The 143,028-nt window shown below is 38.4% G+C and overlaps 1 protein-coding gene across 1 annotated transcript; it reads left to right on the top strand.

Moving 5' to 3' along the window:
* The first annotated feature begins 40,764 nt into the window (after positions 1-40,764).
* Positions 40,765-102,834, top strand: ubac1 (UBA domain containing 1). Its single transcript, XM_028810198.2, has 10 exons — positions 40,765-41,149; positions 46,125-46,245; positions 50,081-50,154; positions 52,998-53,105; positions 67,631-67,733; positions 67,963-68,071; positions 83,555-83,792; positions 85,490-85,576; positions 95,869-96,007; positions 102,325-102,834. The coding sequence occupies exons 1-10, from the start codon at positions 41,012-41,014 to the stop codon at positions 102,438-102,440; spliced, it is 1,233 nt and encodes a 410-aa protein (XP_028666031.1). The 5' UTR covers positions 40,765-41,011; the 3' UTR covers positions 102,441-102,834.
* Positions 102,835-143,028: the final 40,194 nt, after the last annotated feature.

Here is a 143,028-nt window from a genome sequence, read left to right as displayed (position 1 = left end):
ATGTTTACGGCTTATTGCCATTTCTGACCTGGCTGAGTGTGTGTGTGTGTGTTTTCCTTACAGTAAACCCGTATTCATTCAAGGCTGCATTTCAACCCATATGAGTATCAGAAAATGGATGGATGGATGATCATGTTAGGTAGCACCACAGGCTAAATTAGTTTACTGGCTGAATGAATGTTCAGTATGTCCTTGAGCAAGAAACAAAAATTCCACTGTCTAGATAAGCAGGCATAGAATAAATTTTCTTTGACTAAACAAAATCCTGATAAAGACAATAATGACCCTAGAGACCTAAAAGACACATGCTTTTTATTTTTAATTGTCGATTTCTTTTCAAAGCAAAATAAGCATGCTTATATATAAAATAAAACAGGCTATTAACAAAAGAATGGTATTTGATTTTTTATATAAATAGCAAAGCAAAAAAGCAACACATTGCCATATTAAGTTATTCCATTAAACAAGGCATCAATCAAATGCACATGTAAAAAAAATAAAAGGTGTAGATGTCCTCCTAAGTCCCCACCCAAAATAATGCCAAATAATCTTATGTTTATCAATATGGATGTGTTTATTTATACAAATAAAGCAAAATGGCACAGCTCCGTTATTTCTCAAGTTTGACTCCGCTACTATTGCTACCACTTTGTCAGGTCCTCGCTCTCAATCCCTGCCTTTTCCTCCTGCTGTCTTCCCACTTTTAGTAGCAGTAGGTTCGCCTGCATAAGGCAGCTTTGCACCTCCTCAATTCCCAGTCACGTTATACCAAAAAAAAAAACACTTTTAGGGTCCTGGTTTTTTTTTTTTTTTTTTTTAGCTACTGGGGCTACAGGCTATACCTCTCCATGGGGACCCTAAGTGTCTCTGCATCCCTTAACCCTCAGCTGGCCTTAAGTTGAGATTCAGATAAATTTGACATTGTGTACCTTAAAATGCCGACATGATTCTGATGTTTCCAGTTAAATGCCTTATGCTGTTACCAACCAGAAAGCAGTATGATGAATGATTTTCTTCAAGTTCTCCTAAACTTTACTTTAAGAACCGCAACATGATCTCAAGCCTCTCAGCAAGAGACCAGCTCTCTCTGCTGTCCTTGCTTTCACTACACTTTGGATATCTGTTATATGTTTTAGGGCATACGTGCTGCCTGGTGATGATGTTCTATCTACATTGGTATGAATTGGTACTTTTCATTCCCATTGCGGACTTTCCTGTCTCACTATGACTGTGCTCTGCCTGTCTTGGTACCAAGTGTAACCCTTTTCTGGGTGAACTGGCCTTTATGAATTGTTCTCTCTCACACAGCACTGTCCTCCTCTTTCAGGTGACAGAATGTGATAGAAAAAACTTACAAGTCAGGTCACTATGCGTGAAACAAAAGCAGTGTCTCTTTGTTCAGCATGAAACTAGTTTGTCATGGAACAACAAACATCAAACAGACATCTGCGCCAGCTCCAAAGGTTCGACAGCCCTTTCCTCCATATGAACATCCTTGTCCTTCTCGCCTAGCAGCCAGCAATGTTCCTCACTGTCACCATGATAAAGCCAAATCAATGTCGTTCTATCATAGCAAGCTTCAGTGCTGCAACTCAGTCATTAAAGGTGTGATGTTAACGGACACATGCTGTGACTGTCCGTGACATTCTGTGATTTACTTTAAGATTATGTGAATGAAGTGTGGAATTGATTCGTAATACCCCCCCACATGCTATCAGTCCCTAGAACAGGCTGATAAAAAAACAAAATCCAATACTGTCAAAAATGGTGCACACATACCAAGTCTTATCACCTATTACAAGATCTGCCTGCATATCTTCATGTAAAGCAGTTTAACTAACCCCTAAAGAGACTATAAAATTGCAAGCATCTGTTTACATTAATAAAATTATCTCTAAGGATGAATTAAGAACAACTTTTAAAATAAGCAAAGATGTCTTTAAGTTTACGACATGAACCTCTTGGTTTAAGGCTTATTCCTGCCTTTAATTTAGTCATGACAGTGTTTGCCACTGCACTGAGTCAAAACCATCAGTTATTTATTTTATATAGCGCATTTCATGCTAAAACTGTGCTTTTACAAGCAACTAAAAGATTACAACTTAAGGTGATGTGCATTGCAGTTGCGAAAGACCAGCCAGAGGTAGAGGCAGGGTTGAGGCAGGAGTCACGTGTATGGCTGCAGAGCTATGAGGCAGCAGCGCCATCCATTGCAAACATACAAATAATAATTTTATTTATTTATTTAAGTAAAATAAAATCTGCAGGGCAATATATCGAAAGGGCAAAGCTGCCAATTATTATTTGTATTTTTGAAATTGATGGAGTAGTTGATTCATAGCTCTACAGTCTTACACTTGACACCTGCCCCTGGAAATCCTTGTGCAGTTTACACGTTCTCCCTGTGGTTGTGTGGATTCAGTCATTACTCACCTCACTGAATCATGTCATGTCATTTTCTAACCCGTTTAATCTGGTCCCTGGGGGGGGGGGTATTTTGGAGGCTGGAGCCTATCCCAGCTAGCAGAGGATGCAAGGCAGGAACAAACCTTGGACAGGGCAGGAGTCCATCGCAGGGCGAACACCCACATACAAAACACGTACTCTATGGACAATTTAGCATTGCCAGTTCACCTAACCTGCAAGTCTTTGGACAGTTAGAGAAAACCAGAGTACCCAGAGGAAACGGGGAGAACATGCAAACTCCACACAGGAAAATGCTGGACATGAACCTTGGTCTTCTTAATGCGAGGCAGCAGAGTTAACTCTGTGCCACCATGCCATCCTCAACTCACCGAGTCCTCCTTCAAAACACCAAAGATATAGACATATAGATTATTTTAACTTGTGACTGCAAGATGGTCAAATATGGTGCCCTACCACTGAGTCATGCCCGCTGCTGCTGAGATCAGATCAAGCTTCTCTGCAACCCAGGACTGGATTGAGCAAGTTGTAAAATGGACTCGGCAGAAGCCGTCACCCCAGACAACGTACAACTTCAGCTGTTTATATCCAGGCATCCGTCTACTGAACCCGTATTCTGTAATTTCAGTGTTGCTGCAGCCTATCCTGGCAGCTTCATATACAATGTAGGAAAGAGTCCTGGATAGAGCGATGGAGACAGAACTGGCAGCTTTGTGACTGACTTGTAGTCCAAAGCCATAGCCATGACTCCTAATGACTCCTGATGAACTCAAAATGAATAATTTAAGATATCAGGAAAATCTGACCATCTCCACCAGTGTTCCAACAAAGAGACTGACAGGGAGGTTTGGAACAGACAGATGGCCAGTGTCCAGCAATCTTGGACGTGTCACGGGTTATGTCCTGTGGGCTTGTTGTACTGGACAGTATGCCACATGAGCAACAGACAACTCGTTGTGTTGGAGGTTTGATAAAATATTAAATAAGGAAGCAGGAAAATTAACCCGCTATTTTTAAGCAAAAGGGTGGCACATTAGACAGTGCTGATACCTCACAGACATAATGTCTTGGGTTGTAGTCCATCTAGTGTTTGTACATTCTCCCTGTGTCTATTCTGGTTATCCTCCAGCACTGTAGGTTAGGCTAATGGGTGATGTGTCATGTGTGTGTGTGTGTGTGTGTGTGTGTGTGCGTGTGTGTGTGTGTGTGTGTGTGAGCGTAAATGACTGGGCCCTGCAAACGACTGCCATGCTCTAAACACCCAGTTACTACTTCGCACCCAAATCTGCCAGGATAGGCTCTGGCCTCCCAGGACCCAGAACTGGACTAGCAGGTTAGTGAATGTTATGTTTAAATAAAGTTCCTTATTTTAAAGTATAAAGATATTGTAATTATTACTTACCTATTTTTGTAAAATGCTAAGGGTTGTCTATTTGTCTTGCAAACAAAATTGGCTTTGATCTTGGTCTTAATCAAAAGCTTATGATATGACACACAACCCAAAAATTAGAGAAGTGGGCTACCACACCCATGTAATTCGACTTTGGGGCCTTCTCACGGCAAAGGCCCTGACTGACATGAAAAGCAAAGCTGTGCCCACACACCTCATTGCTGACAAGAGAAGAACCGCGGCAAGATCTACACTCAGTGAAGCACATTGCACAGTCCGACTGATCATTTTCACCATAAACACAACTAAGGAACTGAAAGTGTAGGCTTCCTCCACCACATGTGACAGATGGCCGAGACCCATGCCCAGCCGGGACGCCCCTTTGGCACTGAATCTGGGGGAACGGCCATGGGCTGCACACTATGTCCCCCGGAATGCTTGGTGGCAGCCACCCTGGGTTGCATCGGGGCCACAATCATAGAACACTGGTGCTCAGTCATGTTGGGCTCCGCGGCCACCACAAGGGGGAGCAGCATGGCTTCCTGAGCCCATGTAGGCTGTGATGCAGCCACACCCAGAAGTGCAGCCTGAAGTAGGTCAATGAGCACCTGTAACACTACAACACTGCTATAAGAGGAACCTTTAGCTACTACTTTAGGTACTAGAGTCGGGAGAAGGAGGACGACGACGACAACAATGACGACAACAGCAGCAAAGCTGCCTGGGAGGAGTGGAGGAAGGAGAGTGTGACTTTGGGTGTTTTTTCTTTTGTGTGTGTTTTGGGGACTGTGTAGGGCCTGTGAGACATGGGGAAAACGTGCCCCACGGCTGAAGAAAAATAAATCCTTTGTTTCATTTTTACGAGCCTCCGTTGTCAGTCTGTGTCAGGTAGACACCTATATAGCACCTTTGCCACACACGTTACTGGGAGAAAAGAACAGAAGCTCAAGCCTGCAACATGTCTGTCAGGAGAGACCAAGTACCCCTCGCTGCAGCTTAGAATAGGGAGTGGTGCCTGGGGATTGTGGGCGGGGTTAAATGTTTGACTGCATGCTGGTAATGGTAGTTCTCAGGCTACAGTAACTGTAAGGGCGATATGCCCATTCACACTATGGTTAAGATTAGGGCTATAGGTAAGGCCCTGTTAAGACCACCACGAGGTGACTTGACTCCATTACGGACATGTTGATCATACTTTTAACAAGGCAGTGTGTGCACATCAGGTTGTTGCAGCGTAATTTTTCAAATTCTTGATTTTGTTGTGGGACTCGATTGTTTCATTGTGCGGAGCGGGTGGGGTCCCTCTCGGTCATTTTGACTTGCAGATACTTCATTGTTTCATCAAGCGAGTGGCGGTCCCCCTTGATCATTTCAGCCCGCATTTCTTTACTAAAAAAAGGCCCCCTAGGAGCACACCCAGAATTCCCTGATCTGCCCTTGGTTATGGAATGGTTATCTAATAATTACGACTGTACCGTAAACCAGGTTACATAAACGTGCAATTTTCATGGTGTGTGTGTAAGTCACGTTTTTCCTGTCTAGCGTGGACCTCGGCAGAACTCAAACACAAGAATTATGGGTGGAGTTAAATATTTAACCCTGCCCGCGCGTGGACACGCCCCAGGCAGTGTAGAACATCGCAGCAACCTCAGCGAGTGACCTGATTGTGCTGTGCTATTTGAAGGACCCGAGGTCCGAGTGTAGCTAATATATATACGATTTTGTAATGCATTCCCTTGTTAGTGATGTTCATATAGTGGTTGCTTTTTAGGTTATAACTTTAGATCTGGGCTTAGTGTGTGGCATCGACTTATTAGTCAGCCAGTGCCATGTGAAAAAAACCTTCAGTAAGACCACTGAAACAGCAGGGCACTGCACTTCAGAATAAAGGCGACTTTTTGAGGTGCATCTTTTAATCACTCTACGGTTAAGCAAATCTTTAGTGATCAAGATGTGCGCTATCGAAAATAACTCTTTAAACGCCGATTCTTCAATGTTCGTGCTTTTAAATAAACGCTGCTGATTCCTGGCATTTTCATTTTCTTTCCTGCACTTAGCCTTGTCATCCAAATCCACCTCCTGCTATAAATATCTGATCGAATTACAATGGCAGCCGTGCAACAAGGTGGGAAAGACGAACTGAGCAAATAGCTGCGCTCTGACAACGGCCCTGTGTGCGCTTGACAAGACGCTTTAGGGGGTTTACTTTATTACTTTGTTTGAAATTTATCTCTTCATTTGAACAATGGATTCAACGTTAATCGAGGATATGAGCCATTGATATCATAAGAATCTGCGACAGTTAGCAAACTAGGATTAGATGACGGTTATCGAGTTAACGGAACTGAGCCGCCGACTGCCCGAGCCGGTAAAATCAGCACGGCTGAGAGTTAGAAAAGCACAACGTCTTAAGAAAACTGCAATTGAAACGGCACATTTGGTGAAACTGACCACCCAGACTGTACTCTCGGTGTGCCAAGCCTCTCAAGTGGAAGAAAGGGGCATTGGACCGACTCCAGAGAGGCCTGGATGGAAAGACAAAAGCAAAAGCGAAGTGCACGGCGTTGCTCTTTTTTTTTTTTTTTTTACTTTATTTTAAGTCTAACCATAACATAATACGCAACGAATATTTTCAATGTTTTTCAATACGTATTTTTTAAATTGTTAATTATGTCGATTTCCGTTTCTAGACTTCATTTTTTTTAATTCGATGTTGCATCTTCTGTATGAAGACTTTGTAATCCTGTCATTGTTGAATTTTGTCGTTTGCCTTTAGTGATAAACTATGCGTTGTCATTATGATCCATCACACCACACCGTTCATAATAGGCTTTTTAAAGTAAAGTACTTTGAGAAGTGTGTTTTTTCAGAATAATTGGATTCGTCTCGCTTCAAAATGTTACTTGGAAATGACAGTTTTGAATGTTCACAAAGTGCAGGCATGCCAACCAAAGCGCCCAGGATGGCTACGAATGGACTGGATACACGGGGCTGAATCGAGATGCACTTTAAAAAACAAATGTTTCAGGTCAGCAAAATAAAATTAAATAAAAGATAAAAGCGCAACTTTTTGCAACAAATTTTTTGAGTTACAGTATGTAAACTAATGTTAAAGCATTTCCAACACACTTGACGAATAAGGCGAATTAGCTTTTCTTTTACATATAAAAGTTTTTGTTTAAATTACCATGCAATTAGCATTATAAACCCACGTTTTAAGTTGGCTACATATAATAATAATAATAATAATTAATAAAGTTGTTCACAAGTACTGCGTTTTTTCCCAGTTGATTCTGGGGTTCGTCAGGGGTGTGTTCTTGCTCCTATTCTGTTCAGTGCTTACATGAACTGGGTGTCGGGCAAGGTCGTGGGGTCCAGCGGCTGTGGGGCATCTGTTGGTGAAGAAAGATTCACGGATCTTGACTTTGTGAACGATGCTGTGATCTTCGCGGAGTAAATGGAGGCTCCGATCGGTGCACTCGAGAGACTGAATGAGGAGTCTGAGTGTCTGGGCTTGTGAGTTACCTGAATAAAAACCAAGATCCAGGCCTTTAATGACTTCTTAGGCCCAGCCATCAGCAGTTTGTCTGTCTGTGGAGAGAGTGTAGATCTTGTCGAGAGGTTTACTTACCTCGGCAGTGACATTCATGTCCCTGATGACTCTTTCTGTGAAGTCAGTAGACTGATTGGGGGAGCATAGCATGGGGGTCATGAGGTCGCCAGAAAGGGGAGAGTGGCACTCCCGATATCTATGCAAAAGGACGAAGGTCCACGTCTTTAGAGTCCTGGTGCTTCCTGTCTTGCTGTATGGTTGTGAGACATGGACGCTATCCAGTGACCACAAACGAACACTGCACTCCTTCGGTACTGTTTCTTTCCGGAGAATCCTTGGGTACCATTATTTTCACTTTGTGTTGAATGAGTGGTTGCTCATGGAGTCCCGAACGAGGCATATTACCTGCATTGTGAGGAAGTGTCAGTTACGGCACTACCACCATGTGGCGCGATTACCCGAGGGTGATCCGGCTAACAGGATCCTCATTGTTGAGGACCCCGAGTGGCTGGACCAGGCCAAGGGGACGGCCACGTAACACTTGATTGCGGCAGATAGATGGACATTTCCGGACGGTGGGACTGGACCACGTGTCTGCCTGGGGGGTTTGCCAACCAGGATCCTGAGCTGTTAAGGTGCTTTTACCAGTGCACGCTACCTAACCTGACCTGACATGACCTGAGAGAACTCCTATGTAAGGGTATTTTGAGCATTATCTGTCCCACCCGAGATCTCCGTCATCTCACTGAGGGGGAGCAGTGCGTTACTGTGCCGCCTCTTGATGAAAGTAGTGTAAGAGCAGGTGTTGAGAGTTCGCTACTCTTCTTACCAAAATTCGGCGTCGGTTCTTCTTGGCTTGCGGGCGACCTCGGCAACGTAGCAGACTGAGTCCTCGATGTGTGGGAAGGCACACAGAGATGGTCACCCCAGTTTGTGGACTATTTGCCAATTGTATTTTATTCCTTTTATAATGTAACGGTGGAGATATAGCACTGAGCTACCCAAGACCACTTCTTTTTTTTCTACTCCACCCACCAAATTTCTCCTCCCTTAAATAATCCATCAATGAACTTTATTAAAAATTCCTGATATGAACTCCTGCTTACAGTATGAATGTATTTTTATAAACCGATATTTCACACATTTAAGTTGTTCCAGATAGTTTTGTCTCGTAATTTATCATTATCAAGTTAATTTGTGACAACAAAATAAAACCATCATGAACCATAGTCTGTATACAGACATTACTTTAGTGCCAAGAATGTGTTTGTAAATAAAGCACCGGTAATCGGGAATCTAAGCAGTGTTATTCAGCGGGCAGGTAACAAGGCACGAGCTTGTGCAGACATATTTAGGGGGGGGGGGGGGGGGGGGGGGGGGTTAGGTGGGGTTCACTGGCAGAGTTTCATTTTTAGGCTGGGAGAAAAACTATAAAAATAGTCGCTTTTTCTATAGAGTCACAACCGTATTGCTACATATTTATATCATATTCCAAGTCAGCTACCATACATTTTTTATAATATAAAATTAATGTATAACTTAAATTTTATGTTTAATAACAAGATAAAAAGTTAATATATTGAAACAAACAGAAGTCAAATTAATGATACTGAAATAAGAGGAAACTTTTGTGTCTGCTTATTGTACTTCAGGCAAAATAAATACGTTCTTATTTTTTAAACTCATCGTGACCCTGTAGTTAGGATATAGCGGGTTGGATAATGGATGGATTTGAAAATGTTCTGGAACAATGGGATTGTTTTGAAGGACATGCAAGTTAGGTGAGCTGGCGGTGCTAGCCCCTGGTGTGTGTGTGTGTGCGTGTGCGTGTGCGTGTGCGTGTGCGTGTGCGTGTGTGTGTGTGTGTGTGTGTGTGTGTGTGTGTGTGTGTGTGTAACCGTGTCTTTTTACCCAGCGGTGACCCGTCGTTCTGTCCAGGTGTTTTTCCTGACTTGCTCATACTCTTAAAAAATAAATGGTTCTTCAGTGTGATGCCATAAGGGAATCGACTTTGGTTCCTAAAAAAACCCATCCACATGCAGATTCCAGAAAGAACCTTTATCTATTCAGATCCTTAAGAGGCTCCATACAGTATGAATAGATGGTAACAGATTTGTGAAATGACAATGGGTTACAATATTACAAGGACTTTTGCTACATTCAATAACACATGTTCTTAATCTCTTAATTTCTATATTAAAGTTTTCATTTTATCCCCACATATTAGTACGTTTCTCAAAACACAAAGAGGCAACTTTATGTAAAGATCCCTTCCTATAACAAAATGTTGCTTTGTCAAGCAAAAGTTCTACTAGGAAGCACTGAACCCAGGAAGGTATTGCGATGTAGTGGTTAAAGCTCTGGGCCTCAAAGTCAAAGCCTGAGACTGTGGGTTCAAGTCCCGCTAATCACGCTATGTAACCCTGAGCAAGTCACTTCACCGTGCTGTGAACCAACTGAAAAATCAAAACAAATGTAACCAATTGTATCATAATTGTTGTAAGTCGCCTTGGAAAGAGGCGGCAGCCAGATAACGGAATGCAAACCTCCCGGTAAAGTGCCATTAACGAACCAGGATGAGTTTTCCTGCGCCCCTGCTCTGGATAGGTATAGGCATGGAAAGTGAAGTACTTTAAACATTTTATTTACATAATCAAAGTGGCGTTTTTGATAATTAAATATGTTGTCACTGTTTCGTGTGTGACGAGTTGTTGAGGTTTGCGCTTTTGCTTGTATAGACGGCACATTCAGGTATAAGACGCGCACAGTCAGACACGCAGGAGACTCTGCGGCTATTTAAATAGCCGCTTGACAATCTGTTTGGCCAACAACAGCAGCTATTAAAAGTGGAAAATAGCAAAATATATAAACTGAAATGACCTCTCTCGAGTCAAATTTGATGCAGTAAACCATTCCGTAATTTATGGAGTGCGGAATGTTTTTCTCTTTTCAGGATACACGAGATGTGAGAACTGCTTAGGTAAAGTGCTTTTTTTTCATATTCGTTGATTATCAATACATTCGACATTAATAATACATTTTTGAGGAAAATAACAACCCTTTATTGGAGATTTATTTTAGTAACAAAGTGCATAGACTGAGACATCCTGTTTCAAATGACGGTGCAGACAAATTACGACACCCAACCAACTAGATTTTTTCTTTTTTTGGTATCAGTGAATTAATGAAATAGAGTTCAAATTATAGCAAATTGAAATAATTACAAATGTCGTGTCACAATCAATGTTTACAATTCAGAAAGTTTAAATCCTTCAGTTTGATTTTATACCTTACAACAGTGCACATTTATTTAAGTATCGACTAAACATGCCTAATTCACTATATATTATATATTCAGTGCATATTATTTTGAATGCCTTAAATGGTCATATTTCCTTTTTGTTTGTATTTCTCTTTGAACTAACACATCATCTTCATAACATAGCCTAGCATTTAGTGCGTTTACATGCGCACAAAACTGGGATAAGGTAAAGAGCCCAGTTAAAAATGAAACAAACTTTCTTAAAAATCCTCTGTTTACACAAGCAAGTCCACACATTGACTTCTTTTCTAACAAAACGCTTCGACGTCATCAAATTGGGGAAAAAATAGTTAAAGACTTCATCGACCTCCGCGAATCTAAAAACAAGCATGGAGGGAAGCCTGTGATAATTTTCTTGTGTTTTATAAATACCGGCTTTACTTTGAATCATTTATGTGGTGAAGTAAATAACATCCATCCTTTTTTATAAACTCGACCTGAGCCGTCGGTGATCCATGGAGAATATTGGCCGCTGCGTCACCCGATGACACATTTCAACGTTATCTAGTAAACTGGCTGGATCAACACTAAAGGGACATTTTATTAATACGTTTCTGTTACCAGATTTCACGTATCGCACTCTTTTTTGCTTGGCTGTGCGATTGAGCCCTGCAAATGACCGACATAGCGATACATGTTCTTTTTGCCTCACACCCAGTGCTACTGGGATGATAATAATGCAGGTATGTTGATTCAATAAAATAAGAACTGCGTTAGATTACTCGCTAATATAAAAGTAATCGGACCACCTAACGCATGTTACCCCCAACACTGCTCTCGAGCCTGTGCACTGTACACACTTTAAAACAAAGGTGCCATAGTGGTTCTTCAGAGCAATGCCTTATAGGGGGACCATTTTTCATTCACAAAAGGACCGTCCATATGACAGTACCCGAAAGAACCTTTATTTAGTTACATCTGTGATTGGCTCTATACATAACAATGAATAGATGATGTCAGTATTGTGACATATCACTGGGTTCGTTATTTTAAAAGGACTCTAATACAATCACACAGGCTAAATTCAGGTTTCATGATCTGTTAGTACCATGTTAGTTAGCTACCAAGATTTCTTTTTGTCTACATATTAAGAACCTTTTCAGAGCCAAAAGACCAAATGTCACATGCAAAGAACTCTTTGCAGTATGAAATGGTTCTTTGGCAATGATTCTGCTATAAGGAACCACACAACCCATAAAGTGGCATTAAAGAACTGTTGTTTTAGGAGTATGTTCAGCTCATCATAAATTTAGTGATTTCTGAAATCCTTAAAGATTTTACTTCAACCACAGGAGTAGGAATGATCTGATTGCCAAAGCATTTGCCTTAGAAATTTTACCTTGTGGACCAGGGGAGTAACAACCGCGTAAAATGAGTGGGAAATCCCCTTGCTTCAAGAAGGCTGTGAGGAGCAAACACATGCGCAGACTAACGACTGCAACAGACATGCGCAGACCACAACATCCTTAACAGAAATCCCGTAAAGGGTACAGTATATATGGCCAAATGACCAGGAAAAATCTACGCCAGTCAATGCTCTTTTTTTATTATTATTTTTTTTAACCGGAACCAGCATGGCATTTTAAAAACAGGTTTCCGTGAATAACCAGGTTATTAATGTAAACTTGCAGTCAACTCTGTTTACCCCACTTCAGGGTCAAGGGGTCATCAATTTATTGTATTTTTCCAGAAACGGTTCTATCTATCTATCTATCTATCTATCTATCTATCTATCTATCTATCTATCTATCTATCTATCTATCGTGAACCCTTTTTAAACGAATTGCTACACCCATTCTTATTGAATGTTTTCGCAGTGAGATGCTGCATCCGTTTTTGTCTTTTTAAAATATATATAAAAAGGTACATGCCATAAATTTCATTTTCTTATACGAATTGTCACACCTTTTTCATTTCAGGATACTCTAGTTTAGTTTACACTCAAGGCTGTTCTGGTCGCATCCACCCCAGGGCACCCAGAATTGGATTACCAGGTTTGATCATTTTACGTTTGAATAAATATCATTAGTTTAAACTACACGTAAAACCTCCCCAATGTCAGAGTTAACTCGTTAATTTTACTTAAGCGATCTTAAGCACTGCATTTTAGTTACTTATTATCAATTCCTATTTTGTATAAAATTATGTAATTTGTTTTATATTTTATCATACGTAAGTTGCCACATCTTTGCCCTGCGTCAGTTCTTTTTTAGTGCATTGTACGTTTCTAGCATCTTGAATCTGAAAATAAAAGCTTAAAGATTTTTGCTTTTTTAACACAACTTCGTCCTTAATTATGCTCCCCTAAGGGCTGCAAGGTGGCGCGTCCGAGCAGCCATGAGTCGAGGTAATTCTTGGTAGCGAAAACCAATCAGATCGCTTTCTGCTACCAAGATTCTACCAAGAATTGAAAGCTCGGGCCAATCGCGGCCCGTATCGGCTACCAAGAATTGACCATTCACAGTCCGATTCGGCTACCAAGAATTGGCCAATGATGGCTCGGTCGGCTACCAAGAATTGGCGAATCACGACTCGTGTTGGCTACCAAAACTCAGAAAGGGCGGGCTAGCCTCTTGTCAGTTAATATATTCTGCAAAATCTTGTTCGAATCTGCACACAGACGCTTTGCGATTTGCGTTTCATTTTCAGCTTTCTAAAAATGTTACTCACGAGTGTCGGTTTGTGCAGATATATTTACATTCACGTACACATTTTTGAATGATTTTTTTAACCATTCTTGGTGCAGTTTATTACATTTATTAAATATGTGTGCAAAACGTGTAAAGACATATAATAATGTATAAATATAATAAACATTGAATTGTATAATCATAGTTTCATTTTTTATACTTAACACTAATTTCACAAATCGTTCATATCAATGCTAATACAGAATAATTATAGTTATACTCGATATTAACACTGATGTTATAAACTATGCTTATAAAATAGACCTACACCTTTAATACTCAAGACGATTCTAATCGTGCTGTAGAACAGCATATATATATATATATATATATATATATATATATATATATATATATATATATATATATATATATATATATATATATATATATATATATGGAAGCGAAGGTCTGTGATACACTTTGCATATTAGCAGCTGGAGATCCCCAAAGGGAGAAAAAATGAATCACGTATCATAAAGTAGTTTTTATTCCTGAGCTTTCAGCCCCTACCAAGAGCCTTCATCAGAGAGAAATGCTTAGATTTACAAGAATCACAGGCAAAATATAGCAAAATTAGTTTGGGGGGAGGGGGGAGGGGGGTACAGGTCGTAACGTTTTATTTATTATGAACATGTTCTACTTAAGTTTGCATATGCTGGGTTTATGTCCAAATGTTTGTTAATGGCGTTTTTGTCTGATAGCCAAGATTTAGCAAGTTCTCCGGCACATTTAGTACTGGCCTTAAATCTTACTTGTACATTGTCCCAGTTAAACGTTTGTCCTGTTGATTTTGAATGTGTATAGATCTGTGATCATGAGTCCTTCCTTCTAACGGCGTTGCGATGTTCCTGTATGCGAGTTGCAATTCTTTTTGATGTTTGTCTTATGTATACCGCTGAGCAAGAACTGGAATGCTATAAACTGCGTTTCGTGTTTCTGCTGTCAATTTCTTATTTTTGCGTTGAAAAGGACAGTGCGCAGATTGTTCGCGGGTTTGTGTGCTACTCTGATGCCTGATTTGGCCAGGATATCTATAAAAGATAATACGCTGTGGCATCCCCTGACGGGAGCAGCCGAATGATGAAGAAGAAGATGTATATAATTAACTAAATGGTGTGTGTGCTGTTTACTATTAGTATATAAACATTTCCCTTCGCAATATTTCCAAATATTTATTTTTACCTACTTCAAATTAATTAAATGTCAGCATCAACTAGAATATATTACTTCCCAAATTTTATAAATACATACAAACACAAGGCTGTACACTATTATTTATTCATTCTTATTGTGTTTTCATTTTTATTGTACCGCTCTTGATTATCTGTGCGGCCGTCAGAGACCATGGTAAAGGTGCTATATAAGTAAGTGAAATGCGTTATCATTTGTTATAATTATGATTCAACAGAATGGGCAGGCAGTTTGTTTAAGTGTGATTTTTAACTTTGCTTGTTGTCCGTGGCGTTTTCCCTCACCCGGACGCGGGTCACTGGGGCCCCCCTCTGGAGCCAGGCCTGAAGGTGGGGCTCGATGACGAGCGCCTGGTGGCCGGGCTTGCACCCATGGGGCTCGGCCGGGCACAGCCCGAAGAGGCAACGTGGGTCCCCCTTCCCATGGGCTCACCACCTATGGGAGGGGCCAAGGAGGTCGGGTGCAGTGTGAGTTGGGTGGTGGCCGAAGGCGGGGACCTTGGCGGTCCGATCCTCTGCTACAGAAGCTGGCTCTTGGGACGTGGAATGTCATCTCTCTGAAGGGGAAGGAGCCTGAGCTTGTGCGTAAGGTTGAGAGGTTCCGGCTAGATATAGTCGGGCTCACCTCGACGCACAGCTTGGACTCTGGAACCAATCTCCTTGAGAGGGGCTGGACTCTGTACCACTCCGGAGTTGCCCCCGATGAGAGGCGCCGAGCAGGTGTGGGCATACTTATTGCCCCCCGACTTGGAGCCTGTACATTGGGGTTTACCCCGGTGGACGAGAGGGTAGCCTCCTTCCGCCTTCGGGTGGGGGGACGGGTCCTAACTGTTGTTTGTGCATATGCACCGAACAGCAGTTCGGAGTACCCACCCTTTTTGGAGTCCCTGGAGGGAGTGCTGGAGGGCATACCTTCTGGGGACTCCCTCGTACTGCTGGGAGACTTCAATGCTCACGTGGGCAATGACAGTGAGACCTGGAAGGGCGTGATTGGGAGGAATGGCCCCCCCGATCTGAACCCGAGTGGTGTTTTGTTATTGGACTTCTGTGCTCGTCATGGATTGTCCATAACGAACACCATGTTCAAGCATAGGGGTGTTCATATGTGCACTTGGCACCAGGACACCCTAGGCCTCAGTTCGATGATCGACTTTGTGGTCATGTCGTCGGACTAGCGGCCACATGACTTGGACACTCGGGTGAACAGAGGGGCGGAGCTGTCAACTGATCACCACCTGGTGGTGAGTTGCCTCCGATGGTGGGGGAGGATGCCGGTCAGGCCTGGTAGGCCCAAACGTGTTGTGAGGGTCTGCTGGGAACGTCTAGCAGAACCCCCTGTCAGAAGCAGCTTCAACTCCCACCTCCGGCAGAACTTCGACCATGTCCCGAGGGAGGTGGGGGACATTGAGTCCGAATGGGCCATGTTCTGTGCCTCTATTGTTGAGGCGGCTGACCGGAGCTGTGGCTGTAAGGTAGTCGATGCCTGTCGTGGCGGCAATCCCCAAACCCGTTGGTGGACACCAGCGGTGAAGGATGCCGTCAAGCTGAAGAAGGAGTCCTACCGGTCCCTTTTGTCCTGTGGGACTCTGGATGCAGCTAATAGGTACCGGCAGGCCAAGCGGAATGCGGCTTCGGTGGTTGCTGAGGCAAAAACTCGGGCATGGGAGGAGTTTGGGGAGGCCATGGAGAATGACTTTCGGACGGCTTCGAGGAGATTCTGGTCCACCGTCCGGTGTCTCAGGAGGGGGAAGCAGTGCAGTGTCAACACTGTGTATGGTGGGGATGGTGCACTGCTGACCTCGACTCGGGACGTTGTGGGTCGGTGGGGGGAGTACTTCGAAGACCTCCTCAATCCCATTAACATGCCTTCCAATGAGGAAGCAGAGCCTGGGGACTCGGAGGTGCATGGGAGTTCGCCCAACCAGTCTACATGTGTTTTGTGGACTTGGAAAAGGCGTTTGACTGTGTCCCTCGGGGAATCCTGTGGGGGGTGCTCCGAGAGTATGGGGTACTGGACCCCCTGATAAGAGCTGTTCGGTCCCTGTACGATCGGTGTCAGAGCTTGCACATTGCCGGCAGTAAGTCGAACCCGTTTCCAGTGAGAGTTGGACTCCGCCAGGGCTGCCCTTTGTCACTGATTCTGTTCATAACTTTTATGGACAGAATTTCTAGGCGCAGCCAGGGTGTTGAGGGGGTCCGGCTTGGTGGACTCAGGATTGGGTCACTGCTTTTTGCAGATGATGTTGTCCTGTTTGCTTCATCAGGCCGTGATCTTCAGCTCTCTCTGGATCGGTTCGCAGCTGAGTGTGAAGCGGCTGGGATGGGAATCAGCACCTCCAAATCTGAGACCATGGTCTTCAGCTGGAAAAGGGAGGAGTGCCCTCTCAGGGTTGGGAGTGAGATCCTGCCCCAAGTGGAGGAGTTCAAGTATCTCGGGGTCTTGTTCACGAGTGAGGGAAGCATGGAGCGGGAGATCGACAGGCGGATCGGTGCGGCGTCCATAGTGATGCAGGCTCTGCATCGGTCTGTCGTGGTGAAAAAGGAGCTGAGCCAAAGCAAAGCTCTCAATTTACCAGTCGATCTATGTTCCAACCCTCACCTATGGTCATGAGCTATGGGTAGTGACCGAAAGAACGAGATCGCGAATACAAGCGGCTGAAATGAGTTTTCTCTGCAGGGTGTCTGGGCTCTCCCTTAAAGATAGGGTGAGACGCTCAATCATCCGGGAGGGGATCAGAGTAGAGCCGCTGCTCCTCTGCATCGAGAGGAGTCAGATGAGGTGGCTCAGGCATCTGATCAGGATGCCTCCTGGACGCCTCCCTGGTGAGGTGTTCCGGGCACGTCCAACCGGGAGGAGGCCCCGGGGAAGACCCAGGACACGCTAGAGGGACTATGTCTCCCTGCTGGCCTGGGAACGCCTTGGGATTCCCCCGGGAGAGCTAGAAGAAGTGGCTGGGGAGAGGGAAGTCTGGGCATCTCTGCTCAAGCTGCTGCCCCCACGACCCGACCTCGGATAAGCGGAAGAGGATGGATGGATGGATGGATTGTTGTCCGTGTGTTCCTTGACAAATCATTCATTAAATAGTTTTTGTTTAATCAAGAAAGAAAAATAAACAACTACATCTGCAATGTAGGATTCAAAGCACCGTTCGTTGAAGAGAAAGTTTTTTTAAAACTTTATTTTAGAGATATATTCTTCCATTCAGCAATGTGCCATGAGCGGGATTCGAACCCAAATCCCTCTAATAATTCTTGGTAGGTCGTCTCTCAAGAATCGCAGCTATACTTCGACTGATACGCGATATCCTTGGCGCAGTGGTAGCGCTATCGTCTGGACTCAAACTCTGTGCGTTGTTCGAGCGTAGTTTGCTTGTATGTTCTTCTGGGTTATCCACCAGTTTTATTCCAAACCCGAAAGATTTTACGATAACTTGCGCCATTGCCACATCACGATTTGCAACATATTTCAATATAACGAGAAGTGCATTTTTTGCATTTTGAAATGTCGCATATTCATGTTGTGTGCGTTGCTTACCTCCACTAATTGTCTCTTTTTATTGGTAATGTACTGAACCCCTCGTTTTGAATAAATGCTCTTGTTTACGGTACAGAGTTGCGTGGCTCTTCCTTTCTAAATTTCGTTCAGCATTTGCTGACCATCTTCAAATCTTCGCATCAATCAGCTAAAGAAAACTCTAAAGCTGGACCTGCGATGGAAACGTTCAACACTGCTGGAACACCACGCGTCACAGACTGGAAGAGAATCGGCGAGCAGGGATGACCGAGGGCTTTCTGGTATACATTGTTAGATTAGGAAATGTCCTTGTTCATAAACCCATATCTAAAAGCGAATCCAGCAGTTTCAGGATAGCTCCCGGCCTTTCGCGAACTTGAAAAGGAATAACTTAGTTCAAAAACGGAAAACTGGACAAAGCAAGGCTGCCGTTATAAAAGTCGATTTGCCCCGACAACAAACTGGAGGAGTCACCGCTGCTGGTGTGTTGTCGCCCTCTAGTGGAAAAACGGAAAGCACAGATTTTCTCTTGAAAGGATCCGACGCACATCCTGCTTTCATTGAATATCCCAGCACTGTATGCATGTAGAAGGAGAGAATAAAATAAGGTGTTCTTATTACTAGCAAATTATAAACACCAAGTACTGAAATCCAAAAATAATATATTTAATGATGTGTAGTTGGGATTGACAGGTTACATTAGTCTGAACTGAATGGTGTATTTTTGTCAAGATTGTTCTTATATTCTCACGCTGCCCCAGTCATAGCTGGAAGTATTTCATTGACATATAAGTTTCTGTCTTTCTGAGTCATTATGGGCAACGTACGGTGAGCCAAGACTGGGTGTAGATATCTGACATGTCTTCAAAATGACCTTTTATCTGCTCTGTAATGCTCGCCGTCTTTTCCCCTCTCTGACCTCAACAATAAGCCGAATGATTCATCACCTATTATACAAAGAGTTTCATTTTATATTTTTGGTGTACAAGGCAAGGCTGACATCGAAACACAACATGTCAGCACTTTTAGTGGAAGACATACAGTGTGCTAAGGTGAAAAGACTGAGGGAATAAAATTGTAACGGTTACAAGTAAATTGGGTTACAGTCTGGAACAAACAGTTTAGTTTCTTCAAGACATAAGCCTAAAATGATTTTCATTATGAAAAAAGTTCAAAAATGAATAATAAAATCCTTTCCCTAAAAGGGCAGAAATGCAGTTGTTAGCACTACATTTCCAGAAACCAAGTTTCAAATCTCAGCCCGGTCACTGACAACAAGCATACCAAAATGACAAGTGTTTACTGAAATTGTGTTAAGTAACTCTTAAACGTGTTAGTACTGAAAGGTTACTCATATTTACACTTGAGCATTAATTTGATCTGCATGGCATTATTACTTTCTCCCCATGTTCCCATGTGGTTTATCTCTACATACTATGGCTTTCACTCCAAAAATAAGCATGCTATAATTCAAATGGACCAGTTACGAATAAATGAAGCCAGCCAGGAAGTGGCCAGCTAGTCCGGATTACTGGGTCTGCTCCCATTAGGGGTTGCCACAGTGGATCATCTTCTTCCATATCTTCCTGTCCTCTGCATCTTGTTCTGTTACACCCATCACCTGCATGTCCTCTCTCACCACATCCATAAACCTTCTCTTAGGCCTTCCTCTTTTCCTCTTGCATGGCAGCTCTATCCTTAGCATCCTTCTCCCAATATACTCAGCATCTCTCCTCTGCACATGTCCAAACCAACACAATCTCGCCTCTCTGACTTTGTCTCCCAACTGTCCAACTTGAGCAGACTCTGTAATGCAGGGGTCCCCAACCCCCGCTCCGCGGCCCACTACTGGGCCGCAGCCATCTGACAGCCGGGCCGCGAGTGAACTGCTGGCAGCTGAGACTCACTCAGACTTTTCAGAATGCTTGACAGGCTTGGCTTTGCAGCAGCGCAGAGAGGGGAGAGAGACCGAGGTGAGAGAGTATTACAACTAAGTATTTTTATGATCCCCATATGACACGAGTCTATAGAAATCTCATTATTACAAAGTACATTCAGCAGATACTTTCATTACAAAGAAGTGACCTTAAAATGCTTGAATGAATCATCCACAGAGCAGTTAGATCTGTGGTCGCAGCTCAGTTATACACATTTGCACAATGATCCCCAAACAGAAACATTGTAAAAAAAATTTCTTTCTTCGAACTTTCCTCGTACTGTTTTTTTTTTTTTTTGCTGTTTTTGTTTTCTGTGGTTTTCATTGATTCCTTTTGCTTATTGCTTGTCAACATTTGAAAAACATCCATTGGAATTTAACTCATTGTCACCCTCCTATAGAAACGGCAGACACGAAAAAACAATAACAGTGTTAATGTTTGTGATGTGCAATCTGTTGGAATGACAAATGCAATGCATATGTCTTTGTTATATGCAAAAAAAGAAGAAAAATCTCGGGTTGCAAACATATGCGAGCTGCTTAATAACTTAATAATAATAGAAATGTAATGTAAATTGTGTATAAAACTGCCCTACGAACCCGCCCCGAATCCTCAACCCCCCCCATCCATACCCGCCCCGCCCCACCCCGCCCCAACCCCAGACCACCACCAGTCCCTGGAGGAATTTGCTTCTAGTAAAGTGGTCCTTGCTGTCAAAAAGGTTGGGGACCACTGCTCTAATGTACTCATTTCTAATCCTATCCATCCTCATCACACCCAGTGCAAATCTTAGCAACTTTAACTCTGCTACTTTATTTATTTATTTAAAGAGCTTCTGTAAAAACTACATTTTTCTTTTACTACCTGTCCTAATATGTTTCTTAAGCTTTAGTCATGTATGTCTAAAGCACTTACGTGACATTGGCAGGCTTGTTGTTTTTATAGGTTCCTCTGCAGCTGTCTCTGAAGCTGCTCATTTGCTTGACTGAATACTATAGGATTTTAATCAAATATTATTTTCATTGCATGATAGTTTTAACAATTTCATACAAGCATATACTTAAATGAAGTAGGACTGAAGGTAACTAAAGGGTTAACTAAAAGTTTGAGCATGTGAGGGTTGCTTCATCTTTAAAGGAACCATCAAGGTAATTAATAAGGTTAATGTGAAGTAAACAAGTAATAAACACCCCCATTAAAAGTGAGAACAAACTAGTGAGAAAGCCCATAAACCCCTGTTATGAAGCGATAATAATATTAATGGGGAAACCTGTAGGACACCCCTATTAACGAAGTGATGTTTTTAATAATGATAGAATCGACATGTATATGAAGTTACTGGTGGCTATAGTAAATTGGCTAAAATGACAGAATTCTGTATATTAAGAGTCAGATGATGTGATGTACCAGATAAAGTAATGGTAATAGGAGGAAAGCATAAAAGAAAAGGAATTGTTTTCTTGATTGCTCACTCCATGGATTGAGACATTTGTACATATCTATGTGCAAATAAAGAATCGTTTTGCATTTTCATCTGGTCTCCAAGAATGACTTCTTTGAAAAAAGAGGAAAATCTTTTCCACAACAATGCCAGCTCATACTGTAGTGCTGGTGACTCACTCCGGGCTGATGCATCTTGTCAGTGCCACTACATAGCCCTCCCTTCAAAATCATATATCATATATAAATGTCTAAATTCTAAATTCTTCAAAACAACAGGGTGGTCCTCTTTTTTGCAGTGGTCATGCAGCTAGTGACAAAGAAACATCAGCAAGGGTCTTGAGCTCTTTGTTGTCAGACGGCGCCACAGGGGAGTTAAACACTTCACTTCTGTGCAGTGATCTGTACAGCACATCAACTCTGGGCTGGTGAATTTCCATGTATGGAATTTCAGGTCTATCTGTTGGCTGTCTTCTTTCACTGATCTGATGCTGCAGATGGAGTTCCAGGTTCCAGATGTCAGCTCTGAGACTTTAAAAACTGTTTTGTAACATGTCTATGATCTTAATTGTCCTTTGCCTGGAAATTTTTACTGCTTCACATAGCTCTCCTGATGCTTTGTACTAATCTCTAATATTCTCTGCTGTTTTTTCTTGTTCTTCTATTGTGGCGATCTGCGCCACCACCACCTGATCAAGGCACAATGCTGTGCACTGTGTTGATGGGTTGAAGGTGGGTGTCTCAGACCAGCATCATCAACTGCTATCATGAGAAGCTTGAAAACAAAAAGGACTGATTTACAAACATTTATTTTAGGTAGAATACCTAATGGAGACTGGGTGCTCTTTTTGGCCTTGGAATCCCCGCAGATTTTACTTTTTTTCTCCAGCCTAATTTGGAGTTTTTTTGTTGTTGTTTTTTTCTCTCCTACTGGCCATCTGACCTTACCTTTTCCCATTGTTGCTTATTCTGTAATATTATTACTATGGGGCTGCGCCCCCTGCTCGCTTCGCTTCCCAACCCCGGGGTTTGGTCCTGTGGAAATACAATTTAAAGTGTTTTTTTCATGGGAATTGTTACATATGCATTATGTTCACTTTTTATTTTAAACCTTCATTAAAAACAATATTTGGAATGAACTTTTCTTCAAGATCGCATTGAATTTTGATTCCTTGTTTGGTCTTACATGATAATGCAACGTATAACTGGCCATGAGTAAATATCGTTTCTTTCTCTCTTAAAAATAAAATGACTTTTTCAAATGTTTGTCCTTGTGATTTGTTAATTGTCATTGCAAAAGCTATTGTCACGGGAAACTGTAAACGGTTTAATATGAATGGCATATCAAGATCTCCTTTTTGCCTGAACGCCATTTTGAGTTCATTCAATAAAAATAAGACTTTCTGATAATACAATCTACTTGCGAAAGTGGGAATATCCAGAGCCGATGTAGCCAGTGGCGTTGTTCTCAAGAAGCTGAAGATTTCTGGCCATTGTGGATTGTATGTTATTGTAAGAAACAAATCTGGCCGACCGATCTGTTCCAGCCTCCCGCTCCTGTCCCTGGTACACAGATGAGCTCAGAGCTATGAAAGCCACAGCCGGCATCTTGAATGGTTTTATAAGAAAACGGGCCTAATAGTTCATTCACAGCTTTACACTGAGCACATGCTTAAATATAGGGATGCCCTTAACACTGCTCGTTCCAACTATTATTCCTCTGTCATAAATGGTGCTAAGTCTAGGCCTAGAACTCTTTTTAGGACTGTTAATAAACTCCTCCAACCCTCTCCTCTAGCATGCCCCAATACAGCTGAACAGTGTCAAGCTTTCTTACATTTCTTTAATACCAAAATTGATCAAATCTATCACAGTTTCCCCTCCACACCACAATCACTCACTCATTCTGATCTGCCATCTCCATCATCAAAACTCGCTTGTTTCTCGCCTGTTGACTCTCTTGCCATCTCTGAACTTATTAATAAGTCTAATTCCTCCTCCTGTCTGCTTGATCCTGCCCCCACTTCTCTGCTTAAGACATGCTCATCCATAATTAGTATTCCTGTTGCCTCATTGGTAAATGCATGTTTCATTTCAGGTTCTGTCCCTACTGCACTCAAAACTGCTGCAGTTACCCAAATCCTTAAAACAACTAACCTTGATGCTTCTTCTCTTTCCAGTTACAGGCCTATCTTTAATCTCCCTTTTTTGGTTAAGATGATGAAATGCGTGGTTGCTACACAACTCCATGCTTTTCTTCTAGACAATACACTCTATAAGCCTTTTCAGTCTGGCTTTCGTACACAGCATAGCACTGAGACTGCTCTTTGCTGTGTAGTCAATGATCTTCTCCGGTATGCAGATTGCGGTTCCTTTAATATTTTCCCCCTTCTTGACTTAAGTGCAGCATTTGACACTGTTAACCATGAAATCCTCCTGTCATGTCTCTCTGCTGTAGGCATCTCTGGCTTAGCCCTTCAATGGCTCACATCATATCTCTCTAATAGGCAACAGTTTGTCACACTCGGCCGATATAAACCCTCCACCTCACCTGTGTCACGTGGTGTCCCTCAGTGTTCAGTCCTTGGGCCATTACTTTTTCTACTTTATATCCTTCCCTTGGGTCAGATTATTCACAGATATGGCCTTAACTTCCACTGTTATGCAGACGATATACAGTTATATCTTAGTACAGACTCACCTCCCAGCACACTCACTGAATGCATCACTAATCGTAAGCTATGGATGGAAAATAACTTTCTCAAACTTAATGCCAATAAAACTGAAGTGTTTCTGGTAGGTCCAAAATCCCAACTTTCTAAGGCATCCAATTTCTCTATTTCTGTTGATGAAACACTTGTCAAACCTGCTCCTGTTGTCAGAAATCTTGGTGTTTTGTTAGATTCATCACTTAACTTTGAGCTACACATTAGGTCTCTTTCCAAAATTTAATTCTATCATTTCCATAACATTGCCTGCCTCTGTCCTTTAATGATGCTCAAACTCTGGTTCATCGTTTCATAATGTCTCATATTGATTACTGTAATTCCCTCTTCATTGGCCTCCCTGCAAAATCTATATAGAAGCTACAGTATATTCAGAACTCCGCAGCCAGAGTCCTCACCATCACAAAGCGTTTTGCTCAGATCTCCCCTATTCTTTCCCAGCTTCACTGGTTACCGGTTCCATCAAGGATTAAATTCAAGATTCTGCTTCTCACCTTCAAAGCCCTACATAACCTTGCCCACCTCTACCTCACTCAGCTACTAGCTCCTTACACTCCTTGTCGCTCTCTCAGATCCTGGAGCAGTAATCTCCTTACTGTCCCACGCACTAGACTCTCCATCTTGGGAGGCAGGTCCTTCAGTGCTATAGCCCCTCAACTCTGGAACTCTCTTCCTCAGTCTCTCCGAGATTGCTCCTCTTTCTGCACTTTTAAATCTCAACTGAAAACTTTCCTCTTCTACGAACTTTTGTCATCTGTGTCATTTTTTTTATTCTGTATGTAAAGTGACCTTGGGTTTGTGAAAGGCACTCAATAAATGTAACTTATTATTATTATTAGTTCTGGATATTGCCATTGCATCATGATAAAACTACTGCAATGCTCTTGGACTACCTTGATATGATGATGGTAATTTTACTGCTTTACCTATTTTGAATTTGTCTATCTATTGATATTTGAATTTTGAATGTGATCAATGAGACCTTGCATATGTTTTGTTCTAAGTTTAGCTTGATTCGATTTAATAAAGAAGAGGTGATTAGAAATATTGTGTGGTTGTTATTCGTTTTTCTGAATGCGTTTGTTACATATGTTATAAGACCATCCTGTTTCACCATCTGGGAAAAGCAAAGTAAAGAGTAAAGGGTTGGCACGTGGCGATGTATTTGACATAAATGATGAATCATGCTTTGCCTTTGGATATACACGAATATCTACTCTGTCTTTGATATCTCCGTCTTTCGAAATTATTATCGCTGGCAATTCGTCACATGTGGGTTTATTATAAATGCGACTGTGATCTTTCAGATTCATATAGAAATCCAAGAAAATTTATTTGTCCGTGTTTTGCTGATAAATTTTGTGTAAAGTGTGATACTTTTGGATGTATGGATTTGTATCCATTATTGGCTGTATAATTTCTATTATGTCAGATCGTTTAACTCTTTCAATTCTATGTTGCATCGCTTCTCAGTGATCATAAAGTAAAGATACACCTGACCAAATTGTATGTTTTTTTTTAACTAAACTTGTCATAGCTGTAATTGTTGCGGGAGCACAGATTCTCATAGCATATGGTCCACTATTGTGTAAATTAACATTTTGTGCATTGAATGATGCTAACGTGAAAAGATTTTTGTAGACGCGTATGTTTTGCCTGTAGTGTTTGTGGATTTCACTTTCACCAAACAACACATTTTTTAATTCTTGCGGAAACACCTCTTCATTGGGAAGCAGCAGTACCTTTCCCTGATGGCAACATGAATTAGACGATCTACAAGTCTCCGACTTAAACTTTAAAGCCTTAAAATATCTTCATAGTTCCGACATATCACCAATGTCCATATGTTCTGATCTATAGGCCTACTGTCTTGTTGTTGACACTTTTCGAATTTTAGTACTGTCATATTTTTTTAACTTGCTCTGCGTGTGTATGGCGCCAATGTTTTTGAACGTCTTTATGAAGTTCTACTGTGTCTTTTACTCTTTGTCTTTTATTTCTGACTCCGTTTGGATGTGCAAGGTTTTCAGTTCCACTTGTTTCGGGCTGAATATTACTTTCCTTGCCTAGGTCACCATCTCACGGGAACATGCTTCCAATGGATGTCAGTATGATGTGACTTGACCGTGTTGCGGGAAGTGAAAATGTCTCTGCCTCTCTGAAGTGTCTCTCTGTCCCTCCTCAGAAGATCACGTCTCATTGCAAGTTTTTTTTTTTATAATAGAGGGATTTCCTAATCTTATTTGTTTTTCATTTCATATGACTTTCTTTTTGTTGTCTTGTAAAGTTCTTTGAGCTATATTGCCTGTATGAAAATGTGCTATATAAATAAATGTTGTTGTTGTTGTCAGCAGCAACTCAAACTTCTTCATTTTTCTTTAGCTCCCAGAGCCCAAAGCTCAATTGGTGACCACACACCCAGGAAAATGGTCTTTAACAGATGTAGAAATGGTAGTGGAGCTGTAAAGATAATAGTGTCTCATCTGTCTTATTTCCTGGACTGATACTGCAAAGATCATTTCAGACTCTCCAGTAAATTTTCAGCTTGTCCAGTTTGGGGCTCTGTGACATTCAGTACTTTGCTAAGAAGGACTGTAGGTCTCTTCTTTGTTCTGTTGCTGACACCAATGTAACACCAAACAGTTGCGGTGTTCACCCACACCGAGTACAATGGTGTCTTTTCATTGCTTTTTTTGGTAGGTTTTGGTTCTTAGAAGGATTGTTTGCTGTTGTTGTTGGAAGTTTGAATTCTAATGCGACTTTGGCTGAACTGCTATTTTTAGAGGCTCTCCTGCAGCTGGCTCTGAAGCTGTTAAATTGTATGATGTAATGACACCACATACTGCTGGTGACTCACCCCCAGGCTGATGTAACTTGTCAGCTTCATAGTTTCCAGTCAGTCAGTCAGTCAATCAGTCAGTCAGTGTCCATCCTAACACAGGGTCACACACCAAGCACACACTAGGGACAATTTAGGATTCTACAGTGTCTCGGAGCAGGCTGGTTGGGGCTATATGTCCACATTCTTTAAATCAGGAGCGTTCATGAAAAAGGGCAGAAACATTCTTAGGAAACTAATAAATCAGAGCCCCATGCAGGCGTTGCAGTGTTATAGTATTTAGTTGTTTAATAAAGAAGCCTGTTATTGGGATGATCTTGTGGCAGTGCTACTGAGAGGACTTCAATTCCCAGCAATGACCAGGAGTATGCAGTGGTCAATGGGAGATTGGCATGCACTTTCAAAGAATTTGGTGTTCAAACAAAACAAAAATGGTCCAGGTAAAGCCGCAGCAGTGTGGTAAGGGTCCTTGGCAGTGTGCTAACTTTTAATTAAAAACCATGTGTTCAGGCTTGGGGCAGGAGAAGGTACATATGGCTATGGCCCTGGGGTGTTGATGGGGGGGATTGGTAGAGCTCACTTCACGTGCAAACGAATACAGTTTGTCCAGTCCCCTCATCAGCCCTCTGGGGCACATGATTAGGCACCTGTGCCCACAGGAGTAAAAAGATTAGCCTGAGCAAACAGAGGGGGCAGAACAGGGAAATGGAAAAGAACCAAAAAGAAAAGACTGAGGTTAAAGAGAAGGAAGTGTCATGATCATGGAACAGCTGGAGTTTGTTCAGGGAGGAGGCCAGTAGTCAAGAATGTGGCCCCAAGATGAGCGAGCATATGGAGCTCAAGGGGACAGGTCACTCCTGCTAAGTGAGTATGAGCGACCAACCACTCCAAGTGTGTTCCCCCTGGAGGCTGTGAGAAAAGGCATCATGGGAAAGGAGCAGGGCTTGTGGTTCATGCAAAAATGCAAGACAATTTGGAAAGGTTGACTACACCTGTTGGAGGATATCTCCTCTGTGGCTGAGAAAACTGAGAAGGGTGAGCAGAGGAGACGTCAATAAAAAGGAGTCGTCAAGCGCTGTTTTAAAAAAAGAAGGCCCAGACTTTTAACCTATGGATTTTAAACTGTTTTGGATTTATTTACTTAATGGATTTTAACCTCCACAAGTGAAATTGCTTTTATTGGAGTATTTATTGACTTATTTATTTAAAGAAGTTTTGCACTGCATGTTGGACTTTTTATTGTATTGTAAATAAAAGCACCATTTGCATGTTTGCACCTACCTCTGTTGTTGTGTGTTCTCATTGCTCAACTAATCCTCAGACATGAATTTTGATTGCCCTGGGTTCAAGGAAATATGCTAGCTACAGTATAGCTAACCTGGGCTGTCAAAAGTGGTCTTTGATAGATAATGTTTTAGTTATATACATCACGAAAAGTAGCTTTTCCATGTAATGCTGACATGGTTTTATTTGCTGACTGCATATACAGTATTTCTTTTATGCCTATCCTAACAGATCACATTCTCCATAGCTAATTTATTGTGTATTCTGTAGTACTAGAGTAAGATTTCAGTGTTCGGGTAATGGGTCATACCACGGGATTTAGCACTCTGACCATAAGCCTATAAAGAAAAATGTGCTGAGGTCCATGACTAACTCTGTTATGCTATTAGTTGTTCTATTACATTTGAAAAAATTAGATACAGTTTTTCTGCTTGTGTTTTTCTTCTTTTTCATTTTTCTTGTGTGGGGCATGAATCTTATTTTGTTTTCCTTTGTTTTCCCTAGATTGATTTTGAAGTAAACTGTTGTATCTTATGTTTTTATTATTTGTTACATTGAGTAGCATGCTGTTGTAATGTTCTGGTTTTTGAAAATAAAATAACAAATATATACACAAAAAATAGAAATATGTAGAGCAGCTTGTGAACCCCAAACCCAGGTAAAAAAAACTTAGTAGTATTTCAAGAAAAATAAGTAAATAAGAACAATGTGGTCTCACAATGTTTCATTTTTATTATGGTTAACGCCATAGTAGTTTTAGCCCAAATTGCAACAAACTGGCCAGACACTGTCTCGTCTCCAAAAATCAATAAATCTCTCTCTATATATAAGTCAATGTATGTGTGTGTGTGTGTGTGTGTGTGTGTGTATGTATGTATGTTTCAGCATCACTTCCGAATGGATGGAGGGATTTTCATGAAACTTGGTACACATTTTTCTCATTGGTCGACTAAAAATACTGTAGGGTGAAATCAGTCCTGACCCACCCCCTTCTGGGTAGGGTGGGGGTGATCTTGCAGTCTGCTATGCATGTTATCATGCAGTTGACACTCGGAACGACCACCAGAGGGCGAACTGGAGGTGACTGCCAGCATTCTTTATGTCTGAGCACCACTGCGCCACTGTTGCTTTTGAAATTTTGGATGATAACATACATACAAGACTGCAATACAAGCACATTAGTGAGTCTTCATTGTTTGCAAATTTATTTTTATTTTAAGTTGTGTTTTTTTATGGGTATTTCAGCTAATAAATAAATAAAAAGTAACAAGTAAAAAAAAACAACACTTATTTGAATCATTTCTGACTTCAGTGGGGAGGCAATCGGGTTTAATGCAGATGCTTTTTTTCAAGGTGGGAGCCTAACACGATATGGTATTTTTCTTTTAGTGACAACTTGCGAGCTCAGCATGAGAGAACAGGTAGTTAATGCCAACAGAGTCTAGCAGCAGACAAGATACTTTGATGCCTCAAACACTTCCAGTGGCCAGAAACACTTTGAGGTCCATAAGTATGTATTGAAGGTGTAAAAACAGTATGACAGGTCAGACTTGAAAAGATGCCTGGTGTGGTGTGAAGACACCAGTCCCTAAGGAAGCTTCAGATTTTACCAGGTGTCTTACAAGGCTAACAGTGGAAGTTAATCCAGTTTCTTTGTCAAAAGAGATAATGAAAATACCTCTCAAGGACCATTTAGCAGCTGCTGGTGTCTGTGTGTCATTGTGTCTTCCACCTTATTACATTCAAAATTGACCTTGCACTCTTGTGCAGCTTTGTACTGCATTTTATTTATTTGAGACCCAGGTTCACTTCCTGGGTCCTCCCTGCGTGAAGTTTGTATGTTCTCCCCGTGTCTGCGTGGGTTTCCTCCAGGCGCTCCGGTTTCCTCCCACAGTCCAAAGACATGCCGGTTAGGTGGATTGGCGATTCTAAATTGGCCCTAGTATGTGGGCATGTTTGTGTGTGTCCTGCGGTGGGTTGGCACCCTGCCCGGGATTGGTTCCCTGCCTTGTGCCCTGTGTTGGCTGGGATTGGCTCCAGCAGACCCCCGTGACCCTGTGTGCGGATTCAGCGGGTTGGAAAATGGACGGATGGATGTTTGTTTGTTTTGCAAAGCTCTTTCTAATGATTCTTTTACAGCAAAATTGAAACTGTCAAGTACCAGAATGATAAGATAACTGACTACTTCTTATTGAATAATTATGTAAACATCAGCAAGAAACATCAGTACTGTACTGTTAAAAAGTGACTCCACCTTGTGTAACTATCCTACAGTGATTCTAGGAGCAATGAATACTTCTCCCTTTAGAGTACAACATTCTGGATCAGAAGAGTTCCTGCAGTAAGGGTTAGTGGTGCACTGCCACCACCTCCCAGTAGATGGCACTGCTATTTGGAAAAGTAGTAAAAGTACTGTTCTTCATTTATTTATCACCAGTAATGGCGCACTGCACGTATTTCTTGACTTGAGCATTCCTAGTTTTCCTCCTCTTTCTCTGTATGTTTAGCATTCATTTGCTCAGAGGTTGATGCGCTTGCTGCTTTCTGAGCAGCTCTTCTTTTCTCCACCCTAGTGGCCCGCTTCTTCTCTTCTTCCGTCGGCATCTTTTTGCATTAAAACTGATTTTCAGTGTTTGTGTTGCAATTACTTAGTATGTTTTTCTTAATTTTTCTCTTAAGCTGGCACTTAAGTCTTCAATCTGCCTCAAGAATGATTTAAGATATGAAGAGGTAGGGGAGTGATGGCGAAGGTGGCAGGGAATGAGAATGGCGCCCATACGCATGCGCCACATGGATGCCCTGCTGGCTGCTGCCGAGAGTTGATTCTACAATAAAATAAAATAAAAAGAGGAATAACCTTGGAGGTCAATCATCACGCCGAAAGCAGATAGTAGACGTCATGTAGTATATGTGTACCAAATTTCAGGTCAATAGTTCAAACGGTTTGTGAGCTACAGGTGATTTAAAATTCTGGACAGACAAACAAACAGCCACAGTAGCGTATTATATAAGAAGATATTGTTAGAAGGTTTACAGTATAGCAAACTCAACTTACTCATCAAAACCAAAGCTTAGCAAATTCCCATGATGCAATTTCATATCTCGAAAAATATTTATTTTTGCTGAATGTGAAATTTTGTTTATGCATAGCACTGATAGCCTGTTTCCAGCCCAATGACCTGCAGAATAACCTTTGCTCATGTGTGTGCATGCGGAGCAGCCCGACCATTTGGCTTAAAGTCTACAACCCTTATCGTTGACCCATTTGTTGTTTTTTTGTGCTGCAATTTCAAGGGTGAATGAATCTGTGCATCTTGTTATTTTGGAGAAATCGTCATTATTATCATTCATCCATCCATCCATCCATTATCCAACCCACTTTATCCTAACTACAGGGTCATGGGGGTCTGCTGGAGCCAATCCCAACCAAGCATAGGGCGCAAGGCAGGAAACAAACCCTGGGCAGGGCGCCAGCCCACCACAGGGCACACACACACCCACACACCAAGCGCACACTAGGGACAATTTAGGATCGCCAATGCACCTAACCTGCATGTCTTTGAACTGTGGGAGGAAACCCACGCAGACATGGGGAGAACATGCAAACTCCACATAGTGACCTGGGAATCTAACAAAGGTCTCCTAATCGCGAGGTAGCAGCGCTACCACTGCGCCACCGTGCCATCCTTCATTATTATCATACAACCCCAAATTAGGAAATACAGAAAATGCAAATAAAGAAAAAAAGTGCAGTGATTCTGAAATTTACTTTGACTTTTATTTTACTGTAAACAGTATGAACCCAAGATATTTCATGTTTTATCTGGTCAACTTCATTTCATTTGTTAATATACTGTACATCAATCCCTGTATTTCTGGCCAGTAACACATTCCAAAAAAAGTTGGGACGGGGCAAATTATGGCCACTAATGAGGTAAAAGAATCAAATAATGATGTGATTTCAAACAGGTGATGTTAACAGGTGATTGTAATCATGATTTGGTATAAAAGAAGTATCCAAAAAAAGTTGAGTCTTTGAGGAACAAAGATGAGCAGAATATCTCCAGTTTGTTTGTGTGAGAAAATTATTGAAAAGTTTAAAGACAATGTTTCTTAAAGAAAGACTGGAACAGGATTTATATCTTCCTCTACTTTGCATAATATCATTAAACGATTCATGGTAACCTGAGGAATGTCAGTGAGTAAAGGGCAAGGGTGCAAGCCTAAGCTGAATATTCATGATCTCCAAAATGAACACTTGTAATCTCCTCAGATGGGTATCAAGAACTGTCATTCATCAATATCTGATATAACCACATGGGCAAGAGTTTACCTTGGCAAACCTTTATTAAGTGCTACAATATGGCGGTACATTCATAAATGCCACTTAAAAACTTTACTGTGCATAGAAGAAGTCTCATGTTAACTATGTCCAGAAGCGACGTCGAATTCTCTGGGCTCAGAGGCATATAGAAATGTGTATTGTGGTCAGACGAATCAGTATTCCAGATCTTTTTTGGAAGAAATGAACACCATGTGCGCCAGACCAAAGGCGAAAAAGACCATCCAGACTGTTATCAGCAACAAGTTCAAAAGCCAGCATCTGTCAACAACAACAACAACATTTATTTATATAGCACATTCTCATACAAACAATGTAGCTCAAAGTGCTTTACATGATGAAGAAAGAGAAAAAAGACAAAATAAATAATTAAAATTAGGGAACACTAATTAACACAGAATAAAAGTAAGGTCCGATGGCCAGGGAGGATAGAAAAAACAAAAAAAAAACTCCAGACGGCTGGAGAAAAAAAATAAAATCTGTAGGGGTTCCAGGCCATGAGACCGCCCAGCCCCCTCTAGGCATTCTACCTAACATAAATGACCTCAATCAATCCTCATTGTATTCAGGGTTCTCATGGAAGAATTTGATGATGATCATCATGTGGACTTCTGGCCTTTAATCTATCAATGTAAGGACATCATGGTGCTTTGTTTAGGTGGTGGCGCAGATTGCCACCACAGAAAATCGGAAAAAGAACAGAAGAGAAAGTAGGGGTTAGTACGTCATGGTATGGAGTTGTGTCAGTGCCCTTGGGAAAGGTAATTTACACTTCTGTGATGACAGCATTAATGCACTAAAGCACAGGTGTCGAACTCTGGTCCTAGAGGGCCGCAGTGGCTGCAGGTTTTCATTCTAACCATCTTCTTAATTTGTGACAAGTTTTTGCAGCTAATTACCTTCTTTTGCCTTAATTTTAATTACCTTGACTCAGGCCCCTTAGTTGTTTCCTTTTTCTTAATTAGCAGCCAAACAATAACAAGACACAAAACAAGAATCTATATGACCAGCTCACCTGTGCCTATCACAAACTATGTGAAAATAAAGACAGGTGGAGGTCTCAGTAAGGCTGATCTCTCAGCTCACCAAAACATTGTGAGGGTGGTCTTAGAAAAAACAGAAAAATCAACAGTTCTGGAAATGTCTGCTGTGGCAGAATGAGAGCACCAACAAGCCATGGAATTAAGTAACGAGTTCAATTAACAGCAAGAATCTGCTTCTCATTGTGAAACTGGTTAGAGTCTGAAGCCCTGATTTAGCTGGTCATCTCGTTTCATGCCTCATTTCTGTTTGGCTGCCATTTAATGAAGAAATGAATCAATTCAGAGGAATGAACCCTTAAGAACAGGGCTGTTAAAATGAAGGGAACAAAAGTTAATTAGCAGTGAAAACTGGTCACTGATAAGGAAAAGGGTTAGAATGAAAACCTGCAGCCACTCCGGCCCTCCAGGCCTGGAGTTCGACACCCCTGCACTAAAGGTACACTGAGATTTTAGAGCAACATATACTGCCATCAAGATGATATCTTTTCCAGGGACATCCATGCATTTTTCAACAAGACAATGCAAAACCACATTCTGCACACATTAGAAAGGAATGGCCGTGGAAGAAGAAGTGGTATGGGTACTGGACTTGCCTGCATTTTGTCCTGACCCGTCCTCAATACAGAATGTGTAGTGAAATGCACACATTAAGATATGTTTGCCGGAAGAATGGGACAAAAATAACACTTCATCACTCAACCTCAGTGCCAAAATATCTTTAAGGTGTTGTGAAAAGGAATGCAAACATTGCAAAGTGGTAAAAGTTTTACCGTCCCAACTTTTTTTAGAATGTGTTGCAGGTCTGAAATGCAGGAATGGATGTACATTAACAAATGAAATGAAGTTAACGAGACAAAACATGAAATATATTGGGTTCATACTGTCTGCAATGAAATAAAAGTCAAAGTAAATTTAAAAATCAGTGCATTTTTTTATTTGCATTTTCCATACCATCCCAACTTTTTCTGATTTGCGGTTGTGAATTTCATCGATATTTTATCAATTAATTGAATTAACACTTTGCCTATTGAGCAAAAAGTTGGAAATTTGTTAATATCCATTTTTGTTTCTGCTTTTGGTACTGTGTATTTAATGTTGATGTTCAGATATCTTTAATACTGGCCTTTGATGTTCTGTTCTGATAGAACTTAATTTTGTGTGGTTTGTTACGGCATTATTCTGCTGACATTTTATCATCACTGGGTTCGGTAGCCTACATTTCTGAAAAGCAGTATGTCTCCCTCATCCCGCTCATGTGAGATTTCTTCCATATCTGCCTTAAAATGCTAATGCCACTACTTTGCTCTCCCAGTTCTCCTTCTATGTGGCTCCAATGATCTTTTCTCTGTCTCCATATTTGTTCCACTGTCTCTGTCTCACTCTGTTTACTCGGGGCCAGATTAATACCATCTGCTCTCACTTTCACCATCCCTGAAAGCTAATCCAAGCCAGGATCCTACTCAAGATCACCAGCAGCTATGTTCCCAAGAAAATGGATGTAAGTAGATGAGCAGGTCTTGGTTCTATTTTTTAATTACATTATCATTTCTGTCTGTCTCAGTCACTCACACATATACACCTTGTGGATGGCTTCTTAAGATGACTTCACTCCTTTTGACAGCTCCTCTTTCTTTGTTTGTCTCATGTTTTTGCAGTCCCTCCAGAATTTTAATGTCAAAAACACTACTGTTTAAATGAGAAACACTACTGTGTCAAAATGAGACATTAGACTACTTTGTTCCTAAAATGTTGACCCTGGGATCATCTGGTGCAAGGTGGTTCCTTTTTCCTCCAGTGAATTTTAAGGAAAGTGCCTTTTCATGGATTTTAAACACTGTAATACATTAATTTAATTTGTCTCTGGGAGACTACACTTTAAGAAACTCCATTTATAGAAGTTAGATACAGCAACTCTGCATTAAAATGGTCGGTGCTGATGCTAGTAAATTATGAATCAGTAATTTCAAGCAGTAATAACTATTTGTAACATTAGAGTTGTCTTGACTACATTTTAAAATCATTTTAATGGTAGTTTGATAAAAATAATATATTTTTAACAAAAGCATAAACATTTTGAATACTACTGAGTACATTTTGTCTTTGTAATATTAAAAAGTAAATCAAAAAGTAAAGACAATTTGAAAATTACACAGTATTTGCAACAGACAAAAACTGATGAAATACAACATGTTTGCAGTGGCTTATGGGTAGTTCAAAAACTCACAGCACAGCACTCTGCTGTTAGTCTAAGTAAAGCCAAGATCAAATGAACATGGGTTCCCCACCACGGGATTGCACCATTGTTAAACAATGTACCATACTAAGATTTCTTTGGGCAGAGGGAGTGAAACCTGCTGAAAGTCGCCAAAGGATGTTGGCTCATGCAGATCAGTAAGTTGTTTGGGTACCAATCTTGTACAAACTTTACCTGACACTATGGCATGTGCAGATCCACAGCCAATCTGATATTCAAATGTGCAGCAACAGTGGACAATGCAATCCATCAGTCTTCTCTGATGAAGGAATTTGCCAAGTCGATGTGGGCTTGTGAGCACGATGTTGATAATTGACCAGATAAAGCTTTATTGGTTCCACGTGTTATTCCTGCTTTAAGCCTTTCTAACCATTCATAAACTTTTTGTTGAGTCATGCTGTTTCCACTTCCATACCGAGCCAACATGACCCAAGTAACTAAATGCCAGTAAATTTAATGTGCTTCACATGCAAATAAATGGAACGAATTATTAAGGAAAACATTGAGCTTTACATTTCTAGAAGAGGAGTATTAACAAATACTCAGTTTGGGTTTAAACAAGGAAAAGCATGTTTCACCAATACCCTGAAATTCTATGGGGAACCAGTAAAAGTTCGCAATAGGAGAGATACATAAAAATACTATTTATCTTGATTTTCAGAAGGCTTTTGATAAAATGCCACATAAAAGGCAAGTGATTAAACTAAAAGAAGTGGAAATTTAGGGCATGGTCAGTAGGTGAGTACAAAATTGACTCAAACACAGAAAGCAAAGGGTAATCATGAGGGAAACTTCTTTAGAAGTAGGTCATGCGAAAAGTGATGTCCCACAGGGATCAGTGCTGGGGCATCTAATCTTTTTAATGTACATAAATGATCTGAACTTGGATATTGTCAGTTAACTGGTTACATTTGCAGATGATACCAAACAGAGAAGAAGTGCAGTTGAAGTAGAATAAGCAAAACTTTTACAAAAGACTTTGGATGGCAAACAGACTTGATCAGAATCGTGGCAGATGAAATTCAATGTAAGAAAATGCAAAATTTTACATGTATGAAGTAAACATGTTAGATTTGACTACACAATGGAAAATCTGAAACTTGATAGTACACCTTATGAGAAGGGCCTAGATGACTCATCACTATATACATACAGACAGTGTACAGAAGTGATTTAGAAAGCTAATAGGAAGTTAGGTTATATTTCATGAAGGGTGGAGTACAAGATAAGGGAGGTCATGTTTAAGTTACATAACGCATTAATGAGGCCTCATTTGGAGTACTCTGTTCAGTTTTGGCCTCCATTTCACAATAATGACAAATCAGTGCTAGAGAAAGTCCAGAGAATTATGACTAGGCTGATTTCGAGACTATGAAATATTAGCTATGAGAAGAGATTGAAGGAGAAGACGAACCCTTTAAGGTTAAGGAAATTGAGTTTAAAAGGGGACATGATTAAAGTGTTTAAAATTATGAAGCAAATTAGTTCAGTGGTATTACTTTAAACAGGAACAAGGGGACATGGTAGGAAACTTGTTAAGGGCAGAATTCACACAAATGTTAGAAAGTTATCAACTTATCAACTAGTGTGTTGGAGAGCAAGACTTTAGCAACCAACAGATCTCAACTCTTATTTTGGGCAGTCAATGTAAATAGTGTGGATCAGCTGGTTGACCAAAATAGCATATTCTCATCACATTATTTCTAATGTTCTTATTGAGGAGAGTTTATTGTAATTTCTATGCAATAGCACCATCTGCTGGGGAAAATGATCAATGACATGTGCCCTGAAGGTAGAGACGGAACTCGTTATGTACATGAAATGAAGACTTCACTACCAAGGTTGGATTTACCTTACCTTAAATACTTTAAATACTGTGTTTGTCCTGAGTGCTTTTGTCAGTGAGGTATAATTCAGATTGCATAACATTAGCAGAGATTCGGTTTTCAGATTCATTAAGTCCAAGTCTTCCAATAATGAGTTCAGAGACTCAATATATGTTTTGTATACTGTATGTGTGGTTTTAACTTAGCAACATCACACATCAGCTTTATTGCCATTTTACTTTATGTACGGTGAATGGTTTTGATATCTAAAGGTCAATAACGGCATTATTTTAGGACCTTAGTTAGCTACATGCAGTGCTAGGTTGAGATATAGAAAAGACATTCTTCAGTTTATAATGCTTACCTTTATTTTATTATTTTTATATGTAATTTGTTTTTCATTCTATGATCTTACATTGCACTGAACTGCATGTTCAGGGATGTATTTTGGATTTTCTGCATGCGTGAACCCATACCTTTGCTTTGATTGTCACATGCTACAAGGCAGCATTGCATCAGATAGGTTTTCTTAAGGCACTGTTATGAGCTGAAAATATTGTGGGCTCTATTTGTGTTGTAATACCACATCCCCATCCAAGAAAATCTAGTGTTCTCCTCGTACATTGGTTTTGGTGCCAGTCCTGATTTCTAAACCTTTAAAGTATTTATATGTTTCTACCTGCTTACCTCCATATCAAATCTACTTGTAATTTTTAGGTTCTTTTTTCTTTTTCATTTCATTTATGATTAGATGGTTAATACATCTGTCTCACAGGTCCAGAGTCCTGAATTTAAATCCTAGTGAGATTATTGCCTGTGTGTAGTTAACACATTTTAAGCACATTTATGTGAATTTTCTTTGGTTTATTCTATAATCCCAAAAGCATATGGGATAGTAGGATGTGTTAGCATGAGTGTGGTTGTCTGCTAACCTGAGTGTGTAACTGGCTTCCTATAACCTCTATTTGGAATAAGTGGGTTTGGAAGATAGATAGATAGATAGATAGATAGATAGATAGATAGATAGATAGATAGATAGATAGATAGATAGATAGATAGATAGATAGATAGATAGATAGATAGATAGATAGATAGATAGATAGATAGATAGATAGATAGATAGATAGATAGATAGATAGATAGATAGATAGATAGATAGATAGATAGATTAGTATAGTTTTAGTAAGATAGATTATTTTTTTGGTAGAATACAAGAAAACAGGACCTCATGAATTGTGATACGTAGGTTTGACAATGTTAGGTTTTGTTACAAAAATAAGATAAACCAGAAACAGAAGTCTCATCATTTAAGGTATTCAAAACTAACCTGCTAATCCAATTCTGGGTCTCAGGAGGTAGAACAACACTGGTTGCATGATAAACTTGATTACCCTGAAATGAACAAGATGTGATAATTCATATCTCTCTATTATAAAAAAAAAATCTGGGAAGGAGATGAAACGTGATTTTCTCGGAGATACTTTAATGTCCCGCGAGACAAGGCAGTGAGACAAAAGGAGAGCTGCTGTACAGGCTTTTAAGTGTTCAAAGCGCGTGAACGGCAGTTACGTGAAGTGGCTTGCGCGTAGCTTGTCCAAATTGGGTAGGGGGTGGGCGAGTGAAGCAAGCAGCGGGCAAAACACCGTAGTTACTTAAAAAATTGCAATATGTCACAACAAATGACAAAAAATGTGGAGTTTTATGACTACACAAAAAAACGAATACACTACACACAAAACAATGTGGCATCTCATGGTAAAACATACATAAAGAATGAACATAGCAGTTTGTCTAAAAAGGAGTCATTTCATGCTAATAAATAAATAAATGACAGACAGACAGACAGACAGACAGACAGACAGACAGACAGACAGACAGACAGACAGACAGATAGATAGATAGATAGATAGATAGATAGATAGATAGATAGATAGATAGATAGATAGATTTAAAATCTTGTTAACATTTATTGTATATTTTAATTTAGAAATAATAAAATAAAGGGCATAAGGTCAGTTGATGAGTTAAAAGCTAGCCATCTAGATGGTGCTAGATTGTGTTCACAATCAATGGGAGTGAAACTCTTTCGCCATGAGATGTAAACAGTACTGAAATCTACATTTTCAAACCAAACTTTAGACACCATGTCAAAGTCGAATACATGAGATAAGGACAATTGCCAAAAAAAAGACTAAAATCAAGTATGGCAGTGAAAGAGTTAAGGGCATGATACCTAGGTTTGGAGCTCTATAGCGCCCCCCTTCCATTCCATTCTAATTCAAACATTATTTATAACGCAGAGTACAGAAATTACAGAGGTTTCTAGGACTGAGTTATTTTGGCAGCAAGATGATAGCGGGAAATTTGAAATTAATTTGTTGGGTCCCTCTTTGAATGTACATAAATAAGAAAAAAGATTCGCTTTAACATGACATACTTACTGTTGTTTTTTATTTATTGTATGGTGAGAATTGCCTCGATTAATAGACTCACAAATTTCGTTTGCAATTTAAAGTTGAATGTACTTATGTTAAAAGTGCACGAATGAAAAATCTTCCAATTTTAGAACCATTTGAATATATTTTATAGGAACCATATTTGGTAACTGTTTTCACACCCTCGATCGGGTGAGAAACTACAGTCTGAAACTTCAAACGTAAATTTCTCACGATCGCCTAATGATCTATGAGCACAGGGATTTCACCCTTCTAAAACCTCAGTTATGTGTACAGATTAATGAATAAGAAGCTAAACACAAAGAAGCTAATTTGTTCCAGTCTAATTAATTTGTAAGTCGTCGAACATTATGCATTAGCGAAAATATGTAGGCTCTAGAATATACTAATAAAGCCTTCGTACCAGGCGTTTAGCCGGACGTCGCAACCTACGCGCTTGGCGAAGAACAATACTACATTTCCCATGATGTCCTCGGCGGACGCCGTTTTATGTCACTTGCTCGTTAACTGCGTGAAGGTGGAGATGACTTCATTTCCCACAATGCTTATCCCCACACACTCTGGTCGAAGTTGACAGTTCAGTCTTGTAAGGATTGTTAAGGAAAACAGCGAACCTATACCGAGGAGCACAAGTGGCCTGATGAACATTGAGGAAAGCGAGCGGGGACATCCTGCCGACGGCGAATAAACATGAGAGAGTGACCAGCGGGGCCAGGCGTGGACAGTGCAGAAGGCAGGCGGGCGGCAGTTCTACCAAGCTGCTGGATCGGGGGACACGATGTTCGTACAGGAGGAGAAGATCTTCTCAGGGAAGACACTTAAAGTCCACATCTGTACCATGGAGGGATGCGAGTGGCTGGAGGAGGTTGCGGACGACACTACTGTGGAAAAACTCAAAGAAAAGTGCTTGAAGCACGTATGTGTATTTCATATTTTTATTGTAAAAAAAGTAAACTGAATACACTGGTTACATCAGACCAGGCCCCTGACGCGAATATTTATAGACCGGTGCTATTTATACTTGATCCTGGTTGAGACGTTCGCCAGACATGGGGTCTGCTAATAAATATTCAGGACGGTAGTGTTTAAGACCAGCCCGATACTCTGGGCCGGCCAGAGAATTTTTCCAAATGAAAGAGCTGGATACACTTGTCAGTCGAGATGCCTTTCATTTTTTTATATAGTATAATTTAACGTGACAAATCAACAATCGTTTGGCTACTTTACATTATAAAATCAAAGTGATTAAATCATTACATTAAAATTACGAAAACCTTCTAAGACCGTGTTATGTAAATCAATGTTTGATATATTACTGATTTTTATCAGTATTTTTTCAGTGTATATCATAAAATGTGTTAGGAGATGAAAAAAAAAATTCTGAGAGAAACAGCATCTGAAGAATTTTGTTTTTCACAATTAGTACACGAAACCCAGTGCCTGGTGGAGTTAGGGAGAATCAGAATTAAAGGCATAACTGAATGGCATTATTGGATTCTGTGAAGTTCCCTGAAATAGACTCTGTCATCATGAATTACATTTTATGCAAAAGTTAAGAGGTAGAGGTTTAAAACATTTTTTGGCTCATCATTCCTATGTTTCAGTATTATCTACATGCAGAGTGTAATTCCTCCTTCTGAAAGCAGAATATAAGTTGGTATGATGTTTGTGGTGCTGCATGCTTTCCTCTGTTTGGTAAGTGTAGTCACCTAAATAAGAACAAAGTCCTGAAAGCACCATCTATGGGATTGCATTTCAGTTCCAAGTTAGGAATGATATCACCCTGATACACAACTGAGTGGTATTTATCATATTTGACTAGTAAAATTAATTGTTCTTAAAATAGTATTCCCTTTTCCAAAAAATGATTTATTCTTATTGTCAAAGTTTGTTTTATTCAAAGGCTGTTGTTTAATGTTCCTGGCAACTGTTTGTGAAGGGGAAACAACTGAGCCAGGTGTACTAGTTCACTGATGTTTAGGATGTTTTAAAAGAAATATAATAACATGTTTTTGTAAGAAATAAGTTGGGAGTAAGTATGAAGAGCGCTCTCTTTGTCACTTGTTCTTTTTTTCAAGCCAACTAAGCATAGTAGTTTTGATGTTTTAAAATTGGGTACATGATTTTATCTGTTACACTAGTTACCTTTTTATTATAGCACTATACACAACTAGTTTCTGTACTTTTACACCATCAAAGTACTCAAGTTGTTCTGAAGAAAGCACATCAGTTCACCTGGGCTACATTCATTGCTGATTATGCTGTAGATAGTTCTGCTGCCTACATATTCCCCTAATCAAAATTTACAGATCACCTCTGCTGTAATAAATAAGAATACTAGTTCAAACGTAATTGAAATGTAACAAAAGGTTATGGAAAGAAAACTGAAAATTGAATATATAAGAAGTATGACTTGCATTACATGGTGTTTATTTCCGTCTGTGAATTATGGTTTGAATTTTCAAAATTGAATTTAAAATACTGCATGCTTCTAAGCCTTATTTCATTGGCTCTGTGTGCAACATTACAGGATGTACTATATGCACATCATTTCTAGGTATAGCTCATTCTTAGTTTTGGTGGATGGCCTCTGTTGCTATCAGTGAAATGGACAGTATTGTGTCCAATTAGAAAGAGCAGCTTTTTCCCTTTTAAATATAAACTGCTTCGTGTAACCATTTTTTTAATGGAAGCGTTAACTACATGAATAGTGTGGCTTTCTAATCTCTAAACTTCAGGACTGATCTTAAAGTTGATTGCTGCTTCATGCAGAATTATGAATATTCTTCACATGTACATAATTGGCCAAATCACTATGTGATATAAATTGATGTGTTGAAGTGAAATTGGCCTGGATAGGTCAAAAACAGCACACACGTCCATCAGTCCCTTCTACTAGCTGCCAAAGACTGTAACACTTAAAAGACACAGCCAGCCTCTCATTTATTTAAATCAGACAAGTGTGTTTTTTTTTTTACGTGTTTCACAAATGGAACATTTGAATGTATGAAAAGTCTTATTGTGATGATTAGTTTACTGTACTTCATTATTTAGAACATACCTCTATCTAGAAAAAATAAAATACAATCTTGAGTGATCAACAGGAAAGTACAGCTAACAAACTGCAGAGAACAAAATTTAAAAATGTAACCCAAGAAGCCGAGCATTACTGTTAGTCCAAAAGGCTATGTGAAAGCTATTAGTCCAATAAAACTATGGCTGTTTCATTGTTGGTAAGGTCGGTACAAGTGTGGATCTAGGAGAAATATAAAAGGGTATCCCAACAGCCTCAAGGTGCTTTGAGATATGTTTTTAACAGGTGCTTATTATGTTCATCCAGGGGCTGGGTTTGCAAATGTGCCTCATTTAAGGCATAGCCTGCAAAATTTGAAAATTGATTAAAAAAAAGGCAGTTTTGATAACTATATGAAGGATTAAGAAATAATTTATTGCGAAAACAACACATTAATGGTCTGTTTATTGTTTTTATATGTAGTATGCAGGAACTTACATCGAAACCTGAGAATTTATAACACTCATTTAGATATATTTCGACAAAGTGCAAATTGTAATGTAAAATATTTAAATCTCAATTACTGGTATCCTCTTTCTTTTCCTGGAATTATTTCTTTGACATTTTGTTAAAAAACTTTGATATACACCCTGTGTATGAAAATGTGCTGTAGAAATAAGTGATGTTGTTGTAATCATAATAGTGTCCTATAGGATTGATGGTAATTTTATTTTTTGCATTTTTAGTCCTGGTGAGAACATGTTCAGAAGTTTTCCTTGGTAAATTATTTGCTTCCTCTGGGTTCCTTTGATACTTAATTTCCATCACATTTGTCAGTAAATCTGCCTTAGACATACACCACAAATAGTTTGTATGGTGTGTACTTGAATTGCCCATGATTGCACAAGGACAAGATCTGCTGGTTGCAGTGTAAGATTTCATGAAGTTGCGAAGTTCCCTTCTCTTATTCCATGCAATACTCTCATTGCCAGCTGCTTTGTTATACTATGTGTAATGATACACAGATTTATTAATTTCATGACTTTTAATCTGAATAAATCTGAAACCTTTATTACATGAAATATTCAAACCTTCCTAACTCAGGGTCTTGGGGGACCAAAGCATTTTATCTAAGTATACATTCACATACTGCTACTGAAATTTGCTAATATTTAGAATCTGCTGTTTCCCCTTGTCTTAGACATGGGAGGAATGCCAAAATACCTTGAGTAAAAATTCTACTAAGCACAGGATTTGAACCATGGACATGGAATCGGCAAGGCAGCAGTGTTCTACTACATTTTTATGTTTCTTCAAAATTACATTTTTTGTCCTGAAGCATTGTCCTCCTAATAGTAGTTTGCGCAATATCTTAAGCAGTAAATAAATATACAGAAGGCATATGCTACCCCAACCTTTTAACAGTGACTCAGCATTACCTCAACATCCAAAAACTTCTCTCTACTATAAAAGAAAATTTTGAGACAAGACTTTTGCCAAGAGATTTTGTTTCAAGTCCCGCTAGACAAGACATTTGTGAAGAGATTTTTTCAAGTCCTCTCATCTCTCATTTGTGTGAATGCTTTTGTCAGACACAGTTCCTGTGCTCTCAGCTCTTTTACATTTTTACATTTTCCTCACTTTAAGTTCCCCAATAAAAGAAGACTTATTATGTCCAAATCATATTGAAGAATTTCATCCCGAAGGGTTATCAACAGAAGAAATGAATACAGGGGCAATCCTAACACAGAGAAATGATGAAGTCATAAGAATTAACTTGAAAATTGTCTATCGGTTACATGGCAAATTGGTTAAATGCATATCAATAGACTATGCTGAAACAGTTGGTGGTGATGGTGCAGAAATGAAAACATCAACTTACAATTATCCCGTAGAATATCTACAACCGTTGACACCGTCCAGTCTTCCACCGGCCGAATTACTGTTGGAAGAAGGATGTATCGTAATGTTATTGCGTAATTTATGTCTGAGTGATGGGCTATGCAATAGGACAAGATTAGTTGTATTCAAAATTGGTCGAAGAACAAGAAAGGTAATGTAGTACATCTTCAGCGGATAACATTAGACACCAAAGGAGATCTTGATATGCCATTCGTATTAAAACATTTGCAGTTTCTCAAATCACAGGGACAAACATTTGAAAAAGTCGTTTTATTTATTACACAGAAAGAAATGATATTCAGTCATGGGCAGTTATATGTTGCGTTGTCACAATGTAAGCCCAAACACGGAATCAAAATTGTTTCTACTGAAGTTTAACAGTAATAGCATAAGTTTAAAAAGTATTTCCGTGTTCATTTCAAAGCCAAACATAGCAAAAACGTATAACGCAACGAATACCTCTAACCCAACATGAAACATAATTTTCTTAATTTATTACGTTGTACTATTTTTTACTATGGTTAATTACTTGCTGTAATGTAAAATAGTTCTATTGTGCATATGTAACAATTCCCATGAAAATAACAATCTGTTTAAATTGTACATCCGCTTCCCTATATGCGAGCGGCAGATCCGCAAAGTGGCTAGCGCGTAGTGCCTGCCTGGGGGTTGGCAAGCGAAGCAAGGACCCCCTCGTATAATTTAAAAGTATCTTGTTCGGTTCTGGCAACTGATGAATAGATGTTTTAATGAAAGAAAATGTTTGTGCCCACAGTATGATAGAATCTTAATCAGTTTTATCAGATAGTGATTTATTTTGAAAGGTTGGTTTTTACTCTTTTATGGTTTGGCATTTGTGTCATCAGGTATATGTTATAATAATATATTTTAGCTACTCCATAGTTTAGAGTTTGACTTTTGATAAATAAGGTGAGATATTTTACTAAATATAAAGTAATGACTCTGTTATTTCTAGTGTGCACACGGAAGTCTTGAAGACCCAAAGACTGTGACCCATCACAAACTAATCCATGCTGCTTCTGAAAGAGTGCTAATGGACACTAAAACTGTAGCCGAAGAAAATATTCGAGACAAAGGTAAGCTAATTCTCTTGTCAAGTTCTTTTAATCTCAGAACCTTTCTGTAATGGATATACTCGTTATAACTCAGCCTTGCCACGATCAGGCCGGTTGTACACATTTCATAATATTCACAATAAAGGACCATTTTTAAACATTGCAGAATTTGCCCGAGTTGAAAAAACAATACCCAATTAAAGTTTCTTATTTCCTCTTCTTTCCATTCTTCATTCAAACATCTCTCTGTTTTCCATTGCTTTCCTGTTGCTAAAGAGTAGTTACCTCTACCAAATATGCTTAATTTATTTTCATTTTGAAAAGCCTCACTTATAATTATAAGTCCTGGGACATTATGCATGAGGCTGGCAACATTTTAAGAAGCAAGTTGTTAATTAGTAGTGCTCTCTTTTGCATACTATTAGAAATGCTATATCTCTGTTGCCTGACCATTACATACTGTACATACAGGCAGTCTGTAATGTAACTTATGTTTATGAAGACATAGAAGTAAAATATGGAAATGAACTGGTACTCTCCCAAAACAAGCTGTTTCCGGGAAGGTACAACTATAGGCTCCATCGTCTGTTTTATAGGGATGTTTCACCATTGCACCTTTTAAAGATAAAAACAACATTTATTTATATACCATGTTTCGTACAAATTATGTAACTCAAAGTGCTTTAAAAGATGAAGAAAGAAAACAGAAAATTATAAAAATAAGATTAGGCAATGCAAAGTAATTGCCAAAGAATAAAGTAAGGTCCAATGGTCAGGAGGACAGAAAAAAAAAACAAAAACAAACTCCACAGGGCTGGAGAAGAACAAAAAAACAAAATCTGCAGGGGTTCCGAGGCCACAAGACCACCCTGACCCCACTGGGCATTCTACCTAACAAAAATGATCTAAATCAGTCCTCATGGTTTTCAAGCTTCACGTGGAAGAATTAGATGATGATGGTCATGTGGACATCTGGCCTTCGATCCATTGATGTAAGGACGGCATGGTGCCTTGATCAGGTGGTGGTGGCGTAGGCATAATCAAATCCTTCACTCCTTCTTCCTCAAACTTTGTTTTCCTTGCTAAAGTTGGTTTAGACCTTTAGCAATCCTTAGCTAGGCTGTCCTAATTTTTACTAGCCTGGTACAGAATAGCATACATTACTCCCTATCATAGGCCATTAACTGGATAAGTCTCTTCCTTTCTGTTCATTTAAGGGTGTTTTTGTTCTTTCATTGTAATAATATCCTGAATGTTTGTTTAGTGCTAACCTTTAGCTCTTAAATTGTAGGGTTCTTTAAATTTTTGTCTAGGAAGCCTTAGCTGACCAGTAAGTGTTTTCCTAATAACTATAGTGTACGTTATAATTTTAACAAGATGTTTAGGTGAACTTTAACAATTAAAACTCATTTTTCTGAGTTTACTGCACAAATGGTTTTCATTATAACTTTATGCTGTTTTCAAATCAATGCATGGCTGCAGTAATGGCAGCTGTCTTTTTTGTGGTCTTGTGCCACCTGCTGTATGAAATCTTTTTGATGTCTGTGGTCTGTTGACAAACATAAATAACATAATTTTGAGATAGTAATAAAGAAGTAAAACTCAATGATCATGTCCCTTGGGCACACTGATATTCCTTACAGGAGGGCTGAAATGAGGTGCAATTAAAAATAACTCTGCTCAACAGGTGCACAGTCACTCTTCTAAAGGACAGCAGGTTAATGTAATGAGTCTGTTGGCACTGCCAAGTATAGACGTGTCACTCAAATGTGAAATATAAATAACTAGCTGAGGTACGCAGTGTTTCTGGACTGCAGATAACATATAAGTTCTCATTGGTGCATCGAGTAAATGTGAGGATTCATTTTTCTGCTTTGTAAAGTCACTTGGAAATTTAGTGAAAAACTGAGCTGAGACTTTATATTATTTATTTTGTGTTCAATAGAAGTGAAATAATCAAAATATTTGCTCTTTTTTGTTGATGCCACAGTTCAGTTACTTAGCAATAATGACTTTAACAAAAGTGCATGTGTAATGGAGAATGTGCAGCTGCAGAAATCCTTCTTTTGCAGCACACTTTTCAGACACTATTAATAAAACATGTCTTTGTACCACATCTCAATGTTTTTGTCCTTAAGCTGAACCTCACAGGATTTTGTGAAGCCTAGTTGAATATGTTCAACAATGATTAGTCAAAAGGTCTGCAGCTTGGTAAACAAGTATTAGGAGACTAGCAAATTGACAGGGTGCACTGAGACTATGCCTTATGCTATCATGCCATGTATACATTTTTTTGGCACAAAATAATGCATGTTTTTATTTGAAATAATGGAATGGATTGATCTTCTCAAGTCTGACCCATGCATGATCATATCTATTGCTGCAAACATGCCACCATCCTTCAGCTGAAACTTTGATCATTGTGCCTCACACAATTATATACAACACCATGTCGGAAAAAGAAAGAGTTAGGGTTAGATGATTGTGAAAATGCAAATAAAAGTAGAAAGCAGTGATTAGTAAATGATGATGAATGATCTTTGACCTGAAAACAATATAACAGCCCATTATGTGATGTTGCAATTAATGAATTATATTGTTTTTTTTAAAACTAAACCCATATTTTTATTTTGATTTTACAACATATTCCAAAAACAATTTGGAAAGTTAAAAATTTACAGTGTTGTGACTTTGCCTTTCCTTCTCACAACACTTAATAATAATTTATTTACTGTTTCAGTTTTTTCCATTTCTTCTTGTAAAAAAATCTTAAGGTGTGCAAAAGCTTGGAGTCTTTGTTGTTGCATTTTATGCCACAGTTGCAAAATCACCACCCATTCTCAATTGAGGACCAGTCAAGACTGCTGGTGGCCCAGTCAAGCATCTGCACCCTCTTCCTATGTAGCCTTGCCTTTGTAATTCACACAGAATGTGGTTTTACATTGTCTTGCTGAATGTGTATGGCTGTCCATGAAAGAGATGTCATTTTGAATGCAGCATATGTTGCTCCAAAATCTGTATGTACTTTTTAGTGTTAATGGTACCATCACAGAAGTACAGATTACTCTTGCTCAGTGCACTGCAGAATCCCATACAATCACAGATGGCTTCTGGACTTGTAGCTGATAACAGTCTGGATGATCATTTTCTTCTTTGGTTCGGAGAAAATGACATACATTTCTTCCAAATAAGGTCAGAAATATTGATTAATTTAACTGCAGTACAGGTTTTCACAGTGTGTGTGTGTGTATGGAAGTGCTCTGGGATACACTGATATTACATCCAGGGTTGATTCCTGTCTTTGACAAAATCCTAACGGTATAGAATCTGGGACTTTTGGATTAAGCAGGTTCCAAGATGGATGAATAGATGTATTGACGAATAGACAACATTTGTAACAGTGTTTCTGTTTCATGTAGGAGGCTGTGACATCTGTTATACTGAGCACAAATGAAACTACAAATTGACTTTGCTGAGTAGAAAGTAATTGAGCAACAAAGTTACTCAAAATGTTAGCTCAGACCAGACCTCTAAGCATTCATTTTTTGCCTGCATGTCTTTTTTTCCATTAATTTTATGTAAAGTAAAATGTATAGACATTTTAATATTCAAGCAAGAATATTAAAAGTATGCTTCTGATTGCATTTTGCAAATTTGTTCCAATAAGGCATCTGTCTTTTCTATAGCGTTACTAAGAAATCGAAAAGAGTGGCTGATTGTTGCCACTACATTTGGCTTTAGTGCAATATTAGAACAAGTTATTAGAAATCTCTTGACAAGCTGAATAATCATAAATAAAAAATGTACTTTTATACTAAAATATAATTATGTTTTATAATTGATATTTTTTTTGCAGATGTGCTGCTTTTAATAAAAAAACGAGCGCCACCTCCTCCTCCCAAAATGGTTGATGTGTCTGTTGATGAAAAGGTAACAAGTATCCTTTCTTCTTTTTGTTGACTTGAGCACATGTAATAGTTTGTTAACTTGTAGCATCCACATTACTAACCGAGAATGATAAACCAGATGGACGCAGGGACATCCGGCAGTGGGCCGTGGACGCAAAAGACGTACTGCGCAGGCGCCCCACAAATCAATTCCCCCCCCCACGCAAGCAACGGGAACCAGATGGAATGCAACCTAAAAGAAGACATGAGGCACCGCGCACAGAAAAAAGGAGTCAGACCACAGAAAAAAGGAGTCAGATGCCGGCGCTGTGCACGAAACCCATTGCACACGAAACAGGACACACACAAAGAGGAGGATTCAACAAGCCCCTACCACACAAAAAAAAAGAAGCCGCGAGCACCACACAAAACCCATTGGACACAAAACGGGACAGACTACGGACATAGCACACGAAACGTACACAAAAATGACGATTCAGACCCACGACCACACTAACATAAATAACAAATGACACACAAAGCCCCATTTCTAAATGAACCGTCCCTATTAAACATACGTCATCTCAACACGTTCACACTATGCAGCATAGGTGGATCTCATCACAATGTGGCACTATTAACCGTTCAACCGCAGAAAAGGCTCCATATTAACAGTGAGTGTGATCCTCCTTATTACTTATCCATATTTCTCACGCTGAAGAACAAACAAGTCATGAATTCACGATCACGGGTACAAAACGATACGGCTTGGATAACGGGACCAAACACAATTCACACTATGCAGCATAGGTGGATCTCATTACAATGAGGCACTATTAAACGTTCAACCGCAGAAAAGTCTCCATATTAACAGTGAGTGCGATCCTCCTTATTACTTATCCATATATCTAACGCTGAAGAACAAACAAGTCATGAATTCACGATCACGGGTACAACATGAACGTAGTGCTGCATCGATACAGGCACGGGTTCAAAACGAAACACCTCCCGTCTCAGACATACAGAAACAACAGCGAAGGGACAAAATAAATAAACGGAGACGTCTACACCGTGCATCTGGAATGCCGGAAAACGAGCAGGCAAGGCTCCAAAAAGAGAAAGCTCAACTGACCTACATACAACAACGGGCAAGGCTCAATACAAACAATGCACGCCGTAAACTACAACGGGCTTCTCACACAGCACAGGCAAATCGATTACAGCTCTAAAACAACACATCCCAAATACTGGACATACAACGACGCGCCTCTCAAACGGCACAAGCAAAACATACACGTCACGTACATCAATGACAGACACCTGCTAAACGCTTACGCCAGTTAGCTGACAACACGTTCAATAATGAGTCCACTATTCAGGAAAATTCATTCGGATTAATGAATGTCATTTGCAATCATTGTCATTCACTTAACTTCCCTGAAGAAACAACTGGCAATACAAGTAATACATTTACACGTTGTTGTCAAAAGGATCAAATTAGACTGCCTCCTTTACATTCATATCCTGAATATCTACAGAAGCTTCTAACTAACGATGTACCTGAAAGTAAAAACTTTATGAACTGCATTAGATCCTACAAATCGGTATCCACTATGAACATGAACAGTAGCACTGCACGTGACATCCGTCTTGCAAAACTGTTAATTATTGATGAATGTACAATGGCATCCAGTCACTTACTCAACATTGCTTTCAAAAGATACAGTTAGTACAAAACATGCGATGTCCAGATCCAGATCATAACAATTGGTTATTACAACTGGGAGATGGTACACTCACCAATACAGATAGACTTCACCCAGATATTATTACAATTCCTCAAGCCTTTATCTGAGACGACTTAGTTACAGAGATATTTGGAACAGCAATCTCATTAGACCAAATGCCTCTTTTAACACAACGCACTATATTATGTCCAAAAAATATTAATGTGTAAAACATAAATACCCAAGTCATTGCATTACTTCCTGGAGAGACACAACTCTTTCTAAGCTCTGACAAAGTTGACTCTGATCACGACAATGACCATCTTCATTGACCTTACAAGTTCTGACCTGTAATTACCTTTTACACTTAAACGGCGTTTACAAAGAAATTTTCCAATAAACCTTTACACTGTGCCACACACTTTATTGTTTGCTTTCTATATGCATCATCTACACCTTCACACTATTCTACATCTCATTCATACATCACACTCTTTGTCATTTCCCAACACCAGGGGTTGGCGAGCGAAGCGAGCAGGGGGCGGAGCCCCCTAGTTGTATTAGATAACAGTGAGTTGTTAAAGCAGCTAGGTTTTCATTCTATGTAATCATCTGTTCCTCATCATGTTATATTGGTTCTTAACTTTGATATCATGAACAAATGATGTGAAAACAAACAGAGTCACACTTTTAAATGCTTAGGTTGCTTTTCTCTGACATTTTATCTTATTTTCTAAAACCAGTAAACAGTATTCGTGTTTGATTGAGTTAAAGTGACATGTTCATATTGGTAAAATTAACTAAGGTGCCTCTGTCCTTCCTCTCCTTTTCAATCAAGTGTGTTGCATTGTCAGTGATAGAGTTGCATGCCTGCAAGTCCATTTTAAAATACATAGGGGATCATCTGACCCCAATTGAAGATCTATAACTCCTATGCTGTGAAAGAGATATCTTTGCAGAACGCATTGCAGAAATGTAAGTGCACAACCTGTATAGTAATGTTGTTGTTGTAGGACTGGAAGCTGGCAGTGCATACATTTGAGTGGTTTTATTATTTAATGCAGTTTAGGCTAGTTTTTAACTATTTAATAGATCTGTAATATTTAAGAAATATTTTGACATTCTTGCTCATTATTTCCTTACTTATTTTTTAATACAGAAAAAGCAAGAGCAGAAAGCTCCTGATAAGGATGCAGTCTTAAAGGCAACATCTGCACTACCTATACAGCATTCTGATCGGACTGTCACACAACACAGCATGCGCGATGTAAGTCCGTCTATAAATGCATAATTTTAACAATTCTGAAAAATGCTTCCTCTTTTCACTTTCCTCTCTACAGTTTGTTGCACAGGGCAAAACTACAATCTACAATTGATGCAACATTATGTTGCTGTTTTTGGACAATTCTTTTATGACTTAATTTCTTTTAATTTTATATACTCTAGGTTTTTAAAATAACATGTTTTCACTGTCTCATTACCGTGTCTGTTGTTTTTAAAGGGGTTCTGTGACCGGGATTATAGTTGGATGGGAATTTTTACTTTAGTTGTGTTTAAGGATTTTGGATATATACAGAACAGTGGTATGAATTTTTTCAAGTAGTGAGATTAAACAGTTTTGTTACTTATGTGTGACTGTGGTTGTCTCCACTTTTTGTTTATTTAATTCCTACTGGCAAGTGTGATGAACAAAAATACAATGTAAGGTAAATTTTAATATTTTCTGTCTCTGACCAAAGTTGCATCCCTTGATAGTTGCATGTTTTTGTGCAAACCAGCAGGCGATGTGTTTAACCTGCCTGGTATTTGAGAACATCCTCTCTACTTGTTTGGATTTGGAGAATATATACTGGATGCTTTTAACAATACATGACATAATCTTGTACCTTCTTTCATTGCATCTGCATCACACAAGTGGAATATGGCCAATGCTTAGGTATAATTCATTTAAGCAGTGTATTGTTACTAAACCTTTAACAGTAGGATTACCTCTGAAATTTCTAACCCATCAATCCATTTCCAAAAATTTCCTTATTCCAGGGTGTGGTTGTGTGATGCAGGAACCCTTCCCAGCTTCATTTAGTACTTAGAGGTTAACCACCTCTGGATAAGACTGAAGTCTCCCTGAGGTCACACTCATACATTTTTGGGTTGTAGGAATAAGACTAGGTTTCCCAGAGATAAACCCACACAGTGAGCGAAAGAACACATAAACTTGACACGGATATTGACGAGTCTGAGATTATAACCTGGAGTTATAAGGCAGCAGTAACCTCTGCACCATTGTGCTGTCCACCTCAGAAAGATGAATGCCATTAAGCTTTTGTAACCATGTTAGAAAAAGATATAAAAAGACAAACACACACACAAAATCTTTTTTTAGGTTGGTTTTGTTTTGGTATTGTGAAAAATCGATTACTTTTTATTTCAATAGCTTTGGGTTCCTATAGATCATTGTTTGCGCAGACTGAACTTCTACTTTTCTTAAATCCACTACAAAGGAATAGTGCCGAGGAGCTGTTGTTTTTATGAATGAGAAAATAACTGTAAATCCTGAGATGGCTAACCTGCAGATTCCCCTGTTCATATTTGTGTAAGGATCTGATTAGTTCACTTTAGGTTGAACAGTATTGTTATATCTAGGTTTTATGGGGATTTTTGGAATTAACTTTTGTGACATCAGACCTTCTTGGTTCGTTCTCTTGACATTTTTTTATGATCAAAGTTTTGGGAAAAACACAAGGTCATTATTAATTTGTCTTCACAAAAAAGAATGAAAGATTTTCTCAAATTTAGTTTCTTGAAAATAAGACAAAAAAAGAAAGCTGTTGTATAGGTATCACATCACTCCAAGTTACAAAATGCTCTCTGTGGCTGAACTGAATCAAGGGTATTATTTCAGTGCTCATTTACAGTATATAATATGTGTCTAAGGTGATGGTCCCCAAACTTTTTAACAAGAAGACCCTGCGCCAAATGTTGTATCACCTAGTTAGAGCCTCCCACTAATATAAACTTACTGCTGTAAAGGAGAGCATGATATTTGATCATGATTACTGCTAATAGTAGTTACCCAGCATGATGGTAAATAATAGTAGAGCTTTTATTCAAAGCAAACTGTTAATACGTCTGTGATTGAATGTTATGTGATGATTCTAAGACAAGGGTTTCTCATTCTTTTTTTTTTTTGGAGGACCATTTCTAAGAATTGAAATGTTTTTAAGTACTACCATTTTTTAAATCCTAGGTTATTAAGTATTGAACTTTCACTTGGCACAACTAGTGGTGCTATTTTTTTAACCACCATCAACATTGCATCCAGGGATTTTAAAGAGGGGTTAAATAGTTTCTTGTGTGGGTCTGTATTTATAATTTTTCTTATTTAAGTCTAATACTTTTTAAATTAATGATTACTTTATAGGGGTTTGGTTTGATATTGAAAAATATAATTTACAGTTACATATGAACTCAGATCAAAAGAAGTTAAAAAAATAACTCACAGGTTACATAAACAAAAAACTGTAAAATAACTTGAAAGTCAAGGTGAAGGCTGAGCCTGCTTCATGGCAGTGCAGTTCTGCTTCTAGGTTCATCCTATTCCTGTATTTCTTTTTTAAGGAAGTACTAAGTTTACCAAGTATTATCTACTCTGTTTGAAACACAAGCAGTACACTATTGATTAGTATTAATGAATACTAAAATTATATGTTAAATTTGCTTATTATTAATACTTGTTATTGTTCATCATTGTTCCGTATTGTATAGTAACATTGGGGGAGAGACACACTCTGCATACTTTTTAACTCCTCCCTGAACTCAACCTTACAGTCTTTCTTTTTCAACTTCCACCATTTGATCATTGGCTCTGCCCTCACTCTCCTGCTCTTCTTGATCTCCAACGTCATCCTACAGACTACCATCCTATGCTGCCTAACTACACTTTCCCCTGCCAACACTTTGCAGTCTTCAAACTCCTTCAGATTGACCCTCCTGCATAGTATATAACCTATCTGTGTGCATCTTCCTCCACTCTTGTACATCACCCTATGTTCCTCCCTCTTCTTAAAATGCGTATTCACCACAGCCATTGCCCATCCTTTTCTCAAAATCCACCATCATCTGACCTTCTGCATTCCTCTCTTTGACACCATACCTACCCATCACCTCCTCATCTCATTGGTTTAATTCACCAACATGTCACATTGAAATCCGCTCCAATCACCACTCTCTGTCAACTTGGGTACACAGTCCATCACTTCATCCAACTCACTCCAGAAATCTTCTTTCTCATCCATAGCACACCAAACTTGTGGGGCATGTGCACTAACAACATTCATTATTACACCTTGAATTTCCATCTTCATAATCATCACTCCGTCTGATACTCTTTTCACCTTCAAAACACTCTTGATATACTGTTCCTTCAGAATTACTCCTACCCCGTTTCTCCTCCCATCCAGACCATGATAGAACAATTTGAATCCACCTCCGATCCACCTGGCCTTACTCCCCTTCCATTTAGTCTCTTGCACACACAATATATCAACCTTCCTCCTCTCCTCCTGCCTCTGGACATGCCTTCCCCCTCTTCTTCTTCAGCCAACAGTAGTCCAATTTCTGCCAGCACCCTGTTGGCGGTCATTGTTAACCCAGGCTTCGACCGATCCGGTATGAAAATCTGTATTGTTGTCCACATATTGATCTGGTAAAATTTTACACAGGGTGCCCTTCCTGTCATAACCCTCCCCATTTATCCGGACTTGGGACTGGCACAAAGAAACACACTGGTTTATGCGTCCACTGTGGCTGGGTTAAAAGTTCAGTGTATATAAGTGTTATAAAACACCAAATGAGTCACCACCCTCTCCATACAGTCTTTTATCATACCATTTCTATTAGCAATTCTTGCCTGCAGTCCAGCAAGTCTGGTAGTGTTTAATCTTAAACTAGACAACAAACATCCTAGGTAAGAATTTGAAGTAAACATGTTTAATTATTTCTTTTTAGCTCTTGAGAAGAGTGTTTTGCAAAAAATACTTATACACACTTTTAAAGCAGTTTTAACCCTAGAATATTTTTGTGTTTGATTATTTACCAGTCAAATCCAGCTTAATGAAATAAATGAACTTCTGTAATATTTTTATGACCTATTTTGTAACATATGTAATGCTGCTTGGTTTTGATTGGAAGCTTTGTGTGCATATTCACTTGAATGAAAATGTTCTGTATTTGTTTGTTTTCATTTACTTCCAAAGAGAAATATATTTGATGTCCAAGAATGACATCAGTCTAATAACTACCAACATATCAATGTACTTATTATTTCATAACATCAAGCTTAGCAAGCCAGCAACTCTCTATATTAAAACAGAATGAACCTAAATATGAACATTTCAGTTATTTGTAAAGTACAGGAAAGATTCAAACTAGATAGTCAAATTCTTCATCAAAATAATACAAACCCTTACTTTAACAAAAGTGGTTAAATTAATGGTTATGTTAAGTGAATTTAAAAGTAAAATGTTGGATTTGTTTAATGTGATTATACAAAAAAGTGCTAAAAGAAAATTTGGTGCATGAACATGGGATTTCTTATTTTTAACAAACAGGATTATTTCATTCTGTTTAATAGTATGTTGGTTGGTTTTCTCATCTACCATATGATGAGCCATGCTGAGAAAGCATCTTCACTCTGTGTTTTACTGATCGAAAAAGCACAAACCTGCAAGGTCACTTTGTAATTAATAAAAACTGGGCAGTACAGTGTACTTACAATATTGAAAAAGTGTGTAACTCAGAGAAGAATAAAAATATCTTTTACACAGTTGTTTCACTACATGTTGATGGATAAGAGCTGTCCTCATTGGTTATATTCAATTGTTTTTTCCTTAAAGATAATTGCTTTTGCTCCTGTTAATTCTCGTAGAACCACTTTATGCTTGTAACTTGTAGTAATTAAAGTCTTGCTCTAAGCTGCTCTCCCCAGTTTTTCATTTGCTTTTTAACTGGTCTCTGACCTGTGGTATTGTACCTAATCTGTGGAAACAATCAATCATTACCCCTGTATCTAAGGTTTCTAGGCCAAGCTGTTTAAGTGACTATAGACCAGTGGCACTTACATCTATTCCAATGAAATGCTTTGAACATTTGGTGAAAAACATTTTAATGACAGAGACGAAGTCTTTTCAAGACAACAATCAGTTTGCTTATTATGCAAACAGAAGTGTGGAAGATGCTCTGCTTGTTATCTTACATCAAATCTATACCTTTCTTGATCAGCCTGGTTCATATGTCAGAGCACTATTTTTGGATTTTTCTTCAGCGTTCAATACTATACAGCCTCATATACTGATTGGGAAATTAAACAGTATGAATGTAAACCCATTTATCACACTATGGATTCAGAACTTTCTTTTAAATCGTTCACAGACAGTTAAAGTTCAGGACACTTTTTCAATAGCCATTCATTCAAACACAGGAAGTCTACAGGGGTGTGTCTTATCACCATTACTGTTTACTCTGTACACAAGTGACCTGAGACAGAACAATGACCACTGCTCCATTATTAAGTATGCGGATGACACCATGATCATAGGATGCATATCTGGGGAGGATGAAAGCCACTATCTAAATCAGACATGTCAAACTCACTACCATTGGTGGGCTGCTTCGACTGCTATACGTTCGTCAGCGGGCCACACTGCAATAAATACTATTATACAAAGTTACTGTAGCTTTCTTTCCAATACTGAAAAGTTTAAAGAAAAGCAATTTATTTCCATACAATCTCCGTACAACAGCGTACAATTAAGAGTCTTAGTCTCTTAGCTAGGTCCTTATATTACTACCGGTATATTATATTCATTAAGTTTAAAGAAAAGCAATTTATTTCCATACAATCTCCGTACAACAGCGTACAATTAAGAGTCTTAGTCTCTTAGCTAGGTCCTTATATTACTACCGGTATATTATATTCATTGCTTATATAGATGTCTTACAGTGTGAGATCTATTTCTTTTGTCCCGACACTTGGCATCTCTTGTTAGTAACCAGTTCGTCAATATCAGGCTTGAAATCTTGTGCAGCTGCAACTTTTATGAGGGATGAAAGGTGCTCGACGGTAAGTCTTGAGCGATGTGGGGTTTTGGTAGCTTTCATTAACGAAAACAATTGCTCATAAAGGTAAGTGCTTCCGCACATAGGCAATACTCTCGATGCCAACTTAAGGATCTACACATACGAGGAATGCAGGTAAGCATACAAGCCTGGCACACCAACTTCGTTGTATTTTGCCTTCAGAATAGAATCTGACTACAGTTCAGTCAATTTCATTTGGATATTCTCGGGCGCATTCTCAACGTTGTAAGAGTATGGGGACGTAAACAGCGGAAAGTCCTGTTCGTGTGAACTGAAATCACGAAAACGCTCACTGAATTCATTGCTCAGTAATTCAAGTTGGAAAACAAATCCTCCAAAAATCTAATTTTACTTTACTAAGTTTACTTCATAGTTTATATTGTAAAATAAGCCGATATGCAAAAAGCCCCCTGACCTACACTAATTTTACAAACTCATAATCACAAAAATGTGTTAATAAACAACTCACCAACTTCTCGCATCCACTTCAGATCTTCAGCTGTAGTCTGCACTAACTGTTCGTTACCATACTAGCACAAAATTTCATAAAACTAGAGCAAAAAAACGTGAAAATATGCGAGCTGTTACTGCTTGTGATGATCAGTTCTGCCCAGTGGCCAGTCTCAGCAGCCCAGCCAGTAGCGGCGCTAGGCTCGTGGTAGCCCTGGGCATAGAAAGAATCGGTGTACCTTCTCCCGTCCGTTGCAGACACTGCATAGCCGCCTCGTGTTCATGACACACTTCTATATGCGCATGTCTATAACTTGAAAACCAAGTGGCGGCCCATGATATTCTCATTACGGCAGAACATTATAATACTACATATAGCTTACTGCTCTGACTCAAGCGATATTAGTAAATACAGTGTACTAATTAACAAGAAACACAATGTTTTTCGGCCACATTACCGTCAGCTGTGTCATTATTTTCTGTTTCTGTTTTATATTCAATATATATTGGTGTGGCGGCCCTGTGCAGGTGCACAGTTTGCACATGCCTAAGGCCGCCCCTGCTGCCAGGCTGTTGCAGCCTAGTACTTCAGTTGCAATGTCTTGGCTCATTAACTTTGGACAAGGCTCGTTGCTATACCAGCAGATGACGTTTCTGGTACTGTAATGCCATGGGAAAACGCGCTTTTGTCAGAAGGCAGAAGTAAGAAAACTCAATAAGTAACACCGAAGATGCAGAATGATTCAATCATAAATGATAGTGATCATTTTGTACAAGTTTAGTGCTAACTAGGATCTGTCATGCGGGCCGCATAGATTTCTGTTGCGGGCCGCATGCGGCCTGGGGGCCGCGCGTTTGACATGCCTGATCTAAATCAAGTGGACTGTATGGTAAACTGGTGCAATAAAAACTCTCTTACTCTGAATGTAAAAAAGACCAAAGAAATGATATTTGATTTTAAGAGACAGAAATCTGTATGTTCACCTATTGTAGTTCTGGGAGAGGAGGTAGAAATAGTGAATGAATATAAATACTTAGGAACTTACCTAGATAACAATCTTAACTGGAATACAAATACAAAAAAATTATTTTCTAAATGCAACCAGCGCTTATTTCTCCTCCATAAACTCAAACTATTTAAAGTAGACAAGGACCTCATGTTGTCCTTCTATCGCAGTATGATCCAGTCTGTGATCACTTTCAGTTTCATTGCCTGGTTAAATAGTCTGACAAACCAAAACTCAAAAAAGCTCCAGCAGATTACGAAGTATGCAGCTAAAGTTATTGGGGCTGATGTAGATGATTTGACTAGTGTGTGTCAGAGGGAAATGCTAAAGAAACTGGAAATCATCTCAACTGATGACAGACATCCATTACATGTAGAACTAAACTTCAGTAAATCAGGAAGGATAGTTGCTTTGAAAACCCACACAAATTGCTCCAGAAACTCCTTTCTTCCTAGTGCCATACGACTTTTCAATAAGAAATATTGGAGATAGTGTTTAAGGTTTTGATATATATCCTGTAACCTTTTTTTTTTGGTGTAAATATGTTTTATCTAACTGCCTTACCTTAACCTTTCTTATTTCTATTAGTCTGTTTTATTTCATTCTGTCTGTTACCTGTTATTAGATGCAACTGAGAAGGCAAATTTCATGTTTTCTTGTGTAAACATGACTAAATAAAGAAACCTAAACCTAAACCTAATTTTGTCAGAATATTTGATTCTTCCATCCATTTGTGAACACCTTATCCAGTACTCATTTGTTAGGGGCTAGTGCCTATCCTCTCAGCAGTGGACAGAATGAAAGAGCCAGCTCTGGAAGTGACATTGGTCCATCGGAAAATGCATACCTGCCTCGCCATATTTGACAGGAAAACAATCTGAATCACACTCCATAGAGAAAGCACTTCAACCAAAAATGCCGCTCAGGCATCATGAGGCAGCAGAATCATGCTCTGAAATACATATCTTATTACACATTAATTATCTAGAGTCAAACTTTTGTGTTTCGCTGATTTTTAGTAGCATTGGATGGATGGCTCTTTATGTACTGTTGATTATGAGAATTTCATCTTGCTCGCACTCAAGACAACAATTGTCATTAAAGAGCAATTTCATATCATTGTTTAATTGTGCTTTAATAGATGTGACATCTAATCATGGTCATTTGAAATGATTAATAATATGAGCTATTTTACAATTTTTTCCTTCTAGAGGCATATACTTGAAACTTTTGGCCTAGTTCCCAGAGGCCTGAACAAAAAGAAAAAAACAATGCAAGCAGTGAAGAATAATTACAAATTTAAAACTAATACCCACCCATATTCCTGTACAGATGTTTTGCCGAACATACGCATACTAAGGTAGTCCGTTGCACAAGGCAGGAACCATCCCTGCATGGTTTAGGTATAGTCACACAAATGCCCACATAGGGACAATTGATAACTGCCAGTGTGTGTTAGGACAGTGGGGGGAAAGCCAAAGCACCTTCAGTAATACATGTGAACTGCAGGTACAAGACACTGCAGACACTACCATTTCCTATACAGTTTTTTAACTTATTTTTCTGGATAAAAACATGTGTGATGAGATATATTCTATACCTTATCAAAAATTAGAAGGCATAACAATGTGATTTTTAAGTTACTAGCACTTTTTATTTTCTGAATTACAGTTTACTGAATTATTGGAGCCCTTTTTAAGGAAAAAGGACAGAATTTAATCTGCAGTGAAATTATTGTTATTTAATTACATTTCAGTCCTAAGAAATGTTTTCTTGGGCTTCCTGTTTCGCCAGGGTATAAAAAAGAGGTAACACACTTGAGAAAACCTTTTGTCATTCATCACCATGGAGAGACAAACAACTGAAAAACCAAAAGAGACATGGTGGTTTATCTTCACAACTCAGGTAATGAATTCAATAAAAAATAGTGTCTGGTTTTATCTTGGGATCACCAAGTCTCTGATTTAACAACTAAGTGGCACATTAGTACCAACAGGTTATTTAGAAAGGTTACCAGAAAAAAGTCATTGCCGACACAAAACAAAGTGAAACAGCCCAGGTTTTCCAAATTCGATTAGGATTTTGACAAGTATTAGTTGCTGTGGTCAGATGAGACAAGAATTGAATTGTTTCATCATTTACATCATCCATTCATATGATGTCAGGTCAGTGATTCCTGGAAAGAAATTAACTTCATACACAATGTGAAATATAGCAGTGGAGTATTACTGTTGGCCCTGTGGCCCTAGCTTAAGCATCATGAAGTCCATTAGGTATCTGGTTACTGTGGTCATACATCTGGTTTTCTTTGTTTAAAAGGTGCAACTTGGTATCAGGTGAATCTTCCAGTGTGACAGTGACTGTAACAAAAACTTCAAAAAAAGTTATTGAGTGAAAAGATATTCAATATTTTGCATTAGTCATTTCAGTCTCAGAATTTTCAAATTGCAAATATGAGGTGGGTGACTCTGTAGTGTAACATTTACTGGGTGCAAATCATATGCCTATTTGTGTTATTTATCTAGTTTATACATTTTCCCATGTTTTTTTTCTGCCCCATGTTCTGTCTGTATAAAGCTAATTGGTAATGCAAAATTCACCCTCTTTGTATGTTGGTATGTGTAAGAGCAGACCTTGTGATAGATTAACACTGAATCTGGGGTTTTTCCCTGCCTTGTGCTCAATGCTACTGGTATAGACTACAGACTACCATGACCTTGAATTAGATTAAGTAGGTAAGTTGGGGAGTTATGTATTTAGAATGTGTTCTGAAATGAAAAGAATAGTCCATAAGTACAGACCAAAACGTCTTACATCTGGAACCTTTCTACATTTCTATGTAGATTCCACCACATTTGCTTTCCAGCATTGTTAAAAATAATGTTAAAAGATATTGTGCCATTATCAATACTAGAGGTAGTTGCAAAAAATACCAAACACACAGGATCCAGTCATTTTGAAACTAATATTAACATATACAGTATATCTAACCCATTTTAGAAGGTGTTTATTTTACAATAATTAGACTAAAAGGTACTTATTTTTTCATTGTTTTAGCTTAGATTGTTACTGTGATATTTTCATGAAATATTTTAAATACGGTATATCTTAATCAAAGGTTCAATTTTTTTTAGGCCAGCAGTGAAATGACAAAGAATGTAATTAGAAACAAACACATACATAATCCATAAACCACATAATATTCTGTTGTTCTTAATTTCACACGTTAATACAAAAAGTTGAAATGAGAAGAGGAATCTCCATGAAATGCTAGAATTTTCCTTTAATATATTACCTGGTTTTATGTTGTCAATTCATGCAAAGTGATTTAAAAAGAATTTAACACTTTTCAATTATGCGTTAGTAATTGAGCATCATATGAACATGTAGACTAAACTAATTTGTATAGGAACTCTCAAAGTTTATTGTTAGGCTTACAAATGCTTACTATGCTCCCCTAGTATCATACTGCAGTTATATCTTATAGTCTGATTTACCCCATACTCTTTTTACCATGTCACCATCTGTTGGTGACATAGTTGCAATTATGCGTTGCTTCATTTCCTCAAGCATCAAAATAATGGTGCATGTTAATATGATACTCAGTAATTGAGTAATTCATTTATGAGAGTGTTCAATTCTTGTTTGAATCCTCCAGTATTTTAATGTATAGCCCTTACAGATATTTATCTCAGTACTTTTTTTTTAATACAAATGGAGTTAGATCTTCACACACATTTTATTTTAGGATACATAATTTTTTATGCTCATCTCTGTTATTCTTTGTGGTGGCATACCTACATCTGTGTGTGTCACGTAGCAGTTGCCAGGGATGTAATGTATTTATCTTGATAATTTCGGAGTAAAATGGACTTGTCTCGATAAATGAAACACGTAATAAAACAGACAGTATGTTTTGTGTTTCTTTTCCTGTTAAAATGAGAAGTGTGGGAGCTTACAATTACCACTTCTAGACCATCAGATGAGGGATCTGAACAAAGCTTAGTATCATTTCACCACCTTATTTAAAAAATAAGGTACAGTAATCCCTCGCTATATCGCGCTTCGCCTTTCGTGGCTTCACTCTATTGCGGATTTTATATGTAAGCATATTTAAATATATATCGCGGATTTTTTTGCTGGTTCGTGGATTTCTGCGGACAATGGGTCTTTTAATTTCTGGTACATGCTTCCTCAGTTGGTTTGCCCAGTTGATTTCATACAAGGGACGCTATTGGCAGATGGCTGAGAAGCTACCCAACTTACTTTTCTCTCTCTCTCTTGCGCTGACTTTCTCTGATCCTGACGTAGGGGGATTGAGCAGGGGGGCTATTCGCACACCTAGACGATAGGGACGCTAGTCTAAAAATGCTAAAAGATTATCTTCACGTTGCTACCTTCTGTGCAGCTGCTTCCTGAAGCGACATGCTGCACGGTGCTACGCATACTTAAAAGCTCGAAGGGCACGTATTGATTTTTGATGTTTGTTTTTCTCTGTCTCTCTCTCTCTCTCTCTCTCTCTCTCTCTCTCTCTCTCTGCTCCTGTTTTTCTCTGTCTCTCTCTCTCTCTCTCTCTCTTTGTCTGCTCCTGACGGAGGGGGTGTGAGCTGCCGCCTTCAACAGCTTTGTGCTGCGGTGCTTCGCATACTTAAAAGCCAAACAGCCCTATTGATTTGTTTGCTTTCCTCTCCTCTCTATCTTTCTGACAGTCTCTGCTCCTGATGCGCACTCCTTTGAAGAGGAAGATATGTTTGCATTCTTTTAATTGTGAGACGGAAATGTCATCTCTGTCTTGTCATGGAGCACAGTTTAAACTTTTGAAAAAGAGACAAATGTTTGTTTGCAGTGTTTGAATAACGTTCCTGTCTCTCTACAACCTCCTGTGTTTCTGCGCAAATCTGTGACCCAAGCATGACAATATAAAAATAACCATATAAACATATGGTTTCTACTTCGCGGATTTTCTTATTTCGCGGGTGGCTCTGGAATGCAACCCCCGTGATGGAGGAGGGATTACTGTAATATAAATTAACTGGTAGAATAGCCAGCACAACTATTGGTTCATGTCAGATACCTGTGTCTGTAAATAATATTATGCGGTCTTATTTTTGTTTAAAACGGCAAGGGTCTATATTAAAGTAATCATCACCAAGTGAAAAGTAACAATAAAAAGGTCAGAAAAAGTCTTGGAAATACAACATCTATCATGGTCAAAATATACATTTTTCTTTAAGTAACGGTTATACTAAATTGCTAGGAGTTTCACCTTGCCTACCATATTCATATGAAGGCCTTATGACGTTTATGCTTTCTTGTAAAGTCATCACTTTGATACTGCATGTTGGCACACATATTACTCTTGGTAGATTGCCAGGTTTATGCAGTGTTATCTTCAGGTGGAATCAGTCAAAACGCATAATATCAACAAATATTTAAGGACATATCAATATGTATTGTAAAAAACTGCATGGAATTGGAATGAAATACTACCAGATCCTGACAATGACCACTACTTTTGTAGTGAAAAACCTTAAATCCGTGCAACTTTTCGATATTTAAATTGATTAGACAATTTTTTTCCTGTTGTTGTAACATATCTTGTAGTCCTGTATATGAGTATGACAGTAAAAGCAATGAATAGTCATGTTGATCAGTAATTTGCTGAGTTCTGTCTGAACCTAAAGCTTGTACAAAGTCAAACCCTTTGTCTGCCTGTATATCGATTGAAACAATCCATCCATCTTATATTTAGTATCATCTCACACCAGTAAACAGTTTTGTAGAATTCCAATGATAACTCTAAAGACTGATACTTTGATATATGGAGAAATGTAAGGATACAGGTGTAGTAGTAGTAGCAGCAGGTACTTTACTCAAAGATCTCATCAATTATAAATTATGTAATTAAATTAAAAAAAACTATGCATCATACTAAATTGGGCTTAAATGAATTGTATTACAAGTTTGAATGTGGTGCTTGTGTGAAAAAGTTAAAATACAAAAATTAATTAAGATGCCAATTACACAAGCATGGTAAATTGTACTTGAAGTTTACTTTTTGCAATAGTATAGAGATTAGACAGGTGTCTCCGTGGACTGTGATGTTTGCAGATGACATTGTGATCTGTAGCGTTAGTTGGGAGCAGGTTGAGGAGACCCTGGAGAGGTGGAGATATGCTCTAGAGAGGAGAGGAATGAAGGTCAGTTGGAACAAGACAGAATACATGTGTGTAAATGAGAGGGAGGTCAGTGGAATTGTGAGGATGCAAGGAATAGGCAAAGGTGGATGAGTTTAAATACTTGGGATCAACAGTACAGAGTAATGGGGAATGTGGAAGAGAGGTGAAAAAGAGAGTGCAGGCAGGGTGGAATGGGTGGAGAAGAGTGTCAGGAGTAATTTGTGACAGATGGATATCAGCAAGAGTGAAAGGGAAGGTCTACAGGACGGTAGTGAGACCAGCTATGTTATATGGGTTAGAGACGGTGGCACTGACCAGAAAGCAGGAGACAGAGCTGGAGGTAGCAGAGTTAAAGATGCTAAGATTTGCACTGGGTGTGACGAAGATGGACAGGATTAGAAATGAGTACATTAGAGGGTCAGCTCAAGTTGGACGGTTGGGAGACAAAGTCAGAGAGGCGAGATTGCGTTGGTTTGGACATGTACAGAGGAGAGATGCTGAGTATATTGGGAGAAAGGATGCTAAGGATAGAGCTGCCAGGCAAGAGAAAAAGAGGAAGACCTAAGAGAAGGTTTATGAATGTGGTGAGAGAGGACATGCAGGTGATGGGTGTAACAGAACAAGATGCAGAGGACAGAAAGATATGGAAGAAGATGATCCGCTATGGCGACCCCCTAATGGGTGCATCCGAAAGAAGAAGAAGATAGAGTATTTTCTTAGAAATTAGTAATGACTTTTTCCCAAAAATAACATTTGTGTAAAGAGTGAAATAGCTGTGATATGTAATTTTTAAAAATAAATGTATTTCTCCTTGCTAATTTATTTTACTCTTTTTTTAGCTGTAAATTTTTACCAAGATAATACGTTATTATAAATATATATGCAACATCTTGTATTAGTTCATATTACATCAGTGAACTGTTTATTTGACAGATCATTTGTTGTTGTAGTAAAGCCCCATTTTGAATGTACTTAAAAGGTTGTATTTCAGACATGTAAACATGTTTTTCATTTTTTAGTTTCAGACAGAACTCAGGAAAATCCTGGTGTCTCTTATTGAAGTGGCACAGAAGCTCCTGGCACTGAATCCAGATGCTGTTGAATTGTTTAAAAAAGCCAATGGTGAGAGTAAAAATAGGAATTTTCTGAAAATTAATTTGCCATTAGATGGTAAAGTATTTCTTTAGTTGTCTGTGTTTTAACAGTTATACTAGTGTAGTTTCTTATAATAAAAATAATCAGTATGATCATATACAATGCTTATATGTGCATAGCAGTCTGCAGGTCTACTGTTGAGAATACTGTAGCACAGCAAGAATTAAACTTTTATTTTGTATTCTTATATTTTAAGCAATGCTAGATGATGATGATGAGGACAGAGTGGATGATGTGGCCTTACATCAGTTAACAGAGATGGGCTTCCCTGAAAGCAGAGCAGTAAAAGCTCTTCGCTTAAATAGGTATGTGCATGCCATTATCTCTTTATGCCTTACTCTCTATCCTTTTTCTCCTTTACCTTGTTATTCTGTTTAACCTCCTCTGGACAAGCTTCTTCTTCTTCTTTCTTCTTCTTATTTCAGCTGCTCCCATTAGGGGTTGTCACAGTGGATAATCTTTTACTATATCCTCTTGTCGGCATCCTGCTCTGTTACACCCACCGCCTGCATGTCTTCTCAGACTACATCCATATGCCTCCTCTTATGCCTTCCTCTTTTCCTCTTACCTGGTGGCTCCATCATTAGCATCCTTTTTCCAATGTATCCAGCATCACTCCTCTGCACATGTGCAAACCAATGCAATGTCACCTCTCTGACTTTGTGTCCCAATTATATAACCTGAGCAGACCCTCTAATGCACTCATTTCTAATCCTGTACATCCTTGTCACACCCAATGCAAATCTTAGCATCTTAAACTCTACCACCTCCAGCACTGTCTCCTTTTGGTCAGTGCCACCGTATCCAAAACATACTCCTGACACTCCTCTCCACCCACTAAACCCTGCCTGCACTCTCTTCTTCACCTCTCTTCCACACTCTCCATTATTCTGTACTGTTGATCCCAGGCATTTAAACTCATCTGCCTTTGCCAACTCTACTCCCTGCATCCTCACTACTCATCTGACCTCCCTCTCATTTACACACATGTATTCTGTCTTGTTCCTACTGACCTTCATTCCTTTCCTCTCTAGAGCATGTCTCTACCTCTCCAAGGTCTCCTCGACCTGGTCCCTACTTTCACTACAGATCACAATATCATCAGCAAACATCATAGTCCACATTGACTTCTATCTAATCTTGTCTGTCAATCTGTCGATCCCTGATGTACTCACACCTCCACGTTGAATGCATCCGTCACTCCTACCGCAGACCTCACCACTGTCACACTCCCCTCGTACATTTCCTGTACAACTCTTACATACTTCTCTGCCACTCCCGACTTCCTCATCTAGGAACCTTGTCATATGCTTTCTCCAGGTCCACAAAGACACAATACATCTCCTTCTGGCCTTCTCTATACTTCTCCATCAACACACTCAGAGCAATATGTAGTCCTTTTTCCTGGCATGAAAACCATACTGCTGCTCACTAATCATAACCCCCCTTCTTAACCTAGCTTCCACTACTCTTTCCCATAATTTCATGCTGTGGCTCATTAATTTTATCCCTCTGTATTTTTTACAGTTCTGCACATCCCCCTTATTCTTAAAAATTGGTACCAGCACACTTCTTCTCCATTCCTCAGCCTTCCTCTCACTTTCTAAGATGCATTAAACAATCTGGGTAAAACCTCTACTGCCGTCTCTCTTAAACACCTCCATACTTCCACAGGCATGTCATCTGGACAAACAGCTTTTTAATTCTTCATCCTCTTCATAGTTACTTTCTCCTTGCTAATTTGTTGCACTTCCTGATTCACTATCTCAACATCATCCATCCTTCTGTCTGTCTTCACTTCAGCCTCTCAAAATACTTTTTCCATCTGCTCAACACTCTTTCCTCGCTTGTGAGTATGTTTCCATCTTTACCCTTTATCACTCTAACCTGCTGCACATCTTTCCCAGCTCAGTCCCTCTGTCTAGCCAATCGGTACAGGTCTTTTTCTCCCTCTCATACAGCTCATCATATGCCTTTTCTTTAGCCTTCGCCACCCCTTTCTTCACTTTACACCTTATCTCCTTGTACTCCTGTCTACTTTCTGCATCTCTCTGACTATCACACTTATTCTTTGCCAACCTCTTCCTCTGTATATTCTCCTGTACTTTCCCATTCCACCACCAGGTTTCCTTTTCCTCTGTCCTGATGTCATGTCAATCACCCATCTAGTTGTCACTCTTACTGCTTCTGCTGTAGTTGCCCAGCTGTCTAGTAAATCACTGCCACCCAGTGCCTGTCTCACCTCCTCCCTGAACTCAAACCTCAATCTTGTAATGTTCCTTTTTCAACTTCCACCATTTGATCATTGGCTCTGCCCTCACACTTCTCCTCTTCTTGATCTCCAACGTCATCCTACAGACCACCATCCTATGCTGCCGAACAACACTTTCCCCTGCCAGCATTTTGCAGTCTACAATGTCCTTTAGACTGACCCTCCAGCATAGGATGTAATCTACCTGTGTGCATCTTCCTCCACTGTTGTACGTCATCATATGTTCCTCCCTGTTCTTAAAATACGTATTCACCACAGTGATGCCCATCTTTTTCACAAAATCCACTACCATCTGACCACCTGCATTCCTCTCCTTGACACCGTTCCTACCCATCACCTCCTCATCTCCTTTTTTCCCTTCACCAACATGTCCATTGAAATCCGCTCCAATCACCACTCTTTCTCCCTTGGGTACACTGTCCATTACTTCATCCATCACACACCCAACTTGCAGGGCATAGGCACTAACAACATTCATCATCACATCTTCAGTTTCCAGCTTCATAATCATCACTCTGTCTGACACTTTTTTCACCTCCAAAACACTTTTGACATACTGTTTCTTTGGGATAACCCCTACCCCATTTCTCCTCCCATCCACACCATGATAGAATAATTTGAACCCACCTCCAATACACCTGGCCTTACTTCCCTTCCATTTAGTTTCTTGCACACACACTATATCAACCTTCTTTCTCTACATCACATCAGCTAACTCTCTCCCCTTACCAGTCATACTGAAAATATTAAAAATTCCTACCCTCAGTTCCACTGTCTTTACCTTCCTCCTCTCCTCCTGCCTCTGGGCACGCCTTCCCCCTCTTCTTTGGGCAGCAGTAGCCCAATTTTTGCCAGCACCCTGATGGTGGTTGTTGTTAACCTGGACCTCGACTGATCTGGTATGGAAATCTGTATTGTTATCCGCATATTAATCTGGAAAAGGTTTACACCGGATGCCCTTCGTGATGTAACCCTCCCCATTTATCTGTGCTTGGGACTGGCATGAAGAAACAGTGATTTGTGCATCGCCAGTGGCTGGGTTCTCTTCTGGATAGGCTAATCTATCTATCTATCTATCTAAACAGACTAAATTGACATTCAGTTTCATTTTTAGTTTAGCCTGCACTTTTTGGCAAAATAAATATATAAAACCTATTTCCTATAAATAATTTTATAATAAAATTATTAAATAATAATTTTACAATAAAAATATATACAGTGGTACTTCTGGTCACGACCGTAATTCATTCCAAAACTCTGGACACAACCTGATTTGGTCGCGACCCGAACGTCATGTCCCCATAAGATTGTATGTAAATACAATTAATCCGTTCCAGACTGTACGAACTGTATGTAAATAGATATTTTTTTTAAGCGCAAAAATAGTTAATTATACCATAGAATGCACAGTGTAATAGTAATTAGTAACCTAAATGTAAAAACATTGAATAACACTGAGGAAACCTTGAACAACAGAGAAAACTAACATAAGAGCTCGTGCTAGACCCTTACGCTCGCTGTAAACACTTTTTAATGAGTTCTAAGCACAGGGAAAAAAGATGAAATGCCACTTCTCTTGCAAAACTTTTCAAACCATCCTCTACTGGTTTTAAATTCCTCACTTTCGCCACTCAAAGAAGGATTTTTTTTCAGCAAATCGCCATGAATCTTCCTGGCTTTCTCGCATATGATCGCCTCACTTACGCTATCTCCTGCAAGTTGCTTCTCGTTCAACCTCACTAGCAACAGTTTTTCCACCTCTTCCAGCACTTGAAGCCTCTGCTTGGTTAACATTGTAACTCCTTTTGCAACATCAGCTGCTTTGTTAGGCCCTGTATACGCAAACAAACGAAAATGGAAACCAGAGAATGGGAAATCATTGGCGCTTACAAACGCGCGTAGGGAAAACTGGCCGGCAGTGTTTTTGTTCGCAGCCAGAGCGTGTTGTCGTGAACAAATGCAAAATTTTGGCAAACGTTTTGATCGTAACCCGATTTGTACGTGTTCAGAAACGTTCATGACCAGAGGTTCTACTGTAACTAAAAATTAATGAACCTACTGTATGTTTTTCCTGCTCTGTAACTTCCTGGTTCTTGAGGCAAGAAATGGTTTGGGATAAACCCCCTGCATATCAGACAAAAAAATAAAATATCTATTTTGATTATCTGTAAACCTTTAAAACACATAATAGGCATTAAAATAATATGAATGTGTTATATGAAACTGAGCACAAACACAACTCAGAGGTATCATTCATCCTACACGTGTTTCTAAATATCTTTGGCAGTTTCATAGCTCAAAAAAGTGCTTGCCTGCCCTTTTTTAAACACACATGGTGCAAACTTAAGAGACTTTAGTAGACATTGTGACTGACATCTTAAAGAGATTCTGTAAATTAACAAAATTTTACAAAATGTAATAATCATTATGTATACAAAGTGATATGCATGAGTACCAACCCATCATGAAACATTGGGGGGGGGTAAAAACCATAGATAATAATCCATCAGCAGTAATTTTAATAATAATAATCCTGAAACTGGGTTAACATAGGAGACACAGATTTGGCAAAGTAAATTAAAGAATCAGCTACAACTGTAGACATTAAATGTATTGCTAAAGACAGATTTAATTTAAAACAAGCATCTCTCAACTGGGCTTGCATTTAGTTCAGACTTTGCAAATAGTTTCTTTAGTTGTTCACCACCAATTCCCATCAATGACTTACTGATTATACTCTTCACATTTGCTCTTGCTCCTGGCACACTAAAAAAGTTCTCCAAAGCTGGAAAAACTGATGTCGAGCATTGGTTGGATGGTAATATTGTATTTTTTGAATATATTAGTGAGGATGCAGTAAATATAAATCATGGTTAAATGTTTAGAGGTAATTATTGTAAGAAAGTTTAGTAAAGACACTCCCTTGCCCGGAAGTGGTTTTCTATTCCTGAAAGACTTTGCATTCTGCCATCTTGGTTTACCTATAGCCTGTTTACTTGTTTATTTTGTAAATTGATTGTTGCTTTGAATAAAATACAAAATACTAGAATTCACCTGTCTCTCCTTTCCAGTCATCTGACCATTACTCCTGCACTCAGCTTTCTGTTATCTTCTTCTTCTTTCGGCTGCTCCCGTTAGGGGTTGCCACAGCGGATCATCCAAAATTGTTGTCCGCATATTGATTTGGCAAAATTTTACACCGGATGCCCTTCCTAACGTAACCCTTCCCATTTATCCGGGCTTGGGACCGGCACGAAGAAACACAAACCCTGAAAATTAATGCATTTGTCAGAGGTCCTGAAACCCCTCTTTTACAATTATACTTTGATTGAATTAAATTTCATAAATATATTAGGCTATTTAGATTAGCTCAGAGGCCTAAATATGTTTTACATTGTTACAGTTTATGCGGCTGCATACTAAAAAATTCTTCTTGTAAAAAAATCTTAAGGTGTGCAAAAGCTTGGAGTCTTTGTTGTTGCATTTTATGCCACACAGTTGCAAAATGCACCATACATTCTCAGTTGAGGACCAGTCAAGACTGCTGGTGGGCCAGTCAAGCATCTGTACCCTCTTCCTATGCAGCCCTGCCTTTGTAATTCACACAGAATGTGGTTTAACATTGTCTTGCTGAATGTGTATGGCTGTCCATGAAAGAGATGTCATTTTGAATGCAGCATATGTTGCTGTAAAATCTGTATGTACTTTTTAGTGTTAATGGTGCCATAACAGAAGTACAGATTACTCTTGCTCAGTGCACTGCAGAATCCCATACCATCACAGATGGCTTCTGGACTTGTAGCTGATAACAGTCTGGATGATCATTTTCTTCTTTGGTTCGGAGAAAATGACATGCATTTCTTCCAAATAAGGTCAGAAATATTGATTAATTTAACTGCAATACAAGGGCGGCACGGTGGTGCAGTGGTAGCGCTGCTGCCTCGCAGTTAGGAGACCTGGGTTCGCTTCCCGGGTCCTCCCTGCATGGAGTTTGCATGTTCTCCCCGTGTCTGTGTGGGTTTCCTCCGGGCACTCCGGTTTCCTCCCATAGTCCAAAGACATGCAGGTTAGGTGCATTGGCGATTCTAAATTGTCCCTAGTGTGTGCTTGATGTGTGTGTGTGTGTGCGCGTGCCCTGCAGTGGGCTGGCGCCCTTCCCGGGGTTTGTTTCCTGCCTTGTACCCTGTGTTGGCTGGGATTGGCTCCAGCACACCCCCGTGACCCTGTAGTTAGGATATACAGTAATCCCTCCTCCATCGCGGGGGTTGCGTTCCAGAGCCACCCGCGAAATAAGAAAATCCGTGAAGTAGAAACCATATGTTTATATGGTTATTTTTATATATTTTAAGCCCTTATAAACTCTCCCACACTATTATAAACATTTCACGCACAGTTATACAGCATAAACCCTTTGTATTCTCTTAGATATTAGGTAAGACTCGTTGAAATTATGTATGTAAACACAGTAAAACCTAAATATTATTTTAAAGATATCGATCGTCTCTGATATCAATACGTTACAGCCATTACAACAGACAGGCCACCAGCAATAAATACGTATAATACAAGAAAAATTGTATACAGTAAAATGTGTGTACAGCGACACTAAACTATGTACATGTAATAAGTACTGTACGTAAATAATTAATTATGGTTACTCACCAACAATGACACGACAACTTGTCCGATAACGATGAGTTTAATTTTACTGCACAACAAAGGATAGCGTTACAGCTCTTCTAAAGGAGCCTCTTTAGGCGACTGTTTAGCACCGCCGTTGTTCTTCTTCCATCACTCTTCAATCCAAATCCCTAAAGCAGATTCCATCCATACTACTGCCTTATCACGTCCACTTGCAACTCGTTTTACGCCCTGATTAAAGGACACTGTGGCCGTAGATCTTATATGCTTTTCCTCCTTTTTAAATAAAAAGAATCATGGACTCATTGATGCTGTAATAATGTCCTGCAGCGGTGTAGCTGTTCCCTACCCATATCCAAAACTTTTACCTTTTCTGCAATCCTGAAGCATTAGCAGTAACGTGCATTAATTCTGAATGAGTGAGATTAGACTTCCTGGTTAATGCAGCATTCCGTTGCTGAGCCAATCAGCAGCACACAGGAACTTAGCCGCGTGCTCTGATTGGGTAGCTTCTCAGCCATCCGCCAATAGCGTCCCTTGTTTGAATTCAAATGTGTCCCTTGTTTGAATTCAAATGGGCAAATCAACTGAGGAAGCACACGTACTGTAGACCGCAGACATCCGCGAAGCAGTGAAAAATCCGCGATATATATTCACATATGCTTACATTTAAAATCCGCGATGGAGTGAAGCCGCGAAAGACGAAGCGCGATATAGCGAGGGATCACTGTAGCGGGTTGGATAATGGATGGATATATAAGCTGTGCTACCTGTCCAAGTAAAATTAACATAGACCCCATGTTTTTATTTGATACAAGAGTCATGGATTGTCCATTTGGTCTGGTATAATAATATACACTGTCATGAACAAGACAAAAAGAGCCACAAAAAGTTTGTATCGTGTATTGTTCCTGGCTGCAAAAATGGATATTAATAATTTACAGATGTGAACAGACTGGATTCCAAAACAGAACTGACTGGTTGGTTTCGTCCGTTTAGAGGTTGGTTTCGTCCGTTTATAGGAGATGGATGTCTGAAGCAGAGCTCCGCTAGCAGCGGCTTTATTTTCCCACGTATTTCATATTATTTAGAGGTATCTTGTATTTAACCCGACCAAGCAACTTCCACTACAATATACAAGCATGAGTAACAAGAAGAAAAGTCAGAAAGAACCGGAAAAGAAACTTAAAGCTACATCAAAGTCCGGACAGACTTCCGGCCTGAGTGCAAGTGTAAGGTATGGCATCACGGAGACTGACCTGGAACAGGCAGAAGAGTGCGCAGAATTCCTGGGACCCCGCTCCATTGTATCGTCTCCAGTCGAGAGTGAAAATGGGAGCGAAGGCGCAAGTGATACAGGTCGCGAGGGGATCGCCGATTTCTGAGGATCATTCGAGACTAGAAAGGGCTCTGCAGGACGTGCTCTCATCTACTCATCGCGAGCCTGTAACAGGAGCTGCATTTTCACTTGCGGAGCACGAAAGCAGAAGCGAACTGTCCGAACTGAAAGAGATGATCGCTACACGGATCGCTACACAGAAAGAGATGATCGCTACACTGGCCACTGCCATGGTTACGGCCATGAAGGAGCTTAAGAAAGATAACACAAATGATCTTAAGAAGGTGGCCACTGAGCTCAAGAAGGATAACAAAGATAAGGAAACGCGTCTACTTAAACGTTTCGACGTGAACTTTAAAGGCATGTTGGAGAAATTAGTGGAACACATTGAAGAAACTAACTCCAAACTGAAAAGGCTTGATGATCATATTAATGACGTTTCAGATCAGCTGGAAGACGTTAAGCAGGGACTCACGGCTCGAGTGGAAACAGCGGAACAAATGGCATCTAACGCCGATGAAAAAGCCACAGCTGCGAACTCGGAATACAAAAAACTTGGAGACAGACTTGCAGCCCTGGAGGATGGGTGCAGAAGAAATAATATAAGAATTGAGGGTATACCTGAGAAACGAGAAAGCTCAAGCCCAGTGAAATTTGCAGTAGAATTACTGTCTAAAATAATTGGAGATGACTTTAAACTCGACAATGAGATAGCCACGGCTTATCGCACAAAGATACCAAGCGCCTTTAAACCTAGGTCTTTTATTGTCCGCTTCGAACGACTAAGATGTAAGCTTGATGTGATGGCACTTCTCAGACACAAGCAAGAGATTATATTCAAAAATAATCTTATTCGTATTTTTCCCGACTTCTCACCATCAACAGCTGCAAAACGCAGATCCTACAACGACATTAAAAGGATGCTACGGGAAGCCGATATCAAATACAGCCTCTTGTATCCTGCCAAACTGAAAGTGGAAGTTCAAGATCGACATTATATTTTCTTCAGCAAAGAAGAAGCTGAAAAAGAATTAAAGAAGCTGTTTCCGACACTTTTTTGAAAGTTAATTAAAATTAAAGAGCCGTATTCTATCAAGGCACGGGAAAGACCTATGATCTGATCGCTGGATCCATGTTTAAAGAGACTGGTATTATAATTATACATCTGTTATTTTCTTTTTTTTTTTTTGTTTTTATCTGGACTTTATATGTTATATGTTTATGTTTTAATCAGAGTTATAGAGTTATAGACGTGAGTGTGAAAATGTGGAAGTGATTAAAGTAGAATTTGTTTTATTTATTTATTTTTTTATTTTTTTTATTTTTTAATTTTTTTTTTTTTTTATTTATTTATTTTTTTTATTTTACTATACCTTAAAGTAGACTGTTTAACTTCATACCCTTGGTTTAATGCTTGTTCTACTATTTATACAATTACCATTATACTATTACAGTATGAATTACCAGGTTTATCCTAGACTAGTTTTTAAAATCACTCCCAGGGGTTGTTTTTTTTTTTTTTTTTTTTAATCTTAATATCTTAACTTAAAAGCGCTGAAGATTATTTCAAGCTTAAATATTGTTAATGAGAACATTTTCGGCAGATAGTATTAAGGATTTAACTGAAAAAGATATCTCTGTTTTAATTCTGTAACGCCGCTGCAGGGTGGGGTTTGTTTTGTTTTGGACGTGCTCTGTCTCTTCGTATGTCAGAGGACTGGAACATCGCGAAGTGGGGGTCTAGCCTCATGTGGGGAGGCAAAATGGGGGGGTGGGGGGATAAAGGGGGGAGAGAAGGAGAGCAGGTTATATCTAATCTATTCTTATAATCCTTATAATTATAAATATCAATGCAACAACAGGCTAACATGCAACAACTCATGGGGAATCTTGAAACTAAGATTAAAACTGCCATATTACCAATTAAAACTATAAAATGACATTAAAAACTCAGAATCAATGTCTCCATGATGGGACAGTTAACTTTGTGAGCTGGAATGTTAAAGGCCTGAATCACGAATTAAAGAGAAAGAAAGTATGCTCTCACCTAACAGGCTTAAACGCTAAAATAGTATTTCTACAGGAGACCCACTTACTAACCAAGGATCAGTTCAGATTACAAAAAGACTGGACTGGCCAAATGTTCCATTCTAGCTTTATAAAGAAAACTAGAGGGGTGGGAATTCTCATACATAGAACAGTTCCATTTGTAGCATCAGAGGTAGTGTCGGACCCTGAAGGGAGATATGTGATGGTCATGGGCAACTTATATAACAGTAAAATGATTTTGATAAATGTTTATGCACCCAATGTTGATGATAAGGAATTCATGCAAAATCTATTTGCATCCATTCCCAATGTGAACACTCATAAAATTATAATGGCTGGGGACTTTAATTGTGTTTTAAATCCACTCTTAGATAGGACTCCTGTGACAGGGGGGACGACATCTAATACTGCAAAGATAATTACACAGTTTTTAAATGATCACAACTTATCAGACCCCTGGAGGTTTCTTAACCCAAACTCAAGAACATATTCGTTCTACTCACCAGTGCATTATAGCTACTCAAGAATTGATTATTTTTTTTATAGATAATAATTTCCTGCCTACAATTAAATCATGCAAATATGACACAATTGTTATCTGTGACCATGCCCCTCTAGTCTTGGAGCTAAAATCAATAAGCCCCTCGTACTCACCTCGCAGATGGCATCTTAACCCTCTTTTATTGGCAGACGAGAACTGCACAGAATTTATATCCAAACAAATCAGCTTCTTCCTAGAGACAAACACGTCCACAGAGGTTTCTGCAGGAACACTCTGGGAAACTCTAAAGGCCTTCTTAAGAGGCCAGATTATTTCATATCTTTCCCATAGAAATAAATTAGAAACCAAGAAAGTGTCAGAGCTAAGAAATGAAATTACTAGAATAGATGAAGAACAAGCCAGGCGTCCAAGTGAAGCTCTTCACAGGAAAAGGCAGGCCCTGCATACAGAACTTAACATCTTAACAACTAAAGAAACTGAACAACTTATTTATAAGTCTAGACAGCATTACTATGAACACGGAGAAAAAGCTAATAAGCTTTTAGCTCAACAAATTCATAAACAAGAAGTTCACAATGCAATACCAGTAATCACCAACAAGAATGGAGAAGAAATCATCGACCATAATAAAATAATGCACACATTTAGAGATTACTATAAGTCTTTATATTCCACTGAGCCCAAAGAAGACAACACGCAATCTAATGCATTTCTGGATAATTCACAAATACCACAAATAGATGCTTTAAGTGCTGAGGAACTGGATAAACCTCTAACGCTAACAGAATTACTAGACGCTATAAAGTCACTACAAAGCGGGAAATCATCAGGCCCTGATGGTTACCCCGTAGAGTTTTATAAGAAATTCTCCACTCAGCTAGCTCCACTCTTATTGGTAACATTTACAGAAGCTAAAGACCACCAAATACTACCTCAAACATTTCGACAAGCATTAATCACCGTCTTTCCTAAACAAAATAAGGACTTGTTACAATGTGCATCATATAGACCAATTTCACTCCTGAATAATGATGTTAAGATACTCTCAAAAATCCTAGCTAGAAGGATGGAGAAAGTACTGCCCTCGGTAATATCACAAGATCAAACTGGATTTATTAAAGGCTGACATCTATCTTCAAATCTCCGACGCTTGTTTAATGTTATATATTCACCAGCAAAATCAAACACCCCAGAGATATTACTATCATTAGACGCAGAAAAGGCATTTGACATGATCGAATGGAATTACCTTTTCACTGCATTGGAGAAATTTGGGTTTGGCCCGAATATTTGTGCTTGGATTAAACTACTGTATACCAGTCCAGAAGCTTCAGTTTGTATTAATAAAATTTGCTCAGACTACTTTAAACTAGAACGTGGTACCAGACAAGGATGTCCCTTGTCGCCACTGTTGTTTGCAATCGCTATTGAACCACTGGCGGTTCACTGCCGAAATTCTTATCAGATAAAGGGGATTGTCAGAGAAGGACTGGAACAGAAAATTTCTCTATATGCAGATGATATGGTCTTATATATATCGGACCCAGAAAACACTGTCCCTGCTGTTTTAACAGCACTAACAGAATTTCAAAAGATATCTGGTCTTAGAATTAATCTGAATAAAAGTATACTCTTTCCAGTGAACTCACAAGCATATAATATTAAATTAGACACCCTACCTTTTACCATAGCAGATCAGTTTAAATACCTTGGGGTAAATATCACAAGTAAACATAAAGCTCTTTATCAACAAAATTTTGGCGTCTGTATGGAAAAAATTAAGCAAGACTTGCATAGATGGTCAACCCTTCATCTCACTCTAGCCGGAAGAATTAACATTGTTAAGATGAATATCCTTCCTAAACTTCTCTTTTTATTTCAAAACATTTCAATATATATCAATAAATCGTTTTTTTAAACAGTTAGATTCAATAATAACCTCATTCATTTGGAACTCAAAACACCCACGTATCCGAAGAGCGACCCTACAAAGACCTCAGGCAGAAGGTGGCATGGCTTTACCTAATTTTCAGTTTTATTACTGGGCAGCAAACATACAAGCCATAAAAACCTGGACACAAATAAATGCACATACACAGGCTTGGTCTGCAATAGAAGTAAAATCCTGTAGTACTTCTTTATATTCCCTGCTCTGCTCTCCAATAAATGAAAGTTATCGCAAATATACTAATAACCCAATTGTGCTTTACTCACTCAGAATATGGAACCAAATTAGGAAGCATTTTAAGATGGAAAATCTTTTATCAGTGGCACCTCTGCAAGGGAACCACCTCTTTCAACCTTCGCAAGTATATCCAGTTTTTAATACCTGGAAAAGTTTTGGGATTAAAATGCTCAGAGATCTTTATATAGACAACATATTTACATCTTTTGAACAATTACGTTCAAAATTTAACCTCCCAGCTACACATTTCTTTTACTATCTTCAAATTAGAAATTTTGTTAAACAGAAATTGCCCGATTTCCCCCACCTTGCACCCTCCACAATGCTGGAAAAAATACTGCTCAATTCCGAGGAAACAAACACTATTTCCGCAATATATAAAATCTTATTAGAGTCCCTACCTTTCAAAGATCCAAGAGGACATTGGGAAGAAGATCTCTTAATCAATATATCAGAAAAGGAGTGGAAGGTAGCAAAGCAGAGAATTCACTCGAGTTCTATATGCGCAAAGCATAGAATTATTCAACTAAAAATTATATATCGAGCACATCTGTCTCGCTTAAAACTGTCCAAAATGTTTCCAGGCCAGGATCCGACCTGCGAGCGCTGCAACCAAGCTCCTGCCTCACTGGGTCACATGTTCTGGGCCTGCACCAAACTAACATCATTTTGGACAAAAATTTTTAAGTGCCTCTCAGACAGCCTTAGTATCACAATCCCTCCTAACCCACTAACAGCTGTGTTTGGTGTCCTTCCAGATGGACTTGAAGTGGAGAAGGACAAGCAAACGGTGATTGCATTCACTACACTCTTGGCACGCAGACTTATTTTGTTAAATTGGAAGAATCCTAATTCTCCTCTTATAAGTCAGTGGGAAACCGATGTTTTATATTATTTGAAATTGGAAAAAATCAAATTTTCAGTTAGAGGATCTGTACAAAATTTTTTCAAAACTTGGCAGGATTTAATCAATAAGAGAATTAACTATTATTGCATTTAACTCCCCTCTCCATCTCTTATTTATATAGATATTTACTTTTCCCCTTCTTTTGTCTAATGTTGCCTTATTAAAAAGCTTAAAGAAATTTTCCTTTAGCTAAGCTCTTCTTCTCAGGGGTGGGGTTTGATTTGTTTTCAAATTTGTTGGGTTATAAATTGATCTGTTTGTATGGAATGATTACAATGAAAATTAATAAAATAAAAATATTAAAAAAAAAAAGAACTGACTCGATAGCACAAAGATGGTGGCTTTAAAGGAGATCATTGGACCCGGGACCGGAAATGGCGTCATTGATGTTGGACCCGGAAGTGATGTCATCGGGTCCAGGCAGGATTTCCTGTAACTGGTCTGCAGAGAAGTGAGAGAAAGAGTTGATGCACTCTGCCACCCCCTGGACTGGCATGGAATTAATCTCATTCAGGCCCTTTAGCTGCTTCCCATGTGCACATGTGTGAAAACACTAAATCCCTTTCCCCTGCGGTGACCTTTTTTTGTTTGGACAGAGAAGTTCAGTTTTCTGTTTCCTGTTGGCACTTATCATCAAATTGACAACTGTTATAGTCGAAGTGTTTTGCTGATAAAATGTGGCAGTGTTCCCTACCACAATGGCCTGTTTTAGTGACTCTGGCCGGCTTATGTCAGGACTTTGATTTCTATTGCTCAACACATAAAGTTATTAGTCATTAGCATTACAGCTATAAACCTTGTTCACATGGCCCGAACGGTTGCAAGAAAGTCGGTACTAGGATTTGGCTATAATGTCAGACGACAGAATAGGCCGATTAGAACAATTTTTTTAAAAAAACTTTAGACCATTTTTTTGGTATTTTCTTCTACATGCTTTTCTTGTTTTTTTTTTTCCTGTTTAAACCATAGCAAGAGGACTGACACACAGATAGACAGACACTTGTACTTTTATTAAGGTTGATGAATTCACTAGCTATCTGTTTGTACTATATTGTATTACATTTGTTTTACTTTCTTACTGAAACACTTCGGTATAGTGTATGATGGAAAAGGCACAATGTAAAAATATATTATTTGATTACAGTATTTGGATCATAAATTGCTTTTTACTGTAGGAAAAAAGTCTCAAAAGGGAGCACACATGCATTTGCAACACCAGAGTTCACTTAAAAAAAAAAAAAAAAAAAAAAGTATGAGAAGAATGAAATCCAAGGGAGGAGCTGTGTCAACAGTCATATTTCCATCTAAAAGATTTTATGCAAAAATGTTTTAATGCTTTGAAGTGTATGATGTTTAAAATTTTACACAAATCAATGCTTCTTTTTTAGTTATGTTTTAGCGCTCATCAGTTGTTTGTTGATACTTGCAATGTTGTGAAAGCTGTAGTGGAAATGTTTTTAACAGCAAAAATAATGCATTTACGAATGACTTTGGTGTTATGTGACAAAAAGTGTGGCTGAGAGTTGCAGTATGCAATTGTTTTCTTCAGCGTTGTTTAATAATTTGATTTAATGTGTTTTCATTTTAATGCATTAATCATGCACATTCATATATGGAAACATAGTTATGGAAAGATGAACAGCTAGATTTAGATAGGCATGTTAAGTTTTAAAACTCACTAGTGTCTACATCAGTTGTGTTTGCAATGACACTTTTAACATATATATATGATGCAAATGCAATGAAATACAAGTGACCAGTGGATTTTGTCTGCTACAGAAAATATTTATATTTATTGTTGATTATTTAGTTCATGTTGTTATGGCCCAATGAAAAGTATGGTCAGACATCCTACTTCTTATAACTCAATTCCATTTTTTTGTTTTGTTACAGAATGTCAGTAACACAGGCTATGGAGTGGCTTATAGAACATGCTGAGGATCCAACAGCAGATACTCCTCTTCCAGGTCAGGGTGCAGCTGGAGGAACAGCAGCTGCAGCACCATCATCTTCAACAGTATCCTCCTCAAGGGCAAATGCTGACACTAATGCAGAAGACTCCAAGCAAGATGAGCTCACAGATATCTTCAAAAGGATACGAAGGAAACGTGAATTCAGGCCTGATTCCAGAGTAGGTCTTTAATGGAAATACATTAACTCATCTGAGTTGAGCCTTATCATTATTTAAGGTCCTGCAAACTATTTATTGTACAGAATGTTTTATATGTTTAACATGTGTGTTAGAAGTACAGTACACTATTACAGTGTCTTAAAAATTGTTTACTTACAACAGATTATAAATAAAAAAGATTAAAAATTGTAAAGGGCTGGGGTTCTAGGAGGATGAAAAACCCTGTTTGTTGAGGAGTTTGAGATGCCAGTGGAATGCTGTTTTTTTTTCTCCTCTGAATCAAAAAGACATCTGTGGTGTGTTAGGAGATCCTTTTCAAGGCTACACTGAAGGAGGGGACAGGTCATGTTCAGATTTCCACATACAGGTCAGTTGTTGCTAGGCTGAGAGCAAAACTAGCCACTATATTACAGTATGCTAAGTAAATACTGGTGTAATGCAGCAGAGTTTTGAGTTTGTTTAATTAATATGTAAGGAAAAGGTTCCTGTTATACGCAAACAGTGTAAGAAGTAAAATGCAGGGATTTTAAGTACTTTCTTAAAAAATCCAAAAGCATTTGTAACTTAGTTTACAGTGTCAGTTAGGAACTAAGTTTAATAAACTTTACATATGTAAAATACAGTAATCCCTCCTGCATCGCGGGGGTTGCGTTCCAGAGCCACCCGCGAAATAAGAAAATCCGCGAAGTAGAAACCATATGTTTATATGGTTATTTTTATATTGTCATGCTTGGGTCACAAATTTGCGCAGAAACACAGGAGGTTGTAGAGAGACAGGAACGTTATTCAAATACTGCAAACAAACATTTGTCTCTTTTTCAAAAGTTTAAACTGTGCTCCATGACAAGACAGAGATGACAGTTCAGTCTCACAATTAAAAGAATGCAAACATATCTTCCTCTTCAAAGGAGCAAACAAATCAATAGGGCTGTTTGACTTTTAAGTATGCGAAGCACCGCGGCACAAAGCTGTTGAAGGTGGCAGCTCACACCCCCTCCGTCAGGAGCAGAGAGAGAGAGACAGATAAAAAAAATCAATACGTGCCCTTCGAGCTTTTAAGTATGCGAAGCACTGTGCAGCATGTTGCTTCACGAAGCAGCTGCACAGAAGGTAGCCAACGTGAAGATAATCTTTCAGCATTTTTAGACGAGCGTCCGTATCGTCTAGGTGTGCAAACAGCCCCCCTGCTCACACCCCCTACGTCAGGATCAGAGAAAGTCAGAGCAAGAGAGACAGAGAAAAGTAAGTTGGGTAGCTTCTCAGCCATCTGCCAATAGCGTCCCTTGTATGAAATCAACTGGGCAAACCAACTGAGGAAGCATGTACCAGAAATTAAAAGACCCATTGTCCGCAGAAATCCGCGAACCAGCAAAAAATCCGTGATATATATTTAAATATGCTTACATATAAAATCCGCGATAGAGTGAAGCCGCGAAAGGCGAAGCCGAATATAGCGAGGGATCACTGTATATGTTACCACTTATTGAGTGGATTGTGGTTTGATGTTTATCATGAAATAAACTGTCAGTCCAAATTAGACAAAGCCGGTTGGCCTTTATATGCAGCTTGTATCAGAAAATCATTCTTATAAACTTTTATTCTTATTTGGTTTCCAATTTTGAACAGATTATATGAAATCCTATTTTTATCTTGTACTTTTCAAATATGCATTTTTCTTTTATCCTTTATCTTTTTAGGCAGTGATTGCACTCATGGAGATGGGGTTTGATGAAAAAGAAGTGATTGATGCCTTACGTGTTAATAACAACCAGCAAGACGCAGCAGTAAGTCAGTATTTGGTTTGTGCATTACCATTTTGTTTGTTTAGGCAATACTGCTTGGAATAAAGCTGTTCTCTTATAATCCAGCAGTTTTTAACCATTTTCCTTACGTAGCCCTTGTTTGGCATTTCTGTTGGTGGTATGTATCCCTTTAGGAGGGTAGGGCCCACTTGGTGATTTTTTTTTTGATTGTGTTGTACCTGGGTCTTTTCATTACTGGTCACTCAAGGATCTAGTGTTGATTTAATTGGCAGAGCTGCGTTTGTTTCTTTGGTACTTATTTAACAAGCCTACAGCATAGTTGTGCACATCCAGACATAGATGTCATGTAGCAGTATTTAGATGTAAAAATGATAATAAATATTCATGCAGTGTTATTCTCTGGCTTAGGGTTGAAGTATGGTTTTAACTCCTTCTCACTTTAGTCTGATTTAGCATAATTTTACTGCCAGTTCAATAAAACCATCTTTCTGTCAACTTTTGACTTTTTTACACTGCAGATATTCACCACTCACTGTAAATACTATACACAGTAGGTGTTTGTATTTGTGATTTATTCAGTTGTCTTTATTCTTAACCCTCTTTGTAATATTTTTGGACATTTAATTGAAAGGATGAGTTTCTTTGTATTTAGATGTGGGAATATTTACAGAAATATACAAAACCTTGGCCGTTCTATGATTATTTGTACTTTAGAGTATTGAGTGATATTAATAGCAGTATTAAAAAAAAAACATGGTAATAAAGGTTTACAGTGGGGGAAATAATTATTTGATCCCCTGCTGAATTTGTACGTTTGCTCACTTACAAAGAAATTAAAAGTCTATAATTTTTATGGTACTTTCATGTTAATGGAGAGAGACAGAATATCAACCAAAAATCCAGAAAAAACACATTACATAAAAGTTATAAATTGATTTCCATATCACTGAGTGAAATAAGTATTTGATCCCTTACAACCCAGCCAGAATTCTGGTTCTCACAGACTGGCGATTACAATGAATCAATTATTCAGTCAATTACATGTACTCCTGATCTCAACTCACTATGTGTATAAAGCACATCTGTCCACAGAATCAGTTTCTTCCATTCCAGCCTCTTCACCACCATCATGGGGAAGACCAAAGAACTATCAGAGGACATCAGGGACAAGATTGTAGACCTGCACAAGGCCAGAATGGGCTACAAGACCATCAGCAAGAAGCTTGGTGAGAAGGTGAAAACTGTTGGTGCAATTATTCAGAAATGGAAGAAATATAAAATGAACATCTATCGCCTTCGGTCTGGAGCTCCATGCAAAATCTTGCCTCATGGGGTGAGGATGATCATGAGAAAGGTGAGGGATCAGCCCAAAACTACACAGGAGGAACATGTTAATGACCTTAAGGCAGTTGGAACCCCTGTCACCAAGATCAGCATTGGTAAAACACTATGCTGTAATGGATTGAAATTTTGCAGTTCCCACAAGGTTCCCCTGCTCAAGAAGTCACATGTACAGGATCAAATGTTCACTGGCAAACTTTAGATGGGCCTGTACATCCCACGCTCATCCTCAGTACAACTTCATCTCTAGTCACCTGTAAAGGTGGATAAGAAGGATTTTCTAAGGGAGTTTGTATATTTCACCGTTTTATAAATGCAGATCCTCCTCCTCATACTGTTTAATGGTGATTCATTAACTATCACTGCAGTCAACTCCAGAAATATTGGCACCCTTCATGAAAAATTGTAAAAATTAATATATAAAAGGAACAATGCAGTGAGTGATATTTTGTGCTTAAAGAACTGGGTAAGCCTCACGCTTTTATTGTCAGACTTTTAGAGCAAAATAAAGTTTTCCTTTAGTAACATAAATTTTCATACTAAGGCAGATTCCAAAAATATTGGCACCCCCAGATGTCAGTATTTGGTGGAGCCACCCCTGGTGAGAATGACAGCACTCAAGCCTTTTTCTGTAGCGTTTAACAATGCCAGAGAACACTTGTAGCGGGATCTTGGACCACTCTTCCATGCAGAACATTTCCAACTTATGGAGATTCTTGGGTTTTTCTTATGAACTGCTCTCTTCTATTGAGTTCAATCTGGAGACTCAGAGGGTCATTACAAAACCTTGATCCTGTGTTTCTGCAACCAGTTCTTTGTTTATTTTGATGTGCAGTTTGGATCATTGTCTTGTTGGAATACCCAGCCAGTTTCAGCCTTCTCACAGAAGCAACCAGATCTTCGGCTAAAATGTTCTGGTATCAGATGGAATTCATTATGCCACTGACCTTATTAAGAGGCCCCGTACTACAGGCAGAAAAACAGCCCCAAAGCATCGAAGAGCCACCACTATATATTACTGTGGGTATGAGATGCCCTGCTTTGTATGCAATTCCTTTTTTTCGCCAAACAGGGTGATGGTGTGCGTGGTCGAAAAGCTCAATTTTAGTCTCATTTGACCACAACACATGATTTCGGTTGTATCTCCAATGTTGCTTGGCAAAGTTGAAATGCTGGGATTTGTGTCTTGGACTCAGGAGAGTCCTCTTTCATGCCCCTCGTCCATAAAGCTTCTGGTCATGGAGGAGTTGTCTTACAGTTGACTTTGAAAGAGTCAGTCGCCAAGATTCAACTAAACTTTGCATCCTTCTCACTGTTTGTGGGAGTAATATGCAGATTCGTCCCCATCCTGGCAAATTTTCTATAGGTCCATACTTTTCAAACACATTTATAATGGCCTCGATTGTGCTTACGGATAATTTCAATTGAATTCCTACTTTTATGTAGCCAGTCCCCAATGTATGCAGTTTTACCCCTGTTATTGGATGACAAAAGGATTTTACCTGTCTGTTACCTCATATCTGTACCCCATTAAAACAGGAAATGGCCATTGATAACAGTTAATAGACGCTGAAAGCAACATCAAGAAACATTTTTTTCTCCAAAGATACAAATTTATTTGGACTTATTTATAGTACTAGCCGACGCCCGCCGTAGCATACGGCGGTGTAAGAATAGGAACGGAAAACTGTGAGAAAGGAATTCAGAAATCAAGAAGAAATAAATACTTCTTGAAAGACGCAGTGTGCATGTAGAATTTCCGGCCAAGCAGGATTACATGTGAAAGTGATAAATAAGTCAGGCTTTCCGAATTTACGTACTATGGCCATGGCATCCTGATAGTTTTGTTGCATGTATCTTGGACGTCCTGGAATTGTGGATGGTAATATGATCATTTTGCCTACACGTACGTTATTATTTTCCGTGTTTGCTTGCAGTGCATCTGATAGTTCCACGCTCAGATCTTGTTGATGTAATCTGAGATAGTTGAGACGCGCACACTCTGTTTTAACATACGCATCTACGACATACTGTTGGAATAGTTTGCCGCTGGAGTGCAAAATACTAAATGTATTCCTCATTGCTAATCTGTACTCATAAAATTGGCATTGATTAAGCCTTATTCGCTTGGCGGTTCTTTTATCGGGAACATGTTGTAAATCTTTGTGCCAGCCAGTGTCTCCGTAAGGGAATAAAAGTGGGTAAACCATAGGATCGCAATTCATATTGAGCGTGGAAATCTGTTTACAGGAGTTGCCTATGGGATAGATGCAAATGTCCCTTTTGGCAGGCGTTTCGCCATCTTCTCCAACGAAAATCGCTGCAACATCGCTGTGACATGTCGGGGCATTGTATCATCGTAAATCCTGCCTAGGGTTTTCCTTGAAAACCATTCGTACAGATGCTGTTGGATTGGACTGAGCGATTTCATGCATGTGTTTGTATGATTTAGCGAAGGGGTTGATGGTTCTGAGCATGGAATCTAGCTGGAGAAGTACATTTTTGCTGCATGCAGAGTTTGCTTTACAGAGTTTGCTTTATTTTGTAATCGTACTTCAATAGCTTGCGCTGTGCCAAAAACATACAACTCCATATCCTGAAGAGATAGAAGTGTTAGCGTATAGTGGAGAGATTTGGTGATAAATTTGCCTATGTATTTTAAAACAGTTTGGTCCGTGGCCAGGAGGTTGAGTTATCTGTGCAGCCATGGAAGCAAACTCTAGAGAAGAGTTGTATTCTCGAATGTGTTCACGATAATTTTTAGCTTCTGATGTTTGCTGTGTAAGAAGCTGTTGTAAAGACACAGGTGGCTCCCGCAAAGGTTTTAAAGCTACTTTACCGTTGTGGCAGCACCTCAAGTACTTGTTGGATGTATTACACTCAGCAGGCCAGTATAGTGCATGACATGGAAGAGGACGAATAGGAATTGAGAAATGCCGTGTCGGCTGCGTGTGGGTGGGACCGGTTTTGAAGTGGAAGCAGAACGAACCAGAAGAGAAATATATACAAGAGATTCTTCAAGGGTGCTACATACATTTTTAACAAGATAAATTATTTAGAAGATAAAACAACACTTTTGCAGGAATTGTTTTTATTAAAAAAAAATAATCAACAATTTCTCCAAACATTTCAGGAATATTAGAATCATTGTATGTATTGTCTATGTTAATGTTTTTGTTCACTTTTTTGAGAGATGCCAATATTTCTGGTGTTGACTATATGTTAGTTGTGTTAGTTATGTTAGTTATGTGTCCGCACTAAAAGCTTGTATTTGAAAACACTTGATAGCTTTTTGCTTCAAGGAATATATTGGCAGCTTGAAATGCCCACACACTCCAAATCATACTCCAGTCCCAGAAATGTCTTAGGAGCATTTCTTTCTTCTCCACTGTAGTTGTTTTATTTTTAGGTCTGAGGTTTATTTTAAGCCTCCCACGTACTTCATTGAACCTGAAGCATGCTCAGATCTACATGTAGGTGCATAGCAGATGGTTGTTCTTTTTAAGTCTGCTGTTGTTGCAGCTTGCACGTGAGCATCTCTGTTGGCAGGAAATGTGATATTTTGTGTGTGCTTGTGCATTTTTAAATTTCCAAAAAAATTAATGTTTCAGAGAAATAGTATTTCAGTAAAGACCATTTTTCAAATAAAAACTTGATTAAGCATGGATAACAAACAGGTGCTAATGACCATGGCGTAAGACGTTGATTGAACCAAACTGATTAGCTGACACAGAAATGGGTATAGAAGGAATTGAATTGGGTGAATGACATCCATACTAGAAGGGGAGAGTGTGCCAGATGTGATAGTTTAACATTATTCACCAAAAGACCAAACTTAGGACTGGAGTTAGGCATCAACACTTCTTTGAGTAGAACGATGTAAGAAAATTCCTTCAGAAACTAAGATCAAAAGAAGCCCTGGCCCAGACAGCATCAATGGACGACTGCTTCACTCTTGTGCAGAGCAGCATGCTCCAATATTCTACTCTATACCCAAGATGTCTCTGGATTTGCAGCAAGTGACTAGACTCTGGAAACAGGCAAATGTTACTCAAATAGCAAAAAGTACACCCCAAAAGTATTAAATGACTTCAGCCAGGGGCTTCAACTTCTTATATTGTGGAATCCTTTGAGAAGTTGATTAAGAGAAAGCTGCTAAACAGAACCTGTATCTATCTCTGGACCTATACCAGTTTGCATCCAGAGCAAAGAGGGGAGTGGAGGATACCACAGCAACACTTCACAGTCTTCTGTATGAGCACTTGGAAGGAGCAGAATCCCATGCAAAACTGTTCTTTTTTTGATTATTCGTCTGCTTTAAATACAATCCTGGGTACTGTTTTAGTTGGCAAACTAATTGATAAATTCTGTTTTACACCTAAATAATTCTGAGACCAAGAAAATTGCTGTAGAGTTTAGGTGTTACCCTCCCACCACTCTCTCAGCAATAATAAAAGAGGAGACTTTGAACATTATGGAGCAATACATACAGTACATAAATCTAGGAACAATCATTAATAATGGGCTAACCTTTGATCTTAACACAAAACAAATTTGCAAAGGAGGGATAGAAATTATTATTCTTTCTTAGAAAACGTTTTCATGTGGGCAAAACTATCATGCCACTTTTTTATTAGCCTTTTATTGAATCTGTTGTCACATTTTTATGTTGGTTTGGCAACCTTAGCATTAAAAATGAAAACTATCCAAAAAACATTATAAAAATTAGCAGTAACATTGCCATCAGGCTGCTTGGTTTCCAAGGCTAAAAATCAACAGATTTAAGGACTTTGTTCCCAGAGCTATAAGCATTTTGAATTATGTCAGTTGTAGGAATCCTGCTGAATTCTGACTTGTTACTATTGTGTACTTTTAAAGGTAATTACTCTTATTTATCAAATTCTTTTGTGTTTGTGCTGATGGTAACAGTGGTTGTCAGATGATTTGGCTTATATCTGTGTAAGGGCCGGTTGACACTTCATGCTCAGAATGTGTACGCACACGTATCATGGCTGCTATGCGTTCCCAGCGTTCATTTGATGTGTCCTCTGAGCACGTCCTCAGAAATCAATGCAACACATGCGCAAGTTGCAATACCAGCAAAAAATTGGAGGGCACATTGTGTTCAAATTGGAACGTGATGTCATAGTCTTTGTTTACTATCAACGTGTGACAGCAAGCCACTTTGCAGATCCTACAGGATTAATGTGTGTGCTTTCGATGTTTGATGAATGGTTCGATGTGCTGAAGCAAAAATCATCAAACTTAAATGCTGACATACAAATGTATTTGTGGTGCTTTTTTATGTGTTTCTTACAATACAAGCGTTGCAAAATAATCATCGTAATGATGCAATACATTTTAATGTTCTCACATACCATCTTCTGTGTCATCTTTTTTTTTTAAAAGCACCTTTGCAACAGCATCAGAATGTACAGAAGCGTACTTTAGCAACAGAAAAAAAATTAAGGACACAGTGAAGAAATAAAGGACTATTTTGTGATTAAAGTGGAAATTTCAACTTTAATCTCATAGTTTATTTTGCCATTAAAGTAGAACCTCATAAATGTCATCAGAACACATTCAATTTGTGATATTCCAGTTCTCTGCATATTTAGAATCCTTAGATTTATACTTGATTTCTATTTCTTGGTGAAATGTGTTAAAACATGTATGTTACATTTTACAGATAAATTGTTAACTTCATTTAAATAATTAACACTGTTGATAATCACACATGTGGGGCCAGCACGGTTGTGGAGCAGTAGTGTTGCTGCTTCCCAGGGAGTCACGTCCCTGGTGTTCCCTGCCTAGAGTTTGCATGTTTTCCTGGTGGGTTTCCACAGTGTGCTCCGGTTTCCTTTCAAGGACATACAGGTTTGGAGATTTGATGATGCTAAAATGATGCTAGGATATGTGTGTGCTCGTATTCACCTTGCGATGAGTTGATGCCCCACCCAGGGATTGTTTCTGCCTCATGTTCGATGCTAGCTAGAATGGGCACATCCCTGGATTGATGAATATAAATATTAAACATCCATCCTTTTCAGAGATATTGTGGCAAGGTGTCCTGGGAATTTAATGGGTGTTTTGGGCAATTCACAGCACAGTGAAGGTGAACGTTGTTTTCTCCCCATAATGATATCTAGTACTGCCACCTGGTGGAATCCTACAGATTTACATAAATTATGCACGCAAGTATAAAGCAGTAGCGTCCACAAGCGCACATCGCGTGAAGTATTAAACCGTAAAAGTGCCTTATGTTTTTAATACCCTTCTGCTTCAAAAACATCCCTCTAGGGTAGTAAAGGGTAAAGTCTACCTAACCGATATAGGACTGTGTGTGTCTAAGGAATGCATACAGCAAAGTGATATTATGGCATTCTCTTTGGCCATACTTTAAAAAATGTGGGCTCTAACTTTCAGATTCAAAGGTTATTCTGGTGGTAGAATGCTCCTTCTCCTTATATCTCCTGTAAATGTTTTAGTGTGTTAGCAGATAAACTGAAGTTGGACATAATGTGTGTGCTGTGCTTTTATTCTCCATATGTACTGCAAAGAAGCAGATAGATAAGGATCTTGTGCTCTGCTGATGTGTCGTAGTCATGATAGTCATTCATGATTTCTATCAGTTACCCCAAGATATTCAGTGCTTGGAAAGACTCTATTAATTCTAATTAATTTAGTAATCATATGTTACATTATTGATTTCAGCGCTCCCTTTACATACCCCTAAACCATGTAAATTCCCCAGTATGTCAGTACAGCATTGATAAAGATGACTCTGCAGGGGCTTCAAGTGCATTTTCCCCACTAGTCATGATTCAGGCCTTTAACCAGCACCAAATATCAGTAGCAGCTGCAAGAATATTTTCTCCATCAGCTTTATATTACTGAATTTTACAGTGCCATTGCTCTCTTTTAAGTAGTTGACATTTTCAGTATAAGTGGATCTGTCACTACAACTGGGCACACAATGTTTTATGAGAGAGAAAGCTTTCATTTTTCTCATCCTGTAACTAGAATAAAAGTTAGAAAGTGGAAACCATTGTCTCCTAGTGCAATAATGTGATGACTTCAGAGTAGAACTGCACGACTTATACAAATTAATTTCTATACACTGAAGCATTCACATGATAAAGTGGATGGCTAATGAAATACTGTCTGCTTGAAACTGAGGTTTGGTCAAGTTTCAGTTAACCAGTATTCATTTGTTGCAGTGTAGCAGTAAATGCCACATGGTAGAGGTCTGTGAAAATAATGAGCTGATTTAAATTTTTATATTATTTGAATAACTGGGATTGAAAAATGGAGAGAGTGTTGATTTTCTTGGTGCTTCTCTGCACTTGTAGCAGTTAACGAGAACAGATAGAGATACCTGAGCTTTCCTCAGGTGTTTATGGAATTAAAGGCAATGGGGAGCCTTCTTTACAAGAACCAGAAGATGTTGTGTACACTTAGGTTCATCTGTGATAGTAGATAATCCAAAAAATATGAGTTACTCATAATGTCGGCAGCATTCCACAATTGGTGCATCTTAAACCACCAGAGTACTTGGAAAAAATCCCATGTAGTTAGTTATAGGGGGTACATTTCAGCTTCATAGAGACAGCAACCGGAAGTTTTATCCTGACTTGTATATATTTTCCATCTTATTCGTTTGTTATTTTGGAATTATTGTTTTTCATGTCTTTCAGTAATTTCTGCTAGGTTTACTTATTATAAAATGTTATTCGTGTACTTTGGCCAAAAGTGTTCCACCATTCTGTGTATTCTGTGGACGGAACCACAAGAGGTGGTGCCACGATGACGTGACACCTGAGGGTCTGCCCTCCTCCTTTATATTCTGGTGTATCAGACAGTTTCCTTCAGGTTGTCATTGAGTGTTGCTTAGAGTTCCTAAGTATTTGCTTTTCTTTTGGTATTGGCTTTTGAGGGTTTTTGCTTCTGTTTTTGGACTTCAGTTTCTTGATTATGTTTTAGGATGTGTTTGATCTGGATTCCTATTAGGAGCCAGTGTTGTAGCCCTGGATCAAGTTTTCACTAAAATGTGTTTGACTTTAAGAAATTATAGTCTGCACATCCTATCATGGGCTGCTAGAACTCTAGATAGGAGAATGAGTTGTGAATGAAACTGATAGTCAGTTGCAGACATTAGACACATTTATACTATGACTTGAACCCGATCAGGTGCTAGATAGTAGCAGCAGCATTTTGTGCAGTTTATGGTATATGTCAATCTACAACACTGCTTTATTAAATTATACAGTATGCATACATATATGTGTAATGCATAAACAGCTTTTTATACAAACAGTCTTTCATTTAGCTATTTCTAATTTGTTTATCCAGATTGGAGTTATGGGAAGCCTGTCTTAACCACAAATTGGGCACAAGTATATTGTTGGGCATGCAATCACACACTCACTCTGTACTTTATATAAACTATCAAATGTGTGTGCAGTCTTTTTGGTATCGATGATATGAAGTGGAATTTCAGGATATCGTTTAAGGATACTAGATAGCTGGACATTTTAAAAATAAAGTCTTTTGTGCTAGTCTTTGGAAGATTCTTTGATGTAGAAAAGCAGTCATCACTGTTGCAGAGAGTAGTGTCAAGACTTATGTTCCAAAAACATGTATGTAAGGTTGGAACTAAGTTTGTTAGTTTAAAATTTTTATTTAAATATGTTTTATACTATATATATTTAAAAGTTGCAATTATTGTACATTAATGTTTAAAGTAATTATGCACTGAATGACTAAGCACAATGCCTTTTTCAATTTACAGATAATAACCTTGGAAAGTTTCTTACCAAATATTCTCAACTTATGCATTTTATTTTGACCATGTATCTCTTATAAAAAGCTTTGCAAAATGACTAAGTATATTAGATTTAATGTATTGCTTTGTTGCTTTCAATTTTTGCCATAGATTCCCTAAATAAGATGATATTTTTGTTTTTGTTTAGTGTGATTGGTTACTTGGAGACAGGAAACCCTCTCCTGAAGATTTGGATACTGGAATTGATCCCAACAGTCCCCTCTTTCAGGCCATTTTAGAAAATCCAGTTGTACAGCTAGGCCTTACTAACCCTAAAATACTTTTAGGTAAGAACATTTTTAAATTTTAAATTCTTAAAATTAAAACAATGGGCATATTTAAAATTTAGGGTGCACAAAATCTTAATATGATTCTAAACTTGTAGTTAGCCATGATGTTTATTAATATTGTGTAAACTGATATCTTTATATACTTGACTTCCTAGACGTTTTTGTTATTGCTTTTGTTCCCCTTTTTTGTACAGATGCAGACATGAAAAATGTACACAGTACGACCTCTGCTTGCAGTATTTCACTGTGTTATGTGTTTAGCTAGCAAAAATAACCAAACTAGTGCTCATGATGCATAATTTATTAGTGACATGATCACTTCATTTAATCTCTCACTGCACGTGTTTAAATTCACTTAATAGGGAATTTTACAGCTACAAGATCATCTAATATAGTTATTTTGAAAAATGTTGAGTATTGAGTTTATACAGTTTATAAAAAGTTATGTTTTGTATTTTCTGTGAACACTTTTTCTTGAAACCCCTTAATAGGAAACATGGAATTACAAGTCTATTGAAATTAATATGTATAGGGTGTCCCAAAATTCAAGCAAGATTTGAATTTGGTGCCATTTGTGCGGTAAAGTGTTGCCAACGAAAAAAAAAGACAGCGTGACAGCTCACAGTTCAGGGTTATTAAAAATAGAGCGCTACACGAAAGAACGATGCGTTTTCATTGTTGAGCAATATTTTAAAAATAATGAAGGTTTGGCAGCTACAGTTCACAATTTTCGTAAAAAATATGGTCGGAATAGTGATTTAACTTCATCAACTGTGAAGAGATTAATTAAAAAATTCAAGGAGACTGGATATTAGTGATCTTAGACACACTGGCCGTCCTTCTACAAGTTGTTCAACACAAAACATCGAAGCAGTTCGCGAGAGTGTTCTGAGAGTCCAGGACCATCAATTCGGCACCGTGGTCAAGAATTGAACATTTCCAGAAGCTCTCTACAGCGTATTCTCATGAAAGATTTGCATCTTCATGCTTACAAAGTTCAATTGAGTCAAGAACTGAAGCCTACTCACCACGCGCAGCGAAGAGAGTTCATTGAATGGATTTTGGAACAGCAACAAGTGAATTTGAAATTGAGCGCTGTATCAACGAAATTCAGCCACATTTATGCAAAACGGTCATGGAAAATTTCGACAAAAGAGTGCGTATGTGCCAGCAAAGCCGTGGAGGCCATTTACCTGCTATGCTATTCCATTCATAACCCTATACTGTATACTTTATGAATGAATTAAAAATTTACAATTTTTAATTAAAAACCTGTGTTCTCTATCAAAATTACTTCTTGCATGAATTTTGGGACACCCTCTAGAAGTATATAAATATTGTGTACGTGTATACAATGTTGCTACTAAAAGTATTACTGTAGCACAGTTTTTACAAACATCACTGTGAATTTGACTCGTTCAATAGCTACTTCTCAACGAAACGTTTTGCACTACAATGGTTAAATAGCATAATGGCTTAACTGATTACCTTGTACCCTGGAAGCTGGGGTTTGAGTCTAGCATAAAGTGACCATGTTTCCCATAGCATGTACATGTTTTATTAACAAAATAGTAAACAAATAAGTAGGGGTGCATGATTATAACAAAATTTGTAATTAACAGTTATTGCCTTTGATATTATAATTGCAATTATTAATTTCAATTACAAGCATTATAATGAAATATTAATTTTATCTTACCAAATGCATATATAATATTCTGTACAAATATTATAGAGAAGAACCCTAATTTTTCAGGGAAACACTTAAAAAAAATTTAATGTGAAATTATTAAACGGCGGAGTAGTTGAAAAATAAAAAAAAATAGTATTAAAGGTTTTTTAAAGTCAATACCAATCAACGATTTCAATATTTTTCTTTTCTTTATCCCTTTTAACAACTTTTTACGGACACATAGAAGCCTGTGTCGTATATTATAGAGTTTACTTTGGTATTTTTGTAATTAAACTATAGACCATAGGTGTGAACTGTTCATTTTTTTTAACAAAATGAATTTCTGTAGGCTTCTTGTTCAGTGACTAAATAACTACTAAAATAAATAAATAAAAGAAAGACAGACAGACTCGCGCTCACCCACACAATCAATTAATTGATATTGGCAATTAAACACTGCTTAAATTTAAATATTTGGTATTTGGTACACTGTATTAATATACATGCCCTCATATGCTTTTAATCATTTTTAATCATTAATTGCACTTTTTTTTTTTTTTTGCTGTCAAAATATGCATTTACTATAATTATTCAGGTGTTTGTTTTTTTATTCTTCAGTGAACTAACTAGACATGTGGAATTCTTAATGTGTAATTATAAATATGAATTACCATTTTAATAATGCAATGCTTTTTTTTTTTTTTTTTTACCAAAACTTGTATTTTATGGCAAGCACAAAAAATAAATGCAGTACAACTCTTTAAGAAAATCCACAAATATACCAAGTGTTTGTATAATATTTATCAAGAAGACACACAGCTAACAAGCTTATCAGTTTTACAACTCCTACAAGCACCATGGCAGGAGACCACAATGGAAGAAAGGATGATGAATATACAAAGAACTCGCCTACACTATATGAAAAAAGTATATTCTTCTGTGCCATAGCACAATGCCCATTGGCAAAGAACTCACCTACACTATATAACAAAAGGCATGTTATCTTGGTTTTTATCACCATGAGAAAATATGGGCTTTTGTTTTCTTGCAGATGCCATACTACTCAAAACTGTGCAACAAATGTCTGAACATGCTCATTTATCTATCTGTTCCTCCCTAGAATTTTGTATCTATATCTGTGGGGGCACATTCTGTTTCTCTTTAACTGTCACGCAATTGGTAGGTATTACTATGATAAGCAATACCTGGCTTGAAAAGGCAGAGCCTGAAAAATTCATAGATGCGATTGTAGGAAAAAAAAAAAAAAAGACTGTCATTGATAACTTCCCCATTTGAGAGATGCATGTACTCTGAATTAAATCATCCTTTAGCAATGCAATACTTTCTTGGCTATACCAGTCTGAATATTAACAATAAAAATAAGTATTCTTTTTATTATTATATTTTGTTGTTTTTGTACATTTTTTGTTGTATCCTATAACACAGGTATACATTGTACAAATGTTTTGATTATGTCATGTGATTTTTATATATTTTTGGGTGTTAAATTCAAATATAAAAACGAAACACTTTTTTTTTAGCTCTGAATTATAGGTTTATTATTGTTGTTTGTACTTTCGATTAAATACGTACATTTTATTTTAATAGCTGTTTGTTTGAATTTAGTATTTTCTAATGTTAAAATCTATGTTTAAAGCTTTGAAAATCTTCTTGGGAAAATTAACTACATTGAGCACTGTTGGCTCATATGTGGGAACCTGAAAGTGCTGTGTGGTCAGCAGTCAGGGCATGCAAAATTTCCATGTTGGGAGAGCAGGGCCAAAAAGGTACATCAGGTTCAGAAGGAATGGCCAACTAGAAAAAAAACTACTGCTTGGTACCAAAAACATCATCAGACCCACCTCTACCACTGCTTCATATTAAGCTTTGTTTAATGAAACAATTTGTCAAAGTCCTATCAAAAGATGGAGCCTGTTTTATGTCTTTGAGCTGGAGGTGTCTGGGTTTGTCTAAGGCTGAACTGAAAGAGGCCATTTTTGCTGAACCTCATATGAGAAAGCTGTTTTCTGATACAGAATCTAATGGCATGATGAACAACCTTGAATGAGATACTTGGGTATCATTCAAAGACATCATTTCTGAGTTTTTAGGGAGCAGAGATCCAGATTGTAAAGAAACTAGCACAGTCAAATGCCAGTTTAGTTAAACGGGCACAGTAGTTAAATGGTAAGACCATCCTATTCTACCCCATATATCCCTCTTTCTTTGTGCTTTCTGTTGCCTTTTTCATTGAACATTGCAGCCCTTTTGCGGACGCCAGATGTCATTATGTTCCGGCACGGATGCCGGACATTTTTCATTTTGTATATATAGATTGTGAAAAATTAATAGTAAAGTTTAAGGAAATTCGGTTGCAACATTCTCTTAAGTTTGCTTTTTTTTGGATGTTTTTCCCTGAGAATGTTGGAGCGGTGAATGAAGAGATAGGTGAAATATTTTATCAGGATATCAAGGACATTGAAAGAAGGTACTTAGGATGCTGGGATGTCAGTGGGATGGTGAACTACTGCTAGATGCACCAGAAAAAATGTGCAAACAATGGGCCACGAAACAAAACTTGAATCAAAAAAACTAAGCAATGACAAAAACTTGCTTTAGAGAAGTTTTATGTAATTTTGTTTTCTTTACATATACAGTGGATATAGAAAAGAATCACCCCTTTCAAAATATTCCCATTTTTTTTTTGCATTACAGCCTTAAATGAAAATACACAAACCAATATTTTTTTCCAGCTTTATTTACTCAATACAATCTATAACATCCAATTGAAAGATATCACAGCTACAGGTCAGAAGAATTAAAAAAATAAATAAAAAACAAGAAGTACTGAGATTAATAAAGGATCACCCTCCTCCTAAACAATATTTATAAACTCAATCAGGTGTAAGTAACCACCATTTCCATTGCAGACCGTGGTTACTGGCTTCCACTTGTGATCAATTGCAATCAGTGTGATTAGTGAAGCATCAAAACATCTGTTCCCGGAGCATTCCCTTGTCTGGTAGTGCAACTGACAGCAAACAACTGACTATGGGTGGCAAGCCACTTTCAAAAGATCTCAGGGATAGAGTTGTGGACAGACATAAGGCAGGAGATAAATACAAAAAAATCTCAAAGGTTTTATCAATCCCAAGGAGCACAGTAAAGTCCATAATAAAGAAGTGGCAAGTGTTTGGTACTAATAGGACCCTCCCTGGATCCGGCCGTCCCTCCAAACTGGATGGAAGAGCAAGGAGGAAACTGGTAAGAGAGGCTACCAAGAGGCCAATGGCCATTTTGAAGGAGTTACAGGATTTTATGGCAAAGAGTGGTCATTGTGTACATGTGTCAACAATTTCACAAGAGCTCCACAATGGCTTGTTCAGGAGGGTCGCAAGGAAAAAGCCGCTTCTCAAGAAAGGCCACATTAAGGCTCGTTTGAGCTTTGCCAGAATGCACCTTTTCGACAAAAGGTCGACCTTACCATTAATATAAATGGAAAAGATTTTAAGTATTCCCTGACCCTAAACACAAACCCGATTTTTGCTCAAATAGCCCAAGAATACATAAAAATTAATAGAATTAATTTAATAATAACTTCAGTGATCAAATTAATCCTTAATAAGACACTTTCCATTTATTAAATACTGTTTAGTAAAGCTCTTTATGTATGCTTTACCTCTTCAAAGTTCACATTCAAGGGAAAGGCCATATGATCTTTCTTGGGCTTTTCCAACTAGTTCATGAGTCCTAATGCTCCCGAAAATGAAAGAAGACATGTGAGTAAGGCATGACAAGTTGACCGAACCATAGCTTATAAACTCAGCATCAGCTATCAGAATGACTGAGTGACTGTGATTGTATGTCACCAGTATCCAGCCCCAGTCTGTTCTGTAAGCTTCAGCCAGGTGTGCTTGGAAAATTGTCCCAGGGTCTGCCAACCTAACAGTGAAAATTCAGCTTTGTAAGATGAGAAAAATGGAGTAAATTACCTTCTTCGTGTACCCAAATATTTGCAAAGTGGCCATTTGTAATTTGGCGGAACCCAGTACAAGAAAAATAAAAATGGCACTAGATGGGCAAAGATAAATCATCTCTTGAATTGCACTGAAATTGTGTAGAAAGACTTGGAGATTGCAGATCGCCCATTGGGTGTGAATCATTTGCAAATCCAGAGTGCCACGTCTCATTTGACAGGGCTTGGCTTGAGCAAACATCTAAGAAAGAGAGAACAAGAATTTTGAAATCCAGATGTGCAAATGTCATCCTCACTTAGCCAAGAAAACAAAAAGCTGCAACGACTGCTTTACATAGACAATGCTTAGACTGAGCTGTAAGGTGGGTTGATACTTAACTTATCAGGATGTATTAGTTTCATTTTTTTGCATACTGTATGTGTTTCTAAATCAAAGAAGGTTTTGCTGCTTTAAATGTTTTATTTTACAGAATCAAAGTTACAAAGTGTTCAAAATACTGGCCAACAAATCTGATTTGAAATAAGTTTGGAAAGTTAGCAACGTGTTATATATTCAGATATTAACAATATTGACAGATGTTCAAATGTTGGTTTTAGACTTTCTAAGTACATTACCTTTTCTAATTCCATGTTATGTATTGTTTATGTATTTTGTTTTCTCTGTAGCATTTGAAGACATGCTGGAGAATCCATTAAACAGCACGCAGTGGATGAATGATCCTGAGACGGGGCCTGTAATGTTGCAGATATCTAGGATCTTCCAGACTCTTAATCGCACATAGTCTAGCCCCAGATTGTCCATATATTTAATGCTTTATCTCGTCAGATTATTCCTAAAGTAAATAGGCTCAGTCAAGCAGGAGGTCTCTGTTTAGCTCAATCTGAGCTGCAGATTTCCACTTAAAGGGAAGTTTAATGTGACTTGAGCCTATTTCTGCCTTCCAGATGTAGCGCTAATGGAGGCGTGGAAATTAAGTGTTGGTTAAATATAACAGAAAATTTTTGGTTGTGCAAATGCTGCAGAAGATATATTTATTTATAATACAGAAGAACACTTGTATAAAACATGAAAACATGTTTTGTTACATTTTTAAAAGGTAATGTTCATTTAAATCTTTTTAATTTAAAATCTGTTTAATTCAATAAATCATTATGCGTTTACACTTCAGAGAAAAATGTTTGTGTTAATTTGTCTGATGAATAATAAATACATTTTCAGTATATACTGCAGAAGATGGAACAAAATTCAGCAGAGACTTGCCTTTCTGCCTCTGGTAGTGTATTGCCCAAGTGTTTGGCTTGCTGTGTTTGGTGGGGATGCTCTGGTCAGGTTTTCTAAGGCCAATACCGATCAATGATTTCATGTTACTTGATTGGCTAATTCTGATAACCGATTTTTTTTTCTTTATCCCTTTAAAAAACTTGTTACAATAATCTCCTGCATAACCAGACAAATAGAAGTTTTATGTTCTATGTTAAAGTATATTTTTATAATTAAATTATAGACCACAGATGTGAACTGTTCATTTTTTATAAACAAAATGAAATTCTGTTGGCTTATTGTTCAGTGACCATAAAATACTAAAATAAATAAAATTTCCTTAAAATGCATACTTTAATAAAATATGTGCAAAAGATTTATCCATAATACATATGACATAAAAGAAAATAAAATGCTTCTCATACTTATAAGCTGTCACATTGTTTTAATTTTTTCAGTAACAGGGCTTAATTTAAAATAGTTTTCACCATTTCTCTGACAAAATATATATATACAGTATCTCACAAAAGTGAGTACACCCCTCACATTTTGTAAATATTTTTATTATATCTTTTCATGGGACAACACTGAAGATATGACACTTTGATACAATGTAAAGTAGTCAGTGTACAGCTTGTATAACAGTGTAAATTTGCTGTCCCCTCAAAATAAATCAACACACAGCCATTAATGTCTAAACCGCTAGCAACAAAAGTGAGTACACCCCTAAGTGAAAAATGTCCAAATTGTGCCCAATTAGCCATTTTCCCTCCCCGGTGTCATGTGATTTGTTAGTGTTACAAGGTCTCAGGTGTGAATGGAGAGCAGGTGTGTTAAATTTGGTGTTATCGCTCTCACACACTCATGCTGGTCACTGGAAGTTCAACATGGCACCTCATGGCAAAGAACTCTCTGAGGATCTGAAAAAAGAATTGTTGCTCTACATAAAGATGGCCTAGGCTATAAGAAGATTGGCAACACCCTGAAACTGAGCTGCAGCACAGTGGCCAAGACCATACAGTGGTTTAACAGGACAGGTTCCACTCAGCACGGGCCATGCCATGGTCGACCAAAGAAGTTGAGTGCATGCGCTCAGCGTCATATCCAGAGGTTGTCTTTTGAAAATAGACATATGAGTGCTGCCAGCATTGCTGCAGAGGTTGAAGGGGTGGGGGGTTAGCCTGTCAGTGCTCAGACCATACGCCACACACTGCATCAAATTGGTCTGCATGTCTGTCGTCCCAGAAGGAAGCCTCTTCTAAAGATGATGCACAAGAAAGCCCACAAACAGTTTGCTGAAGACAAGCAGACTAAGGACATGGATTACTGGAACCATGTCCTGTGGTCTGATGAGACCAAGATAAACTTATTTGGTTCCGATGGTGTCAAGCGTGTGTGGCAGCCACCAGGTGAGGAGTACAAAGACAAGTGTGTCTTGCCTACAGTCAAGCGTGGCGGTGGGAATGTCATGGTTTGGGGCTGCATGAGTGCTCCCGGCACTGGGGAATAGAATGTCAACGTGTACTGTGACATACTGAAGCAGAGCATGATCCCCTCCCTTCGGAAACTGGGCCGCATCGCAGTATTCCAACATGATAATGACCCCAAACACACCTCCAAGACGACCACTGCCTTGCTAAAGAAACTGAGGGTAAAGCCCAATATCTGTGGGGCATCCTCAAACGGAAGGTGGAGGAGCGCAAGGTCTCTAACATCCACCAGCTCTGTGATGTCATCATGGAGGAGTGGAAGAGGATTCCAGTAGCAACCTGTGAAGCTCTAGTGAACTCTATGCCCAAGAGAGTTAAGGCAGTGCTGGAAAATAATGGTGGCCACACAAAATATTGACACTTTGGGCACAATTTGGACATTTTTCACTTAGGGGTGTACTCACTTTTGTTGCCAGCGGTTTAGACATTAATGGCAGTGTGTTGAGTTATTTGGAGGGGACAGCAAATTTACACTGTTATACAAGCTGTGCACTGACTACTTTACATTGTATCAAAGTGTCATATCTTCAGTGTTGTTCCATGAAAAGATAGAATAAAATATTTACAAAAATGTGAGGGGTGTACTCACTTTTGTGAGATACTGTATATATATATATATATATATATATATGTGTGTATATATATGTATATATATATATATATATATATATATATAAATATATACAGCAATCCCTCCTCCATCGCGGGGGTTGCGTTCCAGAGCCACCCGCGAAATAAGAAAATCCGCGAAGTAGAAACCATATGTTTATATGGTTATTTTTATATTGTCATGCTTGGGTCACAGATTTGCGCAGAAACACAGGAGGTTGTAGAGAGACAGGAACGTTATTCAAACACTGCAAACAAACATTTGTCTCTTTTTCAAAAGTTTAAACTGTGCTCCATGACAAGACAGAGATGACAGTTCTGTCTCACAATTAAAAGAATGCAAACATATCTTCCTCTTCAAAGGAGTGCGTGTCAGGAGCACAGAATGTCACATAGATAGAGAAAACAATCTCTAGCAAACAAATCAATAGGGCTGTTTGGCTTTTAAGTATGCGAAGCACCGCGGCACAAAGCTGTTGAAGGCGGCAGCTCACACCACCTCCGTCAGTAGCAGGGAGAGAGATAGAGAGAGACAGAGTTTGTTTTTCAGTCAAAAATCAATACGTGCCCTTCGAGCTTTTAAGTATGCGAAGCACCGTGCAGCATGTCGTTTCAGGAAGCAGCTGCACAAAAGATAGCAATGTGAAGATCTTTCAGCATTTTTAGACGAGCGTCCGTATCGTCTAGGTGTGCGAACAGCCCCCCTGCTCAATCCCCATACGTCAGGATCAGAGAAAGTCAGCGCAAGAGAGAGAGAAGAGTAAGCAATCTAGCTTCTCAGCCATCTGCCAATAGCGTCCCTTGTATGAAATCAACTGGGCAAACCAACTGAGGAAGCATGTACCAGAAATTAAAAGACCCATTATCCGCAGAAATCCGCGAACCAGCAAAAAATCTGCAATATATATTTAAATATGCTTACATATAAAATCTGCGATGGAGTGAGGCCGCGAAAGGCGAAGCGCGATATAGCGAGGGATCACTGTATATATGTATATGTATATGTATGTATATGTATGTATATGTATATGTATATTCTCACACAATCGAATAATTGATACTGGCAAATAAACACTGATTAAATTTAAATATACATGCACTTAAATCATTAATTGCACTACAGCTTTTTGCTGTTAAAATACACATTTACTATATTTATACAAGAGTTTTATTTTATTTTTCCTTCAGTGTATCAACTAGACATTTGTAAATGTTGAGGTGTAATTATAAAATATGGATTACCATTTTAATTATGCAATACTTGTTTCATAAATTGTTGCTGTATGACACACAGCAATAAATAATAAACGCAGGACAAATCTTTAAAAAAAGCACATTCTTTACTAAGCATCAATTTCAAATTCACCTTTATCGTTTCATTTTCGAATTAACTCTTTCAGGGCTGATGTCGACTTTTGTCAAAATTCAGGAGTAGAGGACGGTAATCGGCTGTAAACTGCAACAAAACTCACCGTTACGTTTTAGTTTGACTCTTTTTGCTAGAAGTTACATAGGTTTGTTGATTTCACCTCGATTTCTTACACATGCACGAGTATCGAAGAGCAAACAACCTCTAAAATAGCACTGACATCTGGCGAGAGACCAAAGCGAATGTGCAAAGCAAAATACTCCATGGACATTTTACGCAACTTCGTTGAATAGGACTCTGACTTGTCAGACTCAGAGTATGATGCAAGTGATCTGGAGGTGGATATCGAAAATTAAAGTGAGGTACCGGCATCATCTGAATGGTCCCCAGCTGATCGTGACGCTGGACACTTTTGTGTAGGTGATGCGCCTACAGAACCGTTTGCTTGGTTAGGACTACCACTTGGTGTCAAGAGGTACAAACCAGATTGCATCACACTGCAACTGCCACCCACCTGCCTGCTGTGTGAAGACAGCCAGGGAGCTGCCCCATCGTGCATTCCTGCTAACCTTCGACGTGCCCCACGCAGCCACTGCCACCAGAGATGCCGAACATACGTCAAAAGCAGCCACAGCACACAGCAACAGATGTTTTATGTTGATTTATGTGGGAAACCGTTGCTATGTGTGCTTTTTAGAAGACTGAGTTTTTTGGAAAAAAATATTCAGCCCTCAAAGAGTTAAAAGTGTAAGCTGCTGCACTCAAAACAAGCTTGCTGTCCATTTTAATTTAAAGGGCAAAATAAAGGTCTCAATTCCTTAAAGTAGCTTTTCTTGCCATTTATCTAGTTGCACAAGACAACATCTCCGATTACTTTTTTTTTCAGTGTGTTACTCCACTTCCTTTAATGTAAAGGCTAATATATCAATCGCCTCTTGTTCACTGATCAAACGAGCTTTCACTTGCTGCTCTTTGTTTACACCTCAGGAAGTCTGCAACAAAAGATAAACAAAAAAGACATGTGCCAGCTCAACTACCGTAATGCCTAGGCACACTACAACTAAATTATCGTAAAGCTTAGAAAAGCAGGGGCTAAAAAGATTGTTTTTGTGATCGGTCATTTTATCGATCACCGATCAAGTCTTTCTTTTAGAGAAAATTGTCCGATTTCAAATGCCAGCCGATCGATAGGAGCATCCCTAGTGTTTGGGGTATGCAGAACTCTAGTGGCTCCTTTTTTACTTATCACATTTCGTTAAGCATTTCCCACAAATATCAACTTTGCTACACAGTAAAATGGTATTTCTGCTTAAGTTTAGATTACAAAGTATAAATCTGTTGTAGTGAAAAGTAAAGTAGATGAGTGGTTGCTTATTTGAACATTCTGACCTTTGATTATTATGAAATTCCCACCAAACGTGGCTCATTTTAGAATAAACACCATTTTGGATGACTTACAGACCTTCAGAATCTTGATGGTATTTTGTCCTGTAAAATTTAATTTAATTTCCAGGATTATGTTTTTGATATTAGCATTGTTATCTTTTGCCATTGTTTTGTGAAATGTTTTTCAGTGCATTCAACCCTTTTATGCATTGTTCATGGACACTGCCTTGCTATTGATAGTCACTTGAGCTAACAGCAATGCAGCACATTGCATCATCATGCCGGTGTTATAAAAAATGACCGCACACTCAGAATGACACGTAATGTTCTAACATTATACAGCAGCAAAAAAATGAATACCAATAATTATTTAGGTATTTCTGAATTGACAACCCCTATTTAATTGACTTAGACTTTTTGTTTTCATGTTGGTTTTGTGATATAGACACTCTGAACTTCTATGTTTTAACCTTTTGATTATCCCTAAAACAACTCTAAAGAATCCCTGTCTGTTTAGGCCTACTTTAGTCAGAACAAATGCAATAGAAACTGTTTACGTCTTAAAGATTTGATTACAGTAGTAATAGAAACGAAGAATATCAGCATTTGCAAAGTATTTCAAGTAGAGATTTTAACATTTCATTGCTGTTCAAGTGTTAAGAGTTGAAGCAGAGGAATCTTACCAATATCAATCTAAATTGCCATTTGGGAATTAAATTGCCTTCTTGCTGCGGTGGGTTGGCACCCTGCCCGGGATTGGTTCCTGCCTTGTGCCCTGTGTTGGCTGGGATTGGCTCCAGCAGACCCCCGTGACCCTGTGTTCGGATTCAGCAGGTTGGAAAATGGATGGATGGATTGCCTTCTTGCATGGCAATACCAGTTTCATTTACTTTGAGACATGCTGTTCATTTAGAAGAAACACAAGGGCAGTGTTTTACGCTACTCATCAGATCATTTTTACATGCAGAGGCAGAATATAAGCCATTGGCAAAAGTGAAATGTGCTAAATGTTGGCAGGATAGGAGCATTTTGATTGGAAGGAGTGACAACGTTTGCTGTAAATAGTGTAATGCTGCAGTAAAATACAAAATCAGAACATCTACAGTGTATTACCAGCTACAAATTACAAGTAAAAAAAATTGACTAAAACACACTTAATTCTAAGTGTACTTGTTGTATTACAAGTGTACTATTTTCAAGCCCTAATTTTGTACTCAATGTGCTAATGTTATATCATTAGTGTAACTAAATATATGATTAAATACAACTAAGTGTACTTGAGTGTGCTATTTTGAGACACCATTAAGATGTGCTTAAATATGTTTAAGTACACTTTTTTATTATTTCTGTACTTTCATATATGTACTTTGTTTCCACTTGGAGTATCTGAATCCTCCTTTCAGATACTTGTTAATACATTTATATAGGAAATAGATTTATACTTCAATGAAAATGTGAAGATAATACATTGAATACATATTTGTGATCTCTTTCAAATGTATTCACGACTCATAAATTTCACACTAAAGTGTATTAAATTAAATGTACTTCAGTGTACTTTTTTTCCCAGGGTTCTGCAAATAAGTGTAAGTGCGTGCAGCAAAGTGCTCTGCATTTAATTCTGGGTACATAAGGGCCAAATAACAATCAAAACAGCTCTGTCATAACACTTTAGTGGGATTTGAATTACATTTCATGCATTCAAAGAGACTGCGACAAACACTTGTGTCCAAAGTCCTTGTGTGCTTATATTAAGTACACTGAAGTATTATGGAGGTAGAAATGTACTTGTAATTGCTACATTTAGAAAACTAAAAAAAACAAACAGGTTGATAGTAGTATATGAAAAGACGCTAAAATTGAACTTCAATTTAAAGCTTTTGAAGCACACTATTAAGTAACGCTAATACAAATACACTTCTGCTTATATTCGGGGTGGTATATCAGAATGCAATAAAAATCAACTTCAGTATTAGTGCACTAAAGTAAACTAAAGTACTGCTCAGGTAAAAATACGAGAGGTGTTCAAAAAGTTTCGGCACTTTTGTATTTTCGTTGGAAATGGTGAAGGCAGGAGGAGCAGTAATTGGGCATTAAAAAGTTGGTAAGATGCTGGGAAGATTGCATCGCAAAGAAAGGTGACTATGTAGAAAAGTAATGTAATTCATTTTTGAAATTCTTAATAAACAGAGTTAAAAAAAAATGCAAAACTTTTTGAACATCCCTCGTATATTTTTAATTAGTCCATTTCTTATGCATTTTCTTGACAATCCACTAAAAATGAACTTGTTAATAGTGTATGAAAGTATGTACACCAAAATTGAACTTCTATTTAAAGCTTACATAGCGCAGTATTAAGTCATGCACTAATACCACATTTCTGTATATTTAGGGGTAGTATACTTTGTCTGAGTACACTTAATATCAATTTAAGTATTAGTGCAAGTTAGTGTATTTAGATTACATTCACCGAAGTACTGCTGAGGTCGAAATGTATTCTTAATTTGCACTTAATTTTAGCACACAAAAACAATTATGTGCTAGAAATGTACTTTCTGATATTAAAGTATATTTTAAGTACAATGAAATATGTTTTACTTTTGCCTAGGATCAAGCCTGTCAGTTGTAAATTCAGACAGTAGCAGCCTGAAGCAAAAGAGGAAACCTATTGACTGTCTGGCAATGGAAATCATACAGAGAGTGTGCAAAGTAGAACAAGACACGTAACCAGTCAGAATGCTTGACGACAGCTCTTTAACCAGGGCACCACATTCCATCTAAAGACATTGCTACTGTTTGTCTAGAAAAACATTTTCCCAATGAGACACAAGAGCAAAAAACTCATCTGACCATGGCCTATGAGCTGCCACTCGTAACTGACTTTTGGACTAAACTAACAGCCAAAAGTTGTGTCTCTGACAGTTGAAATCAGTGACACTACAGGCAAAAAAAAGTATTAAAGATTGAGAACAGTCTATCTAACAACCTTGCACAGAAGCTGACATATGCAATGTGAAGTCAAAGTGCTTTTGACTACTGAAGACTTTACAAGTCATTCCTGATTGATGTAATTGAAAAAGTAACAGAAGCTTACACATTTTTCTTTTAGGGTATTTTTGAAGATTAGTACATTTTTTGTAGAAGTTGGCACATTAACATTTGGATCAATTATCAGACGTCACTGGACTGTACTAAAAGGAATGTCCAAAACCGGTAGTGGTCAAAATATTGTGAACTCCAAGCCAAAACTTACATCAAAAAGCAAAGTCACAAACAAAGCTGAAAGGGGTCAAAACCAAAAATTAACAATTGAATAGTGTTGTAGCCTTCAGTGGACTGAGCTCAGTGGATTCTAGATCTTTCTCAGTGCATTTCGGGGTTACGGAGGCCAACGGCTATCCTACCAAGATTAGGCAGAAGGCTGAAAATGAGCCTGGGGAATATTCCATGAAGCGCGCTGATTAAATCGTGACTTAGCTGAGGACTACTTGCTTGAGACTGTATGGCTGGAGTAATTTTCATGAACTGGTACTTGCGAAATTATCAATGTTAGGGAATAAGGAAAGTGAAAGGGAAACTTTATTACAACATCTGACCGTTATCAGGGGAATGTGGCACTCTCATGTTATATAGCAGTGGTCTCCAACTCTAGTCCTGGAGGACCACAGTGGCTGCAGGTTTTCATTTGAACCTTTTCCTTAATTAGTGACACTGTTTTTGCTGCTAATTAACTTTTTTTGAATTAATTTTAATTGACTTGTTTTTTAAGATTTGTTCCCTTGAATGATTTAATCGTTCCTCTGAATTACTTCATTTCTTTCCTTAAATGGCACCCAAACAGAAATGAAATGTGAAGTGAGGGAGCCAAGAGAAGACCAACTAAGTCAGGGCCTCAAATTCCAAGCAATTTCATACAAACCAGTTGCTTAATCAGGCATCGAGTCTTGTTGTTAATTAAATCTGTTCTTTAATTCCATGGCTTGTTGCTGCTTTCATTGTGCAATAGCATACATTTCTGAAATTGTTAATTTTCTCTTTTCTAAGAGCATTGGTAGAATGTTTTTGGGACCTGAGCAGACCAACATTCCTGAGATCTGATGGAAACAGTTTGCTGGTCATGTTTTGGCTCATTTTGTATCTCATTACCGTCTGGCTGCTAATTAAGGAAAAAAACACTTAACGGGTCTGAGTCTTCAAGAGCAAGTCAATTAAAATTAATTCAAAAGACGTTATATCTATAGAGATATAGGTATATACATACATAGATATAGATATAGGTGTATATATAATATATAGTGGCAGGCGGCTGGGGGTCAGACCCAGCCGGAACGCCTGGAAGGACCGGGAGGCGGACTATACATCCCCCAGGCCACAAGGGGGCAACCGCCCTGGTTAGTGTGGGGACCACGGGAACGCAGCATGGAGACTCAACCCCATTGGGGCCCGTGGCCACTGCCAGGGGGTGCCCTGAGCTTCATACAGCCTGGGATGTCTGCACTTCCGCCACACCTGGGAGTGCTGGCGGAGGAACTTCCAGGGACGCCTGGAGTGCTTCTGGGTGCTGATGTGGCACTTTCACCACACCAGGAAGTGCTGCTGGAAGGATGTCAGGGAGCACCTGGAGCACATCCGGGTGAATATAAAAGGGGCCACCTACCTACAGTCAAGGAGCCGGAATCGGGTGGAAGAAGTCAATGCTCGGGAGTGAGGAGGAAAGGCGGCCCAAGGAGGACCATTGAGAGGCCCGAGAACTGAAGGGTGATTGGTGTAGGGGCACAGTGTGTGTGTGGGACGTTTTGCTGTAAATAAATGTGCATTTTGTAGAACTGCTGGTGTCTGTGTGATGGTGTTTGGGCTGCCTCTCACTATATAGATATAGATATATAGATATAGATATATATTCATACAGATATAGATATAGATATATATTCATACAGATATTGATAGATATATATTCATATAGAGATATAGATATATATATAGGACCTCATTTGGCTCTGTACACTGGACCTGCACCACCCTCCACGTGCAGCTGCCCAGCCATTATCTTCTGAAGCAATTCTCTGCAGCACCTAACCACTATTTACCGTACAAAACATAAATAAGACTATTATACCAAAAACAACCTGAAGCCTCAAAGTCTCAATGTCAAACGCACGCTGACCATCAAGCTAAGTTTACCTCAGGGTGACCCGGCCCGTCCCAGAGCATTTATGTGCTGAAGTTAAGGTGCTTGATGGGTCCCATTGCAAACCCAAAAATGACCAGTTTCTGCTCACTGCCCCCTGATGATATCAATCACTTACTTACCTTTTTAATTTCTTGTATACGAAGTATAGGGAAAGTATTGGAATCCTCCAAAAATTCCATTTCGAGATTTTGATCAATCTGAGTTGGAAAATACCATTTTTAAAATTATGTCTGTATGTCTGTCTGTGTGTGTACGAGTATGTAAACACAATAACCTGAGTATGTTTTCACTTAGATCAACTAAATTTTGCATACAAGTATTAGGTACAAGACGTAGAATTCTATCAACTTTTGGGCTATTTCCATTAACCAGAAGTGGTACTTCACCATTTATTTATGCATCTGCAGAGTCCGATTTATTCAAATTTACTTTTATAATAATTGTTCAATATATTATTAATTTGATTTGATTTGTTGTTGATGGTTCTTTAATGTACATAATATAAAAATATAATCATTGTCTTGTGGTTTACTCCTCAAATATCCATCCCCATATCTGAGTATACGAGAAAGTCTAGGGGAGGACACTCCCGATTTTTGTAATTTGTACTGCCACCTCAGCCCACTTTGAGAAGTAATATAAAAACACTTAATTCATGTTGAGTGAAATGAAATGCACAATTTGTGTTTATCAAGGTCTGTTTTACATTATTTTTTGAAGTGTATCCGTCTATAATTGCAGTTATCACTGAGGTTCTCCTATTTTCTCGCCTGCTCAGGCCTGTTGCACTCTGCAGTGAAATTTATAAATTGTGCTTTTATTTCACAATAACGAAGCCTGCATTGGAGGAGCTTTGGTGTTATTAAAAGTGTATATCTCTTGAAGTGGATCCAGCTTATGGCTTTGTTAAACAAATGCTGCCCCAGAGGGTGTAACTTCAAAAGTGATTTTATAGTTCTACTGGAAACTGCCATTTGTGTTAGCCCACGGCCTAAATGTACAGAACTGGATCTGTCAAAAGGACAAGAAACTGTTATAATAAAGTTAAATCACAGGTCCATGTCAGACTGTAGTATCTGTTAAAGATCTGTTTTATCTGTTAAACAGCAGAGTGCAGCAGAGGGTCTCACATCAAAATATGAAATAAAAAAGCAAATTAATTTCTGCAGGGAGCACATCTAATCTCTGTAGCTGGTACTGAAAGCATGGTGGACAGTTTTATGATGACAGCCCAAGTGATAAACAATTATTAAACTAACTGAGAAAATAAGTCTTCAGAATATTATGTTCCAATAATATCACAGCTGAATGCAAAGCAGGATGAACCAGACTTCCATTACAGACGTCACCTCCTCCACCAGGCATTTGATAAATGGAATTCAACATTAGCCGGGCTTTGCTAATTCAGGAGGTGCCCTTAATGGCCGCAAGTGCTTCTATTAGAGCAGAGAAGCTCCAAATTGTTCACTAATATCTTTCCTTACTGCAATTCACTTGACCATCTGCAATGAATATTTTATGTGACAGAAATGATCACGCAGTTCAGCACACTGTTTACAGGCTCAGCAATAAAAAAGTTAAATAAATCTGTAATTTTGAAGTTCTACGCGTGCATAGTGTTTTAAGGTTTTCTTCTCCCCATTAATTAACCTAACTAGAGAATTAATGTTTTAAAAAATTTGAATCAAGTTATCATTATATGATTTTTTTTTTCTGTATGTATTTCTTTTTTTCTGGTAGATTTTACAATGACCCCGAGACTAAACTGCCCTCAGGCTTTCATACAAAGACAGATATATTCATTGAAGCTAACAGAGAATATGAGATGCACAACAGCTGCCATTTTATGCTTTGACATCTCGAGACTTTGAACTTTAAAAAGCCATTAGGAGCAGTGAAGTCACAAAATAACTGGTGTGGCCTCAAGAAGTGCAATAGGAGTTGAGAAAACCAAAGAGCTTGAAATAAAGAAGCGTTTTTAAAAAAATATACTCAAATGAAGAAAAAACAAAAAAAACAAAATATAAAATAACAAAGGCTGGAACCTCTCTGGTCCAACCTGTACACAGGGGGTTATTTTTCTATCGCAAACTTACATATCCTTTCTACCCACCTGGGGGCTGTTGGTCCACTTGCCTTTGAATACAACACTCACCAAACCTTCAGAACAATCACCCTGGCCACTCACTCCTCTACTGTCTTCAAACTCAGTGGATTTATGACTGGTGGTACTTTTCAAGACTGATGCCAATAGCACTTTCAGTTACCAATAAAGCACTTCTGGACCAGACTAAACCCTAAAGACTTCTGGAGTTTTCCTCTAAGAGCTCTCTCTGGTGGCCCCAAGTATCTTTGCAAACCTAATTACCTTTAAACAGTTAGACAACCCTGCCGGGACCTAAACAACATGCATAAGAAATTTGGCAGATGAGAGGAGACCATTCAAACCATTAAGCCCGTCTGTTCAGCTAATAGCTAAGATGTCCCAATATCATCCAGATTCTTCTTAAAGATTGTCACACTGCTACCCACCCATCGACATGGGGAGTTTACCCCACTTGGTTTTCCTGTGTAGCATCCATCAATTACTTAATTTTCTGAGCAATTACCTTTAAACATAAGTTTGGCATCCCTTCCCTAGACATATTTCAGCTCACCTCCTTTCTAGGATGCCACCAAAACTATATAATTTGGGCCTTGACATTGTACCGGACTTTGAACATTGAATACAAAAGACGACAACTAGAACTTAAGAAGTCTGATAAATTTCTTAAGTATGATATGTTTCTTAAGAGATCTGATAAATGAGACAAGACCTTCCATTGCAGCAGCTAATCAGAGGAGCTTTATGACATGATAGTGTCAGAGAGGATGTTTGCAAGCACAAATATAACCATGAGACAGGAGCCTTTAGCAGAATCAGAATCAGAAAACTTTATTAATGCAGAAGGAAATTACTTATGTTACAACTTAACAACAGACAAGGGTCATGTTACACTAAGAGCAAGTATAAAAGTAATCATGTAAATATAATAAAGTGTAATAAATGTAAGTATCAAACTAAAGTACAGGGTGTTGCTCCTTAAGATAATATTGCACATTTTGAGAACAAATAAGATTATTCTCATGTGAAGAGCAGACAATTTATTACACAAGGACAGATAGTATGTTGCACATTTCAAGTACTAGAAAAATGTATCTGGATATCCAATAAAGAAAAAGGGTAATAGCTTAAAGTGTGGGTGAGTGACCGGAAAAGGAGTTATAGAGTCTGATGGCTGTGGGGAGGAAGGATTTCCTGTGATGTTCAGTGGAGCACTTGATGCTAGTCAGTCTACTGCTGAAAACGCTCCTCTGTCCAACGACAACACTATGAAGTGGGTGATTGGCATTTTCAATAATAGACCAAAGCCTAGACAACATTCTCTGATCTGCCACAGTTTCCAAGCTGTCCACTTTCTCTCCTACCACAGAGGCAGCCTTCTGAATTAGTTTGTTTAGTCTCCTGATGTCTGCCACTTTCATGCTGCTCCCCCAGCATGCCACAGCGAAGAAAATAGCACTGGTCACCACGCTGTTATAGAACATCAGCAGCATAGTGTTGCTGACACTAAAAGATCTTCACTAAAAGATTTAGCAGAAAATCATAGGGTTAATCTCACAGCCAATCAGAAAATAGTTTGTTGTGTGCAATCCAGTAGCAAAAACCCAATGAATAAAGTGGGAGTTTAGTTTTAATCTAGTTATTTGCTGTAGATACTCAATACTGAGCTCGGCAAAGTAGGATCCAGCATGAGTCAAATGCGTAACAAATGAAATTTCTCAGTCCAATAAAGTTCATTTTAAAAAATGTTAGTGGAAATTCAAAGCAAAACAGTTCACACAAAAAATAGAGTTAAAGTTATTACACACACAGACTATAAGGCAAAAAATCGGATGTGAGGGTAAGTAGGCTTTGCGACCTAGGAACCAAGTTACCTGAGCTATTCTATAACATTTCAGTAATTATTTATCGCTCTGATGCTGATCTTTCTGATCATAAAACAGGTCATGATGATAGCAATTGACAAGAAGTATTCATAATTAATTGCAGAATTACAGTATTTGAGGGTTCCTCTAGAGTGCCTCTCTTTCTTGTATGATTTGGCTCAAAAACTAATCGGCACATCGTCATCTCATAACAGGTTTAAGTTTCGTGTTTGGTATTTTTTCCGTCCAGCCGTTTTAGCTCTTGACCATCCACAAGAAACTATGACACACAGAAACACACCCATTATTAAGATATTGATGTTTTCGGTATCAGGGGACACTAAAACATCGAGATCCATCGAAAACTGGAGATCAAAATTTTTTATGAAATTTAAGCTTTCGCCCTTCCCCCATAGACGATTGGTTATGGTGGGGGAGGGCACAAAGGAAAAGAGGAAAAAATATTTCTTCTACAAACTTAGCCTTTTCTTGTTAAACTTCAGTTACTTTCTATACTTAAAGGTTGTTTTATTTTGCTAAGAATAACTTACATATCCTTTACTTAATACATTCAATACATTCTATATGTATGGCACATTCAATATGGTGAATACGATATGTTATGGGATACATTATGGTTTGAAACTGTGTGTCCTCCATGCCTCACTTACTGCAAGGCAGATCATAAACTGAGACTAATCTGTAGTCAGAGGGACAAGAAATAATTATAATTGTGGGGGGGTATAATAGAATCTCCCATAGACTATGCACTAATATATACACAAACATTTTCTCATAACTAAGAAAATACTTCTATCAATTTAACATAAACTGAATAACTAACAAATGTCTCTTAAAACAGTATTTTGAAACAATATGATCTGGTGGCACGGCAACCATTGTTCATACCACAAACCTTTGATAGCTCATTTTCAGGATGTTATTTACTTCACACCACATTGGAGTTGTGGTATTGTTTGAGGAAGTCGGGAATGGCAGAGAAGTACGTAAGACTTATACAGGGTATGTACGAGGCAAGTGTGACAGTGGTGACGTTTGCAGTAGGAGTGACGGATGCATTCAACGTGGAGGTGGGGTTACATCAGGGATCATCTCTGAGTCCTTTCTTATTTGCAATGGTGATGGACAGGTTGACAGATGAGATTAGACAGGAGTCCCAGTGGACTATGATGTTTGCTGATGATATTGTGATCTGTAGCGATAGTACGGAGCAGGTTGAGGAGACCCTGGAGAGGTGGAGATATGCTCTAGAGAGGAGAGGAATGAAGGTCGGCAGGAACAAGACAGAATACATGTGTGTAAATGAGAGGGAGGTCAGTGGAATGGTGAGGATGCAAGGAGTAGAATTGGCGAAGGTGGATGAGTTTAAATACTTGGGATCAACAGTACAGAGTAATGGAGATTGTGGAAGAGAGGTGAAAAAGAGAGTGCAGGGAGGGTGGAATGGGTGGAAAAGAGTGTCAGTGTCAGGAGTAATTTGTGACAGACGGTTATCAGCAAGAGTGAAAGGGAAGGTCTACATGACAGTAGTGAGACCAGCTTTGTTATATGGTTTGGAGACGGTGGCACTGACCAGTAAGCAGGAGACAGAGGTGAAGGTAGCAGAGTTAAAGATGCTAAGATTTGCACTGGGTGTGACAAGGATGGACAGGATTAGAAATGAGTACATTAGAGGGTCATCTCAGGTTGGACAGTTGGGAGACAAAGTCAGAGAGGCGAGATTGCATTGGTTTGGACATGTGCAGAGGAGAGATGCTGAGAATATTGGGAGAAGGATGTTAAGGATAGAGCAGCCAGGTAAGAGGAGAAGGTTTATGGATGTGGTGAGAGAGGACATGCAGGTGATGGGTGTGACAGAACAAGATGCAGAGGACAGAAAGATATGGAAAAAGATGATCCGCTGTGGTAACCCCTAACGGGAGCAGCCGAAAGAAGATTTACTTCACATCATATAAAGGACTAAACATATTTATAAAAGAAGGAATTGATCAAGTCTGGCAGTGTTTCTGGTCAGTTCCATGAAAGATTATGCCCTTAGGATTTAAAAACAAATGCTGGATATTAAGATATGTAGATTTTCAGAGAAAAGAAGAAAAAGTAATATAAAAGTAATACACTGTTTAATTGAACTCATTATGTTTTATTATAAGTGATTGTATATAAATATATAACATATTTAGTTACTTTTTTCTTTTAAGTCATGAGTAATGTAATTGTTACTTTTAAAAGTTTCCCAACACTGATTGTATATGTCATGAATAGAAGGCAGCTGGGTGCCGATAATTTTCTGTGCTGCATTCATCAATCTCTGCAGTTTTTTTATAATCTTGATCCAAGCAGGTGTCCATACCAGGATGTGCTGTATTAATTGAGGATGGACTCTGCTCTACACCTGCAGAAGTTCAGAAGAACAGTCAGAGAAATATGAATGGTCTTCAGATGTCTGAGGAAGTACAGGCACTGGTGAGGTTTTTGACATGAGATGAAATGTGTTGTGCCCACTTCAGTTCATCAGTGGTAGAAGTTTCTACTCCTAGAAATTTAGAGCTGTTTAGTCTTTCAATATTATCCTTTTCTGGTGTAGATAGCAGTATGGTCTGCCTTCTCCTTCCTGAAGTCCATAACTATCTACTCAGCATGGCTGGCGTGGCTGGCATGGCTGACATTAAAGATGACATTATTGTCCATAACTCAGTCTGCAAATAGGAATCCAAGAAAGGGAGTCTAATAGCAAAAGTAACAGCTAATGCCTTACAACCTAGAATTATTTATATGACAAGTGACTAGTAACAGGTGTGTGTGAAAGAAACAAAGTAAACAAAGGCATCAGTGGAAAAAGTCGCTGTATGGTTGTCACTTCAGAGAAATCACTCAGGGCTGTCCTCTCTTTCTCTCTCTACCTATCTGGCTGTCCTTCCTGAAATAGCAGAGATGAGACACACACCGAAGATGGCGGGGTGACAAACCAAAAGTTCTACTGCTTACCTAAAGTAGATCTCCGTTGGCTAGCCACAGATTGGACCACTTGCTTGTGATGTGGCTCTTCTGTACAGTGGCTCCCTCTTTCTCTTAGCCTGGCTGTATGTGCCACTGGTTTAGGTGATCTGAAAGCGATGCTGCTCACTATGATTAAAGATCCCTTCAGGAATCAAAGCTGCTTTGTTTAAAAGGGGGACGCATTTCTGAAGACTATTGTGGATGCTACCTTGGAAGATATCACGGTAGGACATAACAGTTTCTGACTTTTTGGAAGCAGTGTGTGATGAAATTTTCATTCCTATTACCCACCACCTCCTCAAGTGACAGCATTTGAACTTTACAGACTGTAATGTTTGTTATGTTTTTCAATAGCAAATGGTCTGATCTATGAATAGTGTATAGTTTTGACTATCATAGGTTGCCACACATGCACACTTGGGAGACAAGTTCAGGGCTATTCAAATACTGATTCTATCTCATAATGCCTCTCTTCTTTCTCCTTCAGCAGAGTGGAAGATTGACGACAACCATCTGTGATGTCACTTCCAGTATCTGACCTCCCTAACTCTTCCATCCACCTCGCCCGAAAATACAACTAACATCCTCCGGCAGTCTAATAGAAGACTCCCATCTCCATAGTATCTCCATAGTGTTGCATGTCTTTTTGTTTTCAAAAGATCCTTCAGTTATCTGGTGGTGCCCCAACCCTGTTTGTGTCCATTTACAAAGTTTATTGTTTGTTTTGGGGAATAAATACTGCAATGCGTAAAATGAAAATATACTATTTTTTGAATCATCATAGGCTGGATTTTGTACTGTGTGTAAGTGATAAGAAGTGACTGGTGTTGGTCATTGGATTCCAATTAGCTGTTTAGATTGTTTGCTGCCATCGAAAGAACTGGAAGCTTCTGGTTGCGCTGCTGAGGAGTGTTTTGAATTTTTGTGAGTGGTATGGAGAAATTCAAGAGAATCTGAAGTAAACCTAAACAGACACAGGCAGTGACTTGGTGTAGGAAATGAATACATCATCCTGCAAGTGAGAGGTAGCTGCTCTAACCACTCCTTCACCCTGCCATCCACAACATCATTTATTGCTGTTACTCTTGGGTATTTGACCAGCACTTGTTCACAAGGCAAACTATCAGGTCATTTACATTTGTAACCATTTGGAGCTCAGACAGGTTATGTGACTATCTTAAGGTCACAAAATTGAGGCAGAGGTTCACCATTCTATTTAATCACACGTGTACACACCAAATGTGTATGCAGTTCTGCTAAGCATATTTATTACCATATGCTTCATAAAGCATGCAGAAAATCTTGTTAAATGTAATTAATTTATCTACTGCTCATGCGGATAGTCTTGTTACATTTATTTGGTGTAGACACTGCTTATAATTTGACACTGACACGGTCTTTCCCTGTGTGCTACGCAGAATGCATCCAGCTGCAGACAAAGACCATCTCCTAAACGACTCCTTGCATCTCACTTGTGATGCTAACGTACCAACATAATGTGGCCATTCATAGTGTTCTAGCTGTCATCTCTGCAGAACATTATTATTTTTTTTGACTGTACCTCATGTAGTACTGGTATCCCGTCCATGACTGGTTTTCTACACTTGCTGCTGGGTTAGATTCTTGCTACAGTAAATGCAACACTGTTTTAAAATAAATAGGCTCATAAAGTAGACAAATGAGAGATGGTAAGTGAAACTTGGTTTGCTATACTAACCCCGAACAAAAGTAAGAAACAGCACTGAAGTTCATTAATATAGGGGTTGTTTAATCAAAGCACAAACAAGATGTTAACAAAGGAAAAACCTGAACACATTTTCTGAATCTGAGTCCATTGTGAGTTTGTGGGGAGCCAGAGCCCATCTGCGCAGCATTAGGTGCAAGATAGGAACTGACTTTCTGTGAACTACCAGTCCATCACAGACACAGTCACTTACCCTGTGGCAAGTTAATGCCAATTATTATTAACCTAGAATGCACATCTTTGTGAGATGGAAGACATCCAGTATAACCAGAGGAAAATGCAAACACTTTGCTCAGAGAGTGTCCAGACCAGGATCTCAGGAGCCGTGAGGCAATTCTAATTGGTGTATTGTCAGTTTGGATACAGTACATATTGCACAAAGACATAGCTGTGCTGCATAAAGCCCAGAGAAGATTAATTAGGCTGATTCCATTACTGAAAAGCATCAGCTATGAGGAAAGGAGCAACGGAGCAAAACCTTTTCAGTTTAAGCAGACAGAGTTTAAGAAGTGATGGGATGGAAATGTTCAGAATTATGAAGGGAATTAGTACAGTGGATCCCAGCTGTTTATTTTAATAGGTTCTTCAACAAGAATGTGAGGGCACAGATGGAACCTTGTTAAGGATAAATTCATACATACTGTAAGATGAAAAATTTTTCTTCATGGACAGATCCATAAATGTAGTAATGTAGTAAAGAGTAAAAGTTTTTGAACTTCAAAACTTGACTTGATGCTATTTCAGAGAAATTAGCTGAATAGGACTGGTGAACTTTGTTGGGCTGAACAGACTGTTCACATCAAAATCCTTATATCTATGTCCTACTCACAGATCACAGTTTAGATTTCACAAATTTGAAACTTGCAAGTATATTTCCAAGCAGTGAAAATGATAAAGCTAAAAGCATAATGCGTTTCATGACATCCATCCATCCATTTTCCAACCCGCTGAATCCGAACACAGGGTCACGATGCCTGACAAAAACCATTCTAACAGATGGCATATCACAACTGTTAATCCTGAATACTCCCAACCAGGTTTAAGTGCCCGATGAACAGAAATTGCAGTCAAACATTTTCTCTTAAATGTGTCCCACTCTTTCCACTATGCATTCCTACATTTTCACATGAACTTTCCAACAGTAAGAAAATTTCTTCATTAACTGCCATTAATCAAATTAAGTGTCATGAATTTACAGCCATGTGTTTGTATCAAATACTTTAATGTACTGGTGCCTTATTCTGTATAATTTTTCATTTTTAGGTAAAAGACATGTATTAGGATAGAAAATTAGCAAAACTCAGCGACCTTAAAGTTTGTTACAAGGTTCAATTCTGGGTCCAATACTATATCTTTATTCAGATGATATCAACCATTGCTATTCTTTAAACTCCTTCTGAATTTATTTAAAACAGATGACACTTCTGCACTTAGACTTAAACACTAGAGAAATAGCTCATAATTTATCATGCAGCAGGACAAATTTTATTCTTTCCAAACTTCTCTGTATGGATCACAGATGACACTTTGAATTTCACAGATTTGAATGTCATGCATATCTTCGCAAGCAACATATACCACAAAGCTATGCAACATCCGGAAATGAATGCAGTGCACAATATGGGAAAATGAATGTGAATATGTAGATAGTACCAGAAACTCCAATTAAGACAACACACATTCAGAATACACATTTTAAGACTGATGCTGATATGAAAAAATGAATTTTTAACTGTGTTACTCATTCATTCTCATACTACATTTTGGTATGAAAGCACATGTGTTGTTTCCTTCTTTTCCATTGCTTGGCAAACTTTTCTGGTATTTGTTTATCATTGCCATTTTTACACTTGACTTAGCATATCTTATTTGATTTTGAGAAACCATGAGAGAAAAAGCTAAAGTAAAAGTTCTTGATACAGAAAAGCAAGGAAAACAAATTCCAGAGTGTTACAGGTCAAATCCCATGATATCAAATATTGAAGTAACGAAATTTTCAGAAAAACTAATACTTTTTGTATGGCCAGAACAAACATTCTTACAAAATCATGTTTAATGGATTTTGTTTTAACAAAATGTAAATTTCAGTATAAAAAATATTTTTTCAACCAAAAATGGCCACCAAAGATAATAATGCGGTGCAAAAAATACTTAATGCCACGCCTACACTTTCGCTGAGTCACGGGAACCCTGCAACAGGTTGTCCCTTTCTTGTTAGACCAAAAGAAAGTGACAGTCTGTTGTGAAATTTCCAGACTCTAAGAGGTTCGCCGAGAGTGTAGGCATGACATCATACAAATAGCCAAATTCTGAGTCAGTGCTCCATATTTTCATTCTGTATTCATACCTGTATTTCTATAAAAATTTTCAAAAAAAATATTTTTTGCAGTTTAAGAAGTGCTGATTTTGTATACAGGTATTGTCAAGCTTGGGTTACAGAGATGCACGAGAGACAGGAAGGCAAGTCCAGGTTTCCAGGGAAAATACAGGTACTTTATTACTGTATAGAGAAGGCAGGTACAGTCTCAAGACTTCATTCAAAATAGGTGCCAATAAGAGCTGCAACACAGGAGATCGTCCTGCTTTAGCTCCCATTTTCAAATTTGAAGAACACCAGCAGTTCAGAATCACTACTGTGGCAGACCAGGAGAGTGTGACGAAGAGCAGGTCAAAGCCCAGTGTCAAATGTTCTAAACATTGTGGAACAAGCACATTATGTGGTAAGCCTGATCCTGCAAAGGACAACCAATTACTTTACCTTTGGTTTACTGCTTACTAGACACAGCAGAGTAGCTACGGAGCTGTCCTTGCACTGCTGCCATTAGAGACGGCGAATTGGCGGTGACCCCAGTCACAATATTATACAGTAAGTATTTTCCCCATTTTAGTTATAACAAAATATTTTTATGGTTCCCTGAATTTCATTTTAATAGGATTCCACCTGTATTAGGTGTTTTTCCAATACAGGAACTTTTTTGAGGAAGCTGTTAAAATGGAATATCTCATGTACAATTGATCAGACCTGATAATAAAAGTAAAAATAAATAAACAGCTGTCATCCAAAGAAGCTTTACTATGCTGTCAATGTTTTGTGTTCAGCATGATTATCTATAATAACAGGAACAATATTGAGGTAAATTTACCAAGAATCTTTGGACTCTGTTAGGTTGGCCAAGAAACCAGGGGTGATGCCTGTAATAATCACTGGGACCTAAGAGGTGAATGTCCACTTTTCACAATCTTCTAAGTCAGGAGCTGAGCCCTGAGGGAGAAAATCAGGATGACACCAGGTAACACGAGCCAAACTGGGTTTACAGATCAGGAGGAACTTAACCATTAATAAAGGAAAAAAGCCCACTGATGTTGGCAGGAGGGCCAGCAGATAAAACTTACTGTGCCTATTGTATTGGCTGAAAAAGAGTCTGTAGAACATCAAAAACAGGTAGAAAGATAAGAACAGACAAAGGTATTCAATCAAAACTAAGGCAAAATTCCAAAACGCACCAAATCAACACAGAGCACTTAAATGGGCACACTGGATCAGCACTGCTAAGATTTACAGTATATGCTTTTGTTTTGTTTTCTACCCCTCCCATTACTTGACTGATGGATGATTAGCATTGCAAGGCAACACAACTAGTTGGGCAGGTTTGTGGGCTAATGACAAGTGAGAGGAGTGGCCAGAAGAAGAGCTGAGGTTCCTGCTTGACAGAAAACTGACAGACAGCAGGGAGGAGTAGCACTTAGACATGTCATTTATGACAGACTTAAGTGCAAGGGAAGGAGAAAAGTGAGAGGACTGTACAGAGAATTCTAGAAATGGTGGGGTAGCTTCCTTACAGAAATGTCATGCAATTGAAGACCAATGTTCACATGTAAATGGTTTGGAGACCATGGTGAGATATCAGGCAGTATGAAATAGCATTAGCAACAGTGTGAAGTATGTTCAATAAGTAATTAAAATAGAAAGGAAACCACAGCTTATCTTCAGTCAGACTCATTCAGTATTCATGCTTTGACCAGTTAGGGAAACAGAGATGATTTCGTTTTACAGATAAATCAAAGTGTAACATCAAATCTATAAAAGTCTGAATTAGCATAAGCCATCCTAATCTGGTGTGTTCATAGGAAATGTAATGATTTACTTTATAAGGTAGAAGTACAAATCAAATCAAAGCAAATTTTATTTGTCACATACAAATCATATATAATAAACAGGAATAGTTGCATCAGATATTTGAAATATTAAATTGTGTGCTTCAATTTAAACATTTAAAGTTTAAATATTCTCTGTTATAAGTTTGTCATTTTTCAACCTCTGATAAAGGTCCATTGAGGAACACATCCCAAGTAAAGGTCTGAGAATAAAAAATTGCATCACATTCACAATCACTGAGTGAAAACAGTCTAATAATAATAATAATTCATTACATTTATATAGCACTTTTCTCAGTACTCAAAGCGCTATCCACACAGGGAGGAACCGGGAAGCGAACCCACAATCTTCCACAGTCTCCTTACTGCAAAGCAGCAGCACTACCACTGCGCCACTTGTGAGGACAACACCCCACATGATTATATTTGGAATTTTTCATTTTTAACCTTCTGGAAGTGGCTGTTAGAGGGTTTGGACCATCAGTAAAGAATCAGATATCAAAACAGTTATCATATTTGTGATCACCAACCTCAAAATAGCATAAAATAACACTCCACATATCTATATTACTGATATCCATTTTTTTTTTAAGTTTTGTGAAAAGGGGTAACTTTCATTGGTGGGTGAACCCCTGGGGTTGGTTGATCTGGCATGTATAACCTCAAATCTTTTCTTATCATCTTTGCTGGACACCTATTGGTTTTCTTTGTATCATAAGGATATAAATTCCTGCACAAAATAATGTCCAAAAATGGCCTATAAATAAGAGTTCTTCAGGTCAAGAAGGCCAAAAATATGGAGGACCCCCAAAAAGCTCAACATCTTGCATAATTAGACATCAAGATGAATTGAATAGTATATCGTATGGGTAATTTTTTTCATATTGGTGATTTAGGAAGCGAACTGAAGACATTTTAATGTGTTCATAAGTAATTCCTATGAAAAATCACAATAAACACAAAAAAATGTCAAAGGTAAAATGCACGACAAAACGTGAAGTCAAAAAGACTCAAAACTGAGCTCCTTATTTGATATACTTTCTGTAATACAGTTGTGATTTGTGTTATGTATTTCATTTTCTATAACTTGTACTTGGGATATTTTGACCCCTTAAATATTGACTTGGGGTGTATGAAGTGCGAGGAATCAATTTCTCACATTTATTTAATATTCTGAAGTGTTATTATGTAGGTAAAACAATATGTTGTGCTTCTTATGATGCTATTTTGCCCTGTCTATGGAAGCAGCCATTTTGGCATATTTGTCATTATGATACAGGTTGGGTTACTAAGGGCGTGGCTTAGATGTCATGACCTTAGCATCAATTACAGGAAAGTGTTACAAGCTCAATTTAGACAAACCTTCTCTATCCAAGTTTGATGGATAAACCCCCTAAATGTCTTTCTCATGGTTTTTTTGTTGCTTACTTACTCCTTTTTTCTGGCAACGACCCATTTCTTTTTGAGTGACTTGATTTCATGGTTTTTGATCTTAGTGCATCTTGTTTCCCAGTCATATCTTTAAAATACTATCTCTAGTCATTTGAAATAGTACAAATATTCAACACTTTTACACGTACATTTTTGTGTATTGTAAGATTTTGACACATAAGGATTACGTTTCCGATGTTTTTATTTTGATTTAGTGTGACAAAGTTTATTTTCATTCTTGATTTAATTTTCTTTAATTATGCAGTACTGTCTATAAGTCTGATGTGGCTGTGATTGTTTTGGGGGTGACATCACGAAAGTGGGGACAATCCTATTATGCGGTGGCTATTTTAAGTTTGTAAAATCTCGTTAATTTGTTAGCTTCTGGGTCTGACCATGTTTTGTCTTTGACTATTAAAAAACATCTCGTCCTTTGACTCTTACTTGCCTGGTTACTTCTGTCTCGAAGTTTTGACCCCTAGCTATCCCAGACCATATCTCTGCCTTTGTTATCATCTGGTTATTTCTGCACTTACAATGAACCTCAGAAGCTCCACATATTTTGTAATAATCTGTCTTTACAGGAAGTGGATTTTGTCTTTATTTTTATTTGTTGAACGTTGGGTCTTCCAGATGGTTTGCCATTTTATCTTCTGTGTGCTGAAGGTATGGGCAACTTGAAAAGTTTCAAAGGATTCTTTTGTGTTTTTTTGCTTATTATTATTTATGTTTTATAGTGTGACAGTTTTTTAATAAATCACATTATACATTTTTGGAATTCTCTGTGCAACTTCCTTTAGCTTCTGAACAGTGCATGGTGAGTGACCACCTCACAACAACCATAGTATCCAAAGAAAACAACTGTGGCCAAGAGAGATACACGTAAACTCCACTGAAATGAATGAATGTTCTAAGATTTAAACTCAGGAATCTACAGCGGGATTAATCATTCTGTTACCTTGAGGTTCACAAAGATAATTCTGTGCCCATTTCTCACCTTACATAAATATAAATGCATATTTCAATCACCTAATAACAAATGTGTCATTTTCTGTATCAGAACAGCCGGCATCCATTTGTCACACTGAATAGCAGTTGGGGTCATGGGGTTGACACAATGCCAATTGCCGCTGCAGCAAAAGAGGAAATAAGACAGCACTCTCCTTTCAGTAAAATTAATTTGAACTACTGTATATTGTTAAAGGGTGATGCTTAGAAATTGTTCATATCATTTTTTTTCTATTTGCTTTTATTTCTGTCTAGCTTCCTATTTATATTTGCTAGTATTTATTTTCTGATATCAGTTATATCGCCACAGCAGCAGCCCGTCCTGACTGTAAGTGACACTCAGCAGTCATCTACCCAGGACAAGACAGGCATGCTGTTAAAATTTAATAACTGCAAGTCAAATTTTCAGTAGTTTATCTATCATAACTCATTTTTAAGTGCGGCTTCAGGTCAAGATTTCTTAACGTCAGCTTTGCCATGTTATCCTTAACAGTTTTTTCCTGCATGTTTCTGCCTTTGTTTCCCACTCCTCTCTTATTCTTTTATCAGGGTCATGCTGCTCATAACTTCTTCTGTCTGGCACATTTTGACTGGATTTTGGTTTCATAATTCATCTCTGTATATGCTATTTTCATACTATAAATAAAATCAAAACTGTGGTTCCTGCTAATGCCCCTTTTTCATTTTTTCTGTGTTTGTATTTTGTAAAGCAGCAGGGCTCCTGTTCACCTTATTTCATCCAGACCAACACCAGCTGCTCAATGCTCAACAGTCGCCAGCAGTCTGCTGCCTCGCAGCTTCTCAATTACACGCTCAGAGCAGCTGTGTCCATCTACAAGTCAGGATCGGGTGCCTTTCAAACATATTTGCTTGTAAAATCCCTGAGGGCACACTACTCACTCCTCTTTAATCATGCCACTAACACAAAAAAAAAAATCTGGCCGCACACACACACATACAGCTTCAAGAATGACGTCAGCCTCGATGACCAAGGGAGAACATACCAGCATGATTTACACAGCAGGCACAGCACAAGCATCTGAGTCATCCTTTTTCATTGTCTGTAATTTCCTTGGGGACTGCACTCAATGGAAGCAGGAAACACAAAGGCATGATGATGATTTGGATGGTGAAGATGCCATCTTAAACAGCGTCATATTGTTGTGGTGTTTTTTTTAATTTCTCTTTTTGTGTCCGGCCTAAAATTGTGATTTATGGAATGTTTTTCATTGTGTTATCTTAGGATATTTTTAGGATACTTTATTACTTTCTGTATCAGGACAGGGGTTAATAAGTGTGGAGTATAAAAAAGAAGGACAACCCCTTAAAATGTGTTGACTCATTATTTAAGTAATAGCAATGTGGATAATTTTAATTTGTTTGTATTTTATAAAAACTACATTTTAAAAGAACTTGCACCTCATCCAAGTTTGGCAAGTGTTGCTCGGATGAGCTCCAGTCCACCAGAATTGGAGTAGGCAGGTTTAAAAATGTTATTTTAAGTGTTAAATATTTAAGATAAGATTCAGATTAAGTTTTTCATCCATGTATTTTCTGCATCCAGTGTGAAATAAAATACAGACACATGAAGAAGGTTTGCAGTCCCTAGTTATTGCTGAGATGTGTTCAGAGAAGTGCCAGTGTCCTATGTTCATCTGATTGTTGAGAAAGAGATCCTGTAATACCATTGGTCTGGCAGTGAGAGGGGTGGAGTCAAGTTTGGGTCATTGTCTTCTTCTGGGTCAGTGACTTCTGAATTAACATATGACTTTAAACTTTCTTTAGTCTTTCCTTTAAATTAGTTACCTCAGACAAAACCAAATAGTCACACTCTTCAGCAGGTTTAAGAAATCTACTGGAGCCATACTAGAATTTCCCTATATATGTGCAAACTTAACTCTAACATAAACCTTAACTTACGTAACTAATAATATTTGTCCCTCTATTGTGAATGACTAGAAAAACATACAAGTTTACAATACTTAAACCACAGCAAGGTTATTTAATAAATGTTGTCACATGCATGCCTGAAATTCGTCTTATGGGCTCATTGGAGGTAAGCACTAATCCCTGGGACACGAGGGGGCACTGTAACTGATGGCATTATCTCTTTTATCTCCAAAAGCTCTGAGAAACCATCCACTGAAAGCAACTGCCTCTCCCCCTCCCAGTCCCTCCACTATAAAGCTGAGGTGCTCCCGGCAAAGGCCATTTCATTCTGTAGTGATCAGTAAGAAGAACAGAGCTCCCACTTGAATACTGGCTAGTTTAAGAGAATGCTGAATCCTCTTGTTTACTTCTTATATTTGCAGTGCTTTTCTGTTTGCCATTATTTGATGCACAATCGAGCACCTGTTTATTTTGGACACTGTAAATTTTGTGTGTTAAAAGGGGCAGCCTGGTCGGTGCCCCAACTTTGTCCCTCTGTGACTAGTACATTCCCTTGGTTGATGACACAGTTCAAACCTCACAATATACAGTATATATATATATATATATATATATATATATATATATATATATATATATATATATATATATATATATATATATATATATATATATGAGCAGGCTCCTGTCAATAATGGAGAATCCACTGCATCCACTAAACAGTATCATCTCCAGACAGAGGAGCAGCTTCGGCGACAGACTGCTGTCAATGTCCTGCTCCACTGAGAGACTGAGGAGATCGTTCCTCCCCCACACTATGCGACTCTTCAAATCCACCCGATGCACAGGGGGTAAACGTTAGAATTATACAAAGTTATTGTTTGTCTGTATACCTGCATTGTTATCACTCTTTAATTTAATAATTTAATACTATTCTTTATCAGTATGCTGCTGCTGGAGTATGTAAATTTCCCCTTGGGATTAGTAAAGTACCTATCTATCTATCTATCTATCTATCTATCTATCTATCTATCTATCTATCTATCTATCTATCTATCTATCTATCTATCTATCTATCTATCTATCTATCTATCTATCTATCTATCTATCTATCTATCTATCTATCTATCTATCTATCTATCTATCTACTGTATATTGTTTGTGGCGGATGGCCGGAGCCCTTATCCTGCAGGACGCCCTCAGTATAGAAGGACCGGGGGAGAGAGTGTTTGCAAGACCATTTTTCCCTCTGACCGACAGAGGGCAGCCCCCTTGGCTTGCAGCGGGGCCACGGGTTGTGAGCAACCCTTCTGAGTCCTGTGGCCACTGCCAGGGGGTGCCTAGACTTTTACAGGGCCTTATTTGGCAGCACTTCTGCCACACCCAAAAGTGCTACCAGAAGAAGCTCGTTGGGCACCTGTGGTCCTTCTGGGTGCTCTATAAAAGGAGCCAGTTACCATCACTCAATGGTGAGAGTCAGGAGGAAGAGGACAAAGCCTGTGTGGAGGACTGAGGGAGCGGCAAAGGGAAAAGTGCTCCCCAGCTATAAATAAAAGTGTGTGTTGCATGCCGAATCTGTGCCCTGCCTGTCTGTGTTGGGGTTAGGGTGGCTGTACGCACCCTTAGGCATCACAATATACTGTATACACTTTAAGAAAGACTGTAAAGAAGTCAAAATCTGAACTGTGTGACAAAATGCCATGAAGCTAATACTGAAAAAACAGCCAGCAATTAGGACTTGTGGGATATCACCTTTTTCTGCAAACAGAGCCTATTTGAACTAAAGTGCCATAAACTAAAACTGATTTTGATCATCTCAAAATGAACTGCAGACTGCTGGACTATTGATCTCATCTCAAAAAAGTTCTTGTGTTCAAATACTGTTAGGCTGAAATCAAACAAATCACCAGGACCAGATAATATTTATACTCAAGTGCTTAAAGAATTTACTGAGTAAATACATAAACCCTTGACACATATTTTTAGGAAGTCAGTACGTACTGGGAAAATTCCAATGGACTGGAAAAGGGCAAATATTATCCTGTTATGTAAAAAGGGTGATCGGGCTGATCTAAGCAACTATAGGCCAGTAAGTTTAATATATCACAGGTAAGTTCATGGAAGGAATTATTAAGAGTAAGATTCAGCAGCACAACACAAGTGGGGCATATGATGTTATTTATCTGGGCTTTCAGAAAGCATTTAATAAGGTGCAACACTAGAGGTTGGGTATCAAACCCTTAAGTCTATCCTGATTATTGCAAAATACTAAATCTAGACAGGCTTCACCCCATGTTGTTGCATTAACATACTGTGTTTAAAAACAGTTGCTGATAACTTCTAAAAACTCCTGTTCTTTTGCTCCGCTATATGCAAGGTTATCCCAGTTAATATTTGGGTAGTTAAAGTCCACCATGAGTACAATATCCCCTTGTAAACTTGCCTTGTTAGTATTACTAATAAGAAGTGTTTTGAAATTGCTGAAATTATTGTCTGCATTAGGCAGTCTGTAACACACTCCTAAAATAAGACCTGTTTCCCTAATGTTTTCCAGATGAAGCCAAATGTCCTCACTAAGATGGGGCTCATCATCCAATTTAAGAGGACTTGGGTTTAAATTCTTTTTGACATAAACAGCAACATGACCTCCTTTTCTGTTTTGTCTATCCTTCCTAAAAAATGTGTATCCCTCTATGTTATACTCATCCCCATCCATTTTATTCAGCTATGTTTCTGTTATTTCTATAATATAATTATGCTCCTCTACATAAAATCCAACACACTTTTTATTTTGATATTCTAGCATTAAGGCAAGCAATTTTCAATGTGTTACTTCTTTTACTTTTACATTTAAACGTTGGGTTAGAATTTATATTATGTATTTATTTTTATTTTTACACTGTTGTACACATTCTACCATCTCATGTGCAAGCAACAGAAAAAATATTATTAAAAAAGTGTGTAGAGAAACCTGGTTGTACTGTCCCAATAGCAATATGTTGGTGACTGTTTCAAAATAAATCATACAAAGGGCATGTATTAAATTTGCATTAGTTAGTACAGCAGTGGACACTAGGCATACTTTTCCTACTAAGTTCATCGTGTTCCTGAGTTGACCAATTGCGTATTTCTGACGTTGATAGTATAATTGTGCAGGTGACTTTGGCGATTTTCTTTCTCCAAGTCACCATAGCAGATTTTCAAGAGACAATGATGATCTTTTTTGACGCTGACAAACTTGTTCACAATGTATTTGCTACCCTGAAAAAACTTTTAATCAATAATATTATATTGAACTGCTGAGGCAATAATGGGAAAGTATCAGGAAAAAACAAAAACGTCGAGGGCAGTGGTGTATGCAAAACTGCATTTTGCACAATGAAAGCGCACTTAAACACACCACATTATCAGTCAAAGAGTTTCTCACCAAAACAATGTGATTATTGCTTTACGCCCCACATATTCACAAGATTTTGTTCTTTGTGACAACATTAAAATTGTGCCTAAAGGGAAGAAGATTTACTACTGTGTAAGAAATCCAGGAAAAAATGTTGGCGGCTCTAGATATGGTAACAAAAGATAAATGCATGAAATTTTTTAAGGCATTTGAGAAGCACTGGGAGAAGTATATTGCATCTTAAGGAGAGTTTTTAGAAAGTGACTAAAAGTGAATTTCTGCATGTTTTATAATAATGTTTTTTTATTAACAAATCTGGTAATTTTTGGGTCCCCTCCTGTATATAAGACTGATAAAAAGGTACAAATATCAAAACCAATAGAGATCAAAACAAAAACTGAGAACGAGGGAGTAGTACTTCTACATAATTAAAAATCAGTACAACAGCAGCTATCCTGTGGAAGAAACACTAAGCCTGTGAGGGACTGCCATTGTTCTTACCTAGCTGGGATGCCCTTGGGATAGAAGGACAAGGGGAGATAGCTAGGGCTTTGTGTCCTCCGGGACTCTAGGTGGCAGTGAGCCCAGGCTCAGATCCCCACATGGGTGCCCACAAGGCCTGCCGGGTATTGCAGAGACAGCCTTGTTGGGTCCCGTGGGGGCTGCCAGAGGCAGCTGAAGGATTAAGGAGTCCCTACTCCATAGGGCTCCAACCTCACCCAGAAGTGCATTGGAGCTGCTGTGGTGGGCGATGCGTGCTTTAAAGAGTTTCCAACAATAAAAGACTCTTTACCTTTATAGTTGTGTGCACGAGGCTGCTTCGGTTGGGTGTTTGGGGAGCTGAAGCGTCCACTGCTGTCCACAAGCTGTTTCAAAATATTTAATGAAAAGGTACTTTTTCGAAAGATACCTAAACATGAGTAAACCAAAGTGCAGTTAGAATAGCCAAAGAGTGATTATTCCATAGTTTTGGAGCAGCAACAGGGAAATATTGTACAGATTTGCCATGTCTGGCAGGAGAAGAAGATGGTCAGTGGCAAAATGGGGACTTCAGAGGAGCAGAGGAGTAGTAGGAGTGAAACAAGGAACTGAGAACACCAGTCAAGCAGTCGCATTCTGTTAATAATAGTCACAACATAAAGCTTAATAACAGTGTCAAACAGCCAGCTCTTTGGAGTTGTTGTGCGTGAGACATGGCACCTTGCTGTGAAATGACTTACAATTACTAAGAATTGTATTGACCTATTGAGCAACAGTGGAATGTAGAATAACACTATTTATTAGCCATGAATGTAGTGCTTAGTATCCTTTTATTTTTGTGTAATGTTTTCTTTGGCGGTCTATGTAATTGAACTAAATTCAGGCTTAGTTAATTTGTACTATCTGTGGTCTTTTGAAGCTACTGAAATGCCACGCTTGGTATAAATAACACAGGTTATCACTGAAGCTTATATATTAATGACCGTGTCCAAACTTTGTAAAAATATAAAGGAAAGACTTTATGAAAAAATTGTTTTTGAAAACCATTAGCATTCTGTTGTGAATTGCCTGTATACAAAAGCCAAAAAGGAGAATGAAACCATCAAAAAGCTTGGCCACAAACAAAACGTAATTATTTTATTTAATAAATTATATAAAGGACATCAAAAGAAAAGAAAATTATTGAAAATGGAGAAAAATAAAAATTAAAAAAAGTGGAAAATGCAAAAAATGCTAAGATTTTTACAAAAATTACAAATTACAAATCACAAAAATAGAAAAGACATAGACTTACTCCATCACATACAGATCAAACAAAGCCAAAATTCAAAAATGAACATTTTAAACCTTAAACAAAGGTAAAATTAAAAAAAAAAAGACATTCAGATTAAAAGGTCAAAAGACAGATAAATAATCTAAAAGAGAATGTGAAAGGGCACAGAAGAACAAAACACACAGTTAACGGCAGTGCAAAGCTGCAGTCTCTGAGCAAGTGCTGAAGAGATGCTAATTAAAGCACCAGGACCTAATTACAAGTTTTCCCCTTCCAACATCAGGTGATAATTCAATTAACTAGACATATGTGAAGATAAACTAACAAGGAGAACAATGAGACAATTAGCAATTATGAGACAACTAACATAAACACAACTAAACTAAAAACTAATGCTAAAACAAGTAAGAAAAAACACTAATAGAAATTGGGCAGAAAACAAAACCCAGGGGGAAACTCACGGTAAACAATAACAGAATCTTGTTTTACTTCTGAATTCAAATTTAGCTCACTCTTTTAGACGTGAGACGTTGTCTTATTATGCTCGACCATACTGTATCTTTTTATAATGGGGTGGGGGGTTATGTCACCACTTTTTCGTTTGCCTCTGTATTTCCAAATATTCCCCAATTTCTTTCCTTGTTCCTATTTTCATTTTATTACTGACTGTTTTCTTTGTTTACAAGTTTATTTTACATTTCTATATTCATTTAATTATACTTTGGGTAGTTTTTCTATTTATTCTTTTGTTTAGCTATTTATTAAAGTACTGTATTTACGTCTGTTATTTCAAATTTAATTAATTATTACTGTGTAAACTGTTTAGAATTTTTATGACTTCAGTAATCTTCAATCTTGAATTCTTTTCTTGTTAAATGAATTCATGTTTTTGATTAATTATTGTATTGTAATTATTCTTTATGCGGTTTTGGGATATAATCATAACATGGCTAAGTCTATCTTCCCTTCAGGGACAACCCTAAAATCTTTGACACTCGATTAAATGACGTGGTCCATCAAGACTGATATGGAAAATCACAACTGTCACATCATTTGTTTCTATTTATCAGTTGTGATGTGGCCAAGCGCGTGTCGTAACAGAGCAGTGACAAGCAAAGAATAGTTGGGACGCCAGCCGGGTTGTCCCTTTTAAACTTTGTCTTTTCATCTTTAAACTTAAACAAGTGCCTTCTGGCAACAATCAGCATAAGCTCATTGGGCTCTGGTTAGCCTTCTTAACAAATAGCAGGCCTCCCGTGGAGTTCTGAACCTGTCAGGTATTGGTCTCAAAAGACAACTTAGTGGAGGCAGTTGGAGTTCTTATGAGTTCCCCTCACTGGGCAGTTTCTCAGAGCTGTGGGGTGAAAAGGAGACAACACAGTTAATGACAGCACCCCCTCTCACCCTGGTGGGTTACCACCTACCTCAAGCGAGCCAACAAGAAGATCCTCCAACACCCATGTGTGACATAGTGTAACTTGCAATTAAAAGCAAGCTAAGTGTATTTATTCCTAAATGACATATTTACTCCTAGCACTGGTAAGAAATTTATTGCTTTCAATAAGGATGGAATTTGTAAAGAATACATTCCCACGAAGTGTACGCCCTTTTGCTTGATGCAAAAAAGAAAAACAAAGAAATGATGATCAAGCAATTACTAGCCCAACGATCTGAAAAGGGGATTGCGTCAGTAATGATGACATGGACTAATATGAACAGAATTGCTCAAAGCTGGGATAGACTCAGGGAAATGTCAATGGTGTAATGGCAAACAAAGCAACAGGAACAAATTAGAGGACAGTGTCAGCATGCACCTTCATGTGGAGAAAATAGGAAAAATTCCATTTAATGCTGAAAGAAACTAAAAAAATGGCAACAAACATATGAGTGTAAGTCAATATTTATCTGCACTTTGTGATAATTTTGTTTGGGGTGGTTGTACAGCTTTCCCCACACACACGTGGAAACACAATGTATTTGTGGTCACAATGGAAATGTTTTATCCATGATCAATCAGTTTCTCTTGTCGTTTTCTGAAATCCATAAAAGAAGGCTGCACAAGGCTGTGTTTTACCATGGCAGAGTGTTTATGAATACACTGAGAAGTTACAAAATTGTTGGACAAGTGTTAAACACAAAGAAGAAGCAAGATGCCCATCAATGTGCACTACCAATGACAACTTTGAGCAAGTCTGTACTATGATTCTAATGAAACGAAACTGGCCCTTGGTACACCATCAGCCTATAAAAGGCAGATCACTGCTTACCACTCTTCTTTGGTGAAAACAGAGAGTGAAATGGCCATGTTAACTTAAAAAAAAAAACCAAGAGAAACTAACTGATCAAAGTCAAAACTTTACCGCTGTGAGAACAGACACAATCAGTGTGGGGGAAAGCCATCCCAAAAAAAGTGTCATTCAAATGTGGATAGTTATTGACTCACCCTCATATAAAGTTTTATCTAATGAAGCATCAGCAGTATTCACAATTTAGTATAGTTCAGTATTCTGGTGGATTGATAGATTAAATCTTGCTAGTAATTCTTTTTAGGCATGCATACAATGGGATTCTCTTACATAGAATGATCTCATTACTGAAACATGAGCAGAACAAATTTGTACATAAACTGTTTATAGAAGTAAATGTATGTACATTTCGGTATTTGTCAATAGTCTAGTAGCTTTGATTGGTTTGCAGCTATAAATGAATTGTGCACCTGCCCATGTCTGCCTGTAGGATGTGTGCAAATTACAAATGCAGATAAATATCGCTTATCATTTGTATAAATCACAACTTTAATTCATTAAACCTATCTCTTATGTGAAGATATACTCACAAATGTAGAAATATCTCATTAAAAAGAATCCATATTTCTGAGGACACACAAATCTAAGCTTCATCTTTATCTATGGACCTAGGCATAACTGTCCTTCCTCGAACTTCAATGGCAGACAAATTACCTGGAAGGCAGTAAAGACAGTGTGCTCATGAGAAAGTGAAAGAACAAACTTTTGAGCACCCACTGATCTACCTTAATAAAAGGATACATGTCTGTGTGTCTGTCTGTGTGTCCATCAGGTTGCCATGTCTCTGTCTTTCCAAAAGATGGCAAATCACAAACATTTTTAGTAGTAAAATGCATTGCATTAGTCATTCCAATAGATGGTGTATCACAAACATTAACGGTATTTTTACAAATCCCATACTAAATGACATATAACACAGGTATACGTATACCATGGAGAACTGCAAACATTAATGCTGAGGCCTGTGAAGATTACTTAGATTTCAACCCAGGTGGGTAGCCCATCTAGAGCATAATATTTTCAAATGGTGAAGTATTACCCAATTAATTCAGTAATAAATGTTAGACCCTCTGATACCCTGATGTTTGGTACATTAACCTTCTATTTATTTTACACTTTGAAAAACTAGAGGTAACAGTGTGTCCTGTTATTTGTGGAAAGAAAACTGTAATATTGGACAGATGCACACTATAAGCACAAATAAGAATGAGAAAATGGGTAAATTACTTGCACACTTACATGTCTCTGTAAAGATATGTACAGTAGCTTTCATGCTTAAATGTTAAGCTTATATATATTGTGACACGTGAGTCCCTGTCTTGCACTCCAAAACACAAGGCTGAGTCTCAGTACTTTAGCAAAACCAGCTTTATTCAGCTTGAAACAGGAACAGCATGGTTATTTATTGTAGCGGGATCTACCACTCTCCTATACACAGACACAGCAGTCAGGCAGGGTTGTGACCATGTTAGTAGGTAAGTTATACTGTTCCCTGCATTTATAATATTCCTTGCATCACCCATCACCCAGCTTACAGCTTGTAGTTGGCTCGTTGTTGCTTCCACGAGACTAAGCTGCTGTGCTGCACACCTGTGGTTGCCTCAGCAATAGACAAGCAGCCCTCCAATAATGCCACCAATCATGCCTCGGTATGTCATCCCAATGGGGGGGTCCCAAAAGAGTTCAGAAACTTCACTATATATATATAAACTGTATACAGTGAGGAATGGCTGACATCCTTACCTAGCCGGGATGCCCGTGAGATTGAAGGACTGGGTGAGACAATGCCCTGTGCACACTATTTTCCCTGGATCACTAGATGGCATCCCCCCTGGGTTGCAGTAGTGCCCCAAATTCCCACAATGCATTGTGGGAGATTAAGTTTTTTTAGCACAGCCCTGTTGGGTTCCATTGGTGCTTCCAGGGGGTGCTGCAAGGACTGGGGAGCCCTACTTTGTCTGGCTCCCACCTCCTCACCATGCTTACTGGACACTAGAAGTACTCCTGGGTGTTAAATAAAAGAAGCCCACTGCCTCAACTCGGTGAGCCAGAGTTGGGAGGAAGGAGGATGAAGCTTGTGGAGAGGAGCAGAGGAGGCAAATCACATTGACAGATAGAAAGAGAGAAGAGACAGGAAAAAGTAAAAACATTCTATTGTATTATGCTTGTACGTGTGCCTGTGTCGTGGGAAACGCTTATATGAGAAGTTTCACACTTGTGTCCGAGCCTGACTGTATTGGGTGTATGGGGAGCTGGAACGCAATGTATATACTGTATATTGTAGCAGTGCTACTTAAAATTGCCTATGACTCCCAGCAGTATTATGTTGTTGGGTAGATGTAGAGAGTGCAGGGGTTGCTGGGAAGAAGGTTAATTCAGTGGGTTCTATAAAAAGGAGCTAAAAAGGCACCAAGCAGATGGTGACCCTCTGTCATGATCATCATACCTTGGATTAAAGTTTTGTCTGGATGTACAGTATGTGGTGGCCTGTACCTGCTTGTCTGTGTGGACTCATCTTGGTTGGGTATGGCTTCATCTGGGGAGCACTCCCAATCACATCAAATCTTCAGTTCCTTCAGAGGGCTGTTCACAGTGTTTTTCATTCCACTCTCCATTGGCATCTGCTTCTGCTGTACTGGACTGTGTTGGATTTTGTTTTTTACTGTATAGTGTATATGAATAATTGTCGCCTTCGGGGAACTGGAAGGGCAATTGTGTAATATTTTTTTTTCTCTTCATTATTTGATTAATATATTTATCAATATATAATATATTGATTCATTGAGCCGCTACTCAGTATCTCTGTGTGTGAGTGTGTGTGTGTGTGTACCAGGTCAAGGCCTGATGTGTTCCTGAGGTCCCTCCAATAAAATAAACAGATCACCATCTTCAGACAATGTGAATCTTAGTGTCCTCGCGACCACCACAATATACATGTATTGAATTAAATACACCTTCCTTATATACAGTATGTTGTGTGAACACTCTGTCTTTATTGGAAATTTGTTTTCCTTGCTTTTCTGTATCTAGAACATTTACCTTCTAGATAGTAATATTTGCTTGGCCATGAGTAAAAACTAGTAACAATAAAGAAATAGCAAAAATATGCAAAGTTTGACAAGCAATGATGATGAAGGAAATGGCAAACGTGTTTGAAAGGTGAAATGGAGTGGAGTGGAATGAATGCAGCATTGCCAGTATAAACACACATCTACATCTGCCTTAAAATCTGTATTATTTATGCAATTTGTCCAAATCTGAGTTCCTGGTGTGTGTTTATTACTATCTACATATTCACTGTATTTTTATTGTGTTATGTTATATTCTGCTTACAAATTTCCACACAAGATTCAAATTTGTGAAATCTTAAGTGCCATCCAGAGCTGTATATTGATTTCAGTGAGTATATTTTTCATATGTTTCACCATTCCATCTTACACTACTCAGAAGCTATAAACATTGATAAACTAAATATTCTGCAATTTTAATGGAACACAATAGTGAAACTTTAAATGAAAACAAAAATCTTGCTGTAAAATTACAAAATACTTATGTTTCACTCTTCAAATTATCTTTACCTTTCTATTCTAATGAAACAAATATTTTAAACAATAGGTTCCTGTTTTCTTACTGATAAAAATATCATTTCCCTCTTCAAACTATGTGTTTTAGATTTTACCTGAATTATCTTTTGTCACTCATGCGCATCTCAGGACCACCTTGCCTGCTGTGATTAGGTATACAGTATCCCCCTGAGGTGAGAAGGGGCACTGTCACTAACTGTCTTGTCTCTTCCCTCCACAGCTCAGAGAAGACGGCCCAGGAGACCAACTGACCACACCCACATCACTCCCATAACTCCCAGCCCTTCCGGTGTTGAAGCATATAAAAAGTCAGTCTCTCTTGCTATCTGAACACTCAGCAAGACGGAACTCCCGGTTAGACCCAACACAAAAGGAGCGCTGCTTAAGCCCCTAATTTATTTTCTAGTGCCCCCACACACCTGTTTATTTCATTAACTTCTTTCATATTTGGTCAACATACGATTAAACATGGTGACCCAGCTGACACCCCAACTATTTCCGTGACTCTGGATGTCACTCTGTTCCACACTTTCATACTGTATTCATGAAGCATGCTAAATAATACCTAAAACAGGTAAACTGTGGAGTTGTTAATAAAGTTACATTAAATTTAAAATATGATTTTGCTTTCATCCCTTTTTTCCAGGAATTAAACATTTTACCTTTATTATCTGATTCAATTATTATTCTCCACTAAATCGGTTCATCTTAGGCTATGTCTAACACTGATACTACATGAATCCTCCTGTTTAAATTTGCTTTCTGCCTATAATTTAATTTCTTACTGAATAGCCAACTGTTTGCAGAGTTACAGGGAGAGGGAGCCAGTCCCTGCAGTAAACACCCCTGGATGGTACAAAAGTCTGTCACAGGGCATTCTCATGTTCACGGTTCTTCTAAGGTAGAGTCATGATATAATCTATCACACATCTTTGTCTAGAAGGTAGAGAAAATCCAGGCTTTAATGTGCCAATTCAGTGACAATGCTGTGAATGGAGCACAAATCCCTGGAACTATGAGGTAGCAGTACTGTACAGAACACTGAATTACAAAGACATCCTTTTACTGAACAAGCTTGTACATGTTATCTAATGTGAATCTAAAGTGTGTGACTGCATATTGGTTATTTACAGACTGCAGATGTTAATTACATTGTTCATTACTGGATCATCTGCTCCATACATTCATCCATGTCTTTCATGGCACTCAACGTTTTTGTCTTGAAATGAGGACCCAACAAAAGAACATCTTCAATGATTTCTTCCGCTCTCTGACAAAGATGTGCATGTGGGTGGGTTGTGGGGCAAACACTGCTCCAGCTTTATCACATAAAAGGCGAACAGAGCAGTGTTCCTCCTCTTGTTAAACAGTGTGATCCTGTCCCGTGTGTGTCATTTGCTGGTTTGTGATAAACAGGCCCACAATCATAAACATGCTTTTGCAGCAGAATTATAGAGGAAGAGCAGTCTCCATAGCAACAGAGACCTGCTTCTCTGAAAGTATGGGCTTCAGTCTGGGAGGAGCGATGAATGGTAGTCGTCAGATGGCACTCTCTGTATTTCCTGTATTTATTGTGCCTACCTGTTATGTGATCCTTCCATATCAAGACAGTGTTGATTACAGGGATGTTAAAACACCACGTCCCAAACAAAAGAGCTGAAAACAAGGAAGATTTCACAAGAGTAAGCCTCCAAGAGCTCATTACCAGTGTGTCACCATTATAACAGTATTAAAATTTGTAGAAGAGTGAAAGGTAAATGAATAAGAAGTATAATCTGTACTTAAAGAAGTGCTGGAATAACTAATTTG

Source organism: Erpetoichthys calabaricus, chromosome 9 (assembly GCF_900747795.2).
Source record: "Erpetoichthys calabaricus chromosome 9, fErpCal1.3, whole genome shotgun sequence".
NCBI classification, from domain to species: domain Eukaryota; kingdom Metazoa; phylum Chordata; class Cladistia; order Polypteriformes; family Polypteridae; genus Erpetoichthys; species Erpetoichthys calabaricus.
Note: the sequence above shows the minus strand (reverse complement) of the source record. Positions and strands in the feature narration are given on the sequence as shown.

Excerpts from the sequence above, each read along its gene's own strand:
- ubac1 (XM_028810198.2), top strand. The coding sequence starts at position 41,012 with ATGTTCGTACAGGAGGAGAAGATCTTCTCAGGGAAGACACTTAAAGTC. Across the intron at positions 41,150-46,124 it reads AAGAAAAGTGCTTGAAGCAC|TGTGCACACGGAAGTCTTGA; the intron begins GTATGTGTATTT and ends TGTTATTTCTAG. Across the intron at positions 53,106-67,630 it reads CACAACACAGCATGCGCGAT|TTTCAGACAGAACTCAGGAA; the intron begins GTAAGTCCGTCT and ends TTCATTTTTTAG.